At 32.6% G+C, this 116607-nt stretch overlaps 5 protein-coding genes across 9 annotated transcripts; 3 read left to right on the top strand and 2 right to left on the bottom strand.

The window, feature by feature from the left end:
• Positions 1–1108: 1108 nt before the first annotated feature.
• LOC111003346 (proton-coupled amino acid transporter-like protein CG1139) lies at positions 1109–48385 on the top strand. Of its 2 annotated transcripts, none has more exons than XM_022273788.2 (8): positions 1109–1212; positions 37027–37103; positions 39672–39803; positions 43050–43322; positions 44066–44426; positions 44781–44962; positions 45520–45695; positions 45903–48385. In XM_022273788.2, the coding sequence occupies exons 1-8, from the start codon at positions 1141–1143 to the stop codon at positions 46223–46225; spliced, it is 1596 nt and encodes a 531-aa protein (XP_022129480.1). In that variant the 5' UTR covers positions 1109–1140; the 3' UTR covers positions 46226–48385. The 2 variants fall into 2 exon arrangements, with proteins under 2 accessions (XP_022129480.1, XP_022129481.1); XM_022273789.2 differs by lacking the exon at positions 1109–1212 and adding an exon at positions 5607–5758.
• Positions 48386–48972: 587 nt separating this feature from the next.
• On the bottom strand, positions 48973–61942 carry LOC111003334 (E3 ubiquitin-protein ligase UHRF1). Its single transcript, XM_022273776.2, has 16 exons — positions 61595–61942; positions 61084–61246; positions 60265–60559; positions 59247–59387; positions 58482–58684; positions 58158–58258; positions 57585–57783; positions 56278–56366; positions 55377–55461; positions 54513–54639; positions 53968–54117; positions 53166–53304; positions 52515–52779; positions 51596–51762; positions 50370–50468; positions 48973–50024 (listed from the first exon to the last, which is right to left on the bottom strand). Exons 1-16 carry the CDS (start codon positions 61742–61744, stop codon positions 49875–49877), a joined length of 2523 nt encoding a protein of 840 aa, XP_022129468.2. The 5' UTR covers positions 61745–61942; the 3' UTR covers positions 48973–49874.
• Positions 61943–63486: 1544 nt separating this feature from the next.
• On the top strand, positions 63487–66860 carry LOC111003390 (palmitoyltransferase ZDHHC16). The gene is made up of 5 exons (XM_022273854.2): positions 63487–63654; positions 64597–64744; positions 64824–65015; positions 65697–65952; positions 66276–66860. The coding sequence occupies exons 1-5, from the start codon at positions 63602–63604 to the stop codon at positions 66770–66772; spliced, it is 1146 nt and encodes a 381-aa protein (XP_022129546.1). The 5' UTR covers positions 63487–63601; the 3' UTR covers positions 66773–66860.
• Positions 66861–71121: 4261 nt separating this feature from the next.
• LOC111003408 (sulfhydryl oxidase 1) lies at positions 71122–75643 on the top strand. 3 transcript variants are annotated; one of them, XM_022273902.2, is made up of 3 exons: positions 71122–72944; positions 73927–73970; positions 75470–75643. In XM_022273902.2, the coding sequence occupies exons 1-2, from the start codon at positions 71257–71259 to the stop codon at positions 73946–73948; spliced, it is 1710 nt and encodes a 569-aa protein (XP_022129594.2). In that variant the 5' UTR covers positions 71122–71256; the 3' UTR covers positions 73949–73970; positions 75470–75643. The 3 variants fall into 3 exon arrangements, with proteins under 3 accessions (XP_022129594.2, XP_022129593.2, XP_022129595.2); XM_022273901.2 differs by having other exon boundaries at positions 73927–73965; XM_022273903.2 differs by lacking the exon at positions 73927–73970 and having other exon boundaries at positions 71123–72944.
• A 43-nt stretch (positions 75644–75686) lies between these two features.
• On the bottom strand, positions 75687–97315 carry LOC111003409 (flotillin-1). 2 transcript variants are annotated; one of them, XM_022273905.2, is made up of 11 exons: positions 97108–97315; positions 95951–96117; positions 95431–95610; positions 95249–95332; positions 93464–93682; positions 92252–92412; positions 91805–91913; positions 90935–91060; positions 82319–82489; positions 77887–77990; positions 75687–77610 (listed from the first exon to the last, which is right to left on the bottom strand). In XM_022273905.2, exons 1-10 carry the CDS (start codon positions 97157–97159, stop codon positions 77922–77924), a joined length of 1338 nt encoding a protein of 445 aa, XP_022129597.2. In that variant the 5' UTR covers positions 97160–97315; the 3' UTR covers positions 75687–77610; positions 77887–77921. The 2 variants fall into 2 exon arrangements, with proteins under 2 accessions (XP_022129597.2, XP_022129598.1); XM_022273906.2 differs by lacking the exon at positions 77887–77990 and having other exon boundaries at positions 97108–97314.
• Between the last annotated feature and the right edge of the window lie 19292 nt (positions 97316–116607).

Consider the following 116607-nt stretch of genomic DNA (forward strand, 5'->3'; position numbering starts at 1 on the left):
AATTTTATCATTAAATATTTTTTCTTGAATTAATTAGGAATGTAAAAATATTATATGAATAGATCTTTATATACCTAGTCGTACAATTTCGAGTATTGAGTTACAAGTATATAACCAGGAGAGCAAGAAAATGATCAGAAATAGAGATTTTGGCTAAGAAATTTGTTTAATCATAACCGATGTTATCTTTGTAATCGAAGTCGTATTTCCACTTGAATAAAAAGATATAATATCAATAAAATACGTCATTATCTCTATAATCGTACACATAATAAATAACGATTTTAATTTTTTCTTAGGATTCCTCTCGAACTCTTTTAATATAATAAAAGGAAGCTACAAGAGCTTTGGATGTGATAGTATTCTAGCCTCTTCTTCAGATCTTGTTGGTAAAGATTGTCTTTCGTATTCTGCTCTGCTTTCCAACAATGTTTTGTTCGTTTAAAATAAACTTGGTAAATTAAATTGGATTAAAATCTGACTAAGTAGCCACCGTAAACACGATGAAAACTGTTGAATTGAGTAGCAGTATTATCTAGCCATGCACTTAAAAACCGTCTCCAGTTTTATTACTATCATGAATCTTATTAAAATTTTGTTAAGAATAGATATTTAAAAAATCACTTTCTGCGTTCAAAACGTTTACATCTTTTAAAGGTATAGGTACTCAATGTTATAATATATAACAAAAAGAAAAATAGTACACTTATATTACTGTCACTAGCTACCTCATGAGCTCATAGTACTACTAATCGATTTGGCGTTGAGTATTCGCTGGACTGAAATTTGCGCTAGATGAAGAAGTAATCGTCGAATTTGAAGCGTATTTTAAGCCCAAACTTGTAAATGGTATCTGTGCTAAATATTATATTGTAATAATCAATTCAAATAATAGTGAAACCTTAAAGGAAAAAACATGTTTTGTCCATTGGATTCATTTATACTTTTAAACATAAATTTTTTTTGATTTTATAAAGTATACATTACTTGTGCTGGAGGATATATACGGAACATATATATCGTATATTTATACGGAACTCAACGCCATTTAAATATTATCGTGAAATTGTAATCCATACAATAAACGTGCGCTCAGTTTCAGCTTTTGTGGAGGAAAAGTGTGTTGTTTTGAATAGGAAAATGAGGCAGCCTGTGAAACGAAATTTTAAGAAACCCACATCTGATTACGTTAGACTTATAGAAGATTATTGGGTACGTAGACCAAATATACTACTTTTTACTAAGACGAGACTCTTTTTATTACTCTACTAATTCTGGTGGCAATTTGGTCAAATATAATAAACATGTATCAAAATGAATTCTGCGATTGTTTATTTTTTTAATATACCGTTCGTTTTGATCCCCTATTTAGATTTATACGCCTACAGGTTGAGGTAATAAAATACACTACCGCCGACTACCAAATTAAAAATATTTTTTTACTTTCACAACTGATCTTCGTAACATTTGCGCCTGCCACAATACGTCCTCAATCTTAACTAAGTAAAGTATGTTTTAATTTATCGTAATATTAGATAAGTGGTTATTGCGCATAGAAAAAATTGCGCTAATCGGAGTTCTAAACTTTTAAGTCAGGGTTGAACACAAAGCTAGGTTTAGTTTATAAATTATCCTTCGTAGAATACAATAGAGACTTAGTAAAAAATATTTTTAACCCTAGTTTTTGTATGTGTATGACAAAAATTTATGACTTCAGTAATTTGTTGCATGCCTAATTTGCATAATTCTACGTGCGCCTGCGCTTTTACTCAGTAACTTCTAATAGTAAGATTCCAACGTTTTGTATACAATTCCGATGTAGTTTTGAAGAATTCGTAGCGCCGATGTGTAAAATTAATTAATATCATAAATGTATGTGTGACTGGGAGCACGTGGGCAAAAACTCAATTCGGTGTGAATTGCTAATAGCGATTTAGTTAAATATACAAACTCATAGGTTTAGCCTCTGAAACTCAATATAATATTTACCTAATTTAATCAGCGTATTCTTGCAATGATACCTTAAACACTATATTTTATAAGTTATTATACTATTGTTATGTCCATGCATGACTATTGTCGTCATTTCCTTACGTCAGTACGACGTATTACTAATTTGTGTTATTGGTTTATTTCTTATTGCTCTATCTACTCTGGCGTCTGTTTTCATATATATCAAACAAGTCATTAATCAGACCATTCATGTATAAAACTCGTGTAGATTCTGATTATTGGATAACGAAGTACTAAAATTTTTAGTAGCCTTTGAAAAGTAATTTCGGGTATCGCTCTAGTCTAGGCGTTCATCCATCGTTCTCGTTCTACACTTCGGGTAAACGTTAAAAATGACAGGAAATATATTGAGTGGCTTAGGAACTTACTATGTATCTACTGAACCGATTTTATCAAAAGAGTCATTTGTGACCAGACCATTGCTATCCAGACCTTTTTCGTGGAAGTCGCGTTCGTCAAGTGAAACGCAGAAAAAACTGTTGCTTTTAAGATAAGAGATGTATGATGGTCTTCTAGTAAAAATATGTCTTTTATATTCTATAAAAAAATGTATTCCACCACGGTCATTTGTTTGTCTGTTTACCACTAACTTCAAAAACACACAGATATAATATACAAAATATAATACACATAAGATAATACACAAAACTTATGACAGTTTCGCAAAACAATAAACTAATGGCACATTTTGCAAAAACAGCATATATGTAACAACGATTACTAACGATTATAACTAAAATCTAATTATAACTGTGTTCGAAATATAAATAATAACGCTTTTTGCAAAATTTGAAGGCGACTCTGTGAAACTGGGCAAGATAGGTGTAACGAGTCAATTACAGGAGAAAATTTATTAACACATCTTGCGACTAGCAGAAACATGGTCTGTTCTACGTAAAGGGATTTCTGTTTTTATTTCAAAAGCCCCAAGAATTACGATTAATTATTCAAGTCTCTTTTTATGAAGTGGTAAATTCCAGAAATTACCATGACTAAACACGGCCACTGTGTATCATATAACACTATTGAATTCAGCTTTTTTTCATAATGCCAATATTGAAAAAAAGCTGAAAGTTCAACAATTGTTAATGGTTTGCGTAACTGCTTTTTTACATACTCAATATAATTTAACACGTATTGAATTTAAAACCTTATTGTGAAATTTATGATTTCAATTGAAGTGTATTTATTTTTTTATCATACCTACAGCTACTTATTAAACAATATCTAATATGACATTATATACACATGCAGATAAATAATATACTAAACAATAATAAAATAATAAACTGTAAGATGCATTGATCATTCATTATATTATACATATAAATCTCCTATCACGATATTTGTCCGCGACTCCTAAACTACTTAACTGATTTTAAATTAAATTGGCACACCGTGAGCAGTCTGGTCCAACTTAAGAGATGGGATAGCTTATATCTTTAATTATAGTCGCAATTTTATTTTAGTGCAAATTATTTTATTACAAATTATTTGACAGTCACAATTATCTGTTAACTCCAAGATTCTAACAGATGTCGATACTTTTAGACTGTCCATGTACCATCAATAGATGGCACTACTATGGTAAACCGACAAACGTGTCAAATAAGCTACAATTCAATATCATGGTTACCACGTGTTTTTGAGGCTAAAGTATAAATTAAATTAATTTTATAAAACGAAGGAGTAACGAAGTTCGCGGGGGAAGCTAGTTTAATATAAAATAAATTATAAATCCATTAATAAGTTTTTAAGAGTTTTTAGTTACATTAAATACCTATATTTTATTCTAGTAATTTGTATAATAATCTGAAGGTATATGGTAACATGACTAAGTTACTTAACTAGTTTTATTAGGCCATTTCATTCATTTGTATTAGGCCGAGAAATTTAAAATGGTTGGGTTTGTATTCTATGAAATTAGAAATAGTATTAGTGACTTATACTATTGTCACTAATACTAGTAATAACTAGTCGGGACAGTCAATGAAACCGTTCCTAATAGCGTTTAAAGACATCATATTATTTACGTCTAGTCTAAACAATAACTCCAAAATTAATTCAGTACAACTTAATACAAATCGCAGGGAACATGTTGATGCAAATAATTAAAGACAGAGACCGCCGATGCTAGATGCACTCCAGGACGCAAGACTACCAAACGTAGTTAAAGCTTTATTGAGCGCGAACAATATCTGCGAGGTGGTCATGAAAATAAAAAGCGGTGGTAAGGACCAGGGAGTTGTCGTTGAAGGAAACCGCAGGCCCGCGGCGTAAATGCGCGACGCGCCCACCAAATCCTCGCCACTTAAAAATTGTCTAAGCTGGGAGGCTCTGCTGTTACCGCATCCCGCATAAGGCGATTGTTGGTGGCGCCTTGGAGTTTTAGTGGGTATGCACAATAGGGAGTCCCACATAACCCGTTCGCACCAAGCCGTCGCGCCGTACAAGGGTATGCGCAATGCATTCGCCAAGGAAAAAAAATATATAAATAAAGATACATTTTACCTACTGCTTTGATTTTTCAACACACAACGTAGTATTTACAATTATTTAACCTTTAAAAATGATAAATTTAAGATTTAAAGCAAATTCAAAAAGTGTGGTCCTTGTAGTATCTTTAACAAAATTTTCTTTCTGTATTGCGGACTCGGATTAATTAGATTAAAATATTAATAAATAATAACTAATAAATTACCAAAATTTTGGGTTACACAGTCTAAAATACTAAATACTAATCTTCTAATTTTCATACAGTATATTTTCAAAACCTACCGTCTTTTATTGTGATAGAAACGGTGGGTGAGGGAATTTAACGCCAGTACTTATTGCCCGTTCTAAGCTATTCAGAATTAGCAGTAATAGTCGATTTAGAAACATACATTTTTTCTTCTGAATTTCATGAGTACATATTGTATTATTGTGTATTATTATTGTATTGTATTGTTATTTTTAGATACATTTTGAAGTAACTTTTTTCCATCTTCGGTGGCAGTCTATACAAGATTAATTGTATTACTTTTATACCTTTCACCGGTTACATAGATTCCGATTTCCAGTCTGATTTATTTGTAGGTAAAAAATGCTTATATATTTTTATATATCTATTATAGTGCATGTGTGTCCGCTGACACAAGTACAACTATTTTTCATATATATCTAACATACAGTGCAGATATTGGACTCGATAGCGAGAGCCGGCACAGCTCCGACAGCGTTGGTGTAAGCTCACCTGAGAACACACCAAGTTGAGTTTTTGAGTCTATGTTAGACCAACCAGTAAATCAATTAGCCTTGTCCAGGATAAATCTAATTATTAAGATGAACGAAGACGTAGTAATTTAACGTAGTATATTCGCGATCTTTTTGATGTTCATAGAAGTAGGTGTATATTTTTTTTTTTGAGAGGAATTCAGTGTCCACGTTCCAGTGTTGAAAACTTGTAAAATCCGGTTACGCAAAACTTACCTTAACTGGTCCTCTACAGGGTTTCAGAAGGTTCAGAAGATTAAGTGTTAGTAAACAGATACCTGAATGGTGCGAAGGCGCTGGCGTGACGTCACAAACAGCTTTATTAAAACTGCGCAATGTCCCGCGCGGCATCATTTGCCGATCTGCGCGTTGCCCGCGCACCGCGTTTCGTGTTTGAAAATCGCGTGTGTTTTTGTGCACCATGCCGAAGAATATTTTCGCCGAAATGGGCTCCCAGGTGGGGCTCACGCCTTCCAGACAAAATAAACAGGTAAGAATAATTCGACTTTTTTTTTAATTGACGCAATGGTATTTCGAGCGCAATCCGGCAGAGACGGTTTCATGGTCGGACATAAATAAACTACACCGAAATACGATGTCAATACTCAGTTTGGATTCCCGGTTAATGCCAGTCTTATATAGGGACGGTCTACTGATTGTGATATTACACTGCATCCGTGTTTAAGTCAGAGATGTCTCAGAAGAATCTAATTCGATTCTATGTAACAAAAAATTGTAAAAAAAAATATTGAAGATTTTTTTGTTTCATATAACTGTTGTCTATATATCACAAAAAGAAATAATATGCGAAATTGAATTGATGATGTGATGGTGAAGCTGAAAGTATTTGTAGTATTTAAGTTATGACAAGTTTTTAAAAACCAAAATTTTAATTAAATAATTTTTATCTACGAACTAAAACTGTGTTCATAGGGGTTAAAAAAAATCCGGTCTAAGATCGTTACAGGTCGAGAGAATTTTCTCTGTATCTGTACACTTATTCGTATGGTGAAGGAAAGGAAGGAAATGTCACCGATCCAATACACGTTTAACAAGAGTACGCTATAGATACTTCGTTATCAGAAAAAATATATATCCTACACGATTATTCACTTTTATTTATATAGTTTTATTTTCATATAATTTGCTGGTTTAAGCATGAATATACACAGTACAAGTTATTAAGATGAGCCGTATATGATGGAATTTCAATATTGAAGTAATTTTCCGCTCTAACAGGAAATATTAGTTAAATTTATGACTAGGTTTAAATGACAAGAAATGTCCACAATACCAATCGTAATTTCTACGACTCGTTATTGATATCGAAACGATAGCCTTATTAAATGTAGATTTAATTAGGTGGTAGCACTTCTCTTCGGTCTTGGTTATTTGGTTATCTTTCGTTAATATCTAATCTGTCTTGCAATGTCAGGAGTAGTAGCCGCTTCTAAGTAGGAGCTGCTTAGTGGCTTGGCCTTTACATCGCTCAATGTAACAGGCGTAGAAATATGTCTGCTCCGTTCCACATTAGTCTACAGATGACTGCGTACGGGACTCCAACTTCTAAATAACTTCTTCTTCTCGACGTAGCCGTTTTACAACTGCGCGTTTTTACCAATTCTTCAAAGGCCGGCAACGCACTCGCGAGACCTCTGGCATAGAGAGTGTCCATGGGCGGCGGTATCACTTAATATCAGGTGAGCCTCCTGCCCGTTTGCTTTGTTCTATAAATAAAAATAGTAGTAGGTCTTAATACTCAAGTAATTCTCTATATATTATATTAGAATATTGGCTACAATTTTACATGGCACACTACTACTACTAACTATCAACAAATTCCATATAAAATGCAAAGTACATTAATAGAAACAAGTTTATTATTTAATTTGACATTAAAATATGAAAATAGTAGAACGCATAATGACCATGTCACGGCCGACTAGATTTCTTAGCTTAAGACTAATTAGGCTATTAATTAACAATTAATGAATGTAGTTTCAATTTTCTGACTTTAAAATACTACAACTACTAGATGCTTAGGAGGGTCCTTACATGAACAGCGGCAAGTGTTATTTGTTTATGCAATACGCGGTTCTACGCAAAACCTATTCCCTTCCACGTTATCGAGGCATGCTTTATATTTTCCAAATTTATTTGATTAGATCAGAAAACAATAGCTTTAACTTCTAATTTGGCACCCATCTCGTGCTGTTTATCCTTGGTAATAATCCAAGCGTCCATGGTCCACCGATTCTATATACATTTCCAGTGTGACTTTATATTAAATCAACAACCACCCTTTGAGATGGAATGGACAGACATATTTCTGAATACCACTAAGTTATCTTATGTATACTGTCTGACCTTTATATAATTAAACATGAATCGTAAAAATTAAAAATCCATTGAAGATTTTTGTTTATAAATCAACAAGTAATATATAACCACACAAATATACAGTATTTGATAAATAGTAAAATAAAACAAATTTATGAGGGTACATAATTTTAATTAATATTTAATTTAATCTGAAAATCCAGCCTATTCATGAACGTGTATAGAAATACTTACATATATATTTTTATGTATGTTTATATGTAAGACAGTAATATACATGTATAAGTTATATTATTGATATGATAGACACAAAACTTTGAAAATAATAATTTCCAAACATTTATTTAACTTGTTTACATGTGAGGGTCTCAGTCTTTTCTTAGCGCTAAGCATAACTCTCGAATGTCATTACGATTTGACATACCAGAGAATTAGCGCATATTTGGTGTATATGCTTATAAAATAATAACTAGATCTGAGACGTGCCTAATAGTTCCTAAATACCTGAATTGTGTACAAGTTATAACAACCCATGATCTTCGTAACTAATTAACAGAGTTCGTGTAAAATACATAAATTCATATAACCATCATAATTAGGTGATCTACACATATGATTGACGTACCTTTGCAAAACTATTGCGCCATTATGCATTGCGATTTATCTGTGTAATAAAACCTGTATTTTTAATGGTATATTTATGTTTGTACATCGCTTCTGTGGTCAATTTGTCAAGATTTTGGTCCATGTTTTTTGTCGGCAGCCCCTTTGGAGGTTTAAGATTTCACTAATAAAAACCTAATTCTTGAACTCGCGAACTTGGTTCCGTTCTTAAATTCGACATACTGTTAAAAGCCATTTTCCGTCAATTTGTAATCAGAAATAAAACATTTCATGTGCATTTACAAAATGACAGATTTCCATACAATCATTCATCCCTTATCCAAAGAACAGAACCTACCTTAGTAGCTCGATATAACAACATTAATACAGTGATTTTAATACTTGATTTAAGTATTTTTTTATAAGCTATTTGAGCTTTACTTAGATTTGAAGCATATTTGAGCTGACATCATAAACAACCAAAGTTGCGGGCAACTAGTTTTATGATATATTTTCTAACTTGGATTTGACAGGTTTTTTATTACACATTATTATAATATTGAATTGATTTTACTTGCGTAGCGAATTTTTTGCACAGCGATAGTTACAAAATTATATTTTCTTTTTCTCTCATATAATGTTTTATCGGTTTTTAATAGCATATCGATATACATACATATACATCAATATTTTTACTATATTCAATGCAGGCTCTTCTTAATACTTTAAGATGTTTCTAATGATTGTCTTGAGATTATTAGATATATCCTATATAAGGTATTACAGATCTTCAAGATAGCATTCGTTGTAATCTATTAATAGTTAATATATATAATATATGTCAATAAAAGCCTATACAGTATATGTATCTGACAATAACAACGGACTGAATGATTAAATGAAATTGATTGATCGAAATGATTTCCTTACTCATGTAATAAGACCTGACACAAGTGTTATAGGTATATGTAATTTTTAATTACCTTATTTATATATCTTATATGAACATTGGTAGAAAATATGTAGATGACGATGTTCTTATAGGATTATTTTGCATTTCTTTATTTTAAAGAAACTTTTAGACGTTAAAAATACAAATTTAACAAGTACGCAATAAAATAAAGGATTAGAAAACCATGGATTTTTTTGGATGGAGAACAGGGGGTAATTGTGCTCCACTCATGTTATTGTGAGTGATACCGCGTCTTATGGAAAGTCCCAATGCTAGAAAGTTTGCGAGTGCGTCGTCGGTCTTTCAAGAATTAGTACGCTATTTTCTTCAGCTGGTTTCTCATAGTAGCGGTGCACTGCAGTTACTCCCTTCAAAATCGTTTCGCATTAAACATGAACAGATATAAAGCTTTCTAATTCCTACACGTTTCATATATTAATTAAACTTAATCATTTATTCTTACGCAATTGTTCAAAGCTCAATAACAGTTCTATTAACTATAAGTTCTGTACTTGACCTTGATAGTGTAATTGATTGGCTCCTACCGTGACGTTCTATCTGTCTTGTATTTATTTTAATTTCCTGATACAATCTTGCATACAAATTATCAACCAACTTTAAATAAATTGAAGGGAGATGTTATCAACTGAAGGTGAAATTTTCTCTATATCCAAACTTAGCTCCTCCGTCCAAGGTGTTAATTAATAATACTGAGTCACACTAAATAGATCCCATAGATTTTAATGCTATACGAGTTGATAATAAAAATAAAATTAATTAAAGTCAGATTCAGCTTAGAAAATAATTGCATATTACTAAATCCTAAGATTCTTAAAACTTTTCCAGTTATCAACGACATTGCGATGTTTTATGTTCAGACAGAATATATGGGTAATAACTTCATATCATAAATATCTGCTGTGTGCGTGAATTCATCTCCAGTAAAGAATTCTAATAAAAATACTTCTCCATGAAATCAAAATTCTATCAAGCAAGGATTGTTTCCCAACAGCATCATCAACGAGATCTGTAATTGCTTAACTAACTTGTTCATAAAAGCATAAACCCGTAGAGGTTGATAATCTTCTCTTTCTTTGAAGTCGTTTATAAATACTTTCCAGTGGTCAAAACAAATATGGCTGCTATAAATATGACACTCTCGGAATAAAGTTTTGTTGAGAGACAGGTATCTTAAAGATCTTTACCACTCTCTATGTAAACAAACAAAGTCCAAAATAGAATTCCTAACTCATTGTTCAATGATTGATTGAGGAATGATTTAAACAATGTCGTTCATTCAGGAACGCGATCGACCTTCGTTCATTAACACGCGATCTGAACAATGTATCTAGCAACTTACCCATGTACCTTATAATTGAAATTGTTTTAATTAAAATAAGTAATAAATTGGTTTATACAACTCCTAATGCGATATATAATTGTACTTAGTGTTTTTATAATGTGGAAATATCGTAACAACGGATTTTTTATACTTCTCTAAGCGCAGAGCAGTGTTAACTTTTCGAATAAGATTTTTAACCTTGAAATCTCAAGTTTGATATCTATGGATTTTGTCTGTGCGTAATTGACTTTTTGCTACAGGAAAATATAGCTAGAAAACCTACGTTTGGGGAAAGATTTATGAGACTTACGCTTGTTACTTCCTTATGTCAAACAAACAAAATAAATACAAAGCGGATGACAGTCATGCAGTATGGATAATGGAATTCATTCCAAGAGAAAAATGTTGTTAAATTATCTAGTTTAATAAGCATGTTTACAGAAAAAGCCGAAAGAATTCATAATCCTATGCATTTTCTACAATCAACCGATTAATTATGTACATAATTTTAAATGTTTAAGTAATTAAATAAATTCAGGTCCAATTCAGTCCAAGGCAATGTGTTTTCTAAGTGCGATGGTATTTATACTTCACCTAATTGATTTTGACGACTTTTCATGGAAAATTATAAATTTGGTGGGATCCCATATAGATTATCACTGTACTAATACCGCTATTATTAAATGAATATAATTATCAGTTAAATAATATATTTAAACTAAAAAATGCAGTGGGTTATCATTGGTTGGTGGGTTGTAAAATAATAGCCTGGATTAATTTCAGAACTATCGTTAAAAGCCGTTTCAGAGGAGTTTGATTACGTTGTGATCAGAATACAGATTTATAACTATCTATCTATTACTATGTTAGCTTAGTACCTAAGTGATGATTGACCCTGAATTTGCACCAATTATTTCTTATTCCTCGTGCGATAAATAAAATTATCACGCAAATATCTCAGTCAGATGTGAACTTAAAAATTCTCGTGTCACGGTGTATGTTATTAAATTTCTTTGAAATGGTGCGACTGTTTTTCGTGAAATTTTAGGTCTGCGAATTGGATTTTTTTCTTTTCTTGAACTCTGATGAAGTCTTTAATGGAGAGAAAAATGGAAAAAAGGAAATTATAAAAATATTATTGAGGCGAAACGAGATTTCGCAAGGACAGCTAGTTAGACCTCATTTTTGAGGTGGTCTTATAGATAAACAAATAATCTGTTGGTCCTGAGATTATGCATTGTGTATGTATGATGTCGTATAATAATGTTTTGAAAGTACTCGTTGGATATGAAGGGATCCCGAAGATATACTTCTGATACCGCGCCATCCCAATATTGTGGAAATTTAAAGACAAAACGTCAGGATTGTTAATAGAAGTTACTGAAACACATTCTCTAGACTCTAGAGATTTAAGATTAAAAACATACACGTTTAATAAAAATAAAAGTGTAACGAAAGGGACAATCGATTATGAGATTTCACGGTTGAATGATTACTTGCTGTTGATTCTGTAAATATATTAAAATATTCTTCATACTTAGAAAGACTATACACTTCTTGAAGCAAATCATGTATTTTCTGTTCTATTTCATAACTTTTTTACGTATATCGACAGTAATCTAAAATATCAAAAAATGTCTGTTAATAAAAGAATATAGAATTATATTACTGCATCAAAGCACTACGCCAGCTCTCTTTCCGCATACATTTCTTAACCATTCGGAGAACAATCAAATATCCTTAAGAGTAACCTATTCTCTGATTGAAAAGTAAGTTAGATTTTTCCTTGTTCGTTCTTATTGTAGATCGTTAGTCCTCGCGTTCTCGCGATGGCTCATGGTATGAAGTCACTAAGATCAACACATTTATCATAATTTAATTCACGATATACCGTGCCGTGCGGGAAATGTCCTGCGCTATTCGTCTCACTATAGCGGACATATTATGTAGACAACATAGTTATAAACGATTGAGTATGAGGCTTGTGAAGGACGCCGACTTCGAATCCGGACGTATGCAACAGTCACTTGTTTTGTTATTAACATCAGTAAATACAACGCTCTCAACTCGACGAAAGAACTTGATCGTAAAGTGTTTTTTTTTTTATAGAACATTTTTTTTGCCCAAATTCACATCATTCATTTTATAATTTACATTTAATAAATACAACTATAACAATTTATTATGTGTCTAGCGACTATATTTGAATAACAGATCCGGTTGATGAACCGACGTAAAATGGAAGATACTAAATTAGGGTTACTTAAAGCGATTTGTGATTTGGAAGTAACACGAAAAAGCATGAATGTGACTCATGCAATTATAGCTAAACACTGGAACATTGCATTTTAAGGTCGTTAGTATACGATTTTGTTAATAAACAATTAGCGGTGGCAGGTTTGTTAGAAATTCATCTAAATTAGCGATATCAGCCGTTCCCTACAAAAACAAATGACTAAGAGGGCTATAAATAAAAAAAACACAAAATGTAAAATCTTAACCTGCTCAATCGTGACTTTTGTAATGCTCATATTTTCTTTTCTTTATCTGTGAGATTAGCTTTTTAGTTCGTTTTATTAATAGTTTATTGCATTATTATTCAATGTTCTATAATTTGTGTTTAATAGATTTGGTTTTGCATTACTTGCACTTTATCCGTCATATTTTTCCTGCTATGGTTGCCTGAAAGAGATCGCTTGTAAGTGATAAATCCGTCCGGTTTTTTTAAATATAAATATTTTCTAGATAATTCCCCGACTATGTAGTCGTTGGAGGTATCCCTATCCGCCCATTGCATCCCTTATAACTTTTATTCAATACGTTATTTGTATATATGTAAGAAATGTAAACAATGTAACAAAGTGCGAATAAATTATCTTGGTATGGCTTTTAAAAATGGAACCGTTTATTTTTTCGGTTGAACGCACTGATCTCAAGAATAACTGGTACAAATTAAAATGTGTCTTGTTTTGCGAGGAAGTTATTATACGTTGGACCGAATTGAATGAAATTTGAAAAATGTTTAAGAAAATGCTATGACATGACAATTATTAAGAAACAAAATCTAAATTTTGGTAATAAGCATTTCTGTGGCTTATTCAAATTTGTCACGAGGAATGAATCTCGATTTTTTTTTGCATATAAGATTACAAGAAATGTAATAAAAGAATTATTATCTAGCCATTAATATAATTTATATCCAGCCAAGGTCAGCCCTATGAGACTCAATCACTACAATTTTTTCTACGAAGCATTGAGCATTTAAATGTTTACATTATTTAAGTATTAATCTTAGATTAATTATTTTCTTGGAAATAATTTTTTTCTTGTAGCGTGCCTTATTTTTTCTTAGTTTGTGATTATATTATAAAAATTTGATGAAACAATATATACTATATTCCAAGTGAAACAATAAAACGATGCAATCTGAGGCCAGGGCATTTATATTTAGCACTAATGGGATATTATTAAATATTACATAAAAGAATGTGGTTATCAGGAAATTAGAGCAGTATCAAACTCTGAGATGGTGAAAAGGTGAACATTTAAAGGTACATGGGTAAACCTACAGATACAAAGGGCTATACGATGACGCTACTTAATATAATTTAATACAATTTAAACATGAAATATCTGGAAATATTGGGCTTGAGTGAACCGGCAATACTTCTTCGGCCTCACAACACAGAACCACATTTTTTTCTAGGTTTACAATAGGTATTTTTTACACAAAACAAGACTACTTTCAAGGGCATCATGATTTGCATGTAGACTAAAATAATTAAATATTTAGCTAAGCGAGTGTCCTACATATTGTAATAAAAAGAACTACTCTACAGCGAAGTGTATGTGAGTCTATGGGCTGCAGTCGTTTACCCGCCGATTTGGTTTCATTTGATTGTTGGTTTATCCTACCAAACCGATTTTGTGTGGAGTTTTTATCACATAAACAAATTGTTATTTTATTTGCTAATTTGAAAGCATTTAAAGCTCAATAAAAAAGTTATTAAATAACTTCAAACAAAGAAAGAAACTGGATCGTAGATTAAAAAAGAAAAATACCAAATTTTATATATTAAAAGAAACAATTTATAACTCAAGAGCATCCAATGCACAGCAATATTTTTCAACTACCTTCTAATATAAACACTAGCTACCAAATATTGCTTAATCTAAAAATCCTTCAGAATTGATTATTTTATTAATAATTATTCAAGTATGAATCGTGTATGATTTTACTTATATATATCTTTGTAACTTAAACGTTTTGTAAATATAAAGACTATATAAAGAAAGAAAGAAGAAACTGTTAAAAAAAATAGGCTAAATAATGTCATTATTTCGAGTAATTAAGTTATTAACTTATTATTATTATTTTTACTTAAAAGGGTTTCCAATTCTTACACTTTGAAAAGAAAATATACTGATGTAAAATGAATAATGACTTTTTATTATTATTATTATTATTATTATTGTATAAAAACCTGTTAATAAATATAAAAAAAGCGTTTCGTAAATATAAAGACTGTCTTCGAAAGCAAACACATTTGCTAATCTGGGTTATCACAAACGGAACCTCGAGTTAATTGTCGGAAATCAGTGAATCCGGATTTTCCACAAAAGGTCCTCATTGAATTGTAAGTGACGCGACTAATTCACTACCATGCTATGAATGTCATTAACTTTTAATTACTTTTAGATTTATTGAATCAAAACACGTGTCAAAAATCTAATCTCTATTCATTGAGATATATCTAAATAATATAACAAATTTAATTAGTTTTAAATCACAATATCTAGAGTTATTAATATATGATAAGTTAAATACTTCTATTGTTTTAAAACGTACGTTGTTCGTGATTTTTGGGTAAATAATAAGTTTCCTAAAAGGAACGTGCCTTAATCAAAATAATTCTTTCCGTATTCGTCGAAATTAATATTTGCTTACATAATCAGTTAAAGCACAAATAATGGATTGCAAACGTCATGAGTTATGTTATAATAATAATTATAATTGTTAACAATGGTACAAACTGTCTAATAGCAATATAAACTGGTATTTCCTAGTGTGAGTATATTTCTATGAGTGAAATACAAATGACATTTTTTTAATACCGTTTGAGTGTAGTGTGTAACTCTCTCAACAGTTTGCATAGAGCCAAGTCAAGTCAAACCTTCAAAAAATGTCTTCACAGATATCACAAACAGTCAGTCTACTTCTCCGCTTGCGAATGATCTTCTCATAATCCTCATTCGTCATTCGTTAATTCGTTTGGCCTGCACTTTCATCCATTTTTAGTAAGGATATCCTACGTATTCCCTTACAGAATAGAACGTAAATCAGTAATGCATGTTCTCGTGGTATCGCCATTTTGTCAGACATCTGTTTCAACTTATTATTAAATTATTAATTATTATATTAGGTTGAATCATCGGCAATGGTAAAGTAGCCATGGTGATCGTCAACCGAATGGTGATGGCCCTATCAGAAGTAAGATTGAAGCGGCAGATTCTCATGAGGTTCTCCCGATTCTTGAACACATTTTATTATATTCTCTAGCATCGAGAGTGTCCATGGGCGGTGGTATCACTTAACATTAGGTGAGCATCCTGTTTTCCCCTGTATCCCGTTTGCCCCCTATTCTATAAAAAAAGTTATACGACTTCTTAGAGAAAGATATTTTAAATAATTAATTAAATAAAAATTAGTATTTCAAACTTTACATCTTAATTTTACACACAAAACGTGGGATTTTTCCATTCAACTTATTTTTATTAGTTGACGCATACATTTAAATATTTAATTCCGAACTACTCCTTCCGTCAAATTGTGATATTGTCAATACTAAGGGGAAGCACCTCAAAAGATAATTTTTAATTTAAAATTTCTGATGTTTCTTGTAGTCATGTTAACAATGTTTGGCTAAATGAAAAGTAGTTTTGCAAAATAAAAAATGCTCGACAATTAAAAATATTTTTTAATCGCCTTATTATGCTAATAAAATTAGACTAGGTTTTCTTACGTTAAATTTTACACAATATAGTACTCTATTTTATTCTACTAAATAATCTATGAAGTTGAATTCCAAACATATTTTAACAATTTATTATGACAAAAATACAGACATAAAATTAACTAAAATACACATTCAACTGTCCTTAGCCAGAAACTTAAGGAACACATATGCTTTTACAAATGTCTATAGAAAAGCGAGTGCAGTTTTGGCCGCACGATGCCACTTGTGAGTTCGAACCCCGGCGATGGACCGTGGTGAACCGGGGAGCTTTTGGTGGAAAAAATAGACGGCGTGTGTTTAGCAGGGGGCTGATCATCTACAAGCCGATTAGAAAAAAAAATCACGAATCACATACAGAAATCGGAGGCCAAGACCAACACTTGTGTGCTACAGCCGTCGTTTTGATACACAGGAGATTTATTCTTCGTAGTTTTCTTAATCAATTGGTTTTTATATACAAAAATTTTTAGGGCTTTTCTTTGGTATTCATAATTTTTAGTTTTATTTCTTTGCTCTATTGCTCTCTTCTTTTTATGTATGGACATTCATAAAACAACTGAATTTCGAACAAATTGCCAGTATGAATAGTTTCTTAAAGGCTTAAAGTAAATTCCTTTTATATTTAACGGATATTAATTGCTTTATAAAAAATACAGTGGTTTGAAAAAACAAGTTACTTATAAAATAAAATTTAAAAATATCGATGCATTTTAAAACCAGTTCTAGTTCATCTGCCATGACGTTGCAGATGACCCACTAACCGATCCAGACTTCCGCGCTCCTGGCCAAGCGTCTGAAGGTTAAATTCAATTTCCACGAGTACAGTCACGCACGCATTTTTTTAACGCTAATTAAAAACCATGGTTAAAGAAGAATAATTAAACCTAACAAGAAATAATTTCAATTATTTACGTAAAATGTCTTATCATAGAACCGTTAAAAATGTAATGAATATACAGCGCCTTAGACATGTAATTTTCAAATTAATCTTTTAATATATGCATTTCCATTAACAGGACACGACTAAAACTTGATCGTTTAATGACAGTATATCTCTATATACACAAAATTCTCGTGTCACAATGTTCGTGCCCATACTCCTCCGAAACGGTTCGACCGATTTTTATGAAATTTATTATGCTAATCTGGATATCTGAGAATCTACTACTTATCTTTCAAACCCCTAAGCGATCAGGGGCGAAAAGGTGACGGAAAGTTGAATGCAGACTAGGCTTAAGGAGAATCAAAGTTCACGGGGACAGCTAATAATATATAACAATACTGTTTACATAAATTTATGTAAGAAAAAACAAAAACTAACCTTACAATATAATATTCAAAGGAGTCCCTTTAGAAAATTCAGTAGTTATTTAGTGTTTTTTTTTTAATATTGTTACATTCGTTTTTTACACAAAAAAATCTTACATTTTTTAAGCGTTCGGTTTTTGAAATTCTAGAAATAAATTATTATATATAATATGTTCACTGATTATTATAGTACCACCTAGAAGAAGTATCTGACATAATAAATCTGACAGTGAAAATAATACGCGACTGTACCAGCCATCGGATACGTGGACAGGAATAACCGTTTTACAGACAAAACCCACGGTTTAATGAAACAAGCAACTGAAGACCAAAATTACATAATAACTCAATGTCATAAGGGTGAAAATTGACTGAGTACCCTGATTAACGGTGTAAATGAGCAACTCGTGAAATTTCTTAAAAAAATATATATTTATGACTTATAATTAAAGTGAGTAACTGTCTCGTAATTCTATCAATTTTAAATTATTCCACCGGAAATCGAAATTGAATACACGCGCAACCCCACTTAAAGAAATTGTTAACATCAAAATATTAATTTAATGTGTATTTAGAATCTAAAATGAAAATATAGCTTAAATGTTTCCATAAGGCCCTACGCTCAGTTCCTCCAAAGAGTCGACCGGTTCAATCCGGATTTTAAAATCGGTAAGTGGTTTTTACGACGAATAAGTAACGCAATCTGAATATTAATGAATAGATCGTAAAAAGCATAGCGTAGTAATGGAAATAATCATTATTAATAAGGAAAATATATTTTACTTTGTCTTGACATATATATCATTTCGACGCATTAACACTGTTAATCGACAACTGTTATTGGTTGGAAGCTCACTGCCATAATGAAGATAATAATTTCTTCTACGTATATACATATATATATATATTCTCTCTAGATATACATATATTAATGCTATTCGTTTCTCTCGCTAAAAGTTCGAGTTTTAGCAGACTGGCTGGACCGATTTGGCATATTATGATCTTGAAGTAATTACAACTAAAAACATTTTTTATATTTGTTAACTGCGCGCTAATAATAATTAAAAATCTTTAGTTATCAGCTTTGGTATGTTACTCGTGTGTTTCTGCGTTCATTATTATATTGAATTTTATTAAAACTATAATGCTGTAGAATTGAAAAACGTTCACATCGCTATAGCTATTGGAAGCGATTAATAAACACGTCATTTAATTTATTAATACCTACACGTGTTTTTATGTATATGTGATACTTCTAATAGGACAATTTTATTACAATCATAAATTAATATTAAATAAGAACATCACAGCATGGTTTTACTAAACAAATATCAGGGAGATTCTAAAACAATTGCCTTTCAGAATTCTTCTGGGTATGGAGCGCAAAAGGAATTCTTATCTATATGTGCAGTCATTGTATATATTTGAATGAAATTTTATATAACAGCACAACCAGCGATGTCTTCTATATAGGTATAAAAAATAAATTATAAATAATTTGTTTCATTATTTCATATTGGTAAAATTTTATCATATGAAGTGCAGCGTTCGCCTAGTGGCTTCGTAAAGGAAAACTTTGTGAGTAAATCCAGCATGCTTTAGACCCTAAAAGTTACGAAAAAACACAGGTACTGATCTGGAAGAAATCACAAGAGTATCTAAGAATATCTTTAGACTTTGAGCGTAGCAATTATGAAAAGGCCGGCACTGGTTTCCTAGGGTGGCGGTTCTAAGTAACATCAGATGAGATGATAACATCTTGACCGTTTGCCTCCTCAACTATAAAAGAAAATAATGTCTGTGTTTACTACATAGATTATGTTTTATTCAAACTTATTTTTTTTAATCCTTTGGCAAAAACTTTGCCATTATATAATACTAAATGAGTTTTAGTTTCAAATGATGGAATTTTACATAATATTCTAGGACAGCGCGCCTCAGTGGTGAAAAACCTACTTTTCGCTTAATTACTTTACGTAAACTGCGAATTAAATGAAATACACAGTGTGAGCTTGGTTGGCGACCTGTTTAGTGTTTACATTTACTCCACGTGGTGCATTTACGGTTGTCAACACGGAATTTTTAATAAAAATCTAATCATTACATATGTATTTTATTTGGTGGTCTATTTGAAAAATGCAATTAATCACAGTAAACAGCTTGAAGTTAAAATGTATTTTGACGTCATGTAGGTAGACTGCGTATCTTTTTTTATGTAATAGGAGGCTCATCTGATATTAAGTTATACCGCCGCCCATGGACACTGACATAGCCAGAAGGCCTTTTAAAAATTGTTTCTTTATTTTATTACAAGATCCAAAGAGAGAGAGACTAATTCTTAAATGTTTAGAATTATACTGCCCGTTTGGCTCCTATTACATTAAATGTATTACTTAACACCAATATATATACTTATGTACCTTAGAACGGATTTGTAGATTTCCTTCGTGGTTTTATTTTTGCGGTTGCGCCGTGATATCTTTCATATCTAGTACAGGCTCTTACATAGCTAGCTAGCTATGCTAGCTAGCTAGCTAGCTTGAATATTTAATCTTTCCCAAAACATCTTTATCGATTAGTCTAGTAGGCTTTTAAACATTGTCATTAGATATTAGTGGTTATTTTCATGAGTGACAACCCTGATGGAAACACCAGCAGACCGGTCGGCGGGAGAGACCGGTTCTATAGTGGAAAATTTTTGCTTTCCTCTTAATGGATGGCCAAAGAGGAAGATCATAGTATTTATCGGTGTGCAAATGTACTGCAATAATTTAATGATACATTTTTACTAACGCGAACATGGAAATAATTTCTAAACCAAAACTAAAGACTTCTGTGGGTAACCTAAAAACCATGTTTTCAAAATTGGTTAGTAATATGTAGAAGGGAGCAACTTTTTAGTTCTGGGTATCAGGTTTCTGAATCTGCTTCAAGATCGTTTGTAAATCTAATAGACAAGTAGGTGATCAGCCTCCGGTGCCTTGACACACGACGTCGAATTGTTGGGTCTAATGCAAGCCGGTTACCTCACGACGTTTTCCTACACCGTCCGAAGGAAATGTTAAACGCGCACATAGACAGAAAGTGCAATGGTAAACAGCCGGGGATCGAACCTACGACCTCAGTGTCAGTAGTATAAGAGTATATGTACACCCATAAACAAGGAAAATGTATAAAGCATAATAGTTTAATTGTCATGATTTTAGCTCTATATTTGGGGGTAGCTTATGATTCCCATAATATCCGTACATCATTTTGTATTAAGACATATATTTGTTTCGATTTAAAATTTGGATTTCATTGAATTAGTCCAGTAACAGTAACAAGTAATGCGCTGTTACGTCTAGTGTATTCGTTATATTCTTCATTTCTTAAATTAAATTTTCACAATCTTCTCAATTCGAAATTCGAATCTCACATTTATACATAGAAATATTTATACTTTAGATACACAACGTTCGTCCAAGTGATAACCTCCGTCATCGGTTTTTTTTTTATTTGGTTAATAATATAATATACTTCCTCCCTTTTCAACTCGATATTTTTCACCTTTAACTAGTATCCTATGTATCCTTAAAATATAAAGTACGTATATGCCACGTGCTCACATTATTATTGAAAAAATAAAATTCCTAGAATTACATTGTAACACTTCGGACGAGAAATTGCTGCTCATGCGCCATATTCACGCAGCAAAAAGGCTCGCGAATGCGTTGCTGGTTTTTAGGAGTTACGCACGTCACAGTCACGGTAAATATATCGATGGGTAGCTTCCACATATTGGTGTGCGGCACAAAGTGACTTCGATAGCTCTCAGTTGCGCAATGACATGATACAATAACTGAATCAAAGAGAAATAAGTATATCTGCCAACATATCTTGCACTTTTAACACGAGGGGTTCAGGAAGGAGTCACGCGTCAGTCTCCAAGATCGCCCAATAACTAGATACTATCCGGTTTGTCCCTCGTGAACGCGATACTTGTTGGTCATAAAAACAATCCGCAACGCGAAAGCGACTTCGCAACCAGTTTCGACAGTTCCTCAAGGACCCGTCCTAAATGTCAAATAATAATCAACGTTCAACGATCGAAATGCAGTTATAGTAAAAGAGTTAAAGTATGTTTAAGTAAATTTTTTTAATCGTCACATCTTTTACCTTGAAAAATGGGCTCCGAAAACTCCACTGTTTTATCTGTCCTATATCTATTCATTTACGGCTTCTTTTATGGGCGTTCTTAAACATTATTTTATCTTTACGTACGAAATTTCCTAATTATAATTACAACCAGTTCTCGCGCTTTGCATCCAACGCCTTCTCTCCACCTACACCAGGACATTTGACGGGGGAGGGGAAAGGTTTATGTCCGCAATTACCAGTGGCTGGACATAAGAGCTCTCACGTTGACGTCCTCGTCGTCAGGCTGAAACGACGAACTAACCAACCTTTGAATCACTTGCGTTTTAACAAAACTAAAACGTTCATAAAAATAATTTAAATATTTAGAATTTGTTGTTAATGGTATAAAAAACGGTGAAAAGTAGTTTATCGAGCTATTAAAGCCTCTGCAATAGGCTTTAAACGAAACTCCCTATTAAAGTCAAGTTATAGTCACTCGGCATGTACATAATATGTTTTTAGTAGCACTGGTATATGTGATAAACACTTTACTAATTATATACTCACTTGAACGCTTTGATTAGTAGTAAGCTCATGCTTAAAATATATGTTTTTATATTGATGTATTTTTCACATAAAGTTAACTGTACATTTATTACCGTTCGTTAACGCTTCTTTCAGTTTTATTAACTTGTATGAAGTTAATAAATATTTAAGAAATTACAGATGTTGTTAAGGCTTGATGGTTCTAGCCGTTAGAGAAGTTTTTTCAGCGGTTGCATGTTTGCCAAATGGGGCATGCGGGACCTATAAATTTGTCTATGTATGTTATAAAAAATGTCCGTCTCACAAAACTGGCTTTCGAAGAGTTTTACGGTTCGCTGGTTGGCTACTTCTCTAAGTCCTTAGATTTCTTACAAAAAAAGCAATAATATTATTGCCTGTAGCTGTAGGCAATAGAGTATATATGTAATTTAAGTTCTATATGGGTCTCATGTTATTATCGTCTCAGGTATTTCTGAAAAGAATAACAAAAACACGGTGACTAATATATTGAAAATTAAATTATATTTCCATCTGTATCAATAAAAATTCTTTACATTTTGATTTAATACTTTATTTGTTCATGTGCTTTTTTGTTTTATAAATTAACTAAAATTTTTATAATTTATGAAAAAAATGTCGTCAATGCCAAATTAAAATTATAAATAAAACCTATTTGGTTATTTTTGTTTTACATAGACCTAGCGGATACGATAAACGTGCTGCTCACACGTCTTACAAACACATGAAATATCTAATAATGTAAGTCTACACACACACACACACAAATTCATCAAAATCTGTCCAGCCGTTTAGGAGTTTGAGTTTAACACATGCCCTGAATAATTTCAAACATATAGCAGCTGTTTATCTGCTGTAATGTCGCGCCATCGGCCGGGCCGATTTGTTTGTACCGATCCAGCCGTAAAGAGGAGTTCATCAGTTATGCCTGACAAGTTTATTTTTGGGACACCTATACCGGATTTCTTACGACATATTATATACGACGGTTAAATTACTTTATATTTAATGCAAGGACGGAAATACCTGTAATATCGACACAAATGATTAATCAGCGCATAGTGAATTTGTGGAAATAACATTGGCAAAGTACCAATGAAATTCCTCTTAGTATAATGTATGTTGTGTTATGATTGGCGTTCACCATACCTCATGACGTGTGAATGTTCCCAAGTACCGATGCCAGTAGATTCACATGCTGATCACATGCAACATTGACTAATTAGCTACTTTGATTTGTTACTAATTTTGCAAACAACCTACTCATAGATTCAAGGAATATTGCACAAGCTGAAATGAGAATGTAGTGCAGATGAGGAACATGAAGAGTGAAAGAAATTGATGCAAATTAACAGCAGCTTGACTCTTTTTCTTTTACCATAAGTAGAAAGCTTGTATTAGAGTTATCTGATGGTTAAGGACTGAAGGGTGAATTTTTCCTACATTGTTAATTGTTATTTCGCCGAAAATCGAACCCATATGGTTCGTAAGTTAAAATCTTGTGTATATTTGAGCTATTTAACTTATCATCTTGAGTCAATGAGGTGCAATTTTTCCTAATGATACGCCAACAACACGTTCTTTATAACACACGTACTGTTCTTTCATGGAAGCATTGATTTGATATTGATATCGTTTCTATAAAATCTTCCTATTACTAAGATTGCATTTCCTAGAACCAATTATATATATTATTAATAGCACTATATTATAATTCCACATGTATTTAAAATAATATATATGGTATGAGATTAATAATTCGATCATAGCATAGAACATTGTTCTGAAACGCGGCTTCAAAAATCAAAGTTCGAATATTGAAGACGCCATACAAAAAGAACAGTTTAATGTGGGAAGTGCGTGGTATAGTAAATTGTTTGTGACAGGTGATGTCACTAACAATATATAATATATATTTTGTTTGGTAGTCAGCTTGTTCGATTACATATCATTGCAATAAAATTATCCAAAAACATTTCTGTACTAACGTTAACTCTGCCGTGGCTTGCAAAGCACATATAGCTGTCGGAGCACACCGGCCATTTTGGACACATTTGTCTACTATTCCACCATATGGAAAGAGTGATTGTTTGCAAAAAAAATTAAAGAATTATATAAAATAACTGTACGTGTCCAATTGACAATTGAGGCGCAATACAATTCCCATAGGAATGTCAAATAATGGAAAATGAAATCATCAATTATAATCAGACAGTTTTCAGAATTTGGCAGATGGTCAATCCAATTTGTGGCGTCTGTTTGTCGCCAAGCCTCCAGTTTACGTATGTCAGTAGAAGCCACTACTAAAATTGCATCATATGTAAAAAACGTACGTATATAGCGACTGCCAATTTTCAACTTCTACTATTCGAAATTGTAGCTAATATTTAAAATATTTGTTTATAAAAATATTTTTGTTTCACAACCGTCATGAAACTGAAATCTTTCTAAAAATAGATAACTATCTTAAGCCGGTATAATTAAACATTAACATAGAGTCTATTGCACTTACAAAACCGCCAAAATTTATAATGTTCTTTTGACAGGACTTTCGAATTAATAAATATGACATCTTCGGAACTGTTTGAGCGGTCCGTGTATTACTGATAAGAATTTTGTATGGAAACTGCAGATCGCCGTGCAGGCGGTCTCGACTGCAACATGCGGTCCTAGATGGACCAGCCAGCGAGTCTTTTTTTGTTCGCTATCACATTACATATTATTAAATCATGTAGTGTTAACAATCTGTGTACGCAAAAACTGTAACAATTTCACCAATATCCGTTTTACATTTAGGAGAGATGACGATCGTTACATAATATAATAATTCCTCGGGAAGAGAGAATTTAAGGGGAGTGGATTCAAATTAATCGATTTGAAACTAATCTTAGTGTTGAGTTTATTTTCGTTCTGAATGTTATGTTTATATATTATGTAATTTACCATAAATAAGTATAAATGCTTTGCTTCAAGTTCGTTTCCATGTTGTATTGTGAAATAAATTACACATAATTACACAGTGTATAAGTCTAAACATTAACATTAACAGATCATGTCGCGTGTTTGTGTTATGGAAGACAATATTGACGTTATTGTATATATACCAACTATACCTAGTCCAGCCATAAGTTATGTTACAAATGAAACCCATTTTTAATGAAGTAATGTAATATTATTAAAATTTATACCAACACATTTATACTCAGCAAAAAGAAATGGCCTTTGCCTTTTATACAGGCCTTTATTCTGTTCGGCCACGAAATTTTGGATTTGACTGTTTGCAAGGGAAATTTCACCACTGCTTGCTCCAAAGATTAAGAGACTCTATGTCGCCGTGTCGTATAGAGCAGGCCATGTACTCTAAAATTTAAGTCTAAAGGGTTATGTCCTGTATATTGACGATAAGCACCGAGCTCGGCTCAGGCTTCGTTTTATATAGTTTTAGCGATTTGATTAGATTTTTTGCTTCTTGATGGGGTTGTAGCAAATTCTGGTTGTACAGTGTCAGCGACAGACTTTGTAGTTCTAACAGGATGCGGCCACCCCGATCTTTTGTGCTATTTCATCTATTGATATACGAATATACGACTGATACCAAGCTTTTGAAGTGTCTGGAATATGACCGACGGCTCCATACCTTACCATACTTTGTGCAAGGCGATCACTGCAATCCTTTTATCTTTAACACCCCATTCCATATTGCAATTCGATAATAACCACGAAAAAAATATGTGAAATAGTGTAAAGGTTGTATATAAATATATAATATTCATTCCAAAATCAAAATAATTAAAATGTTGAAAAAAAGAAAAGTTTTAATATAACAATATTAACGGCCAGCATTTAGCAATACAAATAATGTTCTCCAAGCAATAGACTACAAAGACTTATCTGATGACTTACCACGTTCGGTTCAGCTCAGTGTTCTTAGAGATAAAAGTGCACTCTCTATTCTAACTCTTATTCAATTATGGCATATACGACATGGCGATGACCGGAATAATCAGCTTAACCTGCATGGTTAGGAGGCATGTCATACAAACCCCCCCCTGCAATTTCAATAGCAGCTATTGAAAGTTTAAGTACTTAAACATTTATCCACACCTATAGTATTTTCTACTAGAATGCTACTAAACCATTGAAGCAGAAGAACCAAATGGAATGTTAATCTACGTAAATGCCATGTCATTTGCAACATAAAACAGCAGATGTTAGAAACGTGGTGCCCCACGAGGGAGTATTTAAAGCCAAAGTAATTACGTGTTCGAATTAAACTAAACATTGGCAGTGACTTTGGCGAAACAAAATTAGTAGAAGCTACGCAATTAACTTTAAAAGCATAGTTAAAATTTTTGCCTTTTGCTAGGGCGTTTTTTAGATCACAATTGTTTCAATGATAAAGTTTTTAATACTTTTTTTATATATTTTTTAAAACAACAACTACGGACTACTAGACGGGTAGATATAAGAAGTAGGCTCACCTGATGTTAAGTAAAAGCGCCGCCCATGGACACTCAATGCCAGAGGGCTTGCGTATGTGTTCCCGGACTTCTAAAAATTGATACGCTCTTTTCTTGAAGTCGAATGGGTTCACAAATACTTTAGTGGGCACCTGCGGAACATTGGACGTGAACAGCTCTAAATTCCAATAAGTCCTTTTAATTTAATTAACAATTATTATTTTAATTGACTGCTTATGATAATAATTACATGCTATCTATGTAACGGACATTAATAGCTAGTGTTTTATTTATGGAAAGTACTTGTAAAATAATATTTTTTTCGGACACCCTATTACGTTAATTTGTATTGTAATTTATCATTTGGATGACACTACGTATCCATTAGACATTTTTTTATGATTTTGACGTCAAACACGAGTACGGAGCACACTAAACCATTGAACATGAAGAAGGCAAGTTGCTTTAAGGATTATTTTGAAGGTCCTTGAAAATTTTGCCTCAACTAAAAGTTTTGACCATAGCGCCATTGGGTACTGAAAAGTATTTTAATTGCAGACTAGATTTTATTAAATTCAAAGCAAAGGAAGATGATCATGGTAGCCCTATACAGCGCACTCATTTATCTAATATTTGCAATTTCCACGATTATGCAAATAGGTAGCAAGTTGCGGAATGGACCACCGACCGCTGCTGTCTACGGCCCAATAGGGTTGCCAATTAATAACTGTTTCCGTTATTCCTGGTTGTATGTATAGTATGTGAACAGTAAGACAGAAACAAAGTAAAACTAGACACTGACAACGTCAATCAATCTTCCATCTTACCGTAACTTTGTTTATCATGCTCTTAATTAGTTAAAGTTTTTATTTAATTTCAGTTTTTATTAATTTTTTGTTAATATTTTTTTAACTTTGTTATGTTTAGTTGTTTCCGTTTCTAGCATATGTACTAATATTATAGAATTGATGTGTATGTGTGTAAAATTTGTGACTTCATATTCCCCTGTAAAATTTTATGTATACACGTTGTTTAAGAACTTATAAAAAATACATCATATTAATAAAATAATAAGAACGTCTATAAAAACATCTACCTATCGACGATATTACAGGGAAACGCGTAACATATCGAAGTAGGTAGAAATCACTTAAAAATGGTCTTTCGGATTATATTCGAATCATTTAATTTAAAAGACAATGGTAGCCCTATCGACTTTGTGAATGGAACCCAGTTTGCACCAGTTTCAACTGTGATTGGCGAACACTTTATGCACAGTTTGGTATGTCATTTTAAATCTTCGCTAATGGTGTTTGCAGTCCAGGAAAGACGAAGTTACGCGTGTTAGTCCTTTGATTAATACCATTAATCTGCATCTTTATTTATATACTGTATACTATAGCTGACAAAATTAACCTACCTTTGTTGTAGGCATAAGTTTTCTTTTGAGTGATGTTTTGACGACTGTGTCAGTCCTAGCACCACATGCGACAATCTTGCACCTTTATTTTCTAAGTTTTTAATTTGAACTATAAGTTTTATCTGCTACAGTGGCAAAAACTTAAAATCGTAAAAACAAATAATAAAATTTATAAGTATTTTATATTAGACTTTGTGTAAGTGTTTATTAGCTTTAAAAGGCTAGACAACAGTTTAAATAAAACAAAACTAAACATTTTAATTATACGTTGCAAATTTCCTACATATAATAAAATTTTCATATATCATAATTTACTTAACAATATATACTAATTAATAAGGAGTAAACAACATGTTTATTCCTACATCGAACCACTACACCACAGGACATGACCATAGACTATTATTTTAATATGATTATGGGGACTGACGATACGTACGCATGTACGCTGCGCTGGTTTTAATCAACCTTTCTAATATAATAATTATACTACGCATCGAATTAAGTATAAAAGTTTTTGCAGCGGTTGGTGATGTCTAGAATTATTTTCTATTTTTAGTCTCAGAGATTTATAAATTATAGCGTCATGCTAAACGCTTTGAATTAACTTATCTGAACGATCACATTTACATTATGCTGGTATTGTACGTGTAATGTGACAGTATAATAGACAATTAAATCTCAATCTACATCCTGCAGATAAATCTTAGTAACGTAATACATTCATGTAAATCAAAAATCCAATAGAAAATGTATGATTTATAGAGGTTGACAATTGTATATGTAAGATCAATGGAGTAATAAACTCAAAATAACTTTATTCATATAAGTAAACAAGTACAATTATTAACGACAACAGAAAATATGTTGATTCTAAATTTACATTTATTACCAGTTTGCATGTCAAGGCCGAAGAGCGTCCAAGAAGAACTAGGAAGAAACTCTCCGTCACTCTTGTTAATCGCTATGTATTTGAGTCATACTGAATTTGAACTATAACTAAACAATCCCAAGGATGTAGATCATTTAAATATTCGTCAAATTTATGAAAAGCATTATTTATTTACGTTGAACGAGAGCATTGAGTTTTTACACTGATACTTCTCTAATTTCGCTTGTGAGTTTATTGTAAAAACGAATAAAATTTCCTTATAAGGATTGTTTTATCTTTTGGACCCTGGTTGGTCATAAGCTTAAATTAAGTCTGTTTCGAGTATTTTACTGGTGAAAGTCACCATTTGTTTTAAATCGTATCGTATCATATTTTTGTACAAACAACAAGGCTTCAAGATTATATTGATCAGATTGTGTCATAATATTTAATACCTTAAACTTATTCCGTACTGACTCTCTTGAAGAAACGCAACAACTCGAACTGCATATATATTTCATGGATATTATCTGGTTGTGTATTAAATTTTAATTTAGATTCGGGTACTTGAATTCTTATCAGAAGCGGTACAAACTCATCTTTGTTTAGCCATTGATTACGTGTATTCCTAACCACTAACACTGAAAACAGGTTTAAAGTTCCCGTTACTTCTGCAGATGATCTAATTATAGTGAATTTTCATGAATGACATTGCTCGACATTATTGTTACAAAATACCAAAGGCCAGACTTGGATTAGCTCCAAATCGTAATAAATATAGGAATTTTACTCAGAACGGATTGTCTTGTGAATGGAAAATTAAAACCATCTCATCAAATTCCAGCAATACCAATGGAATTTTCTAAACATAATGAGGAAAATGGGCATTTCATAAAACCAAAAATAATAATCATAAATAAAACAGATACAAAAATCTGAGGATACAGTTGTTATTTTACAAAGATTTAAATAAAAATAACTTAATTGACCAAAATTTATTAAGTGTTTTTAAAATAATTGTGATATTTTTGCTTGTTCATAAATTAATGTATATCACTTATTAGAATATAAGCATTATCATTTTAATGAAAATACTAACACGATCTTGACATCAAGAAGACTAAACAAAGTCACGATACAATTATTTCAAATATTTAAACACTTGAAAAGTATTTTTCTATGTAAGATAACTATTTCAAACAATGTCGAGTGATTTCGAAAATACAATGTAAACACTTTAAATCAATTGTAAACGCTTTGACCATCACACGAAAACGTGGAAAATTACGAAGTTTTTGTAGGCCGAGTAATTTTAACACCAAATTAAACCTAGTGATTACTGACCCAGTATGATTTACTTTGGGTGGACTGACATTACAGAGGGGTTTGTGTGAGAAACGAATAACTTAATTTAAACAGGATCTGTTTTTAATGGGTATAAATTAAATTTTTCATGTATGATATTTGTCTTTGTGGATACATACTAAATTATATTTCTCAGAAACTCTAGAAAAGGTTTGGTTATTTTTCATTAATGGAGCTTATGACATATTTACGCAGGTGAAGACGCAAAGAAGGCTTTAAGAGTAAGGTTCGGAAATGAGACAGTATACCGTATATTGTTTTCTAGGTGGCAAAAAAGTATACGGGACTGATAAAAGGCAGTTATCGCAGCCCATCGACACTAGTGGGTGCGGTGCCATCTTTTTTCGCTAGTAGTATTGGAATTTGACTATTTAATTTGTTAAAGTAATTTGCAAGCTATGTTTTTATCGTCCAAAAGAGAACTGCAGCGTAATTAGATATGGATGAAGCAGGAAAAATTCCTGTGTACACTGTGTATTGCGATCTCAAAACTTGATAGGCCGTTTTATGATTTATTTAAGTTGATGATATTTAAGATAGGAATCCAATAGTGCGCGTAACGTTCATAATTACAAAATGATTCAGGAATATATCCAGCCATAAGTTCTGTTAGAATTGAAAATGCATTTTTTAATGAAGAAATACAATATTATTAAAATTTGTACCTAATTATTTATTAAAACTTCAGCAGAATAAAATTTATATTCGAAATGGCCACCTTTGTCTTTTACATACCTTTAATCCGTTTGGCCACGGATCTATGGATTTATGGCTCCAAAGATTTTTTAAGAAGCTCAATGTCACCATGTCTTTAGAGCAGGCCATGTCCTCTAAAACTGATCATAAAGTCAAAATGGTTACATAAGACAAGGGTAGCAGTCTTCAGCTCTTACAAGGTCTGGAAGGTTGGTTTCAAGTCAGGCTTTGGTGGGTAGTGCCTTGTGACCATATGCGGAATCGTGCTGGAAAGACCACAGTAAATTTTTAAACAGTATATTGCTGAGAGATTTCACAACATAATCCAAGACTGTACCTTACATACACTTTGGCTGAAGTTTTCCCTCTTTTTCACAAAAATGTCGCCTTTAACAGCATTAACAGATTTGGTAGTTCTAACAGCACGTGGCCGCCCCTTTTCTGGTCTTCGACAGACGAAGTGTAGTAACTGTTGATAGTACGATATACCAGCATACGGCTGATACCAAGCTTTTGAAGTGTCTAGAATGTCATATTCTAGACGACGTCGACGGGCTCCATAACACCGCATTTACTATAACTTGTCTATTTCCTATGTTAGAATTCAAGGTCATAAACATATCTGCCTCTTTTGTCTGTAACCCTTTACATTGCTATTATCTATGTACAATGTACATATGTATAATGTCATTAAGTAACATTTTTATTTGTTAGTAATTTTGCAACTGTAACGTTTGTGTATGATATTTTATCATACACAAACGTATCTTAGTGACATAAAATTGTGTTCATTATAAAAAATACTATTCACGGTTCTTTGATGTGAATGAGTAAAAATTTGAAGAATTAAAGATATAATTTTTGCAAATTATATCTTTAATTCTTCTTAATTATTTTATAGAAAATCAATACGGTTTTTTTTTGCCAAACTTCAAATCAACAAATTCTGCATCTTTACATTTCTGATTTTCTCTATTGGCAAATCGTGATGACTATCATAAGTTTGTAATAGTATGTAACTTAAGTTACGTGATCCAACTAATAAGAATAATACATGAAAGTATTTGTGTAAATTGTTTGCAAGCCGAAAGATTATTGTTTTTAGAAAAGTTTATTGCTAATGGATATTTGCCACTTAAACCTATGTACTTTTATTAATGTATGCAATGTATTGAATACTTTCAAAACAAATTATTACGTATTTAATTCAAAGGCCATGAATATTCGAGCATATATTAGAATGTTCACGTCCTCGCAAGTTTATTTTGGCACAGACATTAAAACATGATGACGTATGTTATCACACCAATAATGCAAATGTTTCGGTATTTTCACCTTTTTTTGGCTCGTTAACATTGAAAGACAATGTTATTTAGTTCTTTCTTTACATACATTCACATTAAACTGTGTAAAAATACAGGGTTGGTCGAAAGCTAGATATAGAGATATGATCTTATGGATAATAAAAAAATTACAAAAATTGTCATGAGTCTGTTCTAGCAATGTCCTAAAAAGTGGGAATATAAAAAAATGAGGAAGCAAGTGCGATAACAAAATACGAAAGCAAAATACCGAATTGCCTTAGTCTTTAAAGGAAAGAGAATCAGGCAAGAGACTCATAAGAAGACTCTAAGTCCAACCTTGAGAGGCATCCCTGGCTTTATCATCAAATCAACATTTGTTTGGTAATTTTTTGAACAATCGTGTTCGTCGAAATGTATATTTATCAAACATAACTAAAATATAGCTATTACGTAAGCTTACATGTAAACGTATTCCTTATAATTAATCCGAATCATTACAATTTTTAACACTACATTGTTGCCAGAATACTTACCTAAATTATACCTAAATTTTGACTTAACTACATAATTATAATCAAGATAGCAACTTTACACCAATCACATTGTGAATAACTCTTGTAAAGATTGGTTATACAAGTTATATTTTCTACAAGAATTTTTTAATGCGTCTTAAGGGTCTAGTCTCAATCTGAATTGTAGTTTTGCATTGCAGGATGTCCTTCGTTACCATTGCTGCAAGAAAATTGAGGCCAAGAGGGGCTTAATTCAATTTACTATAAATATACTACAATACATATTTACTTCAACATGCACAAGGATGTATTAGTTAAATTGAACCAGATTTTCTTTATATTTTGAGAACTTTAAATAGATAGAGTGCGTATTTTACTACTATTAATATTACTATTAATATAATATTCAATATATTCCTTAATATTTTTTTCTTTCACCACAGTGATATGATGAAAGTCACTTTTATATACAAAGTGTTCTATAAACCTTTTTCGGTTTTATACCTGTGCATGCATTTTTATATTAAGTGTTGTTTAAAATTATTTCAATCAGGTTTTTCTGCTTTTAGCAATAACAACGTTCCATCCTTTTTTTTCATGTGTCATGATATTGTTTGTCTTGTAAATTGTTTATTGTTAGATTCTATTTCAAAGGTTGATTAAACCACAGCCACACTTTACCGAGAGTGCCTAATTCATAAAAATATTTTCTTGTAGTCTATATATTAGTGGTGTATAATGTAAGGGTTTTATTTGTGGAGTATGCCAAGTGGGCTGAACGGGGGCTAACCCTAAGGTCCTACTTTCAAATCACGCACTAATGGATTTTTCCATTTAAGTGCCTATTTATCCTCGCTGCTATGGTGAAAGAAAACATCATACATGGCATGTAATTGACTCAAAAATCGACGTCGTCTGTAGAAAGAAACAACCATCTTTAAATAAATATAAAATAGGTAATGATTCTGTAAATTAATCACAACATCACTAGTTTATATTAAATATTATCTCATTACTTTCTCAGAAAATACCCAAGTGGAACGATTAGAGTTATTTTATATACATTTTAAATATAATGAAGGTAAATGTTATTTAAATGTAAGCCAAGTAATGTAGATTTAAATCTTTAGCGTTCGATTAAGTCATCAATTCATTATCATTCCTAGAGGCTATTCATGGTTTTAAACGATAAAAATCTAGCAATATATTAATTGCAACGTTTATGTTCATTCGACTTATATATTCTATAACTTTTATAAGGTTTGACTGTCGAAACAAGAACCCTAACATTTTTATAAGAAAATAAATCTGACGTTGAATTATGTCAGCCAGCATGGATTGTGTCAAATTCCAAGTCTACCCATTTTCAATATTCTTACAACTTTATATGGATAAATTTAAATAAAACTTAACGAATGTGATGAGGTTTTATTAAATATCTAGAAGTGTCACTCGCTCGAAATATCGATAATTTTTAAATGTAGAGTACATTTACTTTAAAAAGTAAAGTCACGAAAAGTTTTTATCACTTTGTATAAATCTCTTCATTGTCCTTGTTTATTTCCGTATTAGAATTTTCACAAAAAAACATGACTAACATCTATTGATATTTATTTAAAATATATTTGAAATATAATTTTAGTCAATTCACACAATTTTTTATGTAAACAATTTGGGTTCGTGTCTCAAATTACTATTTCACGTTTATAAAAATCAACTTCTAAGAAATATATAATGCAATTTACCTAAACACAATGCCATTATGTTTGTGCGATATTTCACACCACCTACTCGATGTAAACACGCAAAATCGTGATGGGTTTAGTTAAATATAAATTTGCTAAATTATTTATGTATTTTATATTTGACGTTAATTTCTATATAAGATATCTTTATACGGTTGAAAAGTAGGATATATAATCAAATACAATACGTATATATCATATCATTGATATATACGTATGATAATGTCATAACATTTTCCTACAAGTTGGAGTGATCGGCACAGGGTTTAGGATCATAGGTTACATAAAGCACTATTCGGGATGACGTAAGAGAAAAAAATTTGGCAAAAAGTAAATAGTTGTAACAACAGGAATGAAAAAACTGTCTCATGGTGTGCATTTTCTGGAATAACAAAAAAAATATCCATAACTTCAAAAATACATGACTTATTATTTTTTTTTTTTCTGCTAACTGGTGTGGCATTACCTATGAGAAAGTTTCGTCTTGACGTCGACTTTTGGGACACCCTGTATATTATTGCTATTATCTATATAAAATACAAATGAAATTTAGTATTATATTTATTATTATAGAAATTGAAATTCATAATCAATCAATTCGATATCAATTCAATAACACTCCTCGGTATCCACGTGTGTAAAGAAACCTATACATATGCTGTTACTCTTAATAGACCACATTTCATATCATACTATATTTAACATTAAATTTTTTAATAAAAAAAATATATTAACTTAAAAAATAACCAAAAAGTTTATTACAACTCCATCACTAATTAATCGAAAGGAACTTCGTTCCATCCGGGTGCCCTTAACACCTCCCAAGTTTTTTGTTTTAATTTAATATTGGATCAATTTATGTAATGTATAAAATATAGCAACTCGCAGACACTTGGGACAACATTTGGTTGTATTCAAGTTTACACAATACAAGCAATGTCATTCCACTTCATAATATAAGTGTAGATTTAGAGATTAAATGTGAAGACTGCTTATATTGTTGGTGTCATTGCCATGTGAATTGTGTCGAGTGGGCGTTTAGCGATTCTATAACTCAATGAGACCAAAATAGCGACGAAATGATTCGCTCAGTAGTCATGATATAAGGCTATGTGCAAGAGTTTTAAAGAATTTTTAAAATTATTATGGACCTAAGCGAATAATAATACTTGGGTATTATTTTTTATGCGTTTTCCTTGACATGGCTGTAAATGTTTTACGGCAAAATTTGTTTAACATTTCGATGTAAAATTTTCTTAAAAGCTGTAAAGCTAGTGTGTACCTGCTTTATAATTCAAATGTTAGCTACAAATATCCTATTTCTTTTACCGGTTTTAAAATCTGGTAATTTGTTTTAAGAGTATGAACATAAATGTCAGCGACAGTAGGTAATATCTCTGAAGCTCACACCGTAGGTAATAAATAATTTAGATGCATTTGATAAAGAATAATATCTTAGATCAAATGTATCTGAAATCTTGTTATTATTTTAGACGGAGGAAAGAATTTAAGTTTCGATTATTGACATTCAACCTATGTCAGTTCAATTTTAAATAAAATATGTTGCTAAGCTCAAAACTCGAGGACAATTCGGGTAATTCAAGTAATATATTTTTTATTTTAAATTGAAATCTAAGACAGGTTTTGAGGAAATAAAAAAATAATTATAAAAATTGTTTTGTATAGTATTTCGGTTTTATTCCGGAAATGCCAACAGTCTCTATGGAGTAGCATAACAAAGTATTCCATATGTTGGTGTATAGCTACTAAAAAAGTAAAAAAAAAACATATTTAGGCGAAACAAACTTCGCGGGGGCAGTAGTATGTTTTTATGAGCAGAATATAAGTTTCCAACCACGTAATTCAGCGGAATATATAATCCTTATAAATTATTGTTGGTTTTATAGAAATTTACCTGCTGAGATTTTTCATGTTTTCAATCCGTTACTATCGCAGTCAAAGGAGAGGGAAAAGTACTTATAAAACTCAAGATACTCCTAAAAGTTATAAGATATAAGATAAACAGGCTCAACATTGAGATGCTTTTTGAGTATTCCTCGCTTATGTTAGTATGAATACAGTAATTTTTATGTAACGAAAAGATATCGGAATGTGACTTATAGTTGGTGTTTTGTTGCAGGAGGTGGAAGATTGGTCCCGAAGACGCAGCGGCTCCAAGGTCAACCCGACGTTTGAGCCTGACTGCCTTCCTCAAAGGTAATTTAGTTACCATATTCAGTCCATTGCAAAGTCGGAAAAATATATAAGAATCATTGTTGATGCAGCGAGAAAATAACTTTACTAGAGGTCCATTGTTATCCTTAATGCTTCCAAACTATCGTCCATTTTGTATCTAAGCAAAGAGGTTAGATAAGTTTTATTTTAATCTCCTGGTAATTGATCTCCCAACAATGAACTATGAACTGGCCTTACCAACATATTGGTTTAGATGTTTATTTTTAATTATGTCAAATGAATTATGGGCTCCGTACTTTTTTTAGGGTACAGGATTAGTATTAGCATTGTTAGAACTTATCTCCAATTAGAAGCAATATATTTCTTTGTAGATACAACATCAATATACAATAATTTAGGAAATAAATTTAGTTAAGATACAGGGAAAGTACTCAGCAACTGCAGATTCCGATTCCGACGTCTTTCTATGCAATTTCAATGAAGTTCTCTCAATGGCGTGGATGTTTCAACCTTGGGATCGCGTGGTACTATAACTTAAAATTTAAGTAGTAGTTTAAATAGTTACAGAGTACCAGTGCTTGTGGAATATAAAATATTACACGAGAAAGTAAAATTAACGTCGATTTGTAAGTGCCAACATCAAAAAACCAATAAAGATTTTGTCGTATATGGCAAGCTTCATCGTCTTCAACGTCAGAATTTAATTACTTATTGTATCATTATTTATGGGCTACACCTGTCCAAATCGCTACTTTGCTTGATTTGCTCTGAGGACGTGATATCACTAGGCTAAAAAAATTTTACTATACATTGTAATAATAGCTTTGTCTGTTAGATAAATTGGGCATACAATCGGGTGCTAATTATGGTGTCTGGTCCGGATAAGTAATATATACGGCCTTAATAAAAAATAATCTTTGACGGAAACCCGTCCTTGTTGTTTTATCCAGTTCTATAGTTAAATGAGTATAGTATATACCTATTATAAATCAGTAATGACTGATCTTCTTAAAGAAGTCCATTTATATGTCATGTATGATATTGACATATAAATAGCTATGGATCTTTACTTAGGTGTCATTTGCCTCGTGTAACGTATTTTACAAAAGAAAAGATAAGTTGCTTCTTTTGAATTTTTAATTAGTACATTTAGTATTCTGTTTGAGTGTGTTTGGTAAAAATTTACATTTACAATTGATTATTTTCAATTGTTCCACTTTATAATGTATTAAAAAATTAATTTTAAAATACATTATAAAGTTACATTTCAAATAATTTAACAAATGCTATCCTATACTCAGCAAGTGTTTGGTTGATCCATTTGCTCATTCGCAAAAAACATTTATAGCTCCTAATTTTAATCTAAAGTTCAACAAAGTCGACTGTTACACAAGTGTAGAAATTACCTTCTTCAACTAAATAAATTTACGATATTTATTCAATTCTAACAATTGACCGTCATAGCAAAAAACGAAATCCGAAGTAAACTAGATGTAGCGCCATTGATAGTAGTATTGCGCCAATAGTGAATTATAAGTAAAAGTCGCAAAGACTAACAAAACCCTGTGTTAGTAACACATAAAACTGCCTACTATCTTAAGCATGTTATTTGTGAAGTAAATTATATTAAACATGTTTATTCTATCTATCATAAAGGTGAGAATTTATAGTAATTAAATTTCTAATTGTTGATTTTTCTGTAATGCTTTCATTGCCTGAAAATGTGCATCTCAGCAATTTCCGATAGATCTTCGAATACCAGTGCTAACAAAATAGTAAGTAGGTTTGTACGAATGTTTACAGCAAATCAATCCATTTTACTGCACAAGCCAAAATGCAAATTCAAGGTCTTTTCGCCGTACCGAGCGCGGTGTTTTACTAAATAAATCAATATGTTCCTTAGCGATACACCAGCATGAACAAGTAAGTGCATAGGTGGTTTGACTTTAATAATTCAGTTATCAAAGTCGTGTTTGTGAATAAACAACTGTGATTTCTGGTTAACCTAAAACTTTGTTGACAAATCCCCGGTGCGAGAGCTTATGTTTTTTTTTATAAGGTTTTTGTTTAATCAATTTATTTTGTAAGTATTACATATAAAAGTTGGCATACAGCATACGTGCATCGTTATATTTTTAACTTAACTAACTTAAATATAAAAAAAACATTAGATTTTTTACTATTTAGTAGACATAACAGAAATTTGTTTAAAGTTATGGTCACGTTCGTACGGTACAGTGCATTAGGTTATTAAAAATAACCCTATGAATGTTAAGGGTTAAAAAGTAGCTATATCTGCTTTTTGCTCATATTATATCGTTTGGAAGGTCATATCGGATAAATAGTTTAATTTTAATACAAAATTAATTACAATAATTTCATTCAATTTTCATGAGTCTTTTTGACAAAACCCCGGTGCTTGCGAAAGCTTCTATTTTTTTATAATATCTTGGATCAGAGGATCTATAATGCTTGTTAATCTTGCAATTCCAGGCATAATTCATGAACTCAACTCTTCAAAGTATAAACCCTTTTTTCTCGAATAAATATTTTCATACATTGGATAACTAACTGGAAAATTCATTCCAGCCTATCCCCGGTCAAAGATGAGAAGAAAGGCTCAGCAGATAAGGGCATATTCCTTGTCAATTTGAATGAGATGAACCAAGAAGTTGAAGAATATGAGCCTTACGACAACCGAGTTGTTGATCACCCCACCACGTAAGTATATCTTAGATAGGTTTATATTTATTACACACACAAAGACAGCCTGGCAGTGTTTGTGCCATAACTTTTTACGTCTGGTGAAACTAACAGGCAAGTAAGTAATCATCCTCCTACGCCTGACACATGTCGTCATCTTTTTGGCTGTAAGGCAAACCGCTTTCCACGCCCTGCACCGTTTAAGCGAATGTTAAATACGTACATAGAGAGTCCAATAATGCACGGCCGGTAATCGAACCTACGACCACTACGACACAAAACTGCTTAGAGCAGTTTTGTGTCTTAGATTGATATTGCGGTCCAAATTAGTTTTTGCTAAGATATCATATAGATGAACGAAATCTATTACAGACGTATTTGCATGTGTTAATGAACAGTATACAGCTTAAACATAACATCTCGCATTAATAATTGTTTTAACGAATCAACCATTTAATAATTATTTCATAAACACATTCGCTATTTTAAAGTTACCCGGGTGTTTAAGACGATCGAATAAAATATCGAATGCTGTGTAGAAGTCAGGATGTGTGTTTTCCTTAATATGACAGTTGTATGATAAAAGCCTCGAAGATCCTTCCTCTTCCTGGGCTATCAAACACAAGGAAACTGCTTTTTTATTCTCACAATACTTTATTACGTAGATGGCCTATGCAATGCGTATGTGCAACTTATAAATAACGTATTTTATCATTTCCTGTTACAAATTTCAAATCTTGCCGACTTCACACAATTTCTACTCTATGTAGTTAAGATTTTTTGGCAGGCTGTAATTAGGACAGCCATGTACTGTAACTACAAGGCTTTGCCACAGAACCAAAAACCGACAATGAATTGATCATCTCCCGAGTAGCAAATTTATCGGGTCAATTAACTCTGTAACAGAAATCGGTTGTTGCGGCATTGGGTTGTCCTATTATGCATTACAAGCAATGTATTTATTTGAGCTTCTCAAAATTACAGGAAAAGTACATACCAAACCAAACCAAAATTCTGTTCTCGTATAAGTCCTAAATGAAATCCATCAACAACATTTTAAGATTAAGGATTTATACAGCGACCTTAGTGCTTGGACTAACGCAGATTCTTACTTCAATGTAAATGTAAATATAAAAAATAGGCTGAGATTCTTGAAGTGTCCTTCGTGAAATAAATGTTTTTTATCCCATTCATTTTATAAATTTGTTTACGATTTTAATGTTTACATAAATATATATTTATAAATAGGTCAGTTAAAAATATTAAGATTTTTAAATAGGTATTTTTATTTACCTCGATATTTTTTCCTCTTTGACATAAATTACACGCGGTTTGTGTTTGTTCTATTTAAAATTCTAGACATGCCCTTACTGGAAAAATTTAGCAAAACCTTGTTTAAAAAATATAGTATCATAAAACATTAATATATGTGATTCATATGCGTGTCAGGTTTTACCTATACGGTTTGCTTAGATTTGCTATAGATAAAAAAACATATTTTCGGATCATATACCAGCTGAGTGAATCAAATATGACACTTGTTTAATTTATTTTTTCATATAGTATTACATTTATTATTCGCCGCCTGTTCTATAAAAAATATTACTTAAAGTGCATTTTCAATACAATATTGCTTCGTATTTGAACTCAAACAACTTGAACTATCAACCTCTGTCAATATTTGGTTGATTAGTATTATATTAACAAACTTACGCGATTTAGATAATATACTTTTCAGGATAAGAGATTAAGGGTCTGTTTCACAATATCCGGATAAGTACCAAATAAGCTATTCATTACTTATTGGTAGGATAAACGCTATTGTTGCGTTTCACAGCTGTCAGTCAGGTAGCGCGAAATTTCATCGGAACTTTTATCTTCCGAATAATGTATGTGTTGCATAGCTATTTGGTTCTGTATCCATACATTGTGAAACAGACCCTGAATCTCTTATCGTGAAAAGTATATTATCCAGTAATCATATACAAAAGTTTATAAGTTCAAAAAACGAATTTATAATTCGTTCCTAAATGTAACAGATATATAATATAAGAGAGAAGTTTCTAAAAGATTAATCAGAAATTGCATTGAACAACAAAATTCCATCAAAAGAGAGCTGGTAAAAGTTTAATGAAAAGTATTTTTAGATCTCGGCAATATTTAAGCGATCATGCGCATTCTTTTTCAATTGACGCGTGACGACTCAAAATATATTATTCCAATGAAACGTTGTGCGTCAAGGAATGTTACACAATTATCTCCTAATTGCAATCCTTGCGTCACAATTTAAGAGTACTACAAAATAATACAGGAAATCACGCCAATTAATTAGTACGGATTGTGTCAGTTTAATAAACTGTTTCTATTTCTAAATAAATCCATCAACAATTCGCCACTGGTTCCTTTCATGAAATCATTTCAAATTACAAAATTAAATCCTGCGGCCGCATCTGTCTGTCTGTTTGAACGCAATAAACACAAAGATGATTGATGTGTCTAATTTTCAATTGATTTTTTGATATTTATTATATTTTAAAGTAAATTGACTAATGTCCTAATTAATTTGTCAACCATAATCAGCAGCAATAAGCTTCTTTGTTAAAACAGGATTTTTTTATATAAAAGTTATAATGTGTAGGTTAATTTATTTAATACCGTTGGGTGTAGGGTGTGTCCCTATCTACGAAAAATGTATTTCATTTGTGTTGGAAAATTTTATTGGTCTTATTTATTAGACGCGGCTTTGTTGGGAGGAGGGCAAAACTAATAGTATTTATAATATAAATAATTAATAATTTAATGTAAAACTCGAAGAAGGAAGGAAGCATGAATCGAGTATTTTCTATGAAGAAACAGATTGAAATAAATAAACAATTACGTACATAGTTGTATTTAGTACTTAAGTTTTTATTCCGAAAAAGCGAAGTCACTATATGTTGGTATGTAGCTACTATTTATAGTAGAATAATAAAAAAAACATATTTAGGCGAAACCTCGCGGAGTTACATACCCTCACTCACATCCGAATCAGGCATAACTTAGTACAAATGTATTGAATATTTTATTTTATTTCCCTATTGCAAATATTTTAAATTTTAAAAATATTATGTACACCATCCTTGGCAATACTTTTTAGTTTAATTTTTTGATATATATGTATATATAATATTTATTAACTGTAGGTTTACAAAATAAATAAATAATAGTAAAATAATTTTTCATATCAGTTTAGAGCCAACAAATAATTGCTTAATTTTGTTTCAGGAACATAGAAACATTATTGCACTTGCTTAAAGGCAGTTTGGGTACTGGTATCTTAGCGATGCCTCACGCGTTTTCTAATGCCGGATACGTCGTGGGCTCAATCGGCACCATTGTTATTGGTGTTCTATGTTCATACTGCATACACGTTCTCTTGGACTCCTGTTATGTGATGTGCAAGCGGCGGAAGGTGCCTTCAATGACGTACACCGCTGTAGCTGAGGCGGCGCTTTCCGAGGGACCAGACTGGTGCAAAGCTTGCGCCCCGTATGCTGCGTAAGTAACTGAACGTATAAGAAATTTTCACTATGTATAGTACGGTTAAAAGAAGATTAAGTGCGAGAGGCATTTTTAAGTTGAATAAACTTTTTAATGTACGAAAATAAAAATATTGTACACTTATCCTTGAATAGCTCTTACTGTATCCAAGTTGAAATAATTAAACTGTGTCCAAAGAATTTCTTTAAATTGTTTCTCTAGATATTTTACAAAGCACTTATGAGTCATCAATTAAACAATATACATACACAAGTGGATATAGCTTACTGTTATGAAAGTAAATATATGCTTAAAAAATAAATCCTAACATTGCATTACGTTAACAATGTATAAATTTACAATGACCTAGGCAGTTATATTATTTTCCTGTGTGTGTGACATTTATTATTTAAAATTATTACACGACACATTTTTAAAGAATGAATTGGCAAATACGTTAATTGTAACCGCAATATTATTAATAATACTTCTTTGTAATCGAGGGATATACCCAACATTGGTACTAATTTCTACGTCGCAGGAAAATCATTTGAAATAATTAACCACCTTAAGAACTTTTTTACTTTTTACGAAGGAACTTTTTTACACTTATCTGAAATCGTAATATATCTAGAAATCACCTGCATTTTGTACAGGAGTTGCACCGTTCTCTACATGAACAATTTTTAATGTACCAAGTAGACAATTTAAGTAGTAAGTAATATAATATTTCAAAAAGACTATTCTTTATTATTTTACAGTCACGTGGTGAACGTTTTCCTGCTCATCTATCAGATTGGAACCTGTTGTGTCTACGTGGTATTCGTCTCGGAGAACATTCAGTATGTGTTGACACAGTACTTTGAATTAAATGTTACCGTCGTAGAGGTGATGCTGTGGATCCTCCTTCCATTGGTTCTCATCAACTGGGTGCGGGATCTTAAGTACTTGGCACCGTTCTCTGGGTTCGCGAACGTGGTCACCATCGTCGGCTTCGCAATTATCCTCTACTACTTATTCAGGGAAGCTCCAACATTGGAAGGGAAGGCTCCTGCGGGAAAACTCGCGAATTTCCCGCTTTTCTTTGGAACTGTTCTCTTCGCTTTAGAGGCAATTGGCGTGGTGAGTTAATGATCTTAAAACCATTCAGTTCGATATTTAAATAAACGCCTATTTAACTGAATGTTTATCTCCAAGAATTACCACTTTTTGCTTGCTGTTTCTTTATTATTTAACAAATATATGTAAATGCGAATTTAATTGCGACAATTTGTGTGTTAAATACATTTACAAAGTTAAACACGTTATGTGTTTATATAATTTCAATGTCATGTTTATCAAGTGTCTTTACATGACAAGCCTACTGAAATAACGCAATTACCACCATACACTATAAACGCAATTTATGGTGTAATTAGCTCCCTTATTTGCCTAAAAACTGTGACTGTTTTTCACATAAGAATGGTATCTATACAGATTCTTCCACTGGAAAATGAAATGAAGACCCCAAAAGACTTCGTGGGTTCCTTTGGAGTGTTAAATCGGGCGATGATAACCATTATCGTCTTGTACGTGGGGATGGGGCTTTTCGGTTACCTAAAGTATGGTGATGCCGCAGCTGGCAGTATCACACTTAACTTACCCTCCGATACTGAATTGTAAGTAAAAATCTGTAATAAATGATTCATGGTGAAATAGGTTTAAAGAAATTGGGTCATATAAGTACTTCTAATATCTTCTGATAGAGACAAATCACAATACTAAAATCCGGCACAAAGACATAATTCGTAAAAGAAAAATTTTTGGAAATCGCATTTAATGATTTTGATTTGAGGAGTGGTATATACGTATATAAAGCGTACGAATATTTAACAAATTTTATTGCTAAGTTATAATTGCAGTATTTGAATATATGGGAATCTATTACAAACAAGACATACAAACCATCTACATTTTGTGTAATATATTGAATCGAATTGTTATATAGAAATCTAAAAAAAGGTGCAAATATATTTACCGACGGTAATTTTTCTTTCTCTCTCAGCGCTCACCACTACAGAATTTTATTTTGTGCCCATAAAAATTAAAATCATACTTTACAAAAATTTTCTTAAGAGAGTGGGAGAAATATACTATTAAGAAAAGGTTTTCCCTCCAGACAAGATATTAATTTGCACACTACGCTTAGTATAGCTATATAATCATATATTTTCAGACTCGCGAGTATTGTCCAAGGACTTCTCGCTTTCGCCATCTTCATTACCCACGGTCTTGCCTGTTACGTAGCTATTGATATCGTGTGGAACGAATACATTGGTACCAGGCTACACAACAGCTCCCATCGTATTATCTGGGAGTACGTCGTCCGGACCTGCATTGTTCTTATTACATGTAAGTGAAAATAGCATCGCTTCCTCTATCCTAGATATAATGAACCCGGCTGTGAACTGATACCGGAAGATCCTTGAAGAAGACTTGAATATCCACAAAACAAAACACGACGTGCTTAAGGGCATTTTTGTTTCTAATAAAAATGACCAATAGTAAAGACAATTTACTAATTTTTACATGTCTCACTAAACCATATTTTCCTTCTAGTTGGTATTGCGGCAGCTGTGCCAGAATTGGATCTGTTCATATCCCTCTTCGGTGCTCTATGCCTGTCTGCTCTCGGCTTAGCCTTCCCCGCCATCATTCAAAGCTGCACTTATTGGTACTACGTTTCGGACTCGGAAAGAATTCGTATGATCGTCAAGAACGTCATTGTTGTACTCTTTGGCGCGTTGGGACTTGTAGTAGGCACTTGGACTTCCTTGGATGGTATAATTAGAAAGTTCTCCGCCCACCACGTATTAAACGCCACCGCAGCAATTACTGAAGCAACTATACTCAATGACACTTTAGGTGTTATGGTGCCATAGATTCGTATTATCTCATCAGTATGAACCATCCATGGCATCCAAGTGCAATTCGTTCGTACGTGTACGTAACCTAGCGTATTGAAAAATGTTCTTAAACATTATTTAAGGCTCTAATTTTCGTTGTAAGATTTTTAACGGTTTCTCATTGTTTGGTCATTATGATCAGTTAGCTATTGTTGAACAAATATGAATAAAGTATTATTTCTGCATATATATAAATTTGCCATAAATAAATTTTTTTTTTTATATACGAGTTGTGTTATGTAACATATGATAAAGTTTATTTTAATGAACAGTAGTCATTTGTTACTTGTTTTTTAAGAGTAAATTTTTATATAAATATATCAAACTTAATTAGAGGCTCCTTACTTCTAAAGTCAAAATACAACCACAACGTACAGTACAGTACTGAGTACAGCTTATTTATATCTAGAGATTTAAGGTCAGACCGCTCTATTGCGGCAATACAGCAGAGGGCCGCGGCACACCGCGACATTTACCTCCTGAAGAAATTGTGCCGCGGCTCTGCGACATAGCGACTTGCTGGGCAGTCAATTTACATGAATGTAGTTTCGCCTTTTATAACTTGATTTTGGAATATCATGCAAACCCTTTAAAAAAATCCAGTTTTCTGTCTCTCGAATAAATAAAAGAAAAACGCTATTTTTTTTTATTATTATGAGCTCTTCACTTACTTTTTAGTCCAACTTATTAGTCAGACGCTCTGCGCCTCTTTGCTGTAGTGTCCCTATAGTGCGATTTGACCTTTATTCGAACGACCTTATTTTAATCAAGATTCAAGCAAAAACATGTCAACGCATAAGTTGTATTGTGTACTTATTAGAACTTTTTTCTTTTTCCTTCACGCAACTGTAAGAAACTAAGTACAATATTTAATTAATAATAGAATGCACTTTACCAACTTAGATTTAAGGATCCGACTTAGCTACGATGTTCCATACCTATATAAATAAATTTTTATTACAAAGTAAGTTTAATATTTAGCATAAGCCTATTAAAACGTTTGCAAACAGGGCGTTTTGACAGACTGTATGGTCGCAACGATATTAGAAACAGATATTTCAAATGTTTATATTTGGATAGAAATATATAAGTTTATATTATAGATTGTCTTAATGGCAAGATAGCTATTTTGCAGCCGACGCAAGGTCGCTAAACATCCAGTTAAAAGGTAAAGATATAAAGATGAGACAAAAAAAATCACCAAATTATATAAAATAATATTGATAGTATTAAAAAAACGATTTTATGCATGTGACTTGTACTTTACCTGGCAACTGAGATTATAATGGTACAACATAGGTTGTTTAGTTTTAAGCATTATTTTATCCTATGTCAGTGAGATTTGTGGTGTGGCATTTTGTTTAGTATAAGTCTCCTTGCGACTAGTAGGTATCGGATCAAAATCCGTTATATATTTTTCGTTATACATATATTAGGTACCTTACCAAAATTGTTACCGTCTCATGGCCGGATAGCAGTGTTGTATAACTATATGGTATCCAGAACGACCTCATTTCCCGCCCTTTTCCTTCGCTGGATGAGATCCTTCAGTTGGCATTAACTTTATATACATATATTTGAAGCTCCAATGCCTTAAAATCCAAATGGCCTTCGAAGGGATTACGATAAACTTTGCATGTACCAGCCAAGTCCCGGAAGGTTAATATAGTAAAATCTTTAGGCTTCTAATTTAAAATTATACCGTTCTGAATAATGGTCCCTTTTTAAACGTATCAATCAAGTCCCTCAAATTTGTTTTTACCTTTTAATTAGTTAGATGCGACATAACAGGATAATTTAATTCCAGGCGTACTAATCCCAGCCAGCTTGCAGAAGACTTGTTTAAGACCTAGATGTTTAAAAGACGTTCCGACAGTTATGTTGGTGACCAAACCCTATAATTATTGCCATTTTGCCTGTTAGGATATAAGATTGATTGCATTTCTAATGTAGTCTAGGGATATTTGCTTGCTAAGTAGAATTCAATACATTTATTTTATCCGGTCATGTCGGATATATCTGTGATGATGATAATTATATGAGTAGAATATATACGTTGTAGTTATGATGTGTGTTACACGTCGGTGATTATGTGCTCAGAAGATATGATAAAGAATAAAAGTTTATGAAAACAAACTTTGCATTATTTTTTCATGACATTCCTTGAAACATACACAATGTGTTTATTCATTTATAAAAAAATATTCCACGAGGCACCACTGACTAATAAGCCCTGGAGGCTGTAGGAAAAACACCGTGAGTATAATTTGCGCATCTAAAATGCTTGTAGCATCTTCGGAGCAGTTACCAGTTGAGTTGTTCCAGCATCCGGGGATTTCCAAATACAAGTTAAGTTTTCTTTATAAATATTATGTAACAAAGTTATCAGACACTTCAATTTTATAAAGTAACACATATTTATTCATAGACTCTTAATCGTTACTAGTGAGACAGGAGACTGTATTTAACTATATCGCATAATTCATAATTTGTTATAAAAAGGTTTTATTTATATTATAATTTTATTAAAAGTTTTTGCTTGATATGTTTTCTATTGCATCGCTTAATAACTTAATACTGAGTTACTGTTATAATTCAAAATAGGGGAATATAAATATTAACGTGGTAATTAAGTAAAGGCCAGCGGTAAATCAGCAAGAGGAGGAAAAGGGAGTGCCATGGATATATAACATGGTGAAGTAAATAAAAACAACACTTTTATTATCAAATTAAACTATAATTGTGAAGTATTGTAAGAATTGTGAACACATAATCAAAACAAAATCTTACATAATCATCATCAAATACGGAATGAATATCACAATAAATCATTGTTCAATCAATCAATTTTTGATTTGAACGTTTTAATCAAAGATACATCGTTCTAAACATATAACAGAAAACCAGTTACTCCCGGCGTCTTATTCACAAAAAAATTTTGAATAACAGAAATAAAATAAAGCACATCACAAAAATACATTTGAATAATATTTCATAGTATTTTGTGCTTTCCGAATCACTAATTAAATTGAAAAAGAAAAAGGAAATGTGTTCTTGTTTTGTGCCTTTGTATGAGTTGACAAAACATTGTAACAAGGTGAGGTCGTTTATTTCCATAAAGTATTTATGGCAACCAAAGCCATACTATTTCAGTCGAGGCACACCGATTTTTATCGGAAATGGTTCAAAAGGGTTAAATTTTAAGTTACTAAAAACTTTCACAATTAAATGTCAACTCACACTAAAGAATCGTCAAAATTATATAAAATTACAGCTAAACAAAGTATGTGCTTAAAGGTCTACTTAAAATATAGCACAGATCGTAGAGGTAGTTCATACGCCTTCACTTAATACTTAACACTTGTAATACCATCAAAAATTATAAAACTAAAAAAACATCGTTAAAAAAATAACACACAGTGAAACCTCTATACAATACTTATACAAACAGAAATATCAATCAACAATAATATCGTAAATATCGTAATAAAGCCACGGAGGCTATCTGATGCAAAACGCGTACTTAAGCAGATAGTAAATTTAATGTCAAACATAAAAAAAAATATTGAAAATGTTAAATAATAAAAAATAATAGCATAGAGATTCCACTGCAAGAAAAATTAAACTATTTCTTACCAGCATCGTAGCCGGCAAGAATGGTTCGAAGCGCTGTTTTAAGATTTTCGTTTGGACTTAGTTCCATTTTGGACAAGTTCTGCCTACAGCATGGACACTGCTGACAATCCGTTGATTTAAAAGCCAGCTTTAAACAAGCCTAAAATAGTAAAACAATATATATTTTATTTGACTCATTTCGAGACGAAATTTATACATCAAAAATTTATTTAAAAAAAAATTGTCAAATATATTAGTATGTAATATGACAAAAAGCTATTTGAGCTTCCAAATAAAAATATCGTTCATAGTAAGCGTATGTTTTCCTATAATTTTTAAAGTTACATTACAATTTAGAAAATAGTAAGTTTTATCAATAGTAGTATATAAGTAGTAATAGAGTAGTTTTTTAAGATATCGAATCTAGATAGTTAGAAAGTTAATCAGATATTTATCAGTTATTAATTTAAATTGCTTTTATTATATAATGCAGATATAAACTTACCATACAAAAGTTGTGTAGACATGGTGTTGTAACAGGGGAAACAGTCACGTCTTGACAAATGATGCACAAAAATACTTGAGTTACGTGTTCTATAAACTCCTGTAAGAGATATTTTTTTTAATTTTCTGGTGTCAACCACTTTCCCTATCACCTGATTTGGTTATTAAAAATAATATAATCAAAGATAAAAAAAATTTAGAGCAAACGAGCAGGAGGCTTATCTGATGTTAAGTGATACCGCCGCCCATGGACACTCTCGATGCTAGTGGGCTCGCGAGTGCGTTGCTAGCCTTTTAAGAATTTGTAAAGAATTTATTAATTTATAGGTAACATTGTGTTCACTTATGACCCGTTCTCAATGAAAGTCGTATAAAGGATGAGAACTGGGTCTATTTATGCATTTACACTTCGTTAACTCAAACATCCACATAAAAAAAGATTGTGTGTACTTATGTACACGCGTTAGAAGTTATACTTCTTTGGCGTATGGAAAAAAAAATAACTAAAATGCAGTAGTGATTAACGATAAATATTAAATTAATCAAAAAGATTTTATTTAAATAAATAAATGTAAGTAAATAGTAAATACTATCACCGTTACATATAAAATTGATTTAAAAACACCAAAACAATATTTATTTATTCATACTGTTTAATTGTACTGTTACGAAACATGTGTTCTAAACATAAATCTACTAATATAATAGCATATACAACTTGAACATAGTTATCGATATCACGATAAATAAAAATTAAATACCTACTGAGGTACAAGAAGTGCATATATCATTTAAAACAAAACATAATACATCAACTACATGTAACACTAGAAGATTAATATACAAAATCATATTTATGATTCTTAAATAAATTTAATGACCCAGCTTGTCTGATGTCAAGAGGTAAGGAGTTCCAAAGCAGAATACTTTGTCAGTGAACTGTTCCAGCAGTTATGTAATTAAGTTTTATGAGTAGGATTTTTAAGGATCAGATTTTAATTAAATAAAAAAAAATTAATAAGAAAACAGACGTTTCACTGTTAAATAGGCGATTTTAATAAAAAACAATTTAATGTAATTAATAATTATCATACGGATTTTACGACATTTTTTTAATTTATTTTCTTTATAAGTTTTCTTAGAAAATGCGAATTTTCTTATCTATTTAATAAATTCGGCTTCATATCAGTTAAAAACCACCTAAATGTAGGGTAAATAAAACCCTACCTTCTTTCCCTGTTCCTTGTATATGTCAACACATTCGCTCCACAATTTGGTATTCAAAGAATCAGATTTAATGACAGCCAATTCCTCAGAAGTTAGTCCGGTTGCATTTTCTTTGGTTTTGGAACTAGCTTTCTTGAATATGTCTGGTATTTTGGGACTCGATGGCACTGAAACAACAAATCTATTCATTATAAAAAAGCGATAATATTGATTTAAAAATATTTTTAATTTCTTTTAATTTCATTATTAACAACAACTTATAGTTACATTTTAAATTTTACTGAAGTAATGACAAAGCCTTTAGATTTACCATTAAGTCTTGTTGGAAGGCTGTATAATTAAACAATGTGGCATTGGTGTTCGTTTACAGGTCTGAGCAAATAGAAATAACTAGAAAAAACCGGTTCTCTGATAGGAAGGCTAAATCGTAGGATTATAAAGGTTCATTTTCGATGACAGGGGGCTGTTCAAACACCGCCAACACAGAAAGTTATGGCTACCCGATTTTTCGAAAATGCCCTATTTCTTCCCCGGGAATCAAAGTTTCATGATCTCATGATTTACAAAACTAACGACTCAAACGAAACTTTTGGGTTGTCTGTCTTCTATATTGACTTGCCAAAACAATTGCTATCTGGAATGACTAAAATGGCAAACCAAAGATATGTATTTCAAAATAACTTTTTTTATTAATAAAAACTTGCCTTGAAACACTGATACAGAAGGGATCATACAAATATTAAACAATAACAAAAAAATAAAATTACCAAAATCTAATTAATTAATTAATTTCGTATTTTCTTTGGTTAACCAACAGGGGCCGCTTAGTTAAAATTGTATTCATATCTATTTAATTTAATTTGTGTAAATAGGATGTGGAAAACAAAAGGCTTATTATTATTATTTATGTGTAACATACCGGAAGCACTTATGTCGCCATCTTTTGACTTTGAGTCAGAGGACCTCGTCTTTTTCATTTCCCATTCCTCTTCTTTAAGGCAATTATTTTCTTTTAATGTTCTTTTTGTTTTAACATTTTCTTTAACTTTACGTTTTTTAGTCGGTCGAGGAGAGTCAGAATCTGACGAGTCATTTTCTTTGGTTCTTTTCTTGGGTTTTGACTTTTTGGATTTTTCCTTTAGTAACTTTTTTTCGGCTTCTGCTTCGAGATAACCATCTGGATACTGTAAAAGTTAAAGACAATTTAAAATTTCTGTCACTAAGCATAAAACAGCATGTAAAACAATTTCATTATCTGCTAAGTATAAGCTAGTATGTTTCCAGCAAGACAATTTAAAATTATTTGGACACAAATTTTAATTACGTTTTTCTTAATATTGGTTTAGTACAAAAAAAATAACAAGACTTCCAATTTAAATTAACAACAAAACCACGCCCATCTAATTTTAACATAATGGTATGGTCAAAATTTACATTAATATCCGGGCAACATTTTTTAACAATTATTTATAGGAGGCAAACGAGTATCTTTATAATATATATAAGTAAATTTTTTTAAATTTGTTACACTTTTTTTTAGTGCCTTCGCGCCTAATTTTGAAATACTTACGATAATTGGATATTGATTTGCGCCAGATTCCCAAGGGGCGGGATTAGGGTCGTCTCTACGAAGCAAATATTTCCACACCTGATACCCTGAAAGTCCTTTTTCCGGGTAATATTTGACAACCTTGTAAATTCCGTCATAACTGAAAAATTGTATATGAAAATATATATTATTATATGTATTGTATTTATATTAATTTTATTGAAAACCTATGGTGGCACGCGCTAATAGCTTTAACACACTGGAACTTTAATCTTTTAACATCTGTGTCTCAGTTTGTGTGTCTGATTTTCTAATAGCTTATCTATTAGCGATCATCCTTTTGGGCAGTCGTCGACCTTTTTGGTGTCTATATCCTGCCGGTATCGTCACGATATTTTACTTTAACGTACAAGTGAGTGTTAAATGCTTGAATAAACTGCATACCCGGGGATCAAACCCACAACCTCCTACTAGAGAGAGTCGCACGCTAGCCTTAGATCTACTGATAGACTCAATGCTCTCAAAATCATCAAAGACATTCAATACCAGATAGCTCGCGAGTGCGTTGCCGGCCTTTTAATTATTGGTACGCTTTTTTTCTTGAAGGACCCTAAGTCGAATAATTGGTTCGGAAATACTTCAGTGCAACCGTGTACTCTGCAATCGCGTCGCTTTCAATAGTTACACTTTTTTTTTTATATAGAACAGGGGGCAAACGGGCAGGAGGCTCACCTGATGTTAAGTGATACCGCCGCCCATGGACACCCTCAATACCAGAGGGCTCGCGAGTGCGTTGCCGGCCTTTAAAACAACATAGTTTTACCGTATGCCTTCCTTTGGCGCATATTTGGGAAAATGTTTCATCATCTTGTAAGACCTGACCACACGGACAGGCTTGCCTTGTTTCCAGTTTTCACCCGCGTCACCTCCACTTTCGCTTATCACTTTCACTGCACAGTTGCGTGCTAGCGCCCTATACATAATAATATATGTAAATAAATAAATCATTATATAGCCAGTAAAAAAAAATAGAGATCAAATAAACAATATTTAAATGTAAAATATAAAATTTAATTCTTCAAATATATAATAATTTTATAAATGTAATTTTGATTGGGTTAGACTCGAAAGCTTTTAAAAGAGCAAAACTTATTATTAGTACTCGGCTTTCTTAGTTTTACAAGTGTGCATAGCAATAACAATTCAACATTTCGCTCATATTCTTTTCTTGTAAGCAAATGATCAGAGAGTAAAAATAATTCTCTATTATTTAAACCATGCCGATAATCCAGGAACCGTTTAACTTTAAAATTATTCATATTATAAATATTAAAAAAAAATCACTTTATTTAATCAAATAAAACTCACTTATTCTCCCTGGTAAGTGTTTGATCACACGACTGTTCTGCAGTGCGTTTATTGCCTGACAAATCTCTACCACCGCTGCCAGTGTATGTAAATTCATAGCCATTGTCATAATCATCCTCATATCCACCTATAATTTGTACATACATTATTATGAGCCTAGAGGTTTTTTAGTCTTCAAAAATTACAATCGAATTGAGATTCATATTTGTATAAATAAATTATGTTGTAAAATAAACATTGTTAAAAACAATTTTATACACTTTTTATTGAAACATTTCAATATTAAAATGGCTGCATAATGTGTGCCAAATCATTTTTTTATAAAAAAATGGTTTTTAGTATACAAATTTAGCAACCAAATTTAATTTCATTCACACACATTCAAAAGATGCAATAGTTTGCTATTTCACATAGCCCTACTTCCAATATCAAGATATTTTATTTTGATAGTATATACTGAAATATATTTAATATTAACTGCGCCCGCAAGCTTCGTTTCGTCTTAATATGACTTTTAGGATTTAACTTGGCATTTTAGTAGCTACACAATAAACATAACAATAATATTTTTTTTATTCCTAAAAGCTTGTCAACGCCCGGCACACTGATACATTAAAAGGCACTTATAGGCAAACCAAACAATTACTATCAGCAACTATATATATAGACCAGCCATTTATCAGAATGCTCATCGCGACGTCGGTGATATTTGACCAAAACTCGTTTTCCTCATGGGCCTGTGAGTGACCATACATTTTAAATGTTTACAAAAATATTTTTAATTATTAATCTTGCATTTAATAAATATACTGTTAGTATGTTAGTATGACAATGACTAAGAGCTAGCAAAATTAAAAATATTACCTCCGAGAACAATACTGTATGCACCTTCAACATCGCGACCATGGATACCTGACACTGGTGGTCGATGTACCCCAGATTCTGAAAGCTACAAAACAAGTTCTTAACCGACTACAAAAAAGGGAGGATCATATATGTGTATGCTACATTTCGAAAGTGTATGTCTAGTAATTATAATTGTTTTTATTCATCCACACTTTATTGCACTAAAGATTAACAAAATATAAAAAGCGCCTAAGCGGATTTGCAGGCAACCCTAATAGAAATATAAATGTAATGACAGAAATAGGGCACTTATGATACAGGTGTGAAGGCATATGGTTGAATGAGGGGTATATAGCAATCATCATAAATTCGCTTTATTAGTTTTCGGGATACAAATTAATTAATTAAGTTTATTAATTAGGTTTGCAATCTGATACTTGGATTATTCGTTTTTTTTAATCATACTTAAACCTACAAAATAATAATATAGCAGTATTGGCCTAGTGGCTCCAGCGTGCGACTCTCATACCTGAGGTCGTAGGTTCGATCCCTGGCTGTGCACCAATGGACTTTCTTTCTATGTGCGCATTTAACATTTGCTCGAACGGTGAAGGAAAACATCGTGAGGAAACCGACATGTCTTAGACTCAAAAAGTCGTCGACGTGAGTCAGGCACTGGAGGCTGATCACCTACTTGCCTATTAGATTTAAAAATTGATCATGAAACAGATTCAAAAAGCTGAGGCCAAGACCTAAAGCGGTTGTAGTGCCACTGATTTATTTTCTGTAAACGTACAAAATATAGAAACTAAAGCGTAGCCAGTAGCAAGTTTTATCTTTCATTACACTAAATAAAAATCTGGAATAGTGAACCGACTGTATAGTGCTTTTTATTATTATATTTAAATCATGAACAGACCTGAATTCTAAATCTCCAACACATTCCGACTTCGATACCAGGAATCGGACCAAAATGATTAGCAGGCATAGCACAGGTTCTTGTTTTTCCTGAAAAATAATTATTAATAAAATTAACGATACGAAAATTTGGCTAAATGTTTGGTTCAATCACGATAGAGCAACAAAATTAGTAAAATTTTACACATATAATTATTAAATTTTAATTTTGTTCAAATTAGTTCCTGCGAGACGCCTAGTGTGACTGAAACTGTATTTGATTTTAAATTCGCCGTTGTCATTATTTGAATTAGCAGCAGTCGCAAGCGAGCTCTAGTTAATAATTTATAAACACATGCTATGAAAATCCATATAAAATATCGAGATAATTAAATTATACTGAGCTCCGGCTTGATTTCACCAGTAAAATAGTAAATTACAATTATTATTATGAATAGAATAAAATTTGCTAAAACATGCCAGTTTAAAAATAAACGTAGATAAAGTGTCTGTGCAATATATCCCTAGTCCATTTTCAATAGTAAAGTCCACGCAAAGCAAAAAATAATATGTGTGGTCATACATCAGACAATGGCTCAGTAAGACATATTTATATATCGAGTGTTTCATATTTTAATAGTGCCTTCAAGTTTATAATACATATTCTGACCTATAGTCACAGATTCATTATATACATATGATATTTCAAAGTTTCGCAGATAGGAAATAGAAATGCAGTCGCAATTGTACAACTTATTTAAACTCAATTAGAATCAATTCAGGAAGTACCACGCTGGACTGGAAAAATAAAATAAATAAACATTCTATTACAAAGATAGATTTCCGTAGATATATTAAAAAAAAAAGGTTAGGCATTTATGGAATTCGCCTTAATCGCACTAATCATGTTCGCGAGCGAATCCGCTGCAACAGCTGATGTTGGATAGAAATAAATACTGAAGATTGATTAGAAAACCAGCTATTGATATCGATTCTATTAAGAATGTGTAATTTTTTTTTATATCAAAAACTATGTTGATAAAAACTATATCTTTCTTTAGTTTATTGATTGCTGGAATTAGAAATTACTTCTTAACAGTTCTACCGTTTTTATTATTAGTTAACAAGGGACAAACAAAAGCCTCAACCCGATATTAAAACGTTATAGGCTGACAAGTGCGTTGCTGCGTTGATTCCGATGTATATAAAATACAAGCAAAAGTTAGACGGTCCATTGTTTGTGTGTAATGTATGTTTGTGATTTCTTTACACCTATTTATAGTTTATTTAATCGCCGCAAGCAGTGTTGTTAAATCCTAAATAGCTTACCAGCGCATGCCATGCCTCTGCCCCAATCTCTGTTACTTTTGGTATTCTTTTTGACTTGCTTTGCGGCACCTGGTGCAACCACTTCGTTCGTATCCCTCTTACAAGAAGGGCAATACCAGTCTTCTTCGGGCAATTCCTTAAGAGGTGGATCCAAGCACTTCATATGGTAACCATAGTTACACTCGTCGCAGAGAATAATCTAGAAAATCATACACGAAGGAATTGTAAATAATCTTTATTGAGTTTATTGTAAAAATATTTAAAAAAATCAGGTTATATAAATTTTGTGTTTATAAAATTGTCTATTAATAAGTTGATTAAAAATACACTATTTTGGGTAAAAATGTTTGGTATTTTGACAAGTTTGACATTTTTTATTGTGACTATTACTTGAAAACAATTTTTTTATTTTTTTCGACTGATGATTAAGATGTTAAGTGATCCCGCCCATGGTCACACTGATAGATGTTTGCAAGTGTGCATGCCTTTTAAGACTGCCTGTGTTAAGCAAGGATAAAGCCAAGATCTATATAGGATTAAAACACTACTGGAAAAGAATATCCGATATAATACCTCATCAGGTGATTCCTTTCCACAGCAGATGTAACAGCCACATTCCTTGCAATTGACATCCTCATCATCACGACACGCTGTGCACCTTAATGGTTTCGATCCTAAGTACATACATCAATTATTACAAAAAGAGAAAACTTCAATTTGACCATCACTTTTTGAAGTCGGTTAATATAACTTTAAAACCTTATAAATAACAAAATATGTAAAATAACTGTTTATTAATATTTATCGAATGTCTTTTCATTTAATAAAAGTTGTCAAAATTATTGATCTAATATCGAAAATTGGTATAAACAGATTTTTCATGCAAATGTTACTAACTTGGCTCAGGAGGGTTTGAAATCAACTTTCTGTACTCCTCAGATCGTTTTGCTAGCGGAACTATCTCTTCTATTGCAAATATTTTATCATGAACAGGGACTTTAGTGTCATTTTGAGGTATCGCATCTTGACCAAGATATAGTGTTCCTACTAGTTCATAACCTCTTCTAACTTTCTGTACTTCCACCACTTTAAAATCATACCTGAAAAGTATTTATAAAATATTATAAGCTGATGACATACAAATAATTTCCTCCTAAAATCCTCCTCCATCCAATCTCATATATAAAAGATAATTTACATTTATCAAACTAACTACTACATTAACCCTCCAGAAAACTAGATAGCCAGATTCAAAAAATACTTAATTGATTTTGATTATAAATGAAATAATCGACAAGATGGAATAGTTTCCAAAAAAATTGCAGAACTAATATTATGTAAATCAATCAAAAGAAGTAAATCAAATCAAACAATCACAATCATATAACTTTTTACATAATAGTCAAATAAAAACATAATCTAAAAGGCTGGTAACAAAGCTACAAATGTAATATTTATATATTTAACTATTTTGATATAATACTAAGAATAGATTCATAGACAATGAAATAGGCCAGCAATGCTCCTGCGAGTCTTCTGGCAATGTGAGTGTCCATAGGTACAGGGCAGTGTCACTGAACAACAGTTGATTAAAAAAAAGTATTTATTATGTATAAAAAACAAAGAAAGACAATTATAAAAGTAGGAAAAAATTTTTTTTACCAAAAGCCCTTTTCTGATGATTTGTTAATGTTGTGGTTAATCATTACCATGCATCCAGGTTTCACATCTTTGATATCAATAGTATTTCTTGCTCGTGGCCTAATTTCTTTTAACTTATAAAACTGATCTGAATCATCCTCACTAAAATATTTTTTAAACATATTAGGAGAATTATCACTATACATAGTATAAAACAAAGTCGCTTTCTCTGTCCCTATGTCCCTTTGTATGCTTAAATCTTTGAAACTACGCAACGGATTTTGATGCGGTTTTTTTTAACAGATATAGTGATTCAAGAGGAAGGTTTATATGTATTATAACATCCATTAAACAGTGGAAAAGTACTGTTATTTTTGAGGTTTCTAATGTGATGTCGTAAATAATTCCATTTTTTCCGCTTACATTGCAAGCACAGGCTGAACCCTACGAGTTTTATCAAAATAATGTACTAAGTATTGTACACATTGAAAAAGTCTACAGAAAAGACCAAAAACTGATGGTATATGTCTATCTCTTATGGATAACCCACAATAACTTTTTTTTGTCATTTACTTTTTACGACAAATAATGGCTAATTTTCGAAGCGATTTTAATCAATACAGCATTAATCCTTAACCAATTAAATACCTTGAATACATTGTTCATTTAATATAGATCTATACAGCCCATTACAGCTTATTTAGCAGCGATCAAACGCGTATATTATCGGAGCTTTCCAGCGACGGAAATAACAATACATAATAAAAACCTGCTTTTCATCAGCATTTCACCCGTACGAAGCTGGGGCGGGTCACTAATAAATGTTATAGTATATGTGTATTCTATATAGATATTCCCATCTCTCTTGAGGGTAAAATTCAGTACTGATGTCAAAATTCATCAGTTTTTGACACATGGAAATCATACATAGTACTAAGTGTTTCTGTTATCAGCACAGCATTGAACAACAAATGGATAACTTTTTGCATATGGTCATACATATTAAATACTGGAACTTAACACTAACAACAATACTTACAACTCCTCAAAATGTACTTTAAATAGTAAATGCTCTTCTTGCTTGCTAATATTAGTTTTAAACTCTGTATCTTTCATCTGTTTGGCAAAAAAAAATTCAATTCCTTTCTTTTTACAACTGTTTTCTGGAGGCTGATTTTCAACATCATTTTTATCATATTCACATGTATCTTTGGGAATGTCTGAAACATTAGGGTCTAGCACTATTCTTAAAATTTTTGCCTCAAACCATGAACCCTCATCATTGGTTCGTACATCAACTAAATCACCAACTTCATACAATGTACTGGTAACATCTGTGAAAGAACATAAAAATATAAGGTTAAATGTTGATTATTTATGATGTGGGTTTGAAGAATGAAGGTAAAAAATCATCCTAATCTAGGTATTATTGATAAAAAAGATATCAGTAAAACTACAATCACATATAAAAGGTCCCTGTCAAGTTGAAGTTGAATGAACAAGATGCATGTCTACATACAAAGATAGAACAAAGAGAATACCAGATGAAATATACTTAAAATATAAGTAAATATATACATATAATATATATATATAAAGTAATATAGTTTCATAAATAAATAATTTAAGTAGGAGTAAGTAGTAGAATTATGTAAAGGAAGGAAAATCAATAAAAAATGAACGTCTACACACACTTCACATCTTTTGGTCTTTTGTAAACCAGCATAAACATACAATATAACTTTTGTCGAAGATATGTAGGTTTTTTTTTTCTTATCTGTTTAACATTAAATCACAAGCTCTATATGGCTTATATTACAGATATAATGTTTTACCTTGCATGATACAGTAGACTTACCTTGGTATTCAACTTTCTTTTCTTCAGACTCTTTAGGTACAGTAAATTCGAGTTCCTCTTTTGTTTCTTCTTTTTGTATATTTTCTTCTGGACATTTCACCATCAATTGGACAACATCATTAAGTTTGATATTATAGTCATGGAATGTGTATCCATTATCAAGCTAAAAGTATTTAATAATATAAGCAGTGTTTGGGCCAAGATCGATAAAAAAATATCAGCTCTGTCAATTGTTAAGCTATATCATAACAGGAACATGGTCAATTTCATGTCACTTATATATCCTACATATTTTTTATTAAAATAACAAAACCTGTGTAACATAGTTGGCCATAACCATCAAATTTTCAATTAATTACAGTTCCGTGGCCATGGTATCTTTGTGGTTATGATATTAGCTCTAGATTCCTTTCATGATAATTGAACAATTTAAAGAATGAAGACTGGTAGCCTTAGAGTGTACTCCTAGTATAGAATGTTTAAAGTTTCAATAAGTTGTTAAAATACTTACCACTTTCCCTCCATAGAATAAACGTTGAGATTTAGGTTCAACGCCAAACTTTTCTTTTATGATACGTCGAAATTGCTCTATCTTCGTTAGTTTAGATTCTACAACAACAATTGTGTCAGGTTTTCCAAAAAATCTTACTCTCACATGCATTTTATTAAGTAATTGTGATTTGTGACTTGTGCCCGTTTTTGAGTTTATGGACTCTATGGCCTGGTATGATGGTATCTAGGTATACCATAGGCCATAATTTCTAACAGATTAACTCTGAAAAAGTCTTGAGAATATAATTCCGCCAATTCAAATATGAGTCTCAATGCATTATCTACTTAGCGTTAGCAACAGTTCAAATGGCTGATTATAATGTCAAAATTGCATGCATAGATCTAGATATCGTTTGTATATTTTTTAAGAGTTACAAATTGCTGTAAAGGTTTTTTCATGGATACAACAAGAAATAATTATTAAGGGGCTGAATTAATAATAAAAGCTTGAATTAAACATGTTAGTGAAATAGCAAAGTAAATTATACTACATATGTGAATTGCGTAGAACGAAACATAATTCTAAAAATTGCCTTGACAATTGACATTTACATTTTCCATATTTAAAATATAAATACTGATTAGTGATTACTGATTTAGGGATGGCGATTCTTTACGAAAAAGATCGATTTTTAAATCGATTCGAATCGTAGTCTAATGAATCGATTCACGAAAAAATCGAGGCCTACAAAATCGATTCTTAAAAAATCGATCTTTTTTTCAAGTTTGCGTTTACAATGTAAATTTGTATCAATTTTACTAAAAACAAGATTAATATTGCAATTAACGATATCTTATCAATAAAATCAGGGAATTCAAAAATAACAATTATTTTTATTACCGTATCAAACTATAAGATCAACTATAAAAAAAAAAATAAGTATTTATATACTGAATGTTTTTATTGATTGCAAAAAAGTAAAAAATAAGGTAAGAGTTAAAAGTTTAAATATTAAGCATTGGGAATTATAACTGGTAAATAAATGTGAATCGATTAATTAAGATACGAATTGCTTTAAAAATTCATATTTTTCGGAAAGAATCGCCATCCCTAGCCTGGCGATTACTTAATTAAAATAAAATTAGAGTAAAAGCGATAGTTTATTTTTAAAATGATAATGGGAGCTTTACTATTTTTTCTGTAAACAAGATGAATAATTTGATGCTTTGACGTTAAATAGATAATTGGACATAAAGTAATCGTGAATGAAGTATGAACACTTCCATCAATAAGAATTCCACATATTACTTATTAGTTATTTCAATGCTGATTATTCCTGTGTAAAAGTAAATTTAAATGATAATCACAACTAACAGAACAAACTGAAAATAATAGCGTCAAAGTAAAAAATAAGAAGCGCTTTACTTATTTACTTACCTACTCTCAATTAGTTATTATTTCGCAACAAACACTACATGAAAATCTGATGAAAATCAATAATGAAAATACTCATATTACGCTAATAACAGTATTCATTAAACGACAACAACAAATGAATAATGCAATATCAATCGTCACAGATTATAAATACATAAAGTCAAAGACTACAAACGTAACTTTTTTATTAAAGAGAGGCGAGTAAAGGATACTAAACATACAGCCATCTCGCGAGTTTATGAGTAGTTAACTCTTTAACCGGCAGCACTCTTATAATTCAGGCACATTCAACTAAATGCAAATAATTGTATGGTTTATACCAAAACAGAAAAAATCGAATGTCGATTTTCAAGGGTGATATATCGATTCAGTGAATCGACACAGTACTTCATATCGATTTAAAAAATCGATATTTTCTGCTCGAAAAATCGATTCTTCGATTAATCGATCTCAGATCGCCATCCCTATACTGATTGTAAAAACGTTTTCAGTCTAACGCACAAACCGTGCAGGCCATGAAGGAGGGAAACAACGTTTTCATTTAAATGTTTTATTACAAATTCATTACTATACAGAAAACATAGCACAATGGTGACAATACGCTGTCGGTTTCAGTGGAAGGAATTATGGACACTAGCATGGTAAGTTCGTATAGTTTATTGGCATGTCTCGCGGCATTCCTTGCTAATACTAGTTTTATAATTTAAGTTTTCTTGGTTAGTGTAGAGAATATGGTATACTCTATAAACTATTTTAAACCCTTTATCAAAAAAAATAAAGTTCCAATAAAAGTTGTGTGGTAGGACCCAGCTTTTCATTTAAATTTATTTGAACATCTAAAGAAAATCTTGTTAAGAATATTGGCCTAAAACAAAACAATTTACAGTAGGTTGTACAGTTACAACTTACAAATTGTTTAATTTATGTTGGTAGATTAAAGAGAGAGAGAGTGAAGGTTAATGTAATGGGTATAAAGGGATGATTACTAAAATAGTACTCTTATTTGCGTGATTCTGAACTTTGTTAGATTTTCTCCTGGACTTGTAGGCTATTCTGTAGTTGCATTGTTTCATTATTAAGTTCTAAATGAACTTAAAAAAGAAACAATATATTAGATATTTAAGTTACTGAGCAGATATGTGTCTATTCATTCTACTATTAGGTCCTTACATATGAAATTGAAGTTTTGTTGTTCTGGCCACCTTGCTGTCAAAATTCTGTTCTTTAGTTAGAAATTTCAATTTTATACATTTAATTATGTGTGTATTTGTTTTTTTTTTTCAAAAACCATGATCAATTTTTTACTTTCTGTCACTCACACTAAAATATACTACTCTGACTGGGCAGTCGAAAGAGCCTTCAAAATTTTATGAAATGGATCAATGAACTATAAGAGGGCAAGAGTGCACAGATAGCAATGGCAAAAAATCTCCTTTTTGTTCCTCCCACACAAAACATTTCATATAATATATAAAACCTAATATTTTAATTATTATTCTTAGTGCATTTACTAGCACAATGAAACTAAACATAAAATATTCACCACATAGTTTGATTTTTATGATAACTTTTTTAATTTCCAGGGAATATATAAAATGGAAGACTGTACAAATCATTTTAACTTTTCAGTCTCTTTCTTACAATGATCATATAAGTTTTAACTATGCAATTGATTGCTTGTTAGAACCAATATTCTGGTTTGTCGATAATTTTGCTGGATATTTAGGAAGGGTAATAATACATTTTTTATGCTTTGATCGGAAGGTTTGGTTGGAAATGGAGAATTTTTGACAGATTGTTTAAATTTCAGGTATTTGTATTTTGTGTGACAATTCTCACAGCAGCAGTTGTTGGTGTAGCATATTGGATTGGCTTACCATACTGGTGGCACAGGAACCCATACTTTACAGTATTTCTAGTCATTTTTGGTAATTGGCTGTTATTGAATATTGTCTTTCACTATTATATGGGTGTGAGTACACCACCAGGCTACCCTCCTCATGTAAGTTGTTTTAAATGAGTCACTAAATCTTATCTAATTGTGATGATTTTCCGATGTAATAATTTGTTTATATTTTTAGCATTCACTGTATTCAAGGCATCAAGCAGTGCATGTGCACAATAGACTTCATTAAAAAAATCTTTGAAATTCTTAACTTCTAAACAGCATCTTGACCTACAATTCCCTGTTCTTACTTAACTAGAATGATTTAATTTTTATTTGTGAAATGATTTGAAGGCAGGAAGCCTCCAGACCTCTAAATCCAGCCCAATTTTTAAAAATGATGAAAGAGTACTTTTTTAACACTGTAAAATACTGCCAATAACAGAAAAAGTAAAAAAAATTCTTCTAGTGAAGCACTTTTTTCGAGATAACATAAAAAAACATGTGGAGCACGACATACAGACTCAAGCGGTAACGCAAGTGCGGCTCTGTACATCGAGAGCACACAACGTATATGGCCTAACACTAACCAACATAAATTCTAAATTAAATAACTACTTTTACATGCATTTGTCGCGCTCCCAAACAAGACTGCTAAGGTTACATTAATACAAACCACAGCGGTTTTCTAATATACTATATTATTTTGTAAAATAAAGAGGAAAAAAACCATATATATTTTTCTAACATTTGTAATTCACATCTTACAACTAATGAGGTTATATAATTTACTTTCAGGGTGCTATATTAATTGAAGCTGCAAGTATATGTAAGAAATGTATATCACCAAAACCACCACGGACACATCACTGCTCAGTTTGTGATAGATGCATACTTGCCATGGATCACCACTGCCCATGGCTTAATAACTGTGTGGGATATTATAATGCTAGATATTTTTACCTGTATATGGTATATATGGTTGCTGGAATTTGTTTTCTAATTATATTTGGAATAGACATTGGCTATCAAGTACTTTGGGTATATGATGGAGGTGAGTTATATGAAAAAATTTATTAATATAGTACATTGATAAAACATCACCAAATAAAGTTTGTCTTACTGTTATTCTCTTATGATTGTTTATTAATCACTCGGTCTATACAAAGTATTACTAATAAATAAATAATAATAAAAAAAAAAAGAAACAGAACTAACTCAATTGCTAGACTTGTGAGATCAATTATGTGTTTGTGAATGTTCAAAGTACTTGCATTTCCTCACAGAATAAAATTCTGTAAGGAAATGTAAGTTTGTTGTTATCAATGAGGCCCATGTATCTTCTATCAGTCTAATTTGTTTTAACTTTAATTCCAGACTCTACACCGATTAAAGATGAGCCAGATTTATTTGGTCATCCGTTAAAATTGAATAAAAGCGGTGTTCTCGTCCCTGTTAAAGATATTCCTGAATATGATTCCATGAACTTTCCTCGTGAACACATTCTACCAACACCTGAGATAACACAGTTAGATCTCATATCAGCTGATCCATGGAAGAGGAAAGCTATAATATTTATGGCTATCACCTGTCTTTCTGTTCTTTTGGCACTCGGAAGTCTGGTTACCATGCATGGTAAGCACATAAGTAGAGGTGAAACTAGTGTGGAATCACATATAAATGCAGCTATGGAGAAAAAATCCACTTCATTTAGAAATCCATATAACTTTGGTAGACGAAAAAACTGGAGGATATTTCTCGGCTTAACACAAGGTAGGACGTTTTTACATGTATTATTCCCATCAAGGCACGCGCCCACAGGCAATGGCCGTACATGGCATATGATAAATAATGAAATGGAAGACTGGCCATAATAGCATTTTGTATTTATGTACTATACTCTAACTTAAATTTAAGATTAAGTTACTTAAAATATCAACCTTTGTCGTCAAGGCTATAATTTAATTAGTTTTAATAAACTTAGGATTAATTCTTATTAATCGTGTATTGATCAAATATTAAAAAAATGTGTGTTGCATGTCTCCCAATATGTGTTTCTGATGTAAAATTCAATTTTTTTGTAAATAAATTGTCTCAGACAATATTGACAAAAATAATCAATAGTCTAATGAGATATTGTATCTATATATATAGTATATAATATAGATATAGTATCAATGAAAGGCTTGACATTCCATAACTTATGTTCCAAGGAAAGGTTAAAGGATTTATGGGTTTAGTATATTTGATATAACTCATACTTTAGTTCAATTTTATATAAACTATTTTTAATTTTTTTCTTGAAGCGGTAGGCTACTTTCATGACATTCACCACAAAGTCAATGATGCTCATCGGTTATGGGTACTTTAACTTTTACCTTCTTGGCGCAGTACGAATCCTTTCCTTCGGCGCCTCGTCTTGGAAGGGATTCGTACTAAGCTAGGGAAATTACTGTCCATCACATCAGAGCTGCCACATGAATAAGGCTGGCTAATGATACATACTGGGAATACCTGTGTCCCACAGTTATGGCACGATTGTGTCGCCCCTAGACCCTATTCATTCCTCCTTCCTTGCATTCCTAGAGTTGTCCTTTACACGTTACATTGGTACTTTATGGTAGGGACTGTTTTGCAGTTTAATTAGTCTAATTTATTGCAAATTGTAGTTATAAGTAATTTATGCAATTATTAACTGTTACTGTTGTATGATGTTTTTAACTAGTCACTATGTGTAAATGATCTTCCTAGACGCTTTAATGTTAAATTATTTTTATTGTAAGAACTTTTAGCGCCAATGGGGTTTCTTCTATTAAATAAGTCGATTTCTAAGGAAAGACTAAATCCTATTTGAATTGTTTTTTTTTTCTCACAATAAAGTATACAGAAAAAGAGTGCGACTTTACATGAATTACAATCTAGCCTATACAATAATTATGGCTTATAAGTAATTTTATGTTAACCTTATTTCCTACAATACTAATGAATTGCTTAAACTATAGTAATGTTCATAAACAGTCTTAGGGCCTGTTTCACAATGTATGGATAAAGTGCCAAATAGCTATGCAACACATAAATTATTCGAAAGATAAAAGTTCCGAATAAGATACTTGGCATTTCATGACAAATAGCGCTATCTGACAGTCGTGAAACGCAAAAACACTGTTTATCCTACAAATAAGTAACAATTAGCTTATTTGGAACTTATCCGGACATTGTGAAACAGGCCCTTAGTGTTCTATAATATTTTGAAATTATGTTCATGTGTCTGAGATACCACACTTGCACTTATATTCACTACACTTGGTTTAATAACTCAAAAGGTTTAGTTCTCTTTAAGCGACTTACCTGTCGTGTCAAGAACTTGGATTTCTAAACTACTCTTTCGTCTCTTTTTGTCTGTGATTTAAGGAGTCAAAACGTTGCAATAAGATTTTTGTACAAATGTTACTGTAAGTAGTTATGGTATAAAGGTTAGTCTATAGTGCATTCAAGATTTGCTCTATGATTTTTTCCTTATTTTTCTTACATTCCAACACATATTGAATTAAGTCAATACTATTAATGTTTGTTTAAATATGAATTTATTCTTGCATTTTCTTCTTATTTTTAATAGAATTATAACCCAAAGGTGCATATTATTATTATGTAGTATATTCGACGTTTTTTTTGTTAATTTGGTGATGGTATACAACCCTTGTAAATGTACTCTGCAATTATGTTTTCTATACAATATGTGAGTAAATTGTAGAGTTTTACCAAAATATTGTTTATTTTTATGTATTTCAATTGTAATGAGTTGTAAATATAAATATACTAATTAAAGAACATTACGCTTTTATTATTTTATACTTAATTTTCTCCATTACCCTAAGAAAGCTATGTAATCTATAATTTTGAAGGTCCTATTGTCAATATTTTATCAAGTGTCTTGTCGCTATCCACGTCTAAATAAACGTATATATATATATATATATGTATACGTGATCGCACGATATAAAGGTTAACATCCTCGCAATTACTATGATTTTCTTCTCGTTAAAATTTGAATTGTGTTCGTTTATAATATAAGCCATAGCTTTGGAAAAACTGCATAATAATGATAAATATCGTTAAAATAAACATTAAGATGGTAAGAAAACAGCATTAAAATAGTAAAATACTCTTTTGTATTTGATGTTTTAAGTGAATTGTGTATATCCAAATAGTAAAAATGCTTTTGTTCAAAACAGGGGGCAAACGGGCAGGAAGCTCTTCTTATGCTAAGTGATACCGCCATCCATGGACACCCAATACCAGAGGGCTCTCCAGTGCGATGCCGGCCTTTTACGAAGAAAAATGGGATATATTATAGCAGAAAAGCATTAAGTTTTATTCGTTATAAAATATTCCACTATTGATTTTTTTTATAGAACAGGGGGCAAACGGGCATAAGGCTCACCTGATGTTAAGTGATATCGCCGCCCATAGACACTCAATGCCAGAGGGCTCGCGAGTGCGTTGCCGACCTTTTAAGAATTGGTAAGCTCTTTTCTTGAAGGACCCTTAGTCGAATTAGTTTGGAAATACTTCAGTGGGTTCAGCTGGTTCCACACAGTGATGTTGTGCGGCAAAAACTGCCTAGAAAAGCATGCAGTTGTGGAACGGTGGACGTGGGTGGAATTTCGTATTCTGCCTCGACGTCCGATGATGAAACTCAGCTGCAGGTCCGATCCGAACAATCTGATCCGATCCAAACTCCTCTGAACACTCTCCATGGTAAATGCGGTAGAAGATGCAGAGTGACCCCACATCTCTACGCAACGCCAAAGGATCAAAAAAAATATTGATACATTGTACTTATATATATACAAAGAATAATATCATATGGTTGCATGGCCTGCATTGGTACTGTAAGCTAGATATATTAATCAAAATCGCTTACAGTCAAGATCGCAATGGCTACACTATTGCTATTAAGAGTTACATAGTGCTCATGACTTTCTTTTAATCTCGTCTTAACGATAAGTAACGGTATAAGATGTTTATCTCATTAAGAAAATTACAACATTGACATACACAAGAAAATAAACTGAACTAAGCTAGCTTATAAAAATAATTGTGTATTAAATCAAAGAGTACAGAAAGTGCAACAGTAGGCATGAAACAAACCCCAGTGTGGCAAGACTCCCTTTACTTTAAACAATAAAATCCTTCTAAGGAGGCCGCAAAGAGTTCGTTGTTACTGAACAGTGTCTTTTACCGCTGCTTGCGTATTAGCTGGCACTCCACCTGGGAGTTAGCGGCTGAGGTTCTTACTTCTGTATGCAATTACAGGATGGAATTGAGGGCTGAAGGTATTTAGGATTTATTCTGGTGTTGGGGAAGCCGAGAATTTGAGACGTTTGGCGCGAACGTTATAGCAAGTTCAAAAGCAGCGACAGGTATGAAGGTAAGAAAGATCTGCCATCTTTCTTAGCACCTGTCCGAATCTGCTCACTCATAGTGAAAAATACGGAAACAGCCAGCAAGGCATCACCATGGTGGCGCGTAATTGGCACAGTAGGCCGCGTAGTTGGCTTACTCACTGCGGACCACGCATCCTACGAAGGCAAAGAACGGCCGATGGAGAGTTGGTAATTTCTGAGTGTGAGATTAGCAAAAGGTAAAGTCATGAAAAGATCTACTCATTAACAATGTTATAAAAGCCAGTCGGCATTGTGGGCGTTAAGTACCGCTGAGTATGACGCTTTCCAAACAGGAAGTCGGTATCCGTTTGGATTTGCTCAATGAGTTGTTCAGTTTCGGCATTTCCGTTATGGGACTAACACGTGTAGAGTCGCGAATTCGCGAGAGCGAATGCTGGAACAAATATCCTCCCGGACCTACAGGCAAACTTCCAGGCCAATGGCACATTTGTAGCCTGGATAGTTAGAACGTATCAGTATGGGGGGGAAGCAAAGTCTCGAAAAGGTGGCTGCTGCTGCAAAGTTGACTACGAATTTCTAGATCTCATAGATAGAAGAGATAGAGAAGTTACTTTCGGTATTTTTTTAATTTAACTTAATAATTTGATTTAGATGAATTACCTACCCAAGTATATAGAACGATTGTAAATTTCATCGTTCATTAAATCTGAATTTTTCCTTTACTTGATCTGTTGTCACTCTCTGAATTGGCATTTAGCTATCTGTGATATCAATTGTCAATAAATTAAGGAAAACGAAATGACGTAAACGCCAAATAGTCAAATTTATCTTTACCTAATACAAATAGTATATTCTACAATCTAGTTGATTAAGAGACGTCTTCGATAAGTTATTTAGTGTGAAAACGCGTTGCAAGTGATAAAATACTTATGTAGTGATCGGGAACAAAAATGTACTCGTGGTGTCTTATTACATTTTGTGCATTTTTTTTAATAATTTTAAGTAACGGTGCCATTCTACGGGACGACGATGTTGATCAGCAAGGACTTTATAGCAAGGCAGACCAAGTAACAATACTAACAAACAAAAATTTCAACAAAAAAATTTATGGTCAAAGAAATGCCTATTTAGTTCAATTTTATAACAGCTATTGCGGACATTGCCGCGCATTTGCACCAAAATTTAAAAGCTTAGCTAAAGAAATTGCCCCATGGGAAAATATAATAAAATTAGCGGTAATTGATTGCTCAGTTGAAGAAAACAATGAAATCTGTAGACAATTTGAAGTCATGGCCTATCCATCACTCCGATACTTACACGAAAAATATGTCACTGGTAACGCTTTTGTTGGAGACAATTTTATGTCTGCAGAAACAGTGGACAAATTAAAAGCTCAATTAATAAAAAAAATGCAATCCGAGCAATCTCTAGGTCGATTACTATTCGCACCTCACCTAGGAATTGCTGCATATGGTTCTTATGCTGCAGCTTTAAACACTGTTTCTGCTAATGTTGTTTATACTTTCCTTGTATTTGAAAGTGAAAATTCAACTGTTGGTGTAGAACTTGCACTTGATATTAATGACTATAAAAATATAGAAGTTCGTCGGGTATATGAAAACAGTGAGTTAGCTACAATTGCAGGTGTCACTCAATATCCTGGCCTAGTTGCTGTTGAATCAACTTCAGTAGTCACTCAGCTCACTCCAGAGAATCCTACAAAACCCAAACTTCTTAAAGCTGTTAATACATTTTTAAAATCTAAAAACTTTGTTTTTCCTGTAAGAAGCAAAGTGGTAGAAGACAATTCTGATAGTTCAATATTTTCTGAAACTTCTACTGAAGAATCTGACGTTGTATATTATTCAGATTTAGAAAAGACTTTAAAAATTAGTTTACTTACCGAAATACCAAGACATAAATTGTTGAGTGGTGAAGTTTTACAAGCTCTGTTAAATTATCTAAATGTGCTTATTGTGTCATTCCCGGCAAGAAAAAATCTGAAAGAGTATATAACCGACTTACATAATACTATAGCTACAAAAAGTGAATGGAGTGGTAGTGAAATTTATGAATTAGTCAAAAGCCGTGAAGCTGCTCATGAGCCTGTATATACAAGCAATTCAGACTATATTGGATGTAAAGGCAGCCAGCCACAGTATAGAGGGTACACATGTGGCCTGTGGATTTTGTTTCATACTCTTACTGTAAATGCTGCTCAGAAGCCTGGTTTAGAAGGGCCTAGAGTACTAAGTGCCATGCATGGCTATGTAAAGCATTTCTTTGGTTGCACTGAATGTTCCCAACATTTTCAAGCAATGGCAGAAAAGAACAAAATATTTCAAATTACAGAAAATGATAAAGCTGTCCTCTGGCTCTGGATTGCACACAATGAGGTTAATTTAAGACTGGCTGGTGATGTAACTGAAGATTCAAAACATCCGAAGATACAATATCCTAGTGTTCACAATTGTCCAAAATGTAGACTCGCTCGTGGTGCTTGGAATTTACCACAAGTTTATGAATATTTGCATAAAGTGTATGATGCTGACAACATAAGAGACCTGCGAAAAGCAAGATCTGCAGCGACTGCACAGAGCCCACTGTCCAGTCTGGATATTGGAATGCTAAGCTTTCTGTACATATTTTCTTTTATTATACTTATTTTAGCAATTAAGTTTTTACTTTCGAAAAGATTTTTTAGAAAGCGCCGTTATAAACATGCCTGGGGTAAAGTATAGACTAACAATTGTATAAAATAATCTTGATCGAATTGAAACCAATACAACAATTTGTATAACTGGTGCTCTCTGTATTAATTATAGTTTTAAATTTACAAAACCACTTACCATCAGTAATATAGGAAATTCACAATTTATATTTAATTAATTATGATGAAGACTACAAGCATCATTCAGGCTAATAGTATGGTGTTGTATTAATTTATATAGGATTCATATAATAAACTTTATATAGTATTTAAAATTATTTATATTAGAATAGACATTTACAATCAAGTTCGTTAATTTAGCATAATAGCAATGATAATTTTCTTTATCTGTTGGTCTCAACAAGTATATGTGTCTAATAAAAAATAGTTCAATTATACTATTTCAAAATTGCTCAAGTAATAAAACCTTAGCTCCTTGAAATACTCAGGTAAAAAGACAATTAATGGTGTAACCCAAAAAACATTCCTTACAAGGCATTTTTATAATATATATAACTAACTGGTTTTATGCATTAAATGTGTAAATTTGCATGCATTGTTAATGTATTTTTGATTAATTTTATATTATAAAGAAATATTATTACGCAAGACATTTTTGAAAAATTTCTTATATGGATGTTTTTTTACATTTAAATTTTTATTAGAATATTAAGGAAAATGTTATAATATATTTTAATAGATTATTAATGTGCTCTTTTTACTTATGAAACAATATTTATTATGTCTTATATTACAAAACCATAATTATAGATTATCAAGTCCCCATGATAAATGTGATTTTCCCATATCTAGATTTTGGATGTAAAGGTGTCATTTATTACCAATTGCAATATTCAATTCTCATAACTTACGTTATGTATTTATTAAAATGAAACAATTCTTTACGCAGTTTACTTCATAGCGTCTGGTGAAACTTCGTATAAATAATGTAAGGTCAGTTTTGATCTTATTAATCGGTGGCGGGCAGTGTGCTTAATTGTTAATGCTAATTATACGAAAAATTTTATGTTTAAATAACATTGTTCATGGTTTGAAAATGGAATAAGTCGTCCGTTAAACCACGTTACTGCTTTTATATAATTACATTTACTGAATATAGTGTTCATTATTCACATGCGATTCTCACTGTATTGTTTATAAGGGAAATTGCTTTTGTATCTATGGATATGCTTTTGTTTTAAACTTATTGCAAATCTTTTGTAGTATACGTACAGTGGTTTTATAATAATAATAAGTCTTTATTTATCCACATCTAGTTTACATACAAAAAAGAAGGATATATACGATTTGTTATTCTAAGATGCGGCCACCGTCCGAGAGAAGGGCTCCCCCAAATTTATACACCCTATTTTATCTTTTGCTGTAAGCATACAATTTTTGCCTATTTCTGTTTGGTCAAATCCTCCCGGTCCATCTAGATTTGAGTTGTAGTGCATGTTCAGCGTTTATTTTCGTTTCGATACTTTCATTTCTCTGTTCGATTTAATTCCAAGAATTCTTCTTTCTAGTGCACGCTGGCACGAATTTATTTTGGCTTTTACATTTATTATGGACAGTCTTTGTTTATAATATATAGTAATCTACCACCTCCTTGTTTTTCAGCTAAACTGAAAAAGAGAATTTTCGTAAAGTTCGAGCCGAGTTCTTCCTCGTGCCTTATTATCTCAAATGAAACTTGTTTCCCAAGATAAGTATAGCTGTCCACGTACTTGTTGGATGCTCATGATAATAGAATAAATGTTGTTAAGTTAATATATTTTGCTAAGGGTCGCATTTAGATCTCGATTACTGTATTGATTAGAAACACTATCCCGAATTGACCATTTATTGTTTTTTTATATTTCCGACTTTTCTAAGTTTTCTCGTGTCACTGTTGGCTTACAACGCTTTTAATGATGGTGTTTGGTTTTTCTTCCCTTTTCCCGGTCTTTTCAGGGTAGGGTTTTGATTCGTCATTACTCTTTACAATTCCTTGAGTTTGTTAAGAGTTCCTAAACGAAAATCTTTCACATAATATGGTGTAGATTAAATCTGTCTTTTGTTTAAAGACTTTTATTTTTTGCTTTTTTCCCATTCATCTCACCTATTCAATTCTATTAATTCCACAATAGTTGTTTTTCTCGGCACCTAAAATACGTAGCTATTCCGCCGCGAGTACTTTTCTTTTTCTTCTAGCTGTTATATTTTATGATTTTGTTTCGGATATCTAAATTTTACGTTTATGTTTCGATTGTCACTTTAATATTATCGTGCATGTCGAATTATTGTTGGTTGATTGTCTCTTGCCTTGATAGTAGCTCTCAAAATCTAAATTATCAATTAGGAAAATAACTTATTATATTATTACTTGGCTTTAGTTTTATATATTATACTTTTTTATCTATTAGAAATTGACGATGTTTTTATATTAATGAATACAAATTATTTTTCAGGTTAATGGCATGACGGATTGAAAACCGATGCAAATTATGAAGTGTTGAAGAAGTCTTAACAATATTCATCCAGTGAACCCTTACTATAATGATTGTTAATTAATTTTAATTTTGTCAAATACAAGTTAAGAGAAAATGATATCGATGTAAATGTTATTAAAGTATTTCAATTTTCATAGAATTTCATTTATGTAAATGGTAAATAAAACAAAATAAATTTAGTTTCTGAATATAATACGAATAGAAATCACGTCAATACACATGCATAAAAATGTGAAAACACACACAGTTTTGTGCCACTCAGTGCGATATTCCATATTATTCGGAATGAGGAATTTAATATGAAGTCATTATTTTCCTCAAATAAGTTGGCTGTTAGAGCCACCAATTCAATGGAATTTAATAACTCATACATTCTTTGTATAAATAAAATAAATACAATCGGTGGTAACCACGCTCTTAGTAGAAAATATTAATGCTAACAGGTGTGTCGAAAATAAGAAAACAATCTAAAATCTTTTTTAAATAATTCCCAAATAAAACACTTGAGGCGGAAGTGTGAAGATAATTTTCCAACTGAGATTCACTAAAATATAACAGCTCTTTTAAACCTGTTTTATTAATATATTCATACTGCAATTTAAAGCTATGAACTCTGCTTAAATAATAAAAACAAATAAATTAGATATACATTATGGCACCGGACAACAATTTTAGTAACACAAAAATTAAGAATTCGTTTACTAAATGTTTTAGTAAATATAAAAAAATATATTCAAAGAAATTTAGAAGCAATACAGTAACAAAAAATATAAATTTATCATGTATGATATAAATAAAAAGGGCATTCTTAGTCAGTTTGGAGAATGAAGAAAACACACGACAAAAACTCACAAGTCACATGATCGACAAATTATGACTAGCTGCCGAAATCTATTTAAAATAGATATTTTTCATTGCTTAAAATTTAATACTTTGTCGCTTCCAAATGTTGAATTTCAGATCAATAGTTGTAATAGTCGACAATTAAGACCTAACTTACGTAGCTATGAAACTCGGGAAATGCTGTGTCAATATTATTATGTAAATAAAATTTATTGTGCGATACAAATGATATTGACACGTTAGTCCCGGCGAGACTCAAATTATTAGATATTTGTAAATTTTTAATATTCTAAAGTTCATACATAGATTTTATTATTATTATTGCCTTATCAGATGATTTTTAAACCTCACCGGGATCTAAAACTTGACTATTGAAAAATAATTTAGCGCTAGTTCACATAGTATTATTTTACTCCACAACATTCAATTATTCGGGCTTCTAGCACATGTGTCAGTTCATTTTATACTATTTAGCAATTATATAATCTTATAGTAATAGCTCACTTTGATTACTTACTATTGTAACTTAGCATTATAACCAAGACGACTACATTTTATCTTTGTCCACGACAGTCTTGTTAACAAATATGATTCTGGTCATAACTCATAAAAAAACATTATCTGTTACAAAATGTAAGGGCAGGGGCATCTTTCATCATTCAGACGGAATACAAAGCTTTGGGTTGTGGCATCGATTCGACTATGACTTATCCTCACTTAGTAAGGTCTAGGTTCGAGTATGAACCAGCGCTTATGCTAATACTCGTATTTGTACAGCTATTACTTAATGAATTTAGTATACAATATCAATCTCGTTAGAAAAATTTAAAAAATAACATCTACAAACACGCTAAGTTACCATAAGAATTTCTACATTGCCTCATTTGAACACCAAATAGTCTTAAATATCCTAACGACAGCTAAATAAAAAAATATAGGTATTTTCATTAGTATAACAGTCATTTGTAAACTACTGAGAACATTAGGCGATTGGTCGTAATTTTTTCACGCGTAAACAATTCGTTCGATCCACCCACCGAGTTCTCATTGCTGGCCCTTTTGTACTCATAGTCATACATAACTTAGATAATTCATAAAACATCGACACAATAATCAAATCTAGCTTTAAAATAGATTTGTTTGTACAGAGTAGAAGTAGCACTTGAATCGTTGGAAGTTAAGTATAGAATATTGCAATACATTTCATTCAAGCTAGTACACTCTTTACCACTAATTGTTTAAACGGTGCCGAGATCCTGTGGACAAAAAACCTGATTAATCATAAATAAATAAAATATGTTGAACTTCGTTAAACTTTTTCTGTTACACAGTAAGCATGCACAATGTTAGTGTGATAGAATTAATTTAGAACTTTTAACATAATAATGAAATAAGCAATGATAGACTGAGACAAGAATGATAATAGTGCACCGATTGAATATTAAATAAATAATAATATTGATTACGTTTACAAAACACAATGGGCCGAAACTATTATTCCTCTCTCAAATCGTTACTATAGTATTAGTTACCTCGACGACCATTATCTAATTGTGACCAATTCAAGTTATCGCGCTTTCCGCGTCGAGTCACCTCGAGCCGTTGGCGTGGGGACCGGCGTTGGCTCCGTCATACCCTGATCCCGGGGCAAAGTGTTAGTTACAAACAAGGTGCATGATCTACATTGATGACTATTATGTGTGCTATTTTTGACGACTTTGTCTAATGTTCTGTATTTACTTTGATTAGTGCGAATGTGTGATTAGTAATTGAGGATGATTAGTGCAGGTGTGTAGTGCAAGTAGAGTCTAATTCTCGTTTAGTGACTCGTAAATCAATCTGACGCCAAACAATAAAATGACATGTTTTGACAGGCACGCTGCGAGTGAGGGGGTAGGGATGTGGCTTCTCCCAGTTTACTCGCAAAAAATATAACACTCTTCTAATCACGTTACTACGCGGTCAACTAATCACCTGCACTAATCACTAATCAAAGCGAATACCTTTACATATCTCGTTATGCATATATGTGTTACGACGTAACACAATTTCTAATTAGTTTTTAAACGAAGTATCGTTTAGTTTATACAATGTCAGAAGAGCACCATCATCATGAAGGTACAAGTAAAATTAAGAATAAGTATATATTATTTTAGACAACAATAAAATTAGTTACTAAAAAATCCTTGACTTAAATCTTATGTGTTCGTTTTTTCTGCGGAATCTGGCTGCTGAGCGTAGCATTGGGTATATGTTTCGTGTTAAACTAGTCGCGTAATATGCATTTGTTTTTTTATTAATAAGATGATTGGATCTAAAAATATGTCTATTATATAGATTTTTTTTAAATGCTTCAAATACCATTGTTCATTTGTTAATTGATCTATATAACACAATTAGCCTGCAATGTAATCACAACATGTACGTGTCGTTAGTTCAAGATTTATGTTTAAAACAACGGAACTACTTGCATTCCTTTAACGTATGTTCTTCTATGATTTTAGCATCAAAAGAAAACTGAGTACTTTAAAGATCAATTTTTAATTATAAAATAATTATTATATTATACAAAATCATGATCAGTTGAGCAGCTTTTCAGTCACACATTGCTACCGGCAAATATGTAAAGCAGAAATGACCCTAAGAAAACTGAGAATTTAATCAAACATGTAAATACTATCTTGTATATAATACAAATTGACACACGTCACTTAGTCAATTGAAATGGTACATTTGCTGAAGGACGCAATTTTATTTATGAGACATGAAAAAATATCCTATTTTGCTTAATCACTTTTTTTCTTTAGATTTTATCAAAAAAATTAAATTTCGCTCAACATATTTAACTTACTTTTATGATATCTCGTTTCTTTTAAGTAAAAATTACAATAATAAAAATTTATTTATTCAATAAAACAAGCTTGTTATTTATCTTTTTTTAAATAAAACATAAAATTGCGGACATTTGCATCCTAGAAGCTAATATGTGAGTAAACAGTCTGTTTTCAAGCAAAATAACACTACTCTATCTAATGTTTAGTTTGGCCCTCAGATTGTAACATATCAATGGACTAACTGGCAATGTCGTGTTTTGTTTGGTTTACCCGTTGAATGTAAATAACGATATGAAATCATGCTTGCAAACAATACCCATACGATCTTTTCTTCGAATATTATAAATGTTAGTCATAGCTTGAAAGATGAAACACATAAATAAAATTACGTTTCGTCAATTTAAAAGCTACCAACTTCCCAACTGATAAATTTAGGTTTACATATAATAAACATGTAGATTGCAATAACAGATTAAAAAACACAATGTACAACAAACTCATTACCTTATCAACCTCATAAGCTAGATAATACTCAATAAATATTCGTACTACCTGTGTTTGCGAGATAATTAAAATTCAATAGCGGAAATGATAAGGTTTTCTGACGACATAGACCAATTTTTTGAGCCAATATAGCAAATTTTACATTTTCTTATAAAAAAACGATTCTGTAAATTTCTATACATTTTGAATCGTCAATATAAATATTTTGTAAAGATTATACTAGCAGCGTGTATGCTATTTCACATTTACCTACTGAACCTTAAGTTTGTTCGAGTATCATAGGTGTTTGATCCGAAAAAGGGTTCACCGACGCAACGTTGTAACCATGTTAGTTCTTTTTAGAGGAGAAATTGTTTATTATATAATAGTTTCTTAGTGAAAGTAAATCGTAAAATCAATTAGATCTTATTTCTAAAATATAGTTAACCGTAAGTAACCTTGTACGTACTTGAATTTTGATTTGGTGTATCATCTAATTAATTTGCCCAACGAGAACGAACAACGAAGAGCGCATTTCAGCTTTCTCTTTCATAGGAAATTCTACGATAGATTCAATCAACTATAACTAGTTATCTACAATCGTTGTTTTGCCATATAAATTATTAAAATTAGATATAAATGTCACTGTCTGTAGGATCAATTCAATTCAATAATATACCTCTCATCATTTAAACGTTCGCAATTTCGTTCGTTCGCACGTCTTGCCTCTGACTAGCACGAAAATGTATTTTAAGTTTGCTATCATATAGCCTATGATGCTCTTAACGTAGCTTACTTTTGGTTTATTTTTAATAAAGTCAGTTTAGTAGTTCCAAAGATTTCATTCAATAACACCACGAACCTCTTTAGTACTACGGCAATAGAGAGTAGAAGATTATGCAATCATTTTTTTTAAACTTAATCCTACTTATGAATGCGAGAAAGTTCGATGAATGCTTTCTATAAATTCATTCATAAGTAATAATTTTCGTCTATTATAATGAAGTTTCTAGAAAAAATTAAAATTGTTTTAGCGTTTATATGATAAGGTTGACCTACGATCTGAGATAAATACTATCTCTCTGTATTCGAGTTTCATTAGAACATACGAGTACATTATATTTCTGGATGTCATAATGAATACGCATGTATGTACTGTGATGCAATATACAAATCTATTTTACCTTAAACTAGTCTACCTTTATTACAAAACTGTTAATACAATGCGTGAGAAAATTAAATCGTCTATTTGTTTATAAAATTTTATTTTTGAATAATTACTGCCACGCTAGTGTTTATATTAGGTCCTTACGTAATAAATAGGCATTTTGACGTACTTTGACCTAAAATATCTCGTCTTTGGTTAGGAATTCCAAATTAAACTTTTTATAGCTATTTACTAGTTTTTCGAAAACCACAATTCATTTCCTTCTCAATTTCTTTTTCTTTGCGTCACCCTATTTATAAACTGGTAAACATGAAATATATCGTTATATACCTACGATAGTAAAAGTTTCATCGTGGCACCAGTGCAGCAGAAACCGATGTTGCCAGTTACATAGTACCTATCACTAGCATAAAATTTCGAGGGCAAAAAAATATTATGTTTTAAACAATGTGTTTCAGTCAAATAGTGTATTTAAAAGATTTATTAAAAATAAAGTTATTTAAAAATTAGCGTAACATGAAATTTACCTAACGTAATTTTTTGATTTGATTTATGAAATAAATACGAATAGCTATTCTATGCTTGTCTCTTTTCTAGGGTGACATCAATTTGCACTTATATATTTCTTTTCATCACAGCGTAATCACTATTCGGCAGACAGAGATTGTGATTATAGCAATTGTGACTAGAGTCAGATCAATTTTGTAACCCCAAACTAGGGAGCTCCTGTGAAAACTAGATTCCATCTCTTCCGCCGGGTGCGTGTTTAATAAACAAACAAAATATATAACGTAGTCTTAATCTTCAATCTGATTAAACAATTGTGTAAGATCTTCAGTATGCGTGAGTATGTATTTGTGAGAGATGGTATAAGCGTGCGTGCGTTGTGTCTTGAAGTGTCTAATGTTTCTTGTCATAATTGAAAATAAACAATGTTGAAATAAAGGACGCTTTAAGTATGGTCAAACAGCGGACGAGGCGGGACGGCGACTTGACGAGAGCAGTTGTAATTTACAAATTAATATAAGAAATATCACAAAGGCCCGTCGCGCTCGGCGATACAGATACCCATAGAAGACAACGTGCAGTGTCGTGCTAATCGCATTCGCAATCGTGTTACGCACTGTATAGAGTTAGGCTAAAGAGTTATAACCCATAACCACATATATTAAATTTTCATAAAAACAAATCAGTCCAAATTAAGCTGTGTTACCTTTTAAACCAACTTGCGAGAAAGAGAAAGGTCCTTGTTGACTGCATTATTTTTTTATGTAATAGAATGCAAACCGGTAGGACCTGATGTTAAGTTATACAGCCGCCCATAGACATAATATAATAAAATTATATTAGTATTGATCATGCTTCATTTTTTACAACTAGAAGTCGTCTTAGTTCACGATACACTTAATCAACACAAATTTACATATTTCACAAGGAAGCTAATACAAGATATTTCAATGTTTTATATTATAAACTCACCTTTATCTTGGAGATATCAACGCCTGTGACGCCCTTGACAAGGTCCGGGATGCTTTGGACAATACTCAGTACTTCGCCTGTTAATTTAGCAGCACCAACTTCACCGTCGCCGCAGGAGACCATTGTAACTTTACGGGCTCGAGATAATGGAGCAGCGACTTCAGCAGCAACCTAAAAAGAAAGATGTTCGTAACCTTTCTTGATTCCAAAAAAAAAAAGTTAAAACACCCAGCTGATAATATTGCGATGAATTCTCTCTATTCGATTCTCGGTGTATAATAATAAACGCCTGCTTTGTTACAACAATAACTAAGTATATTTCCAACACTTCTTATCCTTAAACAACCACACAGCTTACAATTTAACGTCCGTCTTGGTCAAGCGGATCGGTCCGACTGACCCCCGCTTCTTTTTGATCGTCTCAAGACGACTCGTCATTTTGTTCGTGAATGTTGGTATCGAGTCAATCGACTTACTTACATCGAGTAAAACATATTTAACAAATACAATCATCAAATAATCTATACTCTAAATTATAAATAATAATTTTAAGCATAATAAAATTGTAAAATAATAATAAGTTATCATAAATTCATTACATTCGGCCGTCCGACTACGTGCGATCTCCTGACGCACGGTATATAATCATGGGAAGGTTTTATAAATTCAAATAACTTACACTAACAAAATATTTTAGTTTCATGTGAACTAATTGTAACCTATCTATACATTTGGTTTTTATCATAAATTCATTACATTTACATCATTATTACAATCATTACATTCGGCTATTATTTGGATTCAGATTGATTGTGTGATAGTTTATTTGTCACTTTTGTTACTTTCGCTATCAGACGTACTACTGCTGCTAGCTACTGCATCTAAATTATCATTATGTTCGGACACATTTATATTGATCCACGGGCAAATCCTGTCTACCGCAACCACACTATCGAATTTATTTTTGCGTTTACTAAAGCCAGGTATTTCGACAATTTTATACCTATCATTGCCCAAAACTTTTGCTATTTTGAAGGGGCTTTATAAGTCGGGGCAGGAACTCTGTTTTGATCGCAGTTATGTTTTTGTTTAATTTGACTAGACTCAATTTGTACGAACTTCTTGCCTCACTTCTGTAAGGTTTGAATTAGGCTCGTTATTTATATCTAACATATTACTTAGGCTATCTTTCAATCTGGTTCCAAATAATGCTTCCGTAGCTGTCTTTTGAGTGGTGGAGTTTGGTGCATTATTAATTCCCCACTGAATTTTTCCTACACACATGTCCCAGTTCCGTTCGTCCTCACCGTCAGAATACTTTGCAAGTGAATTTAATATCGTTTGGTTATATCTTTCGGCTTGGCCGTTGGCTCTGGGACACGCAACAGCATTCAAAACATGTTTAATACCATGGGTATCACAAAAATATTTAAAAGCTGCTGAAGTAAAAGAAGTACCTCGATCTGATATAATTCGGGATGGTAAACCGAAGTCATAAAAAATATTTTGTAATACTTTAACAGTTGTTTTAGTCTTTGTATCCTTAACAGCTCTTACAAACAAATACTTGGTAAATCCATCCACTATGGTGAGAATGTAAACATTGCCTTTCTTGCTTTTGACAAATGGACCAAAGTGGTCAATGTGAATGGTGTGAAACGGGATGTTAACCTTCTCTATCGGATACAACTGACCATTCTTATGTCGAGACGTATTATCCTTATTATAAGCACACTTAATACAAGACTTAACATACTTTTTTACAAATCTACGTAACTTAGGAAACCAGAAAACAGATTGAATTTTCTCGGTAGTCTTTGATATTCCTAGATGACCTGCGTCATCATGGTTAGATTTACATATTTGCCATCGAGCACTGCGAGGAATTACTAAACAGAGCTTATCATCAACTCTCCTATATACTCTATTGTTCTTAATTAAATAGTTTCTCTTAATATCTTTAGCTTCTTCATCACACTCAGGCTTAAGAATTTTATATATTCGGGATATCTCAGGATCTGACATTTGTAAAGTCAAGAGCCAGTTATCAGTGTCGATACTGTAGACTGTAACTGCAGAGTTATCGATAACCTCGGGTTTTAATTTTGTGTTACGGCTCAGTGCGTCCACATGAGTCATGCGGATGCCTGGCCGGTATTCTATACTAAAATTGAACTCACTTATTAAAAACCACCACCTAGCTATTCGGGGTATTAAATCGCGTTTCGTTAATGTAGTTCGAATAGCGTTACAGTCTGTTACAATTTTGAACTTAATCCCCAACAAATATACCCTAAATTTCTTTAACGAACAAACAATTGCAAGGGTCTCGAGTTCATAAGAGTGCAAGTGACGCTCTTCCGGGGTGGTTTGCCGGCTAAAGTAAGCAATTGGCTTGAGAGCACGCGACTCCAGCTGCCATTGCATCAATATCCCACCCACGCCTAGAGAACTTGCATCCGTATGCAACTCAGTTTCAAAATTAGCATTGTATAGAGCTAAAACTGGTCGGTCAATTAACTTATCTTTTAAGGTATTAAACGAATGAAATTCTTTATCTGTCCATTTAAAAACATTACCCTTCTTGAGTAAGTTGGTAAGAGACCTGGCTATCTCACCGACACTTTTGATAAATTTTCTAAAATATCCTGCTAGTCCCAAAACTGACGGACTTCATGTACGTTCTGAGGAACAGGAAACTCTTTAACAGCTAGAATCTTACTTTCGTTAGGACGTATGCCTTCTGCAGAAATCTCATAGCCTAAATAGTCCAGGGTATTATTGAAGAATCGGCATTTAGATAATTTTAAAGTGAGCCCATTTTGCCGTAACAATTTCAAAACATTCTCTAACCTCTCAAATCCCTCCTCCAGGGTAACCGATGGCACAAGAATGTCATCCAAATAAGCCAACGCTCACTCATCACGTTTATTACCCAGCATTGTATTCATTGATCTCTGAAATACAGCTGGAGCATTCGCGAGACCAAATGGCATCCTTTTAAATTCATAATGACCATCTGGCGTCACGAACGCAGTCAATGGACGACTCTCTTCCGCCACCGGCACCTGATAATACCCAGAAATCAGATCTAACGATGTAAAGAATCTATTGCCACTAAGGTTAGTTAATTGATCATCGATTATCGGCAAAGAGAAACAATCCTTCCTCGTTTTACTATTGAGAGCGCTATAATCAACGCATAAGCGCTGTTCTCCTGTTTTCTTCCTTACCAATAAAATAGGACTTATTATATATCATAATTTGAATTAGACTCTTGTATAATATCATTTTGCAACAAGTCATTTATTATCTCCTTAACCTGACCTCTTTCCGAAAAGGATAATCTATACGGTCGGTAAACTACAGGTTTGTCATCCAATAAGTCTATTTTCATTTTAGTTGAGCTGATACAACCTATTTCTCCTAAATTAAATGCAAAGCAATCTCGATAATTGAGTAAAAGCGAATGAAGTCTAACTAATGCCTCTTTGTTAACTTGGGGACCAACATTTATGTCAGATATTAGTAAAGGCTCATATTCCGAATTATTTTTGGTTACTTTATTTACATAGGTACTATCTTTTTCAACAAAACAAGTTCCTTTAGCAATAGGGCATTTCTTGGATAATGTGAGATTTTGACCAGATAAATTTGTCACGGGCAAATAGTACTTTCCATCAACAACCCTATAAATTCCCTGGTGCAAATAATGCTCTTTCCTAGGCTCACCATTACAATAACCTTCAATATAAATATCTCCACAGAAGTCAGCGTCAGATGCGGTAGCTTCAACTAACCGTGATAATGAAATGTCGGTATCGTTATCAAGATTTAACTTCAAACATTTTACCGGCTCTGGTATGGTATCGATATCAGGGCTCTGGTAAAAAGTTAACTGACGACTATTCTTAAATACTGTAACACAAGGAAGTTCAGTAACATTTTGACCAATAAGTAAAGCCGACTGAAGGAAATGATTGCTAACCACCAGTACCTCTACATTAACCTTAACTTCATCTAATTTCAAATCGACGTTGGTCCTATATACTGGAAATACTTTAGAGTTCCCGAACCCTTTGTTTACTGGCAACTCCGTTGAGTTTTTAGTTAAATTCGGACTTTGAGCATCAGATTCCCTGATTAAACTACATTCACTGCCGAAATCAATAAATGCAGTTAAAGACTTATCGTTTACCTTAACCGTTTTGTAAAATTTGTCGCTGTTGTTACTGAGGGTAGATATAGTTAAAAATTTGTTTAGGCTCATTTCGCAAGATCAACGGCTCTAGTTTACAATTATCGCTGTTGTGGCCTACCTGGTGGCATTTTACACATTTCGTAAGAGGTTTAGGGCATCGAAGGTAAGGGTGTCCCTTTGAGCGGCAATTGAAACAAGTTAACAAACTTTCGCCTGAGGATGATGCAGTGTTACCCGTTCGAACTATCGTATTATCGCTACGTTTCCTATTGAATGTTTTATTTTCTAACATAGGACGTTGGGAGCTTAGAAAATTCAACAAGTCTTCCGGTTCGCGACAAGTCAGTGCCTGTGCACTGCTTCTAATAGATGTATCTAGTATTCCGTGGATAATACAATCGACGGCCTTTTTGCCTCTTATTTCACATCTGTTCAACAACGTTAACTTATCGTAGAAGTACTCACGTAAACTTTCGTTACTACGAGTACTGCGAGATAACATTTCTTCGAGAAGCCGACCATAATTTTGCTCATTTGGGAAAGCTCTTGTAAGTTTGTCCTGCCACTCTGACCAATTGAAAAAAAAGCTAGGAAGGGCTTCGAACCACTTCTTTGGCAAGCCAGACAGTTTCTGCAGAGCAAAATGTATGGTCTGCTTCTCGTCCCATTCATAGATTAAAGCACATTCATTTACTTTCCTAACCCAACAGTCGATATTCTGAGTTTTACTTGACGGATCAAATTCTGGTATTACATTGTTGAGAAGATTATTATTTAAATTACTTATCTTGCACTTATGCCCTTGAAGGGTATTAAATATATCCAGTACCTGTTCAGTAGACCAACTACCTTTTTCCTTGGATCGTCTCTTACTTGCACACCGTGAACTACGGCGTGACTCACTGTTGGAGGAGGAGGAGCTGGAAGACTCTTTGCGTTTCTTCTTTGATCGCTTTTTGCCTCTCTTAGACTTAGCTGCTGCCTTGGAGGAAGACCGTGAACGCTTTCTCTGAAATTCATCATTACGAGAAGGCGAGCCTTCGGGAGTCATCGCTTCATCAATATCCATACCTCAAAAATAAAATATCATTTTATTATGTTAGTATATCAATTCATTATCTAGACGTACTAAAACTATAAGGATATATGTTTTATTTAACATTTCAAAATTAAGTATTTAAAGAAATAAACTTCATTTATTTGAAATTAATCCTTGACTGAAAATAAACTACAATAATGATTTCGTTAACGTTGACACGCTCTAAGGGATACATTTTATAGGCATACTTAGCTTCTTATTTTTTTTTTAGTTTTGCTTCTTCTAGGTACACATGACCTCTACTCTAACTTACTACACGCTCACAGATCAGGAGGCATACATAGCCTCGAGTATCTAAAGCACACTTGGCTTCCTATTGTAGGCACACATAACCTCTAACGACTAAGCACACATGGCTCGATAGGCATACATAGCCTCTAGCAGCTGAAGCACACTTGGCTTCCTATTGTAGGCACACATAACCTCTAACGACTAAGCACACATGGCTCGGTAGGCATACATAGCCTCTAGTATCTGAAGCACACTTGGCTTCCTATTGTAGGCACACATAACCTCTAACGACTAAGCACACATGGCTCGGTTGACGTACATAATCTCTAGTAGCCAAAGCGCACGTGGGGCGTTCGATTTCTAATCATTTATAGAAATAACATTAATAGTCGTATAAAACACTTGTACGCGCCTTAGATTGGGTCTTGTCCCGCTTCTGAATTGCGATGAATTCTCTCTATTCGATTCTCGGTGTATAATAATAAACGCCTGCTTTGTTACAACAATAACTAAGTATATTTCCAACACTTCTTATCCTTAAACAACCACACAGCTTACAATTTAACGTCCGTCTTGGTCAAGCGGATCGGTCCGACTGACCCCCGCTTCTTTTTGATCGTCTCAAGACGACTCGTCATTTTGTTCGTGAATGTTGGTATCGAGTCAATCGACTTACTTACATCGAGTAAAACATATTTAACAAATACAATCATCAAATAATCTATACTCTAAATTATAAATAATAATTTTAAGCATAATAAAATTGTAAAATAATAATAAGTTATCATAAATTCATTACAATATGAAATTAAACTGGCTTCATTATTATATATAATAATAATAATTAATACATAGGACAATACGAAATATACGTCATACGATCAAAAAGGTGTGTTGCCCAAAAACACCAGCGGTTTACCTAATTGGTGTATAACTGTCGGTATTAAAAGGTTTTCATGAACCTATACGTCTATTTATCTTTTTTTACCTAATTTCACCAAATATAAATAGTCGCAGGAATACCTATAACGGTGATAATAAATTATTTTATTCCAATCCGCTGAAATTAACGCTGTCATTCCTAAAAAGTTAAGTGTAAGTTAGCTTATCACTATTTATTGGTTTTCTAACTTAACCTATCAGGATATTATGATATTAAAAAAGCTAATAAATATCCTCTGAAATTAATCAATTACACTTTTTTTCTCTTCCATTAATAGTAATAATTTCTAAATTAAATCTCTCGCTTAGATCACATAATATTTATAATTTATGAAATCTATTTTTTTATAAATAAAGCCTGCTCTCTATTAATGTGAATAAATAATTAATTTCCAAAACATTATTTTTAATTATAAGTGAAGAAACCGGTATGTCTTAAGATAAAATATTTAGTACACGTGTAAATTTCTTAAAGACGACAAAACGTAAAAAATATCGATTAGAACAACCTTGACGATTTAATTAAATAGTTTCGCCTTTATCAGTGTCATGGTGTATATAATAGTCATTAGCTATACTTGATAATATTAAAATTCACTCTGAAAACGATATTTTTCTACAAAATAAAATTGTTTTTAATGATTATAATGTAAATTTAAATTTTATATTAGTGAAACCTATTGTGGATACATCCAATGTGTTTATTTTATGTTTTATTTTAAACTTTGTTTTTATTGTAAAGATTTATCTGTTTTTTTTCTAAATAAATAAATATTGACAATGTTAGACTTGATATCGCTTAATGAACTATCTTTATCACAAATTATTTATTATCTTGGACCTTGGTTCGTAGAGAAGCAATTAGTTTGGAAGGCAAATTTCTAAACAGTTCTAAAAGTCCATCGGGTACAAATAGTACAAATAAGATCAAAATATATGTAGATGTATCAATGTCAAAAATAAATTTAACGGCCTTAATTTACGGCCAACTCTTAAATCAATTTAAAACAAGAAACTTCGCCACGCCTTTCAATTAGTGTTTTATTTTAGAAATAATAATTAATTTGCTCCACCCGTCATGGATGAATCGTGAAATTAAACGTTTACCAGAATTGGGCGTGGCTAAATAGTAGCAAGAACTAGTTATAATGAAAAAGTATTAATACCGTACTTCAATATTTTTTAAAGCATTTTAAGTTGGTCTACGAAGAGTACTTTTCTTACTATATGCAAATTCAGTCAAGGGATTTAGATTTAACGTCGTTACAGCCAAATAGTCGCTACAACCAAGTTTGTAATAAATGAAATATGTATTAATGAATTGATATAGTCAAGTACAGTTACGAAAAACCTAAATCGTAAACTTTTCGTTCAAATTACGTCTAAACTAGATCGTAGCCACACAATTTCGTGTATCTGTTCCAGTAAAGTAGTTAAATCAGAGAGTTAATTGAATCTCTAGACAGTTTATTAAATATCGATATTCAATCAAGTCACTAAACTTCCGTCAGACTAGTGACTGAAAGAATTGAGTGATAAGTGTGTCGTCAGCATAACACATTAGGCTGACGCATTGCAGATGTGAGTCACGAAGGACTCAGTTATATCCGATGTTCCATAGGAGTACCGAGTAGGCCTAGAACAGACCCTTGTGGAACACCACACTAAACCCTATGTTCCTTCCAACCTCCCCGACCCGGGTAGATTGTTGACTGACCTAACCTAACCATTTACAAAAAACAAAACACGGAATTTCCAAGCAAAAAGTAATCATCTGTGTCTGTGCATTAATCAACACGCTAGCTTTCGGTCAGACAGATACTTAAACGTTTTAGACGCTGCTTTATTTAAATCAAAATGCTAGCGACTCTCTCATTCAATTAACTCTCTGATTTAACTACTTTACTACGACATATCTATTGCGTAATCATTTTATTTCTTAAAAATCAAGTAAGGCTATGCCTTTGGTGCCAGACATATGTAGAGAATGTCGTTTCAAATCGCACATAAACGTCCATTCGTGTGTTTCGAACACACGACATCAGGTCTATTTAAAAGCCAATAAACTTTAAAAACATGATTAAAAAAATTTTTGGCCTAAAGGATTAGCAATCTGTCTTCTTAAATCTAGATATTAAGTTACCCTTGGCAAAGTGTCCAGCAACATATCAATCATTGCAGCAGATCCATATTCATCCCACGCATCTGCTTTCTTCGCCATTTGTTCGGCATCGGCGACTGCATTGGCTTTAATAGCAAACGCCTCAGCCTGTGAAAATTATAAAATACGTCAATTTGTGGCTAAATTTTCTTATTTTATGTTACAGGAGGCTCATCTAACGTTACGTGATACCCGCCCATCGACCCTGCCGAAAGGCTCGCGAGTGAGTGCTGGCCTTTTGAGAATTGGTACGCTCTGATCTTGAAACACCCTTAGTCAAATTGGTTGGAAAACTCTGCAGTGGTATACAGGTTTTATACCTGCCTACCTAACATTGGTTGAAAACCGAAAAGTATAAATGCTGTCAATGCTAGAGGCTCGGTAGTGCGTTGCTGGATGACGCCATTTTTCCCTGGGTGGCCATCACTTAAACCTAGCCTTCCTGCCCGTTTGCCTAGAAAATCTGAATACATTTCGTGAATCTCGAAACCTACTGCATCCAGCATGTTTTTATAGTCCTTGAACTAATGAAGGATTTTAAGAAAAAAAAAATCGAAAAATATTAAATCCATTATTTGTTTTTTTTTTACATATATGTAGCAACATTCTCAAGGGAGTTATGACAGCGGCATGTCTATACATCGAGCCCCCTCCACTCGGCTGTCGGTTTTTTGGCGAATCCCTTTGAATGTTACATTACAAGTCAGTCGCCATTTTGACTGCAACTGTAGATGGGATGGGGCACAGACGAATCGCGAATATTCATCACAACGAGCAAATATTCATGCAATTTACATCGAGCGAGAATTCGATGTCAGTCGCCACCTTGACGATTTATTTTTTTAAACGTACCTCTCCGCGAACTTTGACCGCCTCCGCTTCTGCCTCCGCTTCAAGAACAGTCTTCAGCCGGCGAGCTTCAGCTATCTTCTCCAAACGGTACTTTTCTGCCTCCGCTGGTCTATAACAAAAATGAAAAGTTCACTTAAACACGATGGCTTAAAAGCATTTGCAAAACATTTGTAAGTGTAAAATGCGTGGATCTCAAAAATTACTGAACAGATTTTTATGAAATTTAGACTTCCTAAGTAATAGCTTCAGTCCGATAAATTTTCGGACAGATACACTTAATTAGCACACGCGGTTTGAAGGTCAAATAGCTCTTATATTAAACACACATATGACTCCCAAAACACACACATACAAAATATGATCTCCAGTACTGTATTAATGTGGTGACAAAGCGAAACAAACAAACAAAAATATTAGTTAGGTCAGAATTCTTAAAAAAAATCTCACTTGCGAACCGTAGCCTCCAACTCTCTCTCACGTCGTTGAACTTCCCATTTCTGGACATTGATCTCCTGGGTACGTTCGACAACAGCTATTTGCATTTGTTCCTCTTTAATTCGTTGCTTCGTTTTCGCCGCTTGCAGTTCGTAGGCCATTTCCGCTTCCGCCTGAAATGGTAATATAATATATATGTAATGTGTGCAGTAGGTTTGGCAAACTTTTTTGTAGATATTGATGTCTAATAAAACTTTAGCCCATCACTTTGATCTATTATCAATGGTTTTCGCAGCGTATGCTAAAAACGGGATTTTCATTGCCTTTTTTTAAAACCTATATTAAGTACTTATACAAAGTTAAGTTCACACAAATCCCTAATTTTATAGCAAATATTCTATAACCAATATAACAGGAATAATGTAGGATTATAATAGTGAAATAACTTTTTAAATCAGTTTAGCAGTTTTGAAGGCACGTCAATTTAAAAAAAAAATCCTTTACATTGTAAGTGTGGATACAACTAACTAACTTAATTAGCCGTTCAATTAACAGTCTAGCATTTTAACTAAATGGCGCCGTTTAACTAGCGGCGTGAAAGATGTTCAGCCAGTTGATCTAACAGCTTAAATGACTTGAATAGACGACGTTTCATTACTTGCCTAGCCTTTTGACTGTTAATTTAAATTTAATTTAACTCTCTTTCACTCTCAAACACGAAACCAGACTCTTCAAACTGTCAGTATTGCGTACAAAGTTTCATGAAAAATAACAAGAAAAATGGAAGAAGAATGAATAATGAGAGTTTAACTCGAGCAATTGAATTTTGAAATAAATATTTTTATGTCATATATTTCATCGTTTTTTATTCCAAAGAAATAATGACTATCGAAATAATGACTATCGTAAGAATGGCCTAAGCATTAGCGATCCATTATCCAGCTACAGCTGAATATCTATTAGGCCGCTAGTTAAACGCGTTTAGTTAAAAGGCTATGCTGTTAATGCAGGGCTAATATAGTTGGGTGCGAAATATAAATGGAGTGAAATATTGATTGAGACAAAGAACTCTTCGGGTTTCTAAATGTCCTCTGATGAGTGATTCCTGAATCTATTTGGGTTAAACTTGAACCGACCCTCAGTTTGAAATATATCTAATTTTATCACAACTTTGTTTCTTGGAGTCTTTTTGACATACACAAAAATCCATCGAACATCGAATACCTTTATGGTTTGTACTTCCACATCATAGGCGGCTTTTTTCAATTCGAAATCTCTTTGCGCTTTCGATATTTCGGTGTCGTTGAGGAATCTCGCTGCCATTCTTTGTTCCTCAGCCATTGCCTCCTTAATTCTGGCTTCAGCATGAGCTTCAGCCTCTCCAATTCGAGCGTCCCTTTTCACTTCTGCCGTACGCGCCATGCCTAGTGCCTTGAGGTATCCCTAAAAATAAAAAAAATATTATTGCACTATATCCAAGCAACAAACTGTCTACACACAGGAGAATTTAAACCATTGTTTGGTTGAGATAATATTTTTCTGTTCTTATTATAAAAACCGAAATGTGTTTTTTGACGATACTAAAATAACTCTATCGGGCGTTTCTGTTCACAGGTTTATTTATAATTGTAGTCGATATATCGTTTATAAAACAACGAATCTATAGTAATATTTCCAATTGTGAGCCTTATTAAAGGTTTTATCTAAAAATAAAATCTTATTATCATCTCTAATGACATCATGTTCACCTGAGTTGATAGTGCACAGGTGTGTATGCAGACATAAGTGCACTTAGATCCATACACCGGAGATAAGAGTAATCTAAGATAATCTAACAGCATCAGAACATACAGGTTTAGGTACTCATCAGAGGCACAAGGGCTACCAATGAAATTCTTTATAAAACTTACTATTGAAGATAACAATATTTGTACGATTTCACACTCTTCCTCATTTTTTCCGTCATTTTCATTACTTACACTTAGTAAGTAATGAAAATGACAAATTAAAATAAATGTCAAAACAAAGCTATATAACACCCGCTTACTTCCCGTCTTAAAATATGGCTTACAAACTTGGGCACTCATTAAAGTGCAAACCAGGAAACTTAAAACATGCCAAACAGCAATGGAAAGAAGCATTCTAAATATCAGAATCATAATAAACGGCACGAAAATTGAAGACTTCACAACGAAGTTACGAAGACCGAAATGAAAATGACTGGTCATATAATAGGCGGTTTAGAAAGAGAAGAAAACAAGCTAGAACTGTCTAGCTTGTTTTCTTTCGAAGCTGGGAGGACGAATTTAAGTAAAAATAAAACCGATTTTGACACACACGAGAAATATTTTTATTAATTTATATGCATGCATGACGCTATTTACTACAATGCATCTACTTTTCATATAATTTCCCGTTTTTTTATTATCTTACCGTCAAACTTGTTTGTAGCATAATGATTTTTTTAAATTCTACTATGATTAAATTAAGCATAAAACCTTAGACAAGCCTTCTTAAATTAACACTACTGAGCCTATTTCTACAAGCACCACGCTAATTTATAAAGGAGCATACCTTCGCCTCCTGCCATGCCATGCCATGTTAAGAGAAACAAATATGACAAGTAAATGGCTATTATGATTATTATAAAATCTACTAAATTACAAAATGCAGGCATGCTATTTGCCTTTAATGATATTGCTTAAAGTAATAAACAAATTTAAGTAAATGGTGGAAAACCTGACTTCAAAATCTTTATATGTACATCTAAAATCAGCAGCAAAAAATTTTTTTTTTGTTTAAATAAATAAGTTTAAATTGATTTAATATATATACTTATTACATCCAAGTTTTTTTGAAGTCAGTCGAAAATAAAAAGCCCCTTTGTCAGACTTGGAACATTTAAAATTAACATTAGGGCCAAATATCAGCAATTGCCTGTGACTAGAGGTGACTTAGGGACTCTTTTGTAATCAAAATAATTTTTATTGTAATTTAGTGTTAACATACCTCTTCATCTCTTATATCTTTAAGAGTATAGGAGACAACAGTTATTCCCATATTGATAAGATCACTGGAGGCAACTTCAAAAACCTTAAATAAATTAAAAAACATATTAAACAATCAATTCATAGAAACAATTAGAAAAAAAACAAAGTTTACAATGAAAAAGATGATCAAACAATACATACTTTTTTTGAAAATATTTTTCTATCCTTGTATATTTCTTCTACTGTCATTGACCCCATAATAGCACGCTGATGACCTTCAAGAGTCACAAGGGCTATATGTTGAATTTCTTGCTCTGTTTTACCCAAGAACTGCTCACAGGCTGATAGAAGCATCTCTGCATTCTGGCCCTGGATCTTAACCTGCAATTATAAAAATTATAAACTTTATAAGCCAACGATCTGAATAAATATTTTAAATGGCAGGCACTAGCTATGGCTAAGTTCAACAAAATTTTCAATTAAAAATAGCAAAGCAATGTGAATATTTTTTCTGTTTTCTTCTTTGCTTTCACTATTGCTTGACAAGTATGCAATCTATTTATTATTTCATTACACAATATATACCCCATAAATATTTTTATAGGATAAAAGATTATCTAAAACATCTCTCTAGAGTCTAGACTAACACATTGTCCTTGGAGGACCATTTAAATAATTAAGGTCAGAACAATAATAGCAATGACTAATGTAGATTGATTACCTGTGCGATGCCAGTCACAGATATGGGCACACCCTGAATTGTATAAACTGTTGGAGACTCTACTTGCAAGGTCATTGTGTTGAGCGATATTCTTTGTACACGTTGAATTGCTGGCCAGACAAATGCTCGACCACCCGGTACCAAAAGGGGCTTGGAATAACAGCAGCCTAAGTAAAAGATAATGTTATTAACACATACTTGTTAGCTATTAAAAATGAAGTAATTTATATGCAAAGCATCCCTTATAAATGAATGGTTAATAATTAATCAAACTATATATTCATATATTATATTAGTTAATAAGAAGTCGCAATTCTGAATTCAATTATTAAAATTCGCAGTTAAGGCAATTAGCATTTAAGATATATGTAGATGATTAATAAATACAATTCTTGCCCAGTACTTGTTTTGGGATAGACTAATATTTGTAATTGACTGGTTTTCTTTATAAGCAAGCAAATGCCTTTGTTTGCCATTGAATACGATAAAAGGGATAGTTAAAATGGGAAATGCATCTACAGTTATTTCTTGAGAAATTCTATGAAGCACTATGTGGTACAATCATGTGTATACCCTATAATAATCGAAAATATAAAATTAACAGTACTTCTATCCCATTTCTGTGCTCAAATATAATAATGTTCACTCTTCCTGCATGATGTTATTTTTTAAAGCTATCTTCTACTGTCTCAAGACAGTGTCATCTGGTACTTATCTAATCAAAGAGTCTTATAAGAGTGTAACCGCCCACCAAAACCAGAATTTGTTCATAATATTGACTTATTTAAAATTAAATACAATTAAAAGTTACTCTATAAAAATACATACTTTTTGTTTATTATTAACATATCAAAAAGTATTTTCCACATCAGACACTTACTTTATTAATTAATAAATTACTTAACCGAAGCAGACCATATATATGTTAGACGCAAAAGTATAACATCAACCAATTACCTACGACTCATACAAGGAAAAGCACGCGAAAATCGCAAAGCTCATATATATATATATATATAAACTGAATTAGTTCAGTTAAATCGTAAATTTATCAACGTTTACTATGTTATCATAATAATAGAGAAAACAATAGCTGTATTAGAGTACCGCAAATTATATACCGCCCAGAATATTGGGCTAGGTAAAGATCAACTTACCCGAAACAACAAGCGCTTCATTGGGTCCACAAGTCACAAATCCCCAGGTCATGTTCGATTGTTGAAATATATCAATTCAGTTTAACAAATCAATAATAAAACAAAATTACACTAATGATTGAAATCAAACATAAATCTTATTATTTATCAAAAAGCGGCCAAAAATAGCAATGGTGGGGACTGAGAACATCCGAAACGCCAATCGAAAAAATGATGGATGACAATTGACTGTTTTGTATTGACATCTAACATGAAAAGAAATATCCATAATATCTTGACAGATAACAATTATTGGCTTTGGTCTATAACAGTGCGCGCCAGTTAAGTCTGCGCGCGACTGGTGGCGTAGCTAATGTTGCTAGCTATGGAAAATTGCTTTCCTATCATAAACATAAATGGGAGATAAGGAAATAATGTAACTAGGTACATCAATTAAACTACGACCAAAAAATAACAAGCAATTACTGCTTTTTATAATATCAGGTCAATTTCTTAATAGCTTAAGACCGCCTGGACCGATTTTAATGTTTGTACTTTAAAAATAGAGATAGATAGAATGAGAACAACAAAGAAAAATTGAGATTTTTTATTAGGGATCTAACAGATCATATATTTTAATGTACTTACTTTGCAGGAATTGAAATATATGACGAATAGAGTGTGCATTTGACCAAGACCGAAAATACAATATCGCATAAAAATGCAATATACTTGGGATAAGTAGGAAAACAAAATTTACTTACCATCTTTCCTGCCTACAGCACATCAAGGTACACAGCAGGAATTTTGTGACATTTTCGTAAGGGGGCACAGCGACACAGAGAAACGGAAGCTCAACTCATCATTCAGCAGATGCACGATAAACCACACAGAAATACACTCTAACAAGTCACACAACCATTTGCATTGTAAGTGTAGGTACCCTTAACACACAAACAAAAAGTTTAACGTTTTGGATACCAAATTATAATTTCTGTAATACTGTGCTATTTTTGAGTAAAAACATTATTATGCTCAAAGTTATATATTCTTCAATTTGTCTATAAAAATATCATATGTTTTATATTTCTCCCAGTTTAAGAATATATTATTTAATCGTAGCAACACCGCAATTATTTAACAATTTTTACCTTAACGATTTGAGAGATGGCGCAATAACAATTAATAAAACTGAATTTTTGTTTAACAGTCCGACGTAAATCCTCAGGCCAACAATATAGTTGAACTTCATGTAGTTACGCCTTTACCAACTAGATTGCGCTACGTGTACTAAAAATGAGCTTATCTTGACTGCCCAATTCTATGAAGCCAATATTAAAATAACCAGTCGTAGTAATGATAAGAAGTTGTATTATCTTCAGAAATCACTTTTGATTCACGCCTTGAATGTATCAGAATCTTCAAATACGATAAAAGTTGCAAAATTCATGCTGATACATACATACACAAACCTACATACTGTATAGATATTTAATAAACAATAATAAATCGTATTACTCTTGTACATTTCGACTAGAATTATTTGTTTACCTCTAAAACCTATGATAATCATACGCACGTACAGTGCAATTACAGAGCGGTTAATGTCATTTTGTTTTAAAAGCAAACTTTTTGCTTGCAACGTCAATAAGCCGATTTTGAGAATTTAAGTCTATACATATTTTGTACATCAATACCAGTCTTATATGAATTTTCCAAAGCTCGGGTTAAAAAAAACATACGTAAGTTCTACCGAGTATTCGAGCCGGGTCTATAGAGAAATCAGCGAACCGTTGCTAGGTCTGGTAATTTTTAAATGAAATGTGGCTCAATATATTATATGGACAAGATAAAAATGATTTACAACATGGATTGTTTTTTTGTTTAAATTAAAAATCTCCACGTGGTGTTCTCCATACGTTTGCGGATTTCTAAAATACCTTTTATAAAGGCCCACTTAAAAATAATCTTGTTCTTGGGAGATTTCTTTGGGTATTTTTTCGATTTTTTACTGTCAAACCTGTAATTTCTATCAAATGTGTAAAAAATAACTATTAAAATATGGTATTCCCATGTTTATTTACACATTAGCGATTGTCACTATTGAGGAAAGTCGAATTTGGTGCATTAGGTTTCGTCTGATTTGCTGATATATTTTATATGCAGCTACTCCAAAGCCAAAATATACATTTAATAACTCAGTGGGGCATGTACATCTCCGCCCGTCACTGGTCGTTTAATCTTCTGCCAAGTCTCAAGGTCAATCATAGTAATTGTTTCGCTGTTTGACAAAACCCAGTACTTTAATTTTAGACTGAATGAACCAAGCACGGACCAGTTCAAATAAATTCCAATTTCATGGAGTAAATAGTTACCCTAATTTCATGTAATCAAATCGGTATACATTTACGGTAATTAACGAATACTCTACGTAGTAATTACGTATTAACAATGGCTATCAGAATTATTATTGGTGTCTTTAATGTCATAAAAATACATAATAAACGTGAAGTTTTAGTAATATTTCGAAAATTGAAATCATGCGTAATATTGTGCCTACAACAATAAGTTGTCGATATAAAAGTTGAAGATGCAAGGCGAGTTCGTTAGTCGGTATGTGTGCACCTGCCTCCAGACTTTTAGCAAATTGACAATAAATGCTCTTGGCAATTTAGTGAAATTATCAAAGGCATGAATCGATGTGAGGAGTCGTCGAGGGGTCTAAGACGTGAGGGGCCGCGATTGTAGCGCGGGGCGACGAGGGACGCGGTGGTAGCGCGCAAGTCGTTCTACGTATCGACCGGCCCGGATGTGCATCGAAATGCCGCCGGAGAGATCAACCCACCTTCACACGGAACTACACGACCGCGTTTCAATCGAATACTATGGCAATACACGCAGAAGGCACCAAGTGTTTTTAGCCTTCGAGCACTCGTCTCGCTCGCTGGCCTCGCTCTTCCTCATGTATGGCTTTAACCTTTACTTTTGTCTCAGATACCGTTAAATATTCATATGTGGTCAGATTATTATTTTACGTTCGAATTGCGATTCTTTAAAGAGTAAACCAATAACTTTGTAAAGTCTTAAGGATAACAATGCGCATGTCATACTTACATTGTTGAAAGACTTAAAATTTAAATCTAATAAAAAGTAATTAAATTAATTCCTTTTGGTAACATTGTAAAGCATTTGATAGAGTTTTATAATAACTTTATAATTGTCCATATAACATATACATAGAATATATATTGATAGTGGGTGTATTTTTTAATCATCTTCCGTCTTTTTATCAAAGCATTTGAATGAAATTGCCCCAAATGAAGCTTTTTATATCATTCAATGAATTTCTATTTATTAAAACTCAATAACGTACTAATTGAAAGGCTTTGAGACCTTCTTATTGATATGATATTCTTTTTTTGGTTTATTATTAGAGGCAATCAAATCCTTATGAAATTAAGGAAATAACTTATTTTTATATTTATCATGAGGTCGCTTTACAAGCCAAAAATAACCTATTGTCTAGACCAAGGAAGGAAAAAGAAAATCAATGATAATAACTCGTAGAAGGACCAATGGAAAATGAGACCGAAGTCATTGTGTAAATTGTGATATTAAGGATCTAAGTTTAATGTGTGTAATGAAGACTGAACACCGGAACAGTAGAAGGGAGTATCTATTTCCGACGAAGCTCGGTCATTGACACTGATCCGGAACCACACTTGAGCTATTAAGTACAAACAACTTTTATAATTTAATTGCGCTGATTCCGAATTAATAATTTCGAATTTCTATTGTTGTTCAATGTGAACGAACCTTATCGCCATTCTAATATCACGGCGGTGTTATGTGATGCCTTAAGCGATTTTGGTCAGTTTCAAGGAAGAGATGAGAAACCCTTTATTTAGACGAGGTGTGAGCGTCATAATATACTCAGGTTGTACCCACGTAATTAAGACGAAAATTAATAACTTTCTTAGACAAAAAAAAAACTAGAGAAATCACAGTAAATTATAGCGCTAACACGTTAATTTAAAAAGAAAGTTTTAATAAACAATTCCTATGCGACTCTTTCTTCAGAGTTGCAGGAGTTGTGAGACAGGTTTGTAAAGGGTTCAGTGACACAATGTGTTCGACGCTAAATAAATTGAGAATCGTCAAAGGATTTCTTATAAAGCGCAGTTGCATCATTGTAATAAAAATTCGACCTAAAAAGTTGGTGCCTTTCTTCCGAGAAGGCGGCAAACGTGAAAGGGATTCACAGAAAGTCGCCCGATTCTTTCTTTCACTTGTTTTAAGCGAGGGCGGCCTCAACAGTTCCGCGTGTATTGAATTCTTTGACTGTTTATATCTATAGGTGCTTTGGGAAACTTTTACTGCTCAAAAGTAGGTGAACCCAAGTTAAGAATAATTTAATAACTCATCTTTATGTCTTTGTGTCGCGTAACTTGTAGTACGCGTGGACATTATAGCCATTACGTTTAAAAGATGTACCTATGAATATTGAAATACCTAGAATTCCTTGCTTCAAAGTGCTGCAATCTGGAAAAAATTATATGTTGTTTTTAAAAATGTAAGCAGGCTATGTATTTGAAACATATATTTTAAAACAGAAGTCCCGTTGACATTGATTAGTTTGATGAGTAATTATTAACTGACAAGAAAAAAATTCTAACTGTAAAAACATCTCGGAATTCGTTACATATTTGCATTTTATTTCAAATCACGAAAATCGATTGGATGGGGTTGTATTTCCGTTCGTAGTGTAGGATCCGCCAGCCCTGTGTTTGTTTTTTTGCCCCCCGTGGATTCCAATGCCCCATGTCCAACCTGTAAGTCCAGCACTTTGCCGTGCGTTGACCGCGCCACTGAGTGCAAAGCCGTTGGACAAGATACAAGAACGTTTCGAAGATTCCCGTAAACCATTATCAACGATTTATTTATATTTGCCATACCATCCTCTGTTTTAATATCGACTGCATGTGTCAAACGTTTGGTCGCATCACATGTTATTTTCACTTTGTTATTTCTATGTTCGATATTAGACTAGAAATATACGAATAATATAATAATTCCCAGTCATTGAAAATGTACATGTCAAACTGCTTAAAATGTTTTTTTTTTATCTGAGAGTTTTTCTTAGTCATATATAGATAATTACCATTGGAGTGATTGTCTAGGAAAATAGTTACATTATATATTTGTACGTGTTTGCTATATTCGTGTCATCGATCATGAGAATAGTGTAACTATTAGATAAAGATGTGACGTTTGTTAGAGAAGGATAAAAGGGGTCGTCGTGCGAATGAGACAGGACGAAAGAAATGTCGCGGCGCGGCGGTTGCGCGCACGCTGTTCATTGATGGGCAGGCGCCGTGGAGGGATGAGGAGTGGGGGCGAGGAATGCGGCCGCGGCGAGCAATGACCGCGCCAGGGTCGCTTCCTTTACGAGAAGCGCGGGCCGTCGTACTACAGCCGATTCCCCTGCGCCCGCTCCCCTATGGTACAGCGTACTACATGGCTCTAGCGGCGACGACGCGCGCTTTTCGATCCGCAGTCCGTTAGAAAAATTAAGTGCGCCGCATTCCGCGACTGTTTCGGTATCTCTATAGAACATAGATGTCCTTATTAACTTACGTTTCGTTCTAGAGCTGTAAACGTTTAATATCTGAAACCGCAACTCTTGATCGGAATATCACGCTTCACAGCACTTAAATTTACTCGATTTTTTTGAACTAACTTCATAGTTATAAGCATAGTTCAAAAAGGCATTGACATTTCCATTTCCCTCATCAAAGGAGAACCAACATATACATTGTTTTCCAATAATAAAGTTTCCAAAAGAGAGTGCGACTTATATGATCTGCAATCAAGCCTAAACTATCTTGACTCAATTTTCTAGAATACTAGTGAATAGCTAAACCTAAGGTAATATTCATTAACTTATTGTTCCATAATGTTTTGACACTATGTTCGTGTGTCCGAGATATCCTAAATCCTAGCTTTATTCGCTCACAACAGACAATTTTTAACTTCGAACTTAGGTGTGTTTTCGTAATATAAATTTACATAATTAATATCAGTATGCATGCATAACGCTAAATTTTAAGATATTTTTACACAATTACGCACTCCGTTATGCCGCACTTGTAATAAGTAATCATATTTTGGCACAATTTAATTGAATAATGTTTTTTTACATCGGCATCGTATAAAATATCAAATGTTCGTATCTGAGCACATTAAACTTTTAACAACTCTATAGTATTACGGCAATATTCTTAATTTTGTTGAGCAGTCAAAAAGTCAGTTTTGCTTCTGCAGAAGCATCGTTTTATGCAACATAAGGGAAAACCAACCAGTAGTTCAATGTTTATGGGGTCATAGGCGATCGGAATGAGTGATGTGTGATTTTGCTCTCAAAGACTTATAGACAATGTTTAAAAATATAGACAATGGTTGTTAGCTTTTACTCGTATAAAAATTCAAGTTTTAGTAATAAGAAATAATCATATTTTTATATAACAGTGACACCGCCGCCCATGGGCGTTCACACTGCCGCAGTGTAGGGCAGGTATTTTGTTTCATGACTCCTTAAAATACGCTTTATGGTAAATGTGGCAGAAGAAACCCAACGCACTGCCAAAAGATCAAGCAGCTTTTAGTCTTGAACAGTTCAAACCGCTCTCAAGGTGGCCAGAAGATGTTGGTACTGGTGAGCAACTGCCCGAAGTAATTTCCGATTTAATTGCGCTGGCCTCTCTCGTCTTGCATACTAAGATTGAATCATCTACCCAGTCTTACTTTCTACTACCGTAAATAATTATCACAGCCATTCTAGGATACCTGCCACGTGATTGTAGCAATACCATATTGTGCATTTAGTAAAATTAGTAACAATAGGTATTAATTTTACGTCAAACACATCAGGTCCCACACAATCAACAGATAACAAACCCGCTCTATCCGTTCCGATGATAGGCAGACGCACATAAACATGAAAAGGTATAAGTCAACTTATTGCACTCCCCTCTGTTTGGATCAGGGGTTAAATTTCGTTATCACAATATGTCGATTCCCTCACTATTCTGTTCATTAATAGTTATGCATGATATTTATCGCCATGAAAATATTTATTTTAATAAAAGACGTTTTTTGTAAGGGTGATTAAATTGATCACTACCTTTGAGTCAGACATTGGCTTTCATGGCAGGGACAAAAGTATACTTAAATAATAACAATGCAGTTGTAATTGACACACAGACAGAGAAGAGAGCATTTCGGATCCAAGACATGTGTTACGATGTTCCCTCGCAAGTGTTTATTAAGAAATAACCATTAAACGGACGACGCGGCGACAAGAGAATTAACATGGTTAACTACAAGAACATTTTTTTTCCCCATTTACAAATTATCACATTATACAGTATTTTTAATCTACGTAGTTAAAAGTAATCATAATAATAAACTAAAAATATAAACAAAATAAAAATTTTGTTCCCTGCGTCATACGCCGTAGGTCGATACTTATTCGTTAGAGATGAAAGTGACATTGCTTACTATGCATGGTAAATTTATTTACCCATGATTTATCAGGTAGAATTTTAAGAAAGGTTAAGTTATCGTATAATTTTAGTGTCATGACAGATTAGTTAAACGAAAGATGCAACAGGCAACAGAGCCTGTGTGACATCTAAACTCGGAACCTCTCATATATGTAACAAGTATATTATATAATTAAAACGGTTTTATTATTGTTATAAAAATCATCTTTACCGGAGGCGAAAGAATTCTTATAAAGCTAAAAGCTAAAAGGCGTTTGGTTATTTATAAAGTCTATATAATTTCATTTATCCTATTACTGTTGAGACTAAAGCCAGAGTATGCCCTACGCTCAGCGTAGTTCGCTAATGGTGCAATGAATAATGGATTCAGTAATACATTGTTAAATAATGTAAAATTTGTGCAGAATCGTTCCGTAGATTGCAGACTCAACATAATCCAAGTCTGTGGTTCGTGCATAACGAGATTGGCTCTATTCACTCTTTAAAACTATTTTAGTTTTTTTTTTTTTATAGAACAGGGGGCAAACGGACAGGAGGCTCACCTGATGTTAAGTTTAAACCACGAGATGGAAAATGAGGAAGTAGGTACGATTTGGACTAGAAGACTTAACTTTAAAAATTGTGGAGGCAGCTGGAAGATGCTGTATAACAGGACCAAAACCAGTAGAACATTAGGTTATGCAACTTTGACAAGTATAGTATATATACTAATCAGTCACGAATTATTGCACCACCATTTTTAAAAACAAACCTATTTAAATTCTCAAGGATCTTTCGGTATGATTTTGGTCTGGCGGCCTATAAGGATATGAATTATAAAACACAATAACGACTGATATTTTACATTAAGTTATCTGCATTATCTAATGCATGTATCATGAGACTTGCCAGGACTTATTTTGGTCTAATACCTACATCATTGGACAAGGAAGTAGAATCCGGGATGCTTATCAGCTTATCAGTGTATTTTTAAAGCAACAAGCATACTCCACGCTTTGTGGTATAAAAAAGCGTAGCATTCGTCTTTAGCCGGTACACACATGTTAAAAAAATCTTAAATAACTATATTATCTTGCAACTAAAGTAAAACCTAGTTATATCAAGAATTAACAAGTTATTACAAACAAAGGTCCGCTCAGGAGACTAAGGAGACTGAAACAAAAGAAGATAAAGAAATTAAACAGCTAAGCAGGGAGACTATTTCAAACAATATGTAAATCAGCCGAGGAGTAACAGGTCTCTTCACGTAAAAAGTAAATTGAAAAACTACTAACCACAGCGGTTTTCTAGTGTAATATATTGTGGCTTTAATATATCATTCTGTAAAATAACTTTAAAAAAATGAGAGCTGAAATATCTATTAAATGTTTGATCATTTCGCAAAAAGTTTAACTATGGTAATTTGGGGTCACTGGCATTCTTGATCAAACCGATGGGCAACCGGACGCGGCGAACTCGGCATCGCGGCGTCCTGCATACTCGAGTTGTACCACAAAGTTGATAATGTTGGCTCGTATGTAGGCTTATGTAGTTTGTGGCTCACACGGTGCAATGCGCGACCCTGACTCTGCTTTCCGATGCATCGAGCGGCGCAACGTAAACATCATGCAAGGTCGACCGCCTCGTCAGATTCTACTAGGTCTTACCTTTTTTTCGTATTTATATACAGTACAGTTTATTGTTACTGCTCTCGCAGTTTCTGTATAAATTTATATGTATATTTGTTATGCAAAATAAAATATATTCTTATAATTTTGAGCGAAATTTTCCAATCCACTTTATCATAAACGTCTGAGTCTTGAGAAATATTATGATACAATCATTTGAGATTTATGTAGTAAAGAAATACATTTGAAGAAGGCTTATACTCGTAAGTCTCAAAAGATTTTTGTTATTATTGCAAATTCAAATATACGTAAGTGTTTTGATAGACCGTTATCAAATTTGAGATAGAGTTGGTTGGTAAAGTTTTTAGAATTCTAGATATATTTTTCGATTAAGAAAAACGGTATGGGAAATAAATGTTAACAACAGAATTTCCGGTTTTCAGTCAATCTGTGATTTTGAGCTCTGTGTCGATATGCAACTTTATCAATAAAAGAGACTCTGGTTTGAGATCTCTTTGTTAAAAGAATTGAAACATAGAAACGATTTACGACGTTTTATATTATTATATAAGTGTAATGTAATTTAAATGTATTTTTAGTAGGTACATGCTAAATAGAAGAATATTAAGTTATTAGATATTATTAAAAAACACTTAATTCTAGGAACCCTGCACGCAAATCACATAGGATTTAATCTACTTAAGCACTCCGTTAAATTACAATTGGTAATTGTAATTTAACATCCTTGAGAATATACATATAAATTTTTTCTTATCTTTTTGATCACTATCGGCCACTAAAAACAATCAATTAACAGATTGACAGACATAGTTTGCTATATACAAGAAACAAAAACATTTATATTGCATAAGAATATAACAAACAAGGACTTAATGAGCCGAATGTTGCTTGGGGCCGGAGAGAAATCCTTCTAATAATAATGCTCCTTTCATTATTTCTGAATACTTAATGTACTTTACACGTGGTATGGATAGCCCTATTCAAAATGAAAACAGTGAAGTTAGTAATAACCAGAAGTAATGATCCATTCTATTTTACGAGCAGAGTTGAGCTGGTTAACTTGAGATCGTTTACAAATTTAATTGCACCATTGTGCAAAGCTTTTACATGTCTAAAATAAAAGTGATCAATATAATGGATACAATCCGAGGCCAAGACACATACAGCATTGTATCATATCATATCTCTCTGGATGCCAGAGAGAGAAGAAGGTACCCTGGAAGCCGAGCCTCACACACGGGCGTGTCCATCGCCTGACTAAAACGTCGAGGTAGAAAAGTATCAAGTTAATTAGGCTGCCCACGGTCGTATTATGAACGCCCACACATACACGTCCATTAAATCATTTCTAATAATAGAATAAGAATTAAAATAATTAGTACCAGACCAGTTGCTTATAAACAAGTTGAGATCTTACTAGGAAATTAAATACTACTTGAGACTGTGAACTATAATTAAAATTGAAAACACAATACAATACAAATTTATTCAATAAGGACTAGAGCAGACTGTGAATTGAACCAATTTTCTATACTAAATCCATATTATGGTTTTAATGCAATGTTTTATCCAAGGTTAGAGTAATAGGCTCACTCATTTACTCCTGAAGAATGCTGCAGGACCAGTTAGGACGCTCAAAGTGGCTGTCTTAACTGCGTATAACCATTTTAATTCAAAGTTGAATGAGTTTCATTGTATCTCTCGCATAGTTGCGAGTGCGTATACACATATATGTATGCATATAGAGGCCGTCAGGCTTATTGTAGTTTGAAAATAGTTTTTTTCCACATTGCGGAATATGTGTTTTAAACGCGTTTTAGGTGAGATGTTTTAGGTACAAATTGTGCCATTTCAGTACACCTACGATGACTCCCACCTAGATTAAATTATATTCACCTCATTCATATTGTACGCCTACACATTCGGTGTTTATACTATGTATATCTGTACTGAAAATGATAATTTATTATAATGTTCTATTAACTCTCACCTATATTCACTAATATCTCTAACTACAGTCTAGACCATATATTTCCTTAAGGCGTACATTTATACTGTAATTAATTATCAAGATATCGAATTATAATGACGTAACAGTTTACAATTACCAATATAACGAAAAAAGCTGTTTGAACTGTATCGTTTCTGGGTCAGTATGCTAAATACAGGATATTACATTCGATCTATATTTATCGCTCACGTATGTACGCAAATATATCCAAAATTATTCAATACAATGCTATGCTTATAAAATGCTAAAGAGAGTCTGGCTGTACTCTCGAAGTGTAACGTTAACGATATATAGTTAATCGCCACGCTTAAAAAACTAAGAAAGCGTGCGTAAGCAAAATGCAAATCTTGTGCACACTCCTCGTGAACTCTTTCTAAGAACTATAGCAAAAATATTAGCATAAAAAGACAACACTCTTATCGTGAATTTAACCATTACCTTTGCTAAAAACATTTGTCATAAGTCGGTAATTTGATAGTTATATTCTGCTTTGTAGTTCAGTTTTTACAATAGGTTAACATCGATATATGATATTTAGCTGAAATGAAAATCCTAAATATTATTTCCCGTCTTTAAGTAAAATAATTTAAATCAATACATGTATGTTTCGCATGTCTGTAACTAAATATACGCAAGGATGTTTTTATTTTATTTTTATAGAACAGGGGGCAAACGGGCAGGAGGCGCACCTGATTTTAAGAGATATGCCGCCCATGGACACTCTCGATGCTAGAGGGCTCGCGAGTGCGTTGTCGGCCTTTTATGAATTTGTACGCTCTTTTCTTGAAGGACCCTAAGTCAAATTGGTTCGGAAATACTTCAGTGTGGTTCCACAAGGTAAGAATATTCTATTTATTTTCTTTTTTCCGTTTCTTTTGATTCCTCAGATTTTTCTCATTGGAATGCATAACTAAATCAGATTGCTGTTTAAAGCTTTAATGCGATGCTGCATCAGTGAGTCTGCTATAGTTCGAAACGATAAGGCTTTGAAACTCTCCCGGATTTACAAAATACGTCAGCTTCCTCTTTGAAGGGAATTAGAAAAATTTAATTTTATCTCTGCCCGTTCTGTAAATTATAATTTCACTTATGCCCGTTGTTTAGATTTCTTGTCGATTGATATTCATAAGCAAAACAATGTTAGTTCCTTGAAAGCTTTTCTGTTTCTCGAGAATATCTGCAATATATTTTAAATTATTTATTCTTATATATAGATATAAAGGTCCTGAAAAATAATTCTGATGTATACTTCCTCTGCTTGAATTGATCCTTAAACTGGTGATGCTAAAGGCCTAAAAAAATTGAAGCTTCGTAAGCTTCAATTTTTATTTTTATTATCCTTATGAAACGTGAATAAACAAAAATTGTTCCTTTTTTGCTTTGCTATTGCTGCTGATAATCACGCTACACTTATTTTACCTACCTACCTTAACCTTTCCCTCAATAACCACCAATTAACTATCAACCTGCTCCAGTATTATGGGACCAATAATTATTTCCTCTTAAAACTCCTCCAATTATGAATACGTATGCTTACATTGAATTCGGGGCCTCCTAAATAAATGCTGTTAATATATTGGAATATCTGCTAAAAGATACCTAAGGCAATTTACTATAAATTTTCTTCATAGTACATAAATTGCAATTAAATGTGTCATTTCTTTCTAAGAGTTAAGGATCATGACAGTGTAACTTGACCCTGTACTTTCTCCTTCCTTGGACATGACGCTTTGACACGTCATACTGTCTAAACTTGTGCAACTTATCAAGTTTTGCCTTGTTATGTTGCACTGCTCTTTACTGTTTTGGATAATTGTGCTACTTAATCAATATATATCCCTTTTTTATAATACATGGCTTTGGTACCTGGGAAAAGCCCATAAATGAAAAATTATTCTTATGACATTACGCGTATTTCTTGCTCAGAATACATAACAGTGATGACCCGTTTTAGATTTTGGTCTTCTGGTTTTCTGTATATGCTTCATGATCATATGTCAATTTAATAGTGAAGTGGGTGATCAACCTCCTGTGTTTGACCTGTACCGTGGACTTTTTGAGTCTCATACATGCCGGTTTGCTCACGATGTTTTTCTTCACCGTATCAGCACATAATAAACCCTATGGTACAGTTAAATAATCAATTTGTATAAGGCTACCGTCTTTAAATTGCACCAATCCTCAATCCTTTACAACAATTGACAAATAAACAAGGCAACTTGCATAATTGACTTAATGTAATTTTATTTTCATTTTCTTTTCCCCGTTTATCAAAATGCGGTGACAGCGTTCGTTGCTGATGTTCATTTTTAATGTAGGTTGCTTTTATTTCGCAAATATATCCTGCTGATTATTGGTGGTTTCCAGGGCATATCATGATTTTTCTGGATTACGTAAAGTACCTAGACGATGTGCTGTCATTTGAGTTTTACGAATATCTCTCTTCTTTGTTGGGTGTATATAGCTCTACGTTCGTAATAATTATCTAGAAAATATGACTTCGCCTGTTATTCTGGATCTTCTTTTTCGTGATGGGTTTTAGTCATTCTGTCGTGACTGGATTGCTTCCAGCTCTTCCTCAAGATGGTGGTATAAAATAGGATGGTGAGCAAAGGTGCATGCTGGAAATGCAACTCTTCGTTCTTACTCGCGTATTCATGTTCACTGAGTATCGGTGAACATGTCTTCGAATGTAAACTCTTATATAATGCTCAATTAAATGCTTTGTATATGCGTAGTAAAAAGCTATTAATAAATGCTTGATAAAATGCTTAATAACAATGCGTGATAATAAAATGCCTCATAAACAAGAGTCCTCAGTAAACAAGCTTATGCAACCTAATAAATATAATTATGTTTTCAATAAAATAATTCAATTAACGCTCAAATTAATTGAAATAAATAACAGTATTATAGCTCATAAACAATGTACTTATACTTGCATTTGCTCCCCGCTTCCTGCACCTCCGCCTGAACGCCTGAAGTCTTTCGCCATCCTTCTACTAATTAACCTACCTCCTAGCCCCTTTTATATGCTCTGCTTTGCTATTTTTGTCGTATATTTTCTATGCTTCTCTATAAATATTGGTGGACCCTCTGAATTTTCATCATACGCGAGATATCATGTTGCTTGATAGAGTGTAACTAGTGTTTAATTGCCCCTAGGTCAACGGTATACTTTAAACAATAGAGGATATTATTTTCGCTTTATATTTACTGCTCAGGTAAAACGAAATAATGCATTATTGCTAAATATAAATGCTTGAGGGAGTACCTGCGTCTGGCTATACTCTTGGGGCGTTACTCCGACGATTTAGGTAATTGCCACGCTTATAAAACAAAGAAATACTGAGTGAGCAAAATATATAGACTTGACTTGTACGGTTATCTTTATTTATTTATTCACACTTCGTTGCAAAGAAACACATATAACACAATACATAAATATCACAAGGGATATTTATCGGCCTTATCGCTAATAAGCGATCTCTTCCTGGCAATCCTAGTAAGAATATTAAAAAAAATAACAATGATGAGTGCAAGAAGTGCATAACCAGAAGTTATAAAAAAGAAGAATAATTATATATATAACAAACTCTATGGGTCTTCTCATTCTCAATTTGAATATTGGGAATAGTTATCTAGAGACGATGGCAAATGGCCGGATGAGGATTAGTTCATCCCTTGGAGGATGAAATGCCACAAATAAAAGAGGGCGCGGCCGCAGAGCAGATGGAAGACTATAAATGTTTCATATATAAGAGTCTTTGCTTCAATTTTTTTCCCTTTGAAGTCTCTTGGGTTGTTCAAGGGCTTAGATTTAAGTTGGCGCCTGGTACATAGTACCGGTGACACCAAACCTGGTGCTTTCTCGCTCAACGAATAAGTACCTCAAAACAGCGAGGAAATGGAGCTGCCAGCATTAAAACCACAGTTCCACAGGGATTAAGCCTTTTGTTTGAATTTTCTATTAATCAATTTTTATTATTATAAATAAATTGTATTTATTAATTATTAATTAGTTTTACATACATACTGGTGTAATACTAAGCGTCCGCTAAGTATCGCTTTTATATTTCTCTTTTAATCCCTATTAATAAATACGAATTATCGTTATAAATAGTTTACCGATTTTGTGAAATAATTGAGTCGGCTGGGTGTTAATATCGAGACAATGGAACAGTTCTATTATGTTGAAATATCAAAGTGAATATTTCACAGTTTATGTGGTGTAATAAACTTTCTAAAATAAATTTGTAAAATCAATACCGCAAAAAGTTGAAATATCATAAAATCACTACATCACCCCATTAATGGATCGTGGGAAATAATTGGTTGACTTGAACCAGATTAACACGTTGCTCCACGCATCTGAAGCTTATTTAGTTATTACTCAGTGTGAGAGCAGTGATGGCCTATTGGCGACCTCCACCGCTCACCAATGCTTTCTTATGGGTATGAGGCCCAAATTGCATTATTGCCTGGGTCTATCCCTCGCCAGTTTCTTTACAGCGTAATTCTGACGTAGTTCATTTCGCATGGACAAATAGTTTGATTACTAGTGAATCACTGGTCATTGCTTTCTCTCGACCAGCACAGCTAAAGATAACAAATAAATATCAAATATCAAATCAGTTATTTCAATTAGACTACCTAAAATGGCATTTTTGACCGTTAAATAAAATATAAAGATGATTATAGTTGCCCCTTCTAAAAGGTAGTTTCGTGTGGAGAAGAATGGGCCAGAAACTCCACACATACTCTTTATTTCGTATACATTAATTAAATAATTATGTGTGAAGACCATGTACTCCCAACATAAAATTACTATACAGGTCTATCATTCTATTTTTAGTACAGATGTTCATCACATATTTACAAATATCGAAACCGTAGGATATTATACATAACAGATTCAGAAAAAAAAACAAATAAAACAGTGTGTGAGATTAACATAAAATAATGCGTTTGTATTTATATAAATATATTTATATATATTATACAACAAGAAATAACAAAAATATGTAAAATAAGATAAGCAAACAATTGATTTTGTCAAGGCTATGATTGTCCTATGGAGCAGGACCAACATGTTTCCAAGCATTCTTATCTTGAATATAATATATATCTATAATTTGTATCTTTAACTTTATTTAAATGTATATATGTATTGAAAAGCTATATAGGTGGGTAATCATTCAATTGTACCTTAGACCGTTTGTATTTTTAATTTAAAATTTTGATTTTATTTCCAAAAACCTAAAGTTGAACAAATTATTGGACCCACCGAAAATACATAAAACTTTTAAATGTATAATCATGCATATATTTCATTTGATATATATGCAATAGCTATATGCACACACGGAGAAAAATACAACATTTAGTTCATCCAATCAAAACGCAGTCTCCCGACTTAAATTTAATTGATACAAACGTAGTAATAAGCAGGCGGGAAAACATTGATTTTGTGCCTTTTGGAGTAGAGACGTTTGGAGTTTGGGGCGCTGGGTTTATGTGCACAGAGGCTAATTAAAGATGAAAGTTGCCGCCTGGTCCAACCGAAACCCAAGGGCTGGAGCGACAAAACGCTGCAAGCTTGAAACGTAACCTACACAGGAAAGAAAATTGTTAAATTTATTATTGTTTTCTATGTGTCTTATTTTTATTATTATTAGTATCTACGTTCGTTAACAGTGTAAGATGGATTAAAATTAAAATAAAAGAAATGGTGAATCGGTTATTCAAGCTTTTTAAGTACAACCTACGTAAAAATCTTAAATATGAAAAAAATACAAGTCAATGTTTTGACTTGACTTGTGATAATATTTCAATTAGAATTGGCAAGAAACTCTCCGCCACTCTTTTTTTTCGCCAAGTTTTTTCTTTTACACAACGTTTGTAAGGAGATGCAATACACCATGTTCCATGTGACATCTTGAGTAATAAAGAATAATAAAATAAAAATAAAGATTTGTCCTATATCGGCAGGTGGCATGGTGAAATAGGTAAGTAATGTAAAGACCATGCAACAAAAAACTGCAATACTAAAATAAAATGGGTGGCGAAATAAAAAACAATGCAGGAGATAACTAAATTTCTATGTAGATACATATTTACAACGCTTTAGCTAGCAATTCAATTCATGTTTTCTTAACCATTAAATTAAATTTTTCGTACTGTCTAAACTTTATCTATACAAGATACGTGAAAAAAGTTACAATATGAATGTAGGTCTCATACGACGGCTTACTTTCGTTCACCGTTACCCACGACTAGCCTTTTCCGATGTTGTTAAAGTGCCGTATTTAAATTAATATGAGACAGGTGTTATGGTTAGCACCACATTAGTATGGGTCTGCGGCTCTTTTGCCATTCGATTGACTCGAAAAATTTATCATCGCCCTTCCGCGAAATGGCTGCAGGAATTCGAAGCACACTGCAACAAAAGGTATCGCTTTTGCACCTTTAAAATTCGTAAAAAGTCAAAAACGAGACGGCAATATTAGTATTATAGTCAGTTTAAGACATGTTGGGTATTTAAAAGGATTTGTATTGATTTCTAACGGCTCCATCATTCATACTATCTTTGTAAAATCCTCTTTTTATTCAGTAGGTAGTTTATAATTGGTCAGGCTATTTTCAGTAATGTCTGCGTTTTTATTACAATATAATTAAACTAGTTGTTTTTCTTTGTTTAATTCAAGGAAACGATAAAATCGTAAACATTTAATTGAGATTGTTTCCATCTTTAAATGTAAATAATAATAATAAAAACCTATTTACCAACCAAATATATACATTATTTATCCTAAGCGATGACATACATTTTAACTATATATATATTTTTATAACACACTAGTCATAAGCAGACGGTTGGTCAGGTGGTCTTCCGACATAGGCCTCCCGTTGTTGTTTCCACTCGTCTCTCTCACGAGCTGATCTTCTACGTAGCATGTATTAATAGACTAATGGTTATTTTAAAATACATGAAAACTGTACACTTTAATTTTAAAGTTTTCTTAAAGAACAGGCAGGGCAAACAGGCAGTCTTTTCTGATCTTTGATATGTCGCCGCCCATGGACACTCATATTGCCAGAAGGCTTGCAAGTGCGATGATGATGTCTTTTAAGAATTGACACGCTCTTTTCTTGAAGGATCGAATTGGTTCAAAATTCCTTCAGTGGGCAGCTGGTTACACATAGTGGTGGTACGCGGCAAAAACTACCTTATTAAACGCTTAGTTATAGAACGACAGACGTCAAGGTGATACGGGTGGAATTTCGTATTCTACTGCTACGTTCGATGATGAAACTTAGCTGCAGCCTGTAGGTATTATCCGAGAAGCTTCTCTGAAAACTCTCCATGGTAAATGCGCTAGAAGATGCAGAGTGGCTCCACAGCTCTACGTATATTATCTATTATACAATTTTTAAAATATGCCTTCAATTTCATAACGCATCAGATAACCCTAGGTTATTTCAACCAATTTGCGGAGTATTACCAATCACTTGGTCGGTAGGTTATAGTTATTCTTAATTATAAAGAGATCGACGAGGAATAAATCAATCAAAAATCTGAATAAAAATTTGAATTTGGAATTTCACGGAAATAGGAACATTTGCTTCCTTATAAAACGCGGAGTATAAGTAAGTATAGTATTAATTACCCTGGTTGGAATTATTTTTATATAGAACCTTCCTGACCCGGCGAACTTCGTTCTACAACAGTCGAATAATATCGTGTCAACTTTAGTTACTCAATTTAGAATTTCATTAGGTTAATGTAATACAACCTCTTTTGGAAATACAGAAATATTTTGTCAAGAGATGGCACCACATGATGTTTTCATTCGTAAAATTGATTAATTAATGTAATGTCATTTGATAACTTATAGATTTTATTTCTTATTCTGCTATTAGAAGCGGATAAGAATCAACTAAAGATAGCTAACATCGGTCCAGGCGATCTTGAGTTATAAGTGTAGTTACACTTACTACGTGTTAGTTAACACAAATTTGTTTTACATCTTAGCAAGCATAGAAAACGTAAATAACTTTATATATAAATTTGTCATAATACGACTTACTGTTCTAATATCTTTTGTGAAAGCGTCAAATAGACTTTATTAAGTTCGAGTTGTCAGAAAAGTATTCTATTGTCAAGACTTACATCAGGTGTTTGGAATTGTTGTCAGAATTGATAATCGTCTTTGCCTTTAAGTACGTGAGATGGACAAACAATCTTTTTAGCTGTCATTGTTAATATACAGCTTAAAACAAATTATACAATGGTTTTCAGGGGCCGTCTATTGTT

The sequence above is a fragment of the Pieris rapae genome, chromosome Z, assembly GCF_905147795.1.
Source record: "Pieris rapae chromosome Z, ilPieRapa1.1, whole genome shotgun sequence".
In the NCBI taxonomy this organism is placed as follows: Eukaryota; Metazoa; Arthropoda; class Insecta; order Lepidoptera; family Pieridae; genus Pieris; species Pieris rapae.

Bases quoted from the DNA above. Each gene is read 5' to 3' on its own strand.
- LOC111003408 (XM_022273902.2), top strand. From the start codon at position 71,257: ATGTACTCGTGGTGTCTTATTACATTTTGTGCATTTTTTTTAATAATT. The intron at 72,945-73,926 runs GTACATATTTTC...TTCTTTACGCAG, and splicing joins ATTGGAATGCTAAGCTTTCT to TTTACTTCATAGCGTCTGGT.
- LOC111003409 (XM_022273905.2), bottom strand. From the start codon at position 97,159: ATGACCTGGGGATTTGTGACTTGTGGACCCAATGAAGCGCTTGTTGTT. The intron at 91,061-91,804 runs GTACGTTTAAAA...TAATTTTCACAG, and splicing joins CGGTCAAAGTTCGCGGAGAG to GCTGAGGCGTTTGCTATTAA. The intron at 82,490-90,934 runs GTAACTTAATAT...CTTTCTTTTTAG, and splicing joins TGCTGGACACTTTGCCAAGG to GTTGCTGCTGAAGTCGCTGC.
- LOC111003346 (XM_022273788.2), top strand. From the start codon at position 1,141: ATGAGGCAGCCTGTGAAACGAAATTTTAAGAAACCCACATCTGATTAC. The intron at 44,427-44,780 runs GTGAGTTAATGA...GTATCTATACAG, and splicing joins CTTTAGAGGCAATTGGCGTG to ATTCTTCCACTGGAAAATGA. The intron at 45,696-45,902 runs GTAAGTGAAAAT...TTTTCCTTCTAG, and splicing joins CTGCATTGTTCTTATTACAT to TTGGTATTGCGGCAGCTGTG.
- LOC111003390 (XM_022273854.2), top strand. From the start codon at position 63,602: ATGGTGACAATACGCTGTCGGTTTCAGTGGAAGGAATTATGGACACTA. The intron at 64,745-64,823 runs GTAATAATACAT...TTTAAATTTCAG, and splicing joins TTGCTGGATATTTAGGAAGG to GTATTTGTATTTTGTGTGAC. The intron at 65,016-65,696 runs GTAAGTTGTTTT...ATTTACTTTCAG, and splicing joins CACCAGGCTACCCTCCTCAT to GGTGCTATATTAATTGAAGC.
- LOC111003334 (XM_022273776.2), bottom strand. From the start codon at position 61,744: ATGCATGTGAGAGTAAGATTTTTTGGAAAACCTGACACAATTGTTGTT. The intron at 60,560-61,083 runs GTAAGTCTACTG...GTTCTTTCACAG, and splicing joins AAAGAAAGTTGAATACCAAG to ATGTTACCAGTACATTGTAT. The intron at 58,685-59,246 runs GTAAAAAAAATT...AATACTTTTCAG, and splicing joins TCATCAGAAAAGGGCTTTTG to GTATGATTTTAAAGTGGTGG.